The 144,179-nt window shown below is 42.6% G+C and overlaps 1 protein-coding gene and 1 pseudogene across 1 annotated transcript; both read right to left on the reverse strand.

Annotated features, from left to right (window-relative positions):
• Positions 1 to 9,587: 9,587 nt before the first annotated feature.
• Positions 9,588 to 90,170, reverse strand: LOC148137351 (NACHT, LRR and PYD domains-containing protein 6-like; annotated as a pseudogene).
• Positions 90,171 to 118,478: 28,308 nt separating this feature from the next.
• LOC148137352 (putative G protein-coupled receptor 139) lies at positions 118,479 to 123,556 on the reverse strand. The gene is made up of 2 exons (XM_087982873.1): positions 123,487 to 123,556; positions 118,479 to 119,389 (listed from the first exon to the last, which is right to left on the reverse strand). Exons 1-2 carry the CDS (start codon positions 123,554 to 123,556, stop codon positions 118,479 to 118,481), a joined length of 981 nt encoding a protein of 326 aa, XP_087838999.1.
• Positions 123,557 to 144,179: the final 20,623 nt, after the last annotated feature.

Genomic DNA, 144,179 nt, shown 5'->3' on the forward strand with positions numbered 1-144,179 from the left:
TCACTGACAACCGAGGCAAAAGAAGACAATCGAGGCAAAAGAATCGGTCTCCTGGATTTAAGACCAGCTAGAGTTGGGAAATTCATTAGCTTTGGCAAAATAACTCATGACACGGATTATCCACAGAGACAGCTGATACCCAAACTTGACAAAACCTCAGTATCATGCATCCGGACTTTCACCTTGGGTATATCTCCTGTTCTCCGCCATACGAGACATTCTCTATGACACTGACCATCCTTCGGGATCACAGATATCCTCTTGCAGAGTTGGCAATGGGGGATTATTTTTAAATGTGAAATTTAATGGCCAGACCAATGTTCATATCCTAGCTCTATTCGCCCTTCTGATGGCATTGGAGAACTGCCTGCTTGAACGTCTGCAGAAAACCCACAGTGTTTTGGGGGGAGAATTGCGGAACTTTTACCCCACAACAGTGATGCAATGACGATATTTATCCAGGTCAACATGAAATCTGGATTGACAGGCAGCTTTTATGCAATGGTGTTTCTATGCATCTGCTGTCCTTGTTCTTGCACGTGTTTGAGGTCATAGGTTTGCAAGGTGCTGCTGAAAGAGACTTCACGTGTAACTGTTTTACATTTGAAGGTGAAATTCATTGCGGATCGCATGTGTCACTGGTGAATGGCGTGAGTACTGAATGCGGTGATTGGCATGCCTTTCGATCTGCTGTTTGTCCTCCACAATGTGGTGCTTTGTGAGTGTTGCACTCACTGTTGTATTTGAGCTACATGTGGGAAGAATTCCGTCCTACCTCAAGCTTTGCTTTCTGGGTAGTGGACATTGATTGGAGAGGCAGGAAGGGAGCTTATTGCCACTGTAACCAGATTATCTGACAAAATCCTGTGGCTACTGCACTTGGCTGGCTGGAGCAGATCATTTTCTTGTCAATCATTGGGGCAGGTTGTTCAGAATCATGCATTCAGTAATATCATAATCAGCCAATGGGAGATACTTTGTGGAGACGATCACTGCCTGATGCTTTTGGGATGCGAATCTTACTTGTCAATTGTCAGACAAAGCTCGACGTTATCTCGCTGTACAAGAATACAGCCGTCTTCATTATGTAAGGAGTAAATGGTGCTGAAAATTGTGCAGTCAGGAATAAACCCCAACAGTTTTATTTATACCTCAACCTTTCTCTTGGAGAGACAGAGAGAGAGACTGAGACAGACAGACAGACATCTGGTGGTGAGTTGAGCCGGATGATCACAGGGCTGGATGGCTGCTGTGTGATGTAGAGTTACACCAACAGCACAGGCTCATTTCCCACCCTGCGCAGAGATCACCTTGAAGTTCCCAACTTCTCCACCTCGTCCCTCCTCTAGGCATGGTCACTGTGGAGTATTTTGAAAATTGTGTCATTAAGCTCAGCATAACAAGAGTTAAACTGCAAAAGTCACAAAAGAAGAAGCGTGGTTGTGGACGTCTCAACTTGTAACCATCTAATCGTTATATAATAAGAAATAAAGCCGGATTTTTTTTAAAAATCGCAGGCTCATTTTTAAAAAATAAATATCTAATCAACTTGGAATATTCTGTAAGATTGCAAAGATAATGTTGGAAAATTGAAGAATCCCATCACCCTATCAGCACCAGAGATAAACAGCATAGGTCGTTTCCCGAGGGTAAGGGAGCCCAAAACTAGAGGTCATCAGTTTAAGGTGAGAGGGGAAAGATTTAACAGGGTCCTCAAGGGCAGCTTTTTCACACTGGGTCGTGCGTATATGGAAGGAATTGCCAATGGTAATTGCAACGTACAGTTCGAAGTTTTAAAAATATAGTTGGACAGGAACTATAATAGGCATGGTTTAAAGGGACATGGACCAAACAAAATAAAATGTGACGAGTTCAGTTTGGCAAACATGGTCAGCACGGTTGAGTTGGACCAAAGGTCCTGGGGAGTGTTACTGAACAAAACTTGGGGTGAAAGTTCATAGTTCCTTTAAGGTTGTATCTCAGGTACAGAGGGTAGTGAGGAATGTGTTTGATACATTTGCTACTAATTATCAGTGTAGTGAGTGCAGAAGTTGGAAGGTCATTTTGTGGCTGCACAGAATATCACTTGGGCTACTTTTGGAATACTGAGTTCAATTCAATACTGAGCTCTCACTGCTATAGAAAAGAATGTGAACTTGAAAGGATTCAGAAAATATTTACATCGATGTTGCCCAGATAAGATAGTTTGAACTACAGGGTGGGGCTGAATAGGCTGGGTTTATTTTCACTGCAGACTTGAAGGCTGAGGGGTGAACTTGTAGAGGTTTTTAAAATCATGAGGGACGTGGAAAGGGTGAATAGCTAAAGCCTTTCTTCCCCTAGAGCAGGGAATCCAAAACTAGAGCATATGAATCTAAAAGATGTTGTGAAACTTGTAAGGGTTCAGAAAAGATTTACTAGGATGTTGCCAGAGTTGGAGGATTTGAGCTATAGGGAGAGGCTGAACAGGCTGGGACTGTTTTCCCTGGAGCTTCGGAGGCTGAGGGGTGACCTTATAGTGGTTTACGAAATTATGAGGGGCATGGATAGGATAAATATACAAAGTCCCTGGGGTCAGGAAGTCCAGAAATAGAGGGCATAGGTTTAGGGTGAGAGAGTAAAGATATAAAAGAGACATAAGGAGCAATTTTTTCACGCAGAGGGTGGTACGTCTATGGAATGAGCTGCCAGGGGATGTGATGGAGGCTGGTACAATTGCAACATTTAAGAGGCATTTGGATGGGTATATGAATAGGAAGGTTTTAGAGGGATATTGGCCGGGTGCTGGCAGGCGGGACTAGATTAGGTTGGGATATCTGGTCGGCATGGACAGGTTGGACCAAAGGGTCTGTTTCCATGCTGTACATCTCTATGACTCTAAGATGGCAAAGATTTAAAAAGGACGCGAGGGGCAATTTTTTTCACGCAAAAAGTGTTGCATCTATGTATGGAGGCTGGTGCAATTTCAGTTCAGACTTGATGCACTGAATGGACTAATTGTGCTCCTCCATATTATGGACTTTCCATGCATTTGCTGCTGTCCTACCTCTATATTACAGAGCCCACGGGTTGGAAAATGCACTCTGGTCCATTTTGCAGAACTGTTACTATTAAGTGTATGTGGTGGAGGGAATGAAGGCTTGTGAATATGGTGTCAATCAAGTGGTTTGATTTATCCTGGATTGTATTAGAGCTGCACTCAGCAAGCCAAGTGGGAAGTATCCCATCACATTCCTAATTCACCATGTATGAGGACAGGATTTGAGAAGTCAAGGCATAAGTTAGTTTCTGTAGGATTTCAAGTATCTGACTGGCTCTTGCAAACATTGTATTTATTGATGCTATTAATCACCTTATTGAGAAATGGTATGTCACATGTATGGAAGAAGTGAGACTTAGCTGGGTGCTAGGGAATTTACCACTGAACCAGAATAACCCTGCACCCTGTGTTCATACTCATGGTCCTGTTCAGTTTTATATCATGAAATAGTCATGATGTTAGCTGCTTGACTGGGCTGCAAGCCTGAACAATATGACTGTACACTTCTCAAGAGAGTGGATTAGACCTGTGACAATTCAAAATGCACTTAGATTTAGAGAAATTACAGCACAGAAACAAACCCTTAGTTCCAAATAACCCATATCCCAAATAATCTAGTCCCATTTGACAGCATATAGCATTTAAACCATTCCTATTCAAAAACCTATTCAGATGCCTTTTAAATGTTTCAACTGTGGCAGCCTCCACTATTTCCTCTGTCAGCTCATTACATGCACGCACCCATCTCTGCGTGAAAACGTTGCACCTTAGATCTCTCTTAAGTCCTTCCTCTCTCAGCTTAAACCTATGGCCTCCAGGTTTGGATTTCACCACCTTGGGGTAAAGACCTTGGCTATTTTATTTGTGTCACTCATGAATTTATAAAGCTTTTTTCAGGTTACCTCTCAGTTGCTAATGCTACAGAGACAATACAACTCCAAGGAACCATTGTTCAGCAACACTCTCCAGGAGCTTACCATTAACAGTAGATGTTCTGCCCTGATTTGCCTTTCCAAGATGCATTGAATCACATTGATCTAATTTAAACTCCGTTTGGCAGTTCTCAGCCCATTGGCCCATCTGCTGTAATCTGAGGTAAACTCCACTGTTGACCAGTACACCACCAATTTTGTTATCTGCAAACTTATTAACTAAACCTCCTAAGTTCTCATCCAAATCATTCATTTAAATGACAAATGCAGCAGACTCAGCACTGATCTTTGTGCACACTTTTGGTCACAGGTCCTCAGTCTGGAAAGCGAGCCTCCAAAATCACCCTCTGTCCTCTACGTTCAAGCCAGTTCTGTATCCAAATAGTTAGTTTGTGTATTCCATGTGATCTAACTTTTCTAACCAGTCTACCACGAGGAAATTTCTCAAATGCCTAACTGAATTCCAGATAGATCATGTTTATTGCTCTGCCTTCATTAATCCTCTTTGTTACTTCTTCAAAAAAACTCAACCGAGTTTGTGAGAGATGCTTTCCCAAACACAAAGCCTTGTTGACTATCCGTAATCAATCATTGCCTTGCCAAATACATGTAAATCCTGTTCCCTAGGATTCTCTCCAACAATTTGACCACCACCAATGTCAGGCTCACAGATCTATAGTTCCCTGACTTTTCCTTTACTACCTTTCTTATATAATAACACCATGTTAGCCAATCTTCAGTCTTCCAGAATCTCATCTATGACTATCAATGACACAAATATTTCAGCAAGGAAATGACCAATCACGTTCCTAGCTTCCCCAGAGTTCTAGTGTCCACCTGATCTGGTCCTGGGGATTTATCCACCTTTATATGTTTTAAGCCACCCAGCAGCACCACCTCTATAACATGACATTTTTCAGGATATGACCATCTATTTCCCCACATTCTGCATCTTTCATATCATTCTCCCCTAGTTACACATTTGTTCTTAATGTAGTAGAAGCTCATTGGATTTTCCTAAACTCCATTTGTCCAAACCATCTCATGTCCCATTTGTCCTCGGGATCTCCATCTTATGGTCACGTCTACTGCCTTTCTATTCTTCAAGGGATTCAGTCGATCTTTGACATATGCTTCTTTATTTTTCTTGATCCAAAACTCAATTTGTGTAGTCATCCAACGGTTTTTACACCTACCAGCCTGGCCCTTTACTCGAACGGGAGCTTACTATCTCTGGACTCTAGTTTCCTCATTATTTTATGTTTTCCGATTTGCCAGCCGTCACTTTAACTCTGAGTTATCCTCACCAGTACATTAGTCCCCTTCAGATTCAAGGGCAATCCATCCTTCAGAAAACGGTCGTTTCTATCCCAGAAGAGATTCCAATAAATCAAAACTGTGAATCGCTTTCTCCTGCAACAGCTCCTCAGTCATGCATTCTTCTGTTGTATCCTACTATTCCCACTATCAATAGCTCATGGTACTGGGAGTAAGCCAGAGTTTACTACTATCAGAGACCAACTTTTTTATGTTCCTGCCTTACTTTCTATATTATCTTCTCTAAAACTCATCCTTTTCTCTTCCTTTGTCATTAGTTTCAATGCGTACAACTGCCTCTTTTTGCTCCCATTTGCAAATAATCTGATTCCTGATTAAGGCCTTATACTCGAAACATCGATTCTATTGCTCATCGGATGCTGTGTTTTTCCAGCACTACACTCTCGACTCTGATCTCCAGCATCTGTAGTCCCCGCTTTTTCCTTTGAGAATATACTTGCATCTTGCCAAGATATCCTTGATCCTGGCTCCAGCGGGGCAATATACCATGCTGATGTCTCGCTGTCGGCCGTAGAAACATCTGTCTGTGCCTCTGCTTTAAGCAATCAAATTCAACAATCAGAACAAAAAATATTAGCACCTACTCTCGCTGCCTTAGAGTCCAATAACATTAGTCCCAAATCGGAACTATAGAACAAATTCTGCTAAGAGCCCTCAAATCTGTTATGGACCAAGCCACACACCCTCAATACACTTTAAGAAGGTAGTCGAAACACTTTTTTTAATTTCAAGTTGGATGTGTCTGGGATATTCCAGAAGTGATGCTGCTGGTCAAACCATTCGGAATTAAGCAAAACACAATTTTAAAAACAAAATGGTTGAACCACAAACAACAAAAACAGAATTTAGAATTACTTAATTATAGAACATAGGACACCACAGCTCAGTACAGATTCTGGGCCACTCGATGTTGCACCAACCTGTGAAACCTATCTGAAGCCAATCTAACCTGGCTATTCCATTTCCATCCATATGTTTATCCAAAGACTATTTAAATGCACTTGAATTTGATGATTCCACTACTGTTGCAGGCAAGCCATTCCACACCCCTATTGCTTTCTGAATGATGAAACTACCTCTGACATCTTTCTTATATCTATCACTCTTCAATTTAAAGCTATATCACCTCGTGCTAGCCATCATCTTCCAAGAAAAAGAGGTTGCACTGTCCATTCCACCTAACCCTCTGATTATCTTATATGTCTCAATTAAGTCACTCTCAATTTTCTCTCGAAGGAAAACAGCCTCAAGTTTTTTGACCTTTCCTCGCAAACCATCCCTCTATACCAGGCAACATCCTTGTAAATCTTTCCTGAACCCTTTCCAAAGCTTCCACATCATTCCTATAATGCGGTCACCAGAACTTACATAATACACCAAGTGCAGTTGCATCTGATTTTTTTTACAGCTGCAGCATGACCTCACGTCTCCGAAACTCAATGTTTCTATCAATAAAAACTAACAAAGAGTGTGACTTCTTAACAACCCTATCAACCAGGGTGACAATTTTCAGGGACCTATGGACATGGACACTGAGATCTCTCTGCTCATCTATACTACCAAAAATCTTACCAGTAACCCAGTACTCTTCATTCTGTTGCACCTTCCAAAGAGAGTCACCTCACACTTTTTCACATTAACTACATTTGCCACCGTTCATCCCAGTTCTGCAGCTTATCTATATCCCTCTGTTTCCTACAACACCCCGCAGCACTATCCGCAAATGTACCGACCTTAGTATCATCCGCAAATTTACTAACCCATCCTTTACACCTTCATCCAGGTCATTTCTTGCAGGACACTGCTGACCTCCAGAATGAATATTTCCCATCAACGACCACTCTGTTTTCTTTCAGCTCACGAATATCTAATCCAAACCGCTAAATCACTCCCAACCCCTTGCCTCCATATTGTATGCAATAGCCTACCATGGGGAACTTTATCAAACGCCTTAGTTAACTCCATTTACAAACGTTTTAAACTCATCCACCTGTATGGTCACCTTCTCAAAGAACTCAATAAGTTCTGTTAGGCATGTCCTATCCTTCACAAAACCATGTTGACGATCCCTAATCAACTTTTTCCTTTCTCGATGATTGCAAGTCTATTTCTTATCACCTTTTCCAACAGTATACCCACAACCGAAGTAAGGCTCACTGGCATATAATTACCAGGGTTGTCTCTACTCCCCTTCTTGAACAATGGAACAACATTTGCTGTCCTCCAGTCTTCTGACACTATTGTTGTAGACAATGAGGACATAAAATCAAAGCCACAGGCTCTACATTCTCCTCCCTGATTTCTCAAATAACCGAGGACAAATCCCGTCCAGTCCAGGGGACATATCCATTTTCACACTTTCCAAAATTGCTAAAACTTCCTCCTTGCGTATCTCAATCCCATCCAGTCTACAAGCCTGTATCTCAGTATTCTCCTCGACACATTGCCTTTTCTCAGGGTGAATACTTACGAAAACTATTCATTTAGTGTTCCCTCTGTCTCCTTTGACTCCACACACAACTTCCCACTACTATCCTTGAGTGGCCCGAATCTTACTCTAGTTATTATTTTGCCTGATGTACCTATGGAAAGCCTTAGGGTATTCCTTGATCCGATATGGCAATGACTTCTCATAACCCCTCCTGGCTATTCTTCGCTTTTTATTTAGGTCTTTCCTGGCTAACTTGTAACTTCCACACGCCAGAACTGAGCCTTCATGTCTTATCCTAACAAAAGCCACTTCCTCTTTACTAAACCACCACTCCCTCGCTGGACAGTTTCCACCCTGCCTGACAGGTACATACTTATCAAGGACACAGTCGCCTTACCTTGAATAAGCTCCACATTTCAATTGAGCTCGCCCCCTCTGTTCCTTCCGCATCCCATGCATCCTTAATTTTGCCTCATCGCCTGATAATCACCTTTCCGCCAGCTATAACTCTTGCCCTGCTCTATACATCTCGCCCTTTGCATTACTAAAGTGAACGTAACCGAATTATGGTCACTATCACCAAACACCTGTCCGGCTTCATTACCCAATACCAAATCAAATGTGGCCTGGCCCTTCTTGGCCTGTCTAACATTGCGTCAGAAAACTCTCTTGCATGTATTGGACAAAAACTGAGCCATCTAAACTATTTGAACTATAGTATTGCCAATCAATATTTGGAAAGTTAAAGGCCCCCATAACAACTCCCCTGTCACTCTCGCTCCTATTGAGAATCATCTTTGCTATCCTTTCCACTGCATTTCTCGACATATTCAGAGGCCAATAGAAACTCACATCAGGCTGATCACTCCTTTCTTATTTCTAACCTCAACTCATGCGACCTCAATAAATGAGTCCTCAAACATCCTTTCTTCCGCTGTAATACTGTCCATGATAAAAGTGCCACAACCCACACCCTGCTCCTTTTGACCGCCATTTACCATTTTCCCTGTTCTTACTGAAACATCTAAATCCAGGAAACTGCAATGCTTCAAGTTCTCCCACCTTATTCTGGATGCTCCTGGGGCTGTTGAAGTCAACAAACTTCAAAAAGGTTTCTTGCTTTCTGGTGCCCTATTGCGATCTGGAAACCTCATTTCTGACCTCATTACTCTGAACCTCATGTATACTGGAACTACAATTTCGGTTCCCATCCCCCTGTTGTATTAATTTAAATACTCCTGAGGAGCCTTAGCAATTTTTTCCCCCAGGATATTGGTACCCCTTTCGTTCAGGTGAAGACCATCCTATTTGGACAGATTAAATCTACCCCAGAAAAATCCCCAATTATTCAGGAATCCATACCCTACCTCCTGCAACATACTGCAGCCATGTATTCAACTCCTCTCCTCACTAGCACGTCGCATGGCTAACAAACCAGAAATAGCAACTCTGCTTGTTCTAGCTTGAAGCTTCCACCCTATTTTCCTGAATGTGTGCCTCCAATCTCCATTTCTCTTCTTACTTATGCCATTAGTGCGTATTTGCACCAAGACTTGGGGCTGCTCCTCCTCCCACTCAAGGATCCTGAAAACACGATCAGAGACATCACAAACCCTGGCACCTGGGAGACAACACACCAACGTGAGTCTCTCTCTTTCCCATAGAACCTCCTATATGTCCCACTAACTATGGAGTTCCCAATTAGTAATGTTCTGCCCTTCTTCCCCCTTCTTTTCTGAGCAACAGGGACAGACTGCGTGCCAGAGTCCTCTGCTACTTTGACTACCTCTGGTAAATCTCCCCTCCAACAGTTTCCAAACGTTCTACTTGTTGTTGAGGGGAACGGTCACAGGGGAACCTGTCGGTTTCCTTTCTGTCCGCTGACTGTAACCCATTTACCATCTTCAAGTACCTGAGGTGCGACTACCTTCTTGTAACTCCTCTCAATAACCCGCTTCGCCTCCCGAATGATCCAATTTCCATCCAGATCCAGCTCCAGTTCTGTAATATGGTTTTCGAGGATCTGGAGTTGGGTGCACTTCCCACAGATGCAGACAGCAGGGACACTGGTGGTGACCCTTACCTCCAACATTCTGCATGAGGAACATTCGACTGCCCTGATCTCCATTCCCACTGTTCTAAATTCCAAAGAGACTACTGAAAACTTTAAAAAAAACATAAAAGCTAGTCACCTTATCAGTCCAGCGCACAGAAACTTTAGTTTTGGTTAGACAAGGTTGATGGGTGGAAGAAACAATGCCAGTAATATTCCGGATACGCAATCACCTAAATATAAAGCCTCACTGACCCAGCAGGCCCTTGTCTACTGCTGCTCAGCATGCACTCTGCCTATACATGTGGTAACCTTTTATATTTTAAACTTAATCTTCCCATCAAGCAACTGGCCTTCTCTGTCACTCCTCCTAATGCAACTGCGCTGAATAAATGTAGGAGTGAAAACATACATTCCAAAAATGAATTGTTTGAAACCCAACCAACTCAAAGTCACAACAGAATGAAGGAGCTGTTCCAATACGCAACACCCCAAAGCCAAATAGAAAATTTAACACAGGTTCGTACAGGCAGAGATTGCAGAGAGAAGACTCAGGTCAGAAACATCTGTTGAATCATGGAGCATTTTCCATTTGGGAAAGGAATATTCAAGGCAATACGTGCTATCGTAAGGACAGACTGATGGGCAGGGGGGGTGGGGTGGCCCTCTTGGTAAGGGATGATATTCAGTCCCTTGCGCGGAGGAATCTAGAATAAGGGGATGTAGAGTCAGTATGGATAGAGTTGAGAAATTCTAAGGGTAGAAAGACCCTATTGGGAGTTATCTACAGGCCCCTAAACAGTAGTATGCATGTAGGGTGTAAGTTGAATAAGGAGCTGAAATTGGCCTGTCGCAAAGATGTTACTACAGTTATTTTGGGGGATTTCAACATGCGAGTAGACTGGGAGAATCAGGATGGTGTTGGACCTCAAGAAAGAGACTTTATGGAGTGCCTCGAAAATTGATTCTTAGAGCAGCTGGTGCAGGAGCATACCAGGGAGAAGGCAATTCTGGATCTGGTATTGTGCAACGAACCAGAATTGATCAGGGACCTCGAAGTGAAGGAGCCATTAGGAGGTAATGACCATAATACAATAAGCTTCAATCTGTAATTTGAAAGGGAGAGGGTACAATCGGTAGTGACAATATTTCAGTTGAATAAAGGGAACTGTGGAGCTATGAGGGAGGAGCTGGCCAAAGTTCAATGGTGCAATACCTTAGTAGGGATGACAGTGGAGGAACAATGGCAGATATTTCTGGGTATAATGCAGGAAATACAGGATCAGTTCATTCCAAAAAGGAAGAAAAATCCTAGAAGGAAGCAGGGGTGGCTGTGGCTGACGAGGTATGTTAAGAAACATATAAAGTCAAAAGAGAAAAAGTATAACATAGCAAAGATGAGTAGGAAAACGGAGGACTGGGAAGCGTTTAAAGAACAGAGGATTACTAAGAAGGAAATACGCAGAGAAAAAATGAGGAACGAAGGTAAACTGGCCAAAATATAAATGAGGCTAGTAAAAGCTTTATTAAGTATGTGAAAGGGAAAAAAATGGTTAAGACTATAATTGAGCCCATGAAGACAGAAACAGGGGAATATATTACGGGGAACAAAGAAATGGCAGAAGAGTTGAATTGGTACTTCAGATCTGTGTTCACTTGGGAAGACACAAGCAATCTCCCAGAGGTAACAGTGGCTGAAGGACCGGAACTGAAGAGAATTTATATTTGCCAGGAATTGGTGTTGGAGAGACTGTTGGGTCTGAAGGCTGATAATTCCCCGGGGCCTGATGGTCTACATCCCAGGATACTAAAGCAGGTGGCTCAAGAAATCGTGGATGCATTGGTGATTATTTTCCAGAGTTCGGTAGATTCAGGATCAGTTCCTGCGGAATGGAGGGTGGCTAATGTTGTACACTTTTTAGGAATGGAGCGAGAGAGAAAGCAGGAAATTATAGACCAGTTAGTCTGACCTCAGTGGTGGGAAAGATGCTGGAGTGAATTATAAAGGATGGAATTATGACACATCTGGATAGCAGTAACTGGATAGGTCAGAGTCAGCATGGATTTATGAAGGGGAAATCATGCTTGACTAATCTTCTGGAATTTTTTGAGGATGTAACTCTGAAGATGGACAAGGGAGATCCAGTGGATGTAGTGTACCTGGACTTTCAGAAAGCCTTTGATAAAGTCCCACATAGGAGGTTAGTGAGCAAAATTAGGGCGCATGGTTTTGGGGGCAAAGTACTGACTTGGATTGAAAATTGGTTGGCTGACAGGAAACAAAGTGTAGTGATAAACGGCTCCCTTTCAGAATGGCAGGCAGTGAACAGTGGGGTACTGCAGGGATCAGGGCTGGGACCGCAGCTTTTTACAATATATATTAATGATATAGAAGATGGTATTAATAGTAACATTAGCAAATTTGCTGATGATACTAAGCTGGGTGGCAGGGTGAAATGTGAGGAGGATGTTAGGAGATTACAGGGTGACCTGGACAGGTTAGGTGAGGGGACAGATGCATGGCAGATGCAGTTTAATTTGAATGAATGTATGGTTATCCACTTTGGTGGCAAGAACAGGAAGGCAGATTACTACCTAAATGGAGTCAAGTTAGGTAAAGGGGCAGTACAAAGAGATCTGGGTGTTCTTGTACACCAGTCAATGAAGGCAAGCATGCAGGTACTGCAGGTAGTGAAGAAAGCTAAAAGCATGCTGGCCTTCATAACAAGAGGGATTGAGTATAGAAGCAAAGAGTTCTGCAGCTGCACAGGGCCCTGGTGAGACAGCACCTTGAATATTGTGTACAGTTCTGGTCTCCACATTTGAGGAAAGACATTCTGGCTATTGAGGGAGTGCAGCGTAGGTTCACGAGGTCAATTCCTGGAATGGCGGGACAATCTTATGTTGAAAGATTGGAGCGACTGGGCTTGTATACCCTTGAGTTTAGAAGACTGAGAGGGGATCTGATTGAGACATATAAGATTATTAAAGGATTGGACACTCTGGAGGCAGGAAACATGTTTCCGCTGATGGGTGAGTCCTGAACCAGAGGACACAGCTTAAAAATAAGGAATAGGCCATTTAGGGCAGAGATGAAGGGAAACTTCTTCACCCAGAGAGTGGTGGGTGTGTGGAATGCTCTGCCCCAGAAAGCAGTGGAGGCCCAGTCTCTGGATTCATTTAAGAAAGAGTTGGATAGAGCTCTCAAGGATAGTGGAATCAAGGATTATGGAGTTAAGGCAGGAACAGGATGATCAGCCATGATCATAATGAATGGTGGTGCAGGCTCGAAGGACAGAATGGCCTACTCCTGCACCTATTGTCTATTGTCTATTGTCCATAGTAACAGCTTCTCTGCCACCAGCAGTTTCTGACTGTCTGTTAAAACAAACCAATGTAGAAAGTAACCCAAATATGAGAACTGGCCGTTCTGCTGCCATCGTTTAAAGTAACCACTGCCAAACATATTGCCACCTCTGACTTTACGATCCCTCTTGAAAAAAACTCAAAGGCAAAATAACATTGTTGAAGAAGCAATGCCTTCACAGTAGTCCTCTATGACCAGAGCGCGTTTACAGAGTTAAAGGGATCACTCATTTAAGACAAAGATATTTTTTGATCACAACAGGGACTTAAACTTTGGGAATCTTTCTTTACCACAGAAGGCTGTGTCCTTTCGTTTATTCATGGTTTAAATAGAGAGAGTGTTAATCAGTCGTAAAATTCAAGGGTGATAGCAAATTGCGAATGGTGTTGAGGGTTGTCAGGCTATGCTTGATCTCATTGAATGATGGACTAGACTTAATGGATGTATCCCCATCCTGTGGTCTGGAGTGTTAATGGATGGAACGTTTACATTAATAAATTTTCACAGGATCATCAACCCTCTGAATAGCATTCCACCCAGACCGACCACCACTCCACCTCTGTAACCCTGCATTTCCAACTTAACCTGCACGGACTCTGGGAGGAAACTGGAGCGTTCGGTGAAATCCCACACAGGCACAGGGAAAATGGGCAAACTCCATACAGTCACCAAAGGCCAGAATCCAACCAGGGTCCTTGACGCTGTGAGGCAGCAATGTTAACCACTGTAACACCAAACACCCAGCAGACCAGATAACTTCAGCAGAGCTTTGTCTCACAAAAGCTCAAGGTCTCCGATCAGAAAAGGAAAATGAACAGTGCCTTTCAAATGGACAACAATTCCCCTGGCAGAGGAGTCAAGTTTTTTTTTTCTTCAAACCAGTCACCCAAGCGAAAGAGTTTTAGAACATGGAACATACATAGAACATTACAGCACAGTACAGACCCTTCAGCCTTCGATGTTGCACCAACCTTAGAATCCAATCTGGAGCCCATCTAACATACACGATTCCATTTTCATCGATATGTCTAACAAATGAAAATTTTAATGTCTTTTAAGTTAGCGAGTCTATTGCTTTTACAGGCAGGCCATTCGACACCCCTAATACTCTCTGAGTAAAGAAACTATGTCTGATGTCTTTCCAATATCTTCCACCCCTCACTTTCAAAGCCCTGTCCCCTCGTGCGAGCCATCACCATTCAAGCAAAAAGTGTCTCACTGTCTAACCCATCTAACCCTCTGATTATCTGGTATGTCACATTTAACTCACCTCTCAACTTCTCTCTAGTGAAAACAGCCACAAGTCCCTCAACCTTTCCTCGGAAGACCTTCCCACCATACCAGGCAACATCCTAGTAAATCTCCCGGAACCCTTTCCAAAGCTTCCACATCCTTCTTATAATGCAGTGACCAGAACTGTGTGCAACACTCCAACCTCGGCTGCACCGAGTTTTATATAACTGCAGCATGACCGCATGGTTCCAAAACGCCATCCCTCTCCGACTAATTCTAATGCACTATATACCTTTTTAACAACCCTATCACTTGAGTGGCAACTTTCAGGAGTTTATGCACATAGACACCGAGATCTCTCTGTTCATCTACACTATCAAAAATCTTACCATTAGCCCAGTACTCCGCATTCCTATTTCTCCTTCCAAGGTGCATCACCTCACACTTTTCTGCATTGAACTTTTTTAGCCACATCTCAGCCCAACTCTGCAGCTTATCTATGCCTCCCTGTAACCGAAAAAGTCCTTCAGTACTCTCCACAACTCTACCGACCTTAGTGTCATCTACAAATTTACTAACCCATTCTTTTACACCATCATCAGGTCATTTATACAAGTAACAAATAACAGTGGACCCAAAATAGATCCTTGCAGTACATCACTTGCAACTGAGAACCAGGATGAGCATTTCCCATCAACCACTACCCAGTGTCTTCTTTCAGCTAGCAAATTTCTGATCCAAATTGCTAAATTACTCTCAATCCCATGCTTCCATATGTTGTGCAATATCCTACCGTGGGAACCTTATCCAAATGCCTTTGTAAAATCCATGTATACCACATCAACGGCTTTACCCTGAACTGCCTGTTTGGTCATCTTCTCAAAGAACTCAGTAAAGTTTGTGAAGCACGACCTGCTCTTCACAAAACTGTGTTGACTACCCCTAATCAGCGGTTTACTTTCTAGATGATTACAAATCCTATCCCTTATAAACTTTTCCAACATTTTACCCACAACAGAAGTAAAGATCACTGGTCTCAAATTGCCAGGGATGTCCCTACTCGCTTTCTTGAACAAGGGAGCATTTGCTAAACCCCAGTTTTCTGGCACTATTCCTGTGGACAATGACGACATAAAGATCATAGCTGAAGGTTCTGCAATCTCCTCTCTGGCTTCCCAAAGAATCCTAGGATAAATCCCATCCGGCCCAGAGGACTTACCTATTTTCACACTTTCCAGAATTTCTAACACTTCCTCCTCCTTGAACCTCAATCCTATCTAGTCTAATAGCTTATATCTCAGTTTTCCCTCAGTTTTTTTTCACGTGAATACTAACGAGAAATAATCATTTAGCATATCCCCTGTCTCTCCTACCTCCATGTTAAACTTCACACTGCTATCCATGATTGGCCCTAATCTTACTCTGGCCATTCTTTTATGACTGATATACCGAAAGAAAGACGGAGAGTTTTCATTGAGCTATCGACTAATGATTTCACATGTCCCCTTCTGGCTCTTCTGAGTTCTTTCTTGAGGTCTTTCCTGGCTAACCTGTAAGCGCCCTAACTGAGCCTTCACGTCTCATCCTAAAATAAGCCTTCTTCGTCCTCTTGACAAGAGCTTCATCTTCTTTAGTAAACCTGGGTTCCCGCTCTCGACAATTTCCTCCTTAGTTTGTGGAGCTTCTACTCAATCAGGTTAAAAAGCTCCTAATAGGCAATGTAAAAGAAAAATGCTAACAAATAATGAACAGAAAGTAATCAATTCAAATCATATTGTGTAGTGTTGATGCACTCCCCAGCCCCTGCAGTGCCCACATGTCTCTAAAGATACATTCCCTCTCAATGGACACCCACGTGCAGATATAACACAAAGAAGAGAAGACAGTCAGGCACAACGAAGATAAAAACAATGACTGCAGGTGCTGGAAACCACATTCTGGATTAGTGGTGCTGGAAGAGCACAGCAGTTCAGGCAGCATCCGAGGAGCAGTAAAATCAACGTTTCGGGCAAAAGCCCTTCATCAATGAACCCCATACATAACCTGCTACCAGGACCTGTTAAAGGTCTCTTTTGCCTGACCCAGGAGCAGACCGATAAGGATGCCATCTACTCTGTCCACCTCTCCCCATATCGGGTGCCCATAAAACAGGAACATGGGGTGAAAGAACAAAAATAAGAGTGGCCTATTCAAAAACTAAAGAGGGGTAGCAAATGAAAAAACTCAATATAATTGTGCAAAAGAGTTTTGTTCAGCCCACAAGGACTAAGTGTGGCTTGGCACACTGTACTTGCTCAGGTTTCATAGGACTTCTGCGAGCAGCACTCTCCATCTTCGATCCTGATGGAAAACGGAAGGACCCCTAAATTTTAATCACATTTCTGTGGACCTACAATCATGTATAGGGCAGACAACTTCCTTCCCTGAAGGATATGAATAAATCGCAATTTTATTATGATAATTGGCAGAGATTACATGGTGAGAAATGGGTCTGGGTGGGTTACTCTTCGGAGGGTTGGTGTGGACTTGTTGGGCCAAAGGGCCTGTTTTCACACTGTATGGAATCTAATCTAAAGGGGCAGCACGGTGGCTCAGTGTTTAGCATTGTTGCCTCACAGCACCAGAGACTCGGGTTTGATTCCAGCCTCGGGCGACTGTCTGTGTGGAGTTTGCACGTTCTCCCCGTGTCTGCGTGGGTTTCCTCCGGGTGCTCCGGTTTCCTCCCACAGTCCAAAGATGTACAGGTTAGGTGAATTGGTCATGCTAAATTGTCCATAGAGTTAGGTCCATTAGCCACGGGGAATTGGTCTGGGTGGGTTACTCTTCGGAGGGTCAGTGTGGAATCTAATCTAATCTAATTCAATTATTAGACTAGTTTAGGATACCAGATTGTTTGCATTGAATTCAACTTTCACCATCTGTCTTGGCAGGATTCAAACTCCTATCCCCAGAACATTAGCCTGGGGTTCTGGAGTTACTAGTCCAGGGATATTCCCGCTTACAACACCACCACGATCTTGTGGAATGTCTAAAGCTGGGCAGCATTGAGGGAAATCTTCGAGTTGTTAGAACGGGAGGGTAACCAGAACTGTGAAAGGCTCATGCTAGTGAGCTGTGAAAGGAGTTGTTAAAAATGTTTCTGCAGTCCAAGGAAAAGAATGTGAAAGACTTCAGTTAAGTAGAAACTTAACAGTTCAGCTGGGAGTGACAATGATGTGAAAAAGAGGATATGCAAAAGGATAGTGTTGGCGAACAGGTTAAAACTTAGTTTTACTACTGTAAGATCTAACTAAGACAGATGTATCTCAACTTTATTACACAAAAGAAAGAAAATCTATGTTCTATTAATAACACAAAACCAAAAAAGCAACAAGACAGTAGAGACAACAAGTAGGCGGTCAAATAATGCATTGCCAGTTATTGCCTGGAGATTGTGTTTGGAATCTGAGGAAATCTAGTTATAAATCCCTTTAGGTCAGATATGCCCTTTCACTGAAGATCTTGAAGACAGTGTGACACATGCACTCACACTCTCAACTTCTCACAGAGCAATCTCAAACACTCACACACACACTAAATCGCACAACTGACACAGAAACACTCTCAGACCTACAAGCAAACTCAATCATACATACATACACTCGCATATTCTCAAAGAAATATACTCATACCCACACAAATGCGCACTCACACTCGAATATTCCTCTCTAAATCCATTTGAGAGAAGAATCCATCTCTCCCCTTACTCAGACACACCCACACAATCCCACGCTCATGCACACACACTATAGCCATACCCTCACACAAGCACACACACTCCCTCTGAGCCACTCAGACACACAAATATAATGGGTGAATTGTTCCATTCTGGAGGTTTATTTTACTGATAATATGCTTTTTAAAATAACTTTAGACAGTGCACAACTTGAAGCTACAGGAGGATTGCGTAACCTTTTCTATGTTATTATAGCGGTGGCAATGGCCCAGTGGTATTATCACCCGGCTGTTATTCCAGAGATCCAGATAATGTTCTGGGTAACCAGCTTTGAATCCTGCCATGGCAGGTGGTGGAATTTGAATTCAATAAATATTTGACATTAAGAATCTAATGATGGCAATGGATCGATAGTCCTAGAATCATTGAAGAAAGGATTGGGAAGGTGATTCAGGAGATGAGTGACAGTAATAGGGTGGTTGTTATAGGGGACTTTAACTTTCCTGATATTGATTGGGAAAGCTATAGCTCAAGTTCGTTAGATGGGTCAGTGTTTGTTCAATGTGTGCAGGAGAGTTTCCTGACACAATATGTAGACAGGCCAACAAGAGGTGAGGCCATACTGGATTTGGTTCTGGGTAACGAACCAGGCCAGGTGTTAGAATTAGAGGTAGGTGAGCACTTTGGGGATAGTGACCATAATTCGGTGATTTTTACACTCGTGATGGAGAGGGATAAGTGTGTACTACAGGGCAAGAATTATAGCTGGGGTAAGGGAAATTATGATGCGGTGAGGCATGACTTAGGATGTGTGGCTTGGAAAAGTAGACTCCAAGGCAAGAGTGTAAATGATATGTGGAACTTGTTCAAGGGGCAACTATTGAGTGTCCTTGATAATTATGTACCTGTCAGGCAGGAAGGAAAGGGTCGTGCGAGGGAGCCGTGGTTTAATAAGGAATTGGAATCCCTTGTTAAATGGAAGAGGGCGGCCTATCTCAAGATGAGACGTGAAGGTTCAATTGGGGCGATTGAGAGTTATAGGGTAGCCAGGAAGGACCTGAAGAGAGAGCTAAAAGCAGCAAGGAGGGGACATGAAAGGTCCTTAGTAGATAGGATTAGGGAAAACCCTAAGGCTTTCTATAGGTATGTTAGGAATAAAAGAATGACTAGGGTAGGAATAGGTCCAGTCAAGGATAGTAGGGGGAAGTTGCGTGTGGAGGTGGAAGAGATTGGGGAGACACTGAATGAATACTTTTCTTCAGTATTCACTCAGGAACAGGGCATTGTTGTCGATGAGAATACTGAGGCACAAATAAGTAGAATGGATGGCTTTGAGGTATGTAGAGAAGAGGTGTTGGAAATCCTGGAAAAGGTGAAAATAGATAAGTCCCCTGGGCCTGATGGCATTTATCCTAGGATTCTCTGGGAAGCAAGGGAGGAGATTGCAGAGCCATTGGCCTTGATTTTTGTGTCCTCTTTGTCTACAGGAGTAGTCCCAGAAGACTGGAGGATAGCAAATGTGGTTCCCTTGTTCAAAAAGTGGAGTAGGGATAGCCCTAGTAACTATAGGCCGGTGAGTCTCACTTCTGTTGTGGGCAAAGTCTTAGAGAGAATTGTAAGGGATAGGATTTATGCACATCTGGATAGGAATAATGTGATCAAGGATAGTCAGCATGGTTTTGTGAAGGGCAGGTCGTGCCTCACAAACCTTATTGAATTCTTTGAAAAGGTGACGAAGGAGGTTGATGAGGGGAAAGCGGTAGATGTGGTATATATGGATTTTAGTAAGGCGTTTGATAAGGTTCCCCATGGTAGGCTACTGCAGAAAATACGGAGATATGGCATTGAGGGTGAGTTGGAGGTTTGGATTAGGAATTGGCTGGATGGAAGAAGACAGAGGGTAGTAGTTGATGGCAAAGTTTCTTCATGGAGTGCCGTCACTAGCGGTGTTCCGCAAGGATCTGTTTTGGGACCATTGCTGTTTGTCATTTTTATAAATGACCTGGAAGAGGGGTTAGAAGGTTGGGTGAGCAAGTTTGCGGATGATACGAAAGTCGGAGGAGTTGTTGACAGTGAGGAAGCATGTGGCAGGTTACAGCAGGATATAGAGAAGCTGCAGAGCTGGGCAGAAAGGTGGCAGATGGAATTCAATGTAGCTAAGTGCGAGGTGATTCACTTTGGGAAGAATAACAAAAAGATGGGGTACTGGGCTAATGGTCGGATACTTGGTAGTGTGGATGAGCAGAGGGATCTTGGTGTCCATGTACACAGATCTCTGAAAGTTGCCACCCAGGTAAATAGTGCGGTGAGGAAGGCATATGGCGTACTGGCTTTTATTGGTAGAGGAATTGAGTTCCGGAGTCCTGAGGTCATGATGCAGTTGTATAAGACTCTGGTACGGCCGCATCTGGAATATTGTGTGCAGTTTTGGTCGCCATACTATAGGAAGGATGTGGAGGCATTGGAACGGGTGCAGAGGAGGTTTACCAGGATGTTGCCTGGTATGGAAGGAAAATCGTATGAGGAAAGACTGAGGCACTTGGGGCTGTTTTCACTAGAGAAAAGAAGGTTTAGGGGTGACTTGATTGAGGTGTACAAGATGATTAGGGGGTTAGATAGGGTCGACAGTATGAACCTTTTCCCGCGTTTTGAGTCGGGTATTACAAGGGGGCATAGCTTTAAATTAAGGGGGGGTAGATATAGGACTGATGTTAGGGGTAGGTTCTTCACTCAGCGAGTCGTTAGTTCATGGAATGCCCTGCCAGTAACAGTGGTGGACTCTCCCTCTTTATGGGCATTTAAGAGGGCATTGGATAGGTATATGGAGGATAGTGGGTTAGTGTAGTTTAGGTGGGCTTGGATCGGCGCAACATCGAGGGCCCAAGGGCCTGTACTGCGCTGTATTCTTCTATGTTCTATGTTCTATGAAAAACACATCTGCTTCAATAATGTCCTCCAGGGAAGGGAGCTGCCATTCTTCCCTCGTCTGGCCAAATTGTGATTCTGACCCACAGCAATGTGGTTGACTCTTAATTATCCTCTGGTCAATGAGCCAGAAATGCTGCCTAGACAGCAACGGTCTCATCCCGTGAATGAATAATGGTTAAAAAAATTTGTTTTTGGGATAACTCCGGGATAAAACTCTGAGACAGATTCTGAACAAGGCCCTACAATTACAATTCACTTTTGACTGCCATGCCATCTTTTGTATTTTTCTAGTGCGCTGTTTGTTTGAAGTATGGACAGTTAGACAAACACTGCTTGAGGCATTTAATTATCTCTGCGCAGTAGCTCTAAACAGTTACGCAAATTTGCATCTTAGTCAATTGAGACTTGCAGATCATTTCTAACACCATTCTCCAAAACAAGCTTCTGTGACGAAAATTTGACATTTCTACAATGCTAGAATGTATGAATGAAAACAACTTTTGACACGTTTGATCCTATCTGGTGTTTACAACCTCGGAGTCAAACTGAAGCCTCCTCTGTTCCTGCACCCAGTTTGACATTGTACCATTTAGCTATTATTATCCCTTCTCACTCTAACATCCAAAATCATCAGTACAAGTCCCACTCTATTTCATTTGCAGGAAGCTGAGAAATGATAGTCTTCAAAATGTGAGATGTCTTTTAATCGACAAAGCGACATGTGATTCCAAAGGAATTAGTCAGTCAGCTATTTCGGTTTGTTAACGGCAACCATTTCATGTTAGCACAGCACTGACATTGACTTTATAAGTAGGAAGATACAAAAGAGAGTTCGGACTTGGGAATCCGTGTCCATTTGAGTACAGTATAGATTCACCAGAATGATAGCTGGACAGCAAGTGCTTAACAGCGAGGGACTGAAATGACACAGAACTAGGGTTGCATTCCTGAATTTTGGAAATGATGAAAAAAAAATGAAATTTTGAAGAGAATAATGGACGCTGTTCTGATAGAGATAAAAAGGCTTCTTCCTAATTCCGGATGGGAAATTAAAATCATCATCTTAAAGTCTGACAATATTCTGAATCCATTTCAGAGTTTTGATCATATACTTATTACATTTATACATAGAAATTCATAACATTTCAGATATATTTGTGGAGAGATGTAAATTATATTTATACTCACACGTTGGATTGTGGCATTTCTGGCTGGGTTGGCATTTGTTGCCCATATATAGCTGATCCCGAGGAAGTGTCAGTGAGCTGCCTTCCTGAACTGCTGCTATCTATATGCGGCCGGTAAACCCACAATGATGGAAGGGAAGGAGTTCCATGATTTTCAACCAATGGCACTTGTGGAACCAACATGTTTTTCCAAGTTAGGGTGGAGAGTGGCTTGATGTGAAATTTTCAACTGGTGGTGTTCCCATGTATCTGGTGTGCTAGGTATTCTAGATGGTCGTGCCGTGGGTCTGGAAGCAGCTCTTTAAACAACTTTGGTGAATTTCTGCAGTGCGTCTTATCTATGGTACATGCTGATGCTACCGAGTGTCGGTGATGGAGACAGGGGTATTTGTGACTGTTGTGCTGAGCAAGTTGCACTAGAAGCTTATTCAAGCTACAAACGAAGAGGACATCTTATCCAGGTACGATCTCATGCTGTTTTTTGACAATTTGCGTTGCTTTAGAGTATTTATTTCCTGGAGACTTTTATCTTGAACAAAAAACACAGAAAGTTGTAGAAATGCTCAGTCGGTCGGAGAGAATACACGCAGACCAAGAGGTTGAGTCATTCCTTGCCAATTAGAAAAGGAGTGTTATCATGTTGCTAACTCCTCTTGTTCCTCAGTCCATTCCGTGAACTCCTCATCCCATTATCTGCTGTGTCTATTGTTGGCTCTCAGTTACTTGTATTTATTCATCAATTGAATTAATTTTATAACTGGATATTTCACAGTATACTTTAACTGGTCTCTGAAGGTTTTCTGCGTCACCACATAAATAAATGCATTTGTGAAGCAACTTAGGTTCCGCAGCATAAATGCAATTCGTACAAAGAGACGAAAAGCAGTGCCATTCAAAAAGTAAACAGCATTAAAGTAATATAAAATACACCCCAACCAGAGAAGTATGAAACTAGCAGATATGGAAAAGAGTAATACCACAGACTTCTTTCTTCTCTCTATGTCTGGGTCATTCTCTACTTTTCTCCGACCCCTCAGTGTCTTACGCACATTAATGGCCTCGAAGATATGCCTGACAGTCAGAATGTTGACAAAGAGAACAAAACTAAAAGGGAACATTGGTGTTAAAAATCGTTCAAAATATCTAAAACTTATCCACCGACTGTCATTATAATAACTGGACCTGACACGACAGTGCCATGGAACATTGTTATTGATCTTTTTAGGTTTAAATCGAAAATAGGTGGGAATGTTCTTTAAGGAAAAAAAAATGCAGATTGTTGCTAGAACCGTCATTGCAGTTTTTTCTGTGCAATAGCTAGTTTTCATCTGATGAAAACAAATGGCTACAAATCGATCAAAAGTGAAAGCAACAGTGAACCAGACAGAACAATCAATGGTCAAGTGGCACAGGACATTGATAACGCTACACACAGGAGTGATATCCAGGAAACATGCTGGATAATAAAATTGTTTAAATTTAAGAAGTGTGACAAATAATGCAATGAACAGCAGATCAGATGTTGCCATGGCCACCATATAACGAGTGCTGCATGCAGAAAGACCACACTTGTCCCGAGCTAAGGTTATAATCACCAAAACACTAACTGCAAGAGAGAGAAAGGGAAAAAAGAGACTTGAAGTTACTGAGCAATCATTTTCAGTGCTTGAGCCTAGAATTAAGTAATGGCACAATGATATGAACTTAAAAGAATATTAACCGCAGCAGCAAATTCTGTCGAAATGAATCATTTGCAATTTTAAAATGCATAGGGCAGAACATGAGCGGCAAATTGCTCACAGAAACACAGTTATGTAATCGATTTTGGGGGGATCAGCAGAAGTTAATTTCACCTGCTTTGTAGGTTACTCAGAATACCTGGAGTTTCCCATAAGACCACAACATCGACACAAAGACACCTAGAATCAGTAAAACGAATTATGGGAGACACTTAACACATTTCTGTACTTAGTTTTGTTTCCAAGACTTACCAATGATCAGACCAAGCTAGATGTTATCTCACTGTATATTGGCACATCCCTCTTCATTAACTAATCCATCATTAATAGTGTGGAAAATTGTGCAATCACAACACGTCTCTAATTTGAAAATTAAAGTGGAGGGAAGCGCATTGTAGAGGTAGCTGCAGATTTTGAGGTCCAGGATATGACGGTGAAACGTTGTGGCAGAGATATCTGACAATTGAGATGATAGACCTTGTATAGTTTAACTATCTTCATCTGTGATCAGGATGAAACTGGAGAGAGTTGTAATCTCATTGAGTTTACTTTTTGAAAGCTCCATTATTGTGAACGTTTATTCATAATCGATGTGACTCATAGATGAACATTTTTTTTAAGCAATTAAAATTTAACCGTAAAAGTAGGTGTGACTAATTGAGGAACAGATAACCAATCCTTCCAGAAATGCAAGTCAAACCACCCTGAGTTTTGATGTGGAGGTGCCGGTGTTGGCCTGAGGTGGACAAGGTTAAAAATCACAAAACACTGGGTTGTAGTCCAGCAGGTTTATTGGGAAATACAACTTTTGGAGCACCACTGCTTCATCAGGTAGTTTCTTTCTCCAAATAAAAATGTTGGGCTCTCACCTGGTGTCATGTAATTTTAAACTTAATCCTGAGTTTGGCAGACGACAGAATTAGCATGTGGTCATGTTGGAAGGTCAGTGGATATGGTTGAAGTAAGCATAACGAGTGACAGAGTACGAGCTCCCAGCAGAGTCAGAACGCTTATCATTATCACACTAAAAGAAGAGAAATGCTCACAGTTCTGGAAATTGGATTTTTGACCTGTACTAGTGACACAGAGTATGCAGATGTTTTGAGACTATATGGGACTTTGTGATCCAAATATAAAAATACTTTTCAATTCGACATCGCTAAAAAATTGATTGTGGGAAGCTTATGAATTATAGATTCAATAATTGTTCATCCAAATCTAACCAGATGCATATGGGAAATTGTGTCAATATTTCCAGCTTTATGAACAGCAATAATTCATTCTTATTAACGAACAGATAACAAGTTAGTGCCACCATGACCGATAACTTGTTCTAACCTTGCTGGAAGATCAATCAGTACCAAAAATATAATTGTTACTGTACCATTTTCAAATTATGAGAAATATCACATCTGTTAATCTGCAACAGGTCATTTTACTTTGTATACTTAGCACCAAATATACACAACCAGCTGTGAAGAGTTTGTTATTGGTAATCCACAGTACCCTTTCAAACTAAATTGACAGCTCCATCAGTGGACAGGACAGAAATGAGGAATTTAATATAAATTAAGCAAAGAACAAACAAAGAACAAAGAAAATTTACAGCCCAGGAACAGGCCCTTCGGCCCTCCAAGCCTGAGCCAATCCAAATGTACTGTCTAAAACTGTCGGTCAATTCCTAAGCGCCTGTATCCCTCTACTCCCCATCTACTCATGCATTTATCCAGACGCATCTTAAATGAATCTACCGTGCCTGCCTCTACCACCTCTGCTGGCAACGCGTTCCAAATGCCCACCACCCTCTGTGTGAAGTACTTGCCGCGTGTATCCCCCTTAAACTTTCCACCTCTTACCTTGAAAGCGTGACCTCTCATTACTGAATCCTTCACCCTGGGAAAAAGCTTGTCTCTAGCCACCCTGACTATACCCTTCATGATTTTGTAAACCTCAATCAGGTTCCCCCTCAATCTCCTTTTTTCTAATGAAAACAAACCTATCCTACTCAACCTCTCTTCATAACTAGCACCTTCCATACCAAGCATCATCCACCTAAACCTTCTCTGCAACCTCTCCAAAGCGTCCACATCCTTTTGGTAATGTGGCAACCAGAACTGTACACAGTATTCTAAATACGGCTGAACCAATGTCTTGTACAATGTTAATATGACTTGCCAGCTCTTTACTCAATATCCCCTCCAATGAAAGCAAGCGAACTATATGCCTTCTTAAGCACTCTATCCACCTGTGCAGCGACCTTCAGGGTACAATGGACCAGCATTCTCAGATATCTCGGCCCATCAACATTTCCCAAGGCTCTTCCGTTCATTGTTTAATTCGCTCTAGAATTCGTCTTGCCTAAATGCATTGCCTCACATTTGTCTGGATTGAAAACCATCTGCCACTTTTCTGCCCAACTCTCCAGTCTATCTGTATCCTCCGGAACAAGCATTGCATGATTCATAGTATTATGGTCATAGTTCCTGCTGCAGTCAGATATTTCATTTCATTCAGTTCCCCACAAAGAGTTCAATTCTAAAGTCAGAGATTTTCCTATTTATGCAAGATCACTGGAATAAGTTGTTCCTTTCCATCTAATTCAGGATGAAGGGCTTATGCCAGAAATTTCGATTCTCCTGCTGCTCGGATGCTCCCTGACCTGCTGTGTATTTCCAATGCCACAGTCTCAACTCTGATCTCCAGCATGTGCAGTCCTCCCTTTCTCCCTGTGTCAGATATTTCCCAGCTAGCGGTGTTGATGCAGGAGCCCTGACATTTGGAATGCACTGTAGGAATGTTCAACTCGGTGATATCGCTCCTGCAAATATTTATAAACGTCTAAACTGGCAGCAACACATCCCTTCCATTGGACCTGACCCCCACTATGAACATAATTTCCATCTCTCAAGAGCCGCAAATCATTCTGGGGTTATACAGCACCTCAGTGTGACCTCCAGTTAAACAGCTCACCTTGATGCAGTGATTCACTCAACTTGGAAAATTTCATCGCAGCAGAAGGAGCAGAACATTCTGAACTGTTTTGTATTGGGTCAATTTCCTGAATGGCCATCCTCAACCAGTACATAGTCTAGTTATGTACAATTTCTCAAAAAGTGAACGCAGGCGAATACATAGTCCCATCCTTCTGCTTGCAAGGAAGATACGATAATATTTCTTGGTGGGAAATTTGCTCAAATTGACTCGTGAGATCTAGAACTGCATTGATGTAACTTCAGTAAGTAACATTGTAACGGTTGGGATTTATATTCACATAAATCTTTCCCTGTGGTGTAAATCACTATGAATGATTGGACAGACATCCTGTGTGACAATCAGTGCAGTGATGGTCCACTCCATGAGGCAAAGAGCAGCATGCTGTATCAGGGTCGACAGATGATTCATATTCTTCCAGCAGTGTGTTGTTGATGGAATATGAATCAACTGATGACGTTGATATAGAATCCAAATTCTCGAGTATCTCAGTGCTGAACATCAGGTCAACTGGAGGTCGCAACAGCAGGGTAGACTTTCACTCGATATGGCCGGACATTGTTGGTCATGAATGGAAACTCAGAGCAGCACAATATCAAATGTCCTAAACCAAACATCAGTCCCCACAAGGAGAAAGTGAGGACTGCAGATGCTGTAAATCAGAGTGGAGAATGTGCTGGAAAACACAGCCGATCAGGCAGCATATGGCTCCTGCTCCTAGGATGCTGCATGACCTGCTACGTCTTTCATCAGTGAAAAAATCGAGTTGTACCACCCAATCTCCATCATCTTGAGCCCTCCGGACCGCGTATATTAACATAGATTTCACAAAGTTGATGGAGTACTGCACTCTATGGTCTGACACTGGCCTCTCAGTGAATTGGTCTAAAAATATATGCGGGGTATTTATGTCCAAAGTATCTATGCCAACAAGATAACAATATCAATATTAAGCATTATAATAAAATGCAAATCTAAATTGATAGCCAAAAACAAATAATACTCCCACATGAACGCCCATATGAGGAACTTCACATCAACCATTATCATTTAGGGATCATCAAAGGATAACAGCCACAAAGGGCAAATTTGAAACATCCTTTTGGATAAAGTTGTTTAATCCTATGTGGGAGAGCTACTGCCACAACACTTCAGATCTCAGTGTTTGTCCTATTTAACTCTGCACCCCAGTACCGTGCATTTATTTTAATAAATGGCAATGCACATGTGCCTTTTTGACAATCCAGTAATTCATTATACATCATAATTGAAACCCTGTGTTCAACAATCCTCTCAGCAATCTGTGCTCACAATACCATGTCCACACACTCACTGTCAAAACACCCAAGATGGTCAAAGCATTCTGTATGCTGACTCGCATTTTATAAATGGCAAAACATTCATGTTTTTTGACAAATAATTCAGTACACATCATAAGTGAAATCCTGTCTCACCAACCCTGGCAGCGATTTGTCCTCACAAGTAACATGTCTCTCACACCGGCGGACTGCCAAAAACACACAGCACAGTTGAAGCCATCCATGCTAACCTTCACCTACCATTCCATAAAGATCGGCTCAACCCAACCATTACCCACATTCTATGGGCTCCCATTTGGAGCAAGCTGCCCGAGCAAGATCCACCAACACAATCCCTTTACAACAAGGAATGGGAAAGACCAGGTGTCACTGAGAGCTGGGTTGTTACAAAAACTCTCTGACCGATAGCAGTCTTTGAACACCCACTGAGAGACAGTGGTCTTGCTAAACACTTTCTAGATCAGCCAGTGCCGGTGCTCAGCCAAACTCCATTAATGTGGTCACAATGCAAACACACTCTGCACAGTATAGAGAAACAGACAATACTGCACATTACTGAGGAGCCTCCTAATGAAAAACCTGTTCACTTTAAACTCAGTAAGTGAGGACATTATTGTCTGTTATCGTGTTTGCCTTACTAAATAAAACACTTATTAGTCATCTTATGGAAATAAGTACAATTTAATGCAGAGACTTATACAACTTAAGTTGTTACAAGACTTACCAGGAATGCCAACAACAGTAAAGATGGTGTAGTATACTTTTTCGATCATTGTCATTGGAATAGGCAGTTTATTATTTGTGAAACAACCACTCCCTTTCTGCTGCCGACAACCTGTTGGAATTAGACGATTCTTTCGGAACTGGAGCTGTCTTTATTTTATATAGTTTGGTATCGCCATTGGGAAACTGTAATTACTCTTTGATTTTTTAAAAAATGATTGTTAACATTAAGAATACAACAACATGTTTATTTTCAAATGTTATATCATTGAGATTTCAGTCTGTAATTGAATACCCCAAAGACTGTATTAAACTGATCCTATGAGGTCTCAAATGTTAATTGCAATTTATCTTCAAACAAGAATAACTACATTATCTCACCCACTATCAGTCCCATCAATCTCCAAATATCTTTGATATTCTTTTAACTAATGACCTGCATTTTGCTGAGGCTATTCAGCATTTGATACCTCTTGTACAGCTCCTTGACAGCTGTTCTACTGACACTTATCCCACTGCTTTCCTTCTTCATGCAGTTATATAACTCACTTGGGAAATTCTACCTGTGAAGGAGCACTCAAATGCAGAAGCTGAAGCTCGTACTGACCACAACAACAGCTGGAATTTACGCGAAATTATATTTTCTCAAAAAAAATACAAAAGATAAATTAGTTCAGCATGATATGTTCAGAAGTCGAGAGCGACAGAATCATTTGAACATCAAAATGGCACTTAATCGACATCAGTCCCACTTTCCAACATTTGGCCCATAGCCTTGAATGTTATGGCATTTCAAGTGCTTTATCCAAGTTCATTTTAAACGTTGAGAGCCTTCCCATTTCACATCCCCTACCAGGCAGTCCATTGCAGGCCCCTACAATCCTGTGGGTGAGAAGAGTTTTCCTCATGTCCCCTCTCAACCTCCTGTCTTTGATCTTAACATTATGCCACCTTGTTATTCACACTTTTACTGAGGGGAACAACTGCTTTCTACTCACGCTCTCTGTGTCCCCTGTAGTCTTATATACCATGACCTCTGCTCCTAAAAAAGCAGTCCAAGCTGATCCAGCCTCCCTCTTCACAGCTAAATTGCTGCAGCCCAAGCAACATTCTGGTGAATCTCCTTTGCATTCCCTTCAGTGCAATCATATCCTTCCTATCATGCAGTGACCATAAACAAACTCCAACCGTGGCAGAACCAACATTTTGTACAGCACCAACAGCACCTCCCTGTTCTTATCTTTAATCTGTATACTGTTTGCCGTCCTATCAACCCTATGAAACTGTCCTTCTATTTTGATGGATCTGTTGACAAATACCTCATTATCTATCTTGTCATGTGCTTTCCAGTATCCTTTCATTAATTGAGCATTCCTTATCTGTGACTCTACCAAAGTGCATCACTTCTCATTTATTCGAGTTAAATTTTATCTGCCAATGATTTGTCCATCTGACCAATCAGTCCATATCTATCTGACAAAGAAGACATTTTTCATCACTCACAACCTGGTCAATATTTGTGCCTTCTGCAAACATACCTATCATCACCAACATGCTCCCGCCACAGATACAGGCATGAACTCTCATCAATATTATTTATGAATATTGAAAATAATGTGGAACCTGACATGGATCCCTGTGTAATGCACTGGACACGAGCCTCCATGTGCATGAACAGTCTTCTATAAACACTTTTTGTCTCCTCTGACTAAGCCAATTTTGGAGCAAATTTGTCAAGTTACACTGTATGCTGTATGCTTTTACCTTCCTTATCAATCTCCCATGTGAGACTTGACAAAGGCTTTGCTGAAATTCATATAAACTACACCAATTGCCTTACTTTCATCTTAAGATCTGGCCTCATCAGAAACCCACCAGATTTGTTAGTCATGATCCTTATTTAAAAAGCTCTGCTGATTATTCATAATTAATCTATTATTTTCTAATTAGGTAGCTTGGTCGCACAGTGGTTTGTACTGCTGCCTCACAGTATCAGGGACTCGGGTTTGATTCCAGCCTCGGGTGATTCCAGCCTCCGGATGCTTCACGTTTCTCCCACAGCCAAAAGATGTGCAGGTCAAGTGAATTAGCCATGGAAAGATACCCTTAGTATTCAAGGATGTGTAGGCTAGGTGCATCAGTCAGGGGAAATGGATGGGGAATGGATCTGGGTGGGATATGCTTTAGAGGTTCAGTGTGGACTTGCTGAGCCAAATAGCCTGTTTCTGCACTGCAGGGATTCTGTGACGTGGATATCGAAATTTTCCCCAATACTTTCTCTAACACTGATGGGACACTGTTATTCCTAATTGATCTCTTCCAGCCTTCTTGAAAAGTGGAACGACATTAGCTATTCTCCAGTCCTCTGGCGCCTCCACTGTGGCTGGACAGAAATGAAAGGTTTGGTTCAGAGTCCCTGTAATTTGCTCCTTCTCTCCTTGGTCACAACTCCTCTGGACCTCAGGATTTGCCTTTTAGCTCGCCAACTTGCAATATGAGTGTGTATCAGTTTTAAATCTGTTCAACAGATACCAAGACAGAGGTTGTGTTTCTTGTTTGCATTTTCTTCTTCGCAATAGTTAGCTCCGACAAGGACCAGTCTCTCTCAGTGTGAAATATCCACAAGGACTCTTCTCTCAAAGCTCTCCCTGTATCTGTCCCATCCTATTCATCCCCCATAAAACAAATCTTAGTTTCTCATTTATTACCTCAGTTCGGTGTGTACGACCTACGTTTGCAATTTTGGGTCATAATCAGCCCTTGTCTATCTATCATTACCTTATTCGTAGAACCATCAACCTTTTACATCAGGTGCTAATCCATCACGAGTGTCTTTTCTTTGACGCTCTTACTTACCTTCTGCTAATTTCTGTTTGAATTTTATATCATGTTCTAAATTCTACTGTCAATCTCAAGTTATTACTACTTTGTACATGCGATGTAGGGATGTCTGACTAAAACAGGATTTATGGCCCATCCCTAACATCTGCGGTGAAGATGGTGGTGTGCTGATCAGATTCTGCATGCACGTTTTGTTATTCACTTGTGGGACGTGGGCATCGCTGGTCCGGTGTTTATTGCCTGTTCCCAGTTGCTCCTTTATAAAGTGTGGGGTGAGCTGCCCTCTTGAATCACTGCAGTCCATGTGGTGTCGGTAGACCCACACTGCTGTTAGGGAGGGAGCTCCAGGATTCTGACCCAGTGAAGGAACGGTGATATATTTCCAAGGCAGGACGGTGAGTGGCTTTGAGGTGAACATGCAGGGAGTGGTGTTCTCATTTATCTGTTGCCCTTATCCTTCCGTATGGTAGAGGTTGTGGTTTGGAAGATATCTAAGGATATTTGGTGACTTTTCACTGTGCGGCTTAGACATGGTACACACTGCTCAACCTGAGCGACAGTAGTGGAGTAAGTGGATAAGACAATAAACCATTAGAGCATGATGTCAGCCATTCAGCTGAAGAAGGCTGCACCGTCATTCAATCATTCTGATAAGTTTTTAACACCATTCTTCCCGTAACCTTTGATCCCCTTGACGATCAAGAACCTATCTATCTCCAGCTTAAATACACTCAATGTCCTAGCCTCTTCAGCCTTCTGTGAAAATGAATTCCATAAATTCCCCACTTCCTGACTGAAGAGGCGTCTCCTTATCTCTGTTATAAAATAACTTCCCTTTACCGTAAGGGTGTGCGTTTGGTTCCCAGACTCTCCTGATAATGGAGATATCTTGCCAACATCCACTCTGTCTGGGCCATACAGTATTCTGAAAATTTAAATTAGATCCATCCTCAGCCTTTAAACTCCATTGAGTATAGACCCAGAGTCCTCAAAAGTTCCTCATATGTTAAGCTTTTTCATTATTGGGTCTATTTTAGTGAACCTCGTCTGAACACACCCCAGAGCCAATACGTCATTGCTGAGATATGGAGCCCAAGACTGCGCACATTACTCCAAATGGGGTCTGACCAGAGACTTATAGAGCCTCACAAATACATCCCTGCTTTTATATTCAAATACTCTCAAAAGAAATCCCATCATTGCATTTGCCGTCCTAACTACTGACTCAACCTGCAAGTTTACCTTGAGAGAATCCTGGTCTAGAATTCCCCAGTCTTGTTGCACTTCAGATTTCTGATTTTTTTCTCCATTTAGAAAATAGTCCATGCCTCTATTCTCCCTCTCCCTCTCAAACTGAAGAATAAATTCAATCATATTATGATCACTGCTTCCTGAGGATCCTTCACCTTAACCCCACGTATCAGGTCTGACTGCACAACACTAAATACAGTATTGCCTGTTCCCTAGTGGGCTCCCACCACAAGCATCTTCACAAAGCAATCTCGTAGATATTCCCCAAATTCCTTTCCTTGTAATCCACTACCAACCTGATTTTCCCAGTCCATCTTTATATTGAAATCCACATGATCACTGTAACTTTGCCTCTCCTACACGTCTTCTCTGTTTCCTGGTATATCTTGAGCCCCAGCTTCTGTCTACGGTTTGTACATAACATGACAGGGACAGCGATGAGGGAGATGAGAGGGAGAGGAGGACAGGGACAAGGACGGGGGAGGAAAAAGGGAGAGAAGAACAGGGAGTGAGAGAGAGAATGTGAAAAGTCAGATATAGTCAAACAGGATTGAAGACAGGGTCAGTCTGATGGGGTGGTATTGAATATTTCAAATTGTTCTGGTTCTCTCAATGGTTTCTCACACTCCCTCTTTCCAATGACAGACCATGCTCCTGAGTTTAGCTCAGCCTGAGAATGTATCAATGTGTCTTTATTGTTGTGTGTATCTCTGTGTCTGTATCTCTCCAATGGGAATTTTGTTGTTTATTGGAAACATCACCCCCTTCAAACTGCCCTCCAAGCCATTTAGTCCTTATTTGGAAATCTATCGTTGTCCCATCAATGTCAAAGGCAGCCCAGCAGCACCACCTCAACGAGCAATCGGGGATAGGGAATAAGCACTGACTCCACCAGAAATACCCAAATCCGACGAGTGAAGCAAAATAAAGCATTTCCTGGTCTGGAAACAAGGGGACCCTCCTCGAGGCTTCACTGGGGAATTTTATTTATTGACAATGCAAGGAATTCGCGTAAGCAGGTACTTTACTGTGTTCCTGATCTTTGCTCTGAGACGGGACAGTTTTGCTGCATAAGTAAGTGTGTTTGTGCAACAATTTAATCTCTGCAGCATGTAACCAACTGCACTGAACTGATATAGAAAAGGCAAGTAACTGACAGGATTGATTCCTTGAATTGCGTAATAATAATAAAACTATAACATAAATTAACCACAGGAAGATGAAGCTCCCAGAGTTAGTGAAGAGTAAAATCACAGCCTTCCTTCTGCTCTCTAGCTCTTGGTCTCTATGATTCTCTCCTTTGCTCTCACCCTTCAGCCTCTTCCGGACTCGACTGGTCGCTAAAATGTGTCAGGTGTCAGAGCATTGAGCAACAGAATTAAAGCGAATGGCAGTAAAGGGGTCAAAACCATATCAAGCCAATCTATTACCACCCAACAAGCCTCAGTAAAGTAGCTTGTCTTTGTTTTACAGTAGGATGGCACATTGTTGATTATCCACCAAATAGAAGGGGATGTTTTTCGGACAGAACAGGGTGCAGGTTGTTGCCAGAACCACAGTCGCAGCTTTCTCAGTGCAATATTTTGTTCTCAACTTCTGACAACAAATGGTCACAAATCGGCCAAATGAGAAAGTGACGGTGAACCAGACAGAGCAGTCCGTGACAGCACGTATCAGGACCCCAGTAAAACTGCACACAGGAGTGATGGTCAGGAAACACCACGGGTAATAATGACAGCGAAATCTCCACAGTATAATCTCAGTGATAATGAACATCAGATCAGCAGCTGCCATAACCACCAGGTAGCGGGTAGTGCAAGCGGAAAAATGCACTTTCCTCAGGAAAGGATTGTAATCACCAGCAATCTACCTGTGAGAGACAAATGAAAAATTCTCCCTGCCTGTTGCATAGAACAATAAGATTCTCACATGAGAAACTGGTGCACTGTGTTATTGAAAGTTGTTGATGTTGAGTGTATTTACATTTTAGGCAGTTCACATCCACCTCAGGTTTTCCTCCAGCCCAGTCACTCCAGACATTATTGATCTTGTGGAGAGAGTGTGCTCAGATCCTCCACTCAGAAAGCAGAAGGAATTCTGTGAGTTTGCAAGGTAAGTATTTGAACGAATGTAACAGATTCTTACTTCCCTCAGCTTCAGCACTTGGCACGCACAAAAGCCCATTAGAATCCTCAATTCTAACCCAGCCATAATCAAATGTTTGGACTTTCCATAAAGTAAAGTCTCCCTTTCAAATTGGATCAGGTCATTCCCTTGGTTTTGGACTGAATCCCAATTGGAGCAATAACAGGACCAGGAAACAGCTCATCAGAACATGAGTAAGATTTCAAACAAGACCACTCAATGCATCTTACACCATTGCATGCAGGGATCCCGAAGTGACAATGTGTGCGTGTTAGAACTGCTGTGATATTTACACTGTACATCTAACCATCAGTACATGACAAACGTCTCAACGTGCAGGAACAGGAGGGCAATCTGTCAGGACTTGATTCTCCTGACCAGAGGTAGTGAGGAAGAGAGAATTTCCAGAAAGTATGATAGTTAGCTGAAGCTTTACAAATCAAAACAGGTACTGATCCCTCTATTCTTCACCTTAACAGAAAAGAAAACGATTGCAGATTTAAAATTAACAACTGATTCAGAATCCACTGCAGGTTTTGGAAGAGAGTTCCAAACCTCTCCCAGCTTTGTGTGCAGAAGTGCTTCCTAATATCTCTCCAGAATGTTCTGGACACATTCTTGGACTATGTTAACTTATCCTAGAATCCTGAAACAATAGAAATAGTCTACCTTTTCCTGCCTATTCCTGTTAATATATTGTAGGACTTCACTCAGCTGACACCTTAGCCTTCAAACTTCAGTGAAATCAGGTCCCATTTGTATAACAAATCATAAAGTACTCAGCAAGACTGGCAGAATCTGCAGGAGAGAAAGCAGAGTTAACATTCAGGTCCAGTGAGTCTTTTTCAGAACTAGCTTGCTGATCTCTCCTCATACCGTGAAACCATATGAAACTAGAACAGATGACAGCACTGAGATTAGAAAATGCTGCTGCAGCAAAGAAATTTGGAAGTCTCTGTCAGGTCACTGAATTGGGACTGAGTGAACAAGATGGGCCTCTAACAATGGAGACGCGGATGCACATTTGAATTCCAAATGGGAATAGATTTGGAAATTCAGCAGAATCCACACCAACAGAACATTCGGCTCGAGCTCACAAGAGGAGCACGGTGATAATATTACCATGCCACGGTCTGTACAGCTTGCAATCTCAGATTGTAACATAAACCCAATTCAGTGCCTCATACTACTTCAACATGATAAACAGATTCATTTTCAGTATATATCTTAAGTCAAATTCAGGTAATCATTTAAATTAATTACAAACACATTACATGATGATAATTCACAAACACATGCAACGTAGGCGAATAACACACCCATCCGACAAACACACTTACACAAATTCCCACTATAAAACTCACAATCAAGCCTTCCAATCAGACTGATGCACAACCGTCATCTAAACAGTACCTCCACGGAATGCAGAAATTACAGGAAATGCAGACATTTGAACTGTCATTGTCCATCCAGATACATTAATGATCTGGGTCTTAGTGTCACTGTCTACCAAAAACATCACTGACATCACTCTTACCGTCACTGTCCATCAGATACATCACTGACCTCTCCTTACTGTTACTGTCCATCAGATACATCACTGACCTCCCCCTGTCACTGTCCATCAGATACATCACTGACCTCCCCCTTACTGTCACTGTCCATCAGATACATCACTGACCTCCCCCTTACTGTCACTGTCCATCAGATACATCCCTGACCTCCCCCTTACTGTCACTGTCCATCAGATACATCACTGACCTCCCCCTTACTGTCACTGTCCATCAGATACATCACTGACCTCCCCCTTACTGTCAGTGTGCATCAGAAACATCACTGACCTCCTTCTTACTGTCACTGTCCATCAGATACATCACTGACCTCCCCCTGACTGTCACTGTCCATCGGATACATCACTGACCTCCCCCTGACTGTCACTGTACATCAGGTACATCACTGATGTCCCCCTTACTGTCACTGTCCATCAGATACATCACAGACCTCCCTCTTACTGTCACTGTCCATCAGCTACATTACTGACTTAACCCTTACTGTCACTGTCCATCAGATACGTCACTGACCTACCTCTTGCTGTCATTGTCCATCGGATACATCACAGACCTCTCCCTTACTGGCACTGTCCATCAGATACATCACCGACCTCCCTTTAATATCACTGTCCATCAGATACATCACTGACCACCCCTTACTGTCACTGTCCATCAAATACATTCCTGACATCCCACATTCCATCACTGTCCATCAGACACATCACTGACTTACACATTACAGTCACTGTCCATCAGATACATCACTGACCTCCTTCTTACTGTCACTCTCCATAAGATACATCACTGATCTTCCCCTTACTGTCACTGTTCGTCAGCTAAATCACTGAACTCCCTCTTACTGTAACTCTCCAGCGGAAACATCACTGACCTCACTCTTATTGACACTGTCCAACAGATACATCACTGACCTGACCCTTACTGTCATTGTCCATCAGATACATCACCGACCTCCCTCTTACTGTCACTGTCCATCAGATACATCACCGACCTCCCCCTTACTGTCACTTTCCATCACATACATCCCCAATCTCCGCGTTATTGTCACTGCACATCAGATACATCACTGACCTCACCCTTACTGTCACGGTCCATCAGATACATCACTGACTTCCCCCTGACTGTCATTGTCCATCAAATACATCACTGACCTACCTCTTGCTGTCATTGTCCATCGGATACATCACAGACCTCTCCCTTACTGGCACTGTCCATCAGATACATCACTGACTTCCCCGACTGTCACTGTCCATCAAATACATCACTGACCTACCTCTTGCTGTCATTGTCCATCGGATACATCACAGACCTCTCCCTTACTGGCACTGTCCATCAGATACATCACTGACTTCCCCCTGACTGTCACTGTCCATCAAATACATCACTGACCTACCTCTTGCTGTCATTGTCCATCGGATACATCACAGACCTCTCCCTTACTGGCACTGTCTGTGCAGATTCCTCACTGACCTCCCTTTAATATCACTGTCCATCAGATACATCACCGACCTCACCCTTACTGTCACTTTCCATCACATACATCCCCAATCTCCGCGTTATTGTCACTGTCCATCAGATACATCACTGACCACCCTTTACTGTCACTGTTCATCAAATATATCCCTGACATCCCTCAATCCATCACTGTCCATTAGATACATCACTGACCTCCTCCTTACAGTCACTGTCCAACAGATACATCATTGTCCTCTCCCTTACTGTCACTGCACATCAGAAACATCACTGACCTCACCCTTACTGTCACTGTCCATCAGCAATATCACTGACCTAACCCTTACTGTTACTGTACACCAGTTACATCACTGACCTCCCCCAGACTGATACTGTCCATCAAAGGATTCACTGACCTCCCCCTTACTCTCACTGTCCATCAGGTACATCACTAACCTACCTCTTGCTCTCATTGTCCATCAGATACATCACTGACTGTCACTGTCCGTCCAGATACATCACTGACCTCCCTCTTAATGTCACTGTCCATCAAATACATCACTGACATCCCTCATTCCGTCACTGTCCATTAGATACATCAGTGACCTTCACATTACAGTTACTATCCATCAGATACATCACTGACATCTCTCTTACTGTCACTGCACATCAGATACATCACTGACCACCCATTTACTGTCACTGTCCATTAGATGCATCACTGAGCTTCCGCTTACTGACACTTTTCATCAGATACATCACAGAACTCTCTCTTACTGTCACTGACATCAGATACATCACTGACCTCCCCCTTACTGTCACTGTCCATCAGATGCATCACTGAAATCCCCCTTACTGTCACTGTCCAACAGATACATCACTGACCTCCCTCCTAGTGACACTGTCCATCAGATACATCACTCCCCACCCCTTACTCTCACTGTTCATCAGATGCATCACTGAAATCCCTCTTACTGTCACTAACCATCAGCTATATTACTGAAGTAACCCTTACTGTTACTGTACATCAGGTACATCACTGACCTCCCCCCGACTGTCACTGTCCATCAGATATATCACTGACCTACCCATTGCTGTCACTGTCCATCAGATACATCACTGATCACTCCTTACTGCCACTGTTCATCAAATATATCTCTGACATCCCTCATTCCATCACTGTTCATCAGATACATCACTGACCTCCGCCTTACACTTACTGTCTATCAGATACATTACTGGATCAGTGGTGGTGGAAGAGCACAGCAGTTCAGGCAGCATCTAACGAGCAGCCTTAGATACATTAGTGACCTACCGCTTACTGTCACTGCCCATCAGAAACATTATTGACCTCCCCTTACTGTCACTGTTCAACAGATACATCACTGACCAACCTCTTAGTATCACTGTCCATCAGATACATCGCTGACCACCCATTACTGTCACTGTACATCAGGTACAACACTGACCTCCCCAGACTGTCACTGTCCATCAGAGGCTTCAATGACTTCCCCCTTACTGTAACTGTTGATCAGATACATCACTGACCTACCTCTTGCTGTCATTGTCCATCAGACACATCACTGACCTCTCCCTTCCTGTCACTCTCCGTCCAGGTACATCACTGACCTCACTCTTAAGGTCACTGTCCATCAGGTACATCACTGACCACTCCTGACTATCACTGTCCATCAAATACATCCCTGACATTCCTCATTCCATCACTGTCCATCAGATATATCAATGACCTTGGCCTTACTGTCACTGTACATCAGATACATGGCTGACCTCCCGCTTAATGTCACTGTCCAACAGATTCATCACTGACCTCCCTATTAGTGTCACTGTACATCAGATACATCACTAACCTCTTCCTTACTGTCACTGTTCACCAGATACATCACTGACCTCCCCCTTAATGTCACTGAACATCAGATACATCACTAAACTCCCCCTTACTGTCACTGTCCATCAGGTACATCACTGACCTCCCCCTTACTGTCACTGTCCATCAGCAAAATCACTGACCTCCCCCTTACTGTCACTGTCCATCAGATACATCACTGACCTCTCCCTTACCGTCACTGTCCATCAGCTAAATCACTGACCTCCCCCTTTCTGTCACTGTACATCAGGTACATCACTGACCTCCCCCTTACTGTCAGTCTCCATCAGATACATCACTGACCTCCCCCTTACTGTCACTGTCCATCAGATACATCACTGACCTCCCCCTTACTGTCACTATCAGACACATCACTGACCTACCTCTTGCTGTCATTGTCCATCAGACACATCACTGACCTCTCCCTTCCTGTCACTGGCCATCAAGATACATCACTGACATCCCTCTTTATGTCATTGTCCATCAGATACCTCACCAACCACCCCTTACTGTCACTGTCCATCAAATAAATCCCTGACATTCCTCATTCCGTCACTGTCCATCACATACATCAATGACATTGGCCTTACTGTCACTTCATCAGATACATGACTGACCACCCGCTTACTGACACCGTCTATCAGAAACATCTTTGACCTCATCCTTACTGTCACTGTCCATCAGGTACATCACTGACCTCCCCCTTACTGTCACTATTCATCAGAGACATCACTGGCTTCCCCCTGACTGTCGCTGTCCATCAGATACATCACTGACCTCCCCCTTACTGTCACTGTCCATCAGATACATCACTGACCTCTCTCTTACTGTCACTGTCCATCAGGTACATCACTGGCCTGCCACTTATTGTCACTGTCCATCAGATACATCACTGACCTCCCCCTTACTGTCATTGTCCCACAGATACATCACTGACCTCCCTCTTACTGTCACAGTCCATCAGATACATCACTGACCTCGCTTTTATTGTCACTGTCCATCATATACATCATTGACCTCCACCTTACTGTCACTGTCCATCGGATACCTCACTGACCTCCTTGTTACTGTCACAGTCCATCAGATACATCACTGGCCTCCCCCTTACTATCAATGTCCATCATATACATCATTGACCTCCACCTTACTGTCACTGTCCATCAGATACATCACTGTCCTCCTTGTTACTGTCACAGTCCATCAGATACATCACTGGCCTCCCCCTTACTATCAATGTCCATCAGATACGTCACTGACCTCACTGCTACTGTCACCAACTACTTCTTATTGTCACTGTCGACCATAGACATCACTGACATTCCTCTTATTCGCGCTGTCCATCTGATTCTTCGCTGTTCTCAGTATTTGTGGATACATAGAATTCCACCAGTGTGGACTGATAAAATTCAGCTCAATGAATCATTATGATCCTTCGACGAGGATTCCAACTTGACCGTATATCTATAGCCCTACCTTTTCCAAAGCTAGCACAACCAGACAGAACATCTTGGGACACTGCTCAATTCAGTATAACTAATCCAACTAATCTGCCCATCTTTCGACTGCAGGAGGAAACCAATCAGCTTTACTGAGTCAGCAAATCAAATATTGTGTCCCCTTTATAGTCAGTATTACTGCGTCAGTGAATTAATTTCTGTGTCACTGTGCAAGTCAGTATTACTGAGAGTGAATTAAATACCATGTCGCTGTCCCAGTCATTATTACTGAGTTAGAGAATTAAGTATTGTGTCCCTGTCCCAGTCATTATTACTGCATCATTGAATTAAATACCGTGCCCGTTTACCAGTCAGTAATACTGATTCAGTGAATTAAATACTGTGTCCCTGTCCTAGTCATTATTACTGAGTCAGTGAAATAAATAGTTTCAGTGTCCCAGTCAGTAATACTGAGTCAGTGAATTAAATAGCGTGTCCATGTCCCAGTCAGTATTACTGAACCAGTGAATTAAATACTGTGTCCCTGTCCCAGTCATTATTACTGAGACAGTGAATTAAATACTGTGCCCGTTTCCCAGTCAGTCTTACTGAGTCAGTGAAATAAATACCATGTCCCAGTCGCAGTCTGTATTACTGAGACACTGAATTAAATACCATGCCGCTGTCCTAGTCAGTTTCACTGAGACAGTGAATTAAAAACTGTGTACCTGCCGCAGTAAATATCACTGAGTCAGTGAATAAAATAGTGTGTCGCTGTCTAAGTCAGTATCACTGAGTCAGTGAGTTAAACACGCGTCCTTGTCCCAGTCAGTAATACTGAGTCAGTGAAGGAAATAATGTGTCCCTGTCCCAGTCAGTCTGACTGACTAATTGACTTAAATCTTGTTTCCCTGTCGCAGTCAGTATTACTGAGTCAGTGAATTAAATGCAGTGTCACTGTTCCAGTCATTATCACTGAGTCACTGAACTAAATACTGTGCAGCTATCCCAGTCAGTGAAGGAAATACTGTGTCGCTATCTCTGTCAGTATTCTTGAGACAGTGAATTAAATACTGTGTCTCTGTCCAGGTTCGTATTACGGAGACATCGAATTAAACACAGTCAGTATTACTGAGTATGTGAATTAAATATTGTATCCCTGTCCCAGTCAGTATGACTGAGTCATTGAATTAAATACTGTGCATCTGTCCCTGTCAGTATTACTGAGACAGTGAATTAAATACTATGTCCCTGTTCCAGTCAGAATTACTGAGACAGTGAATTAAATACTGTGTCCCTGTCCCAGTCTGTATTACTGATCCAGTGAATGAAATACTGTGTTACTGCCCCAGTCAGTATTACCGAAACAGTGAATTAAATATAGTGTACCATTCCCTGTCATGTTGACTGAGTCAGTGGATTAAATACTGTGTCCCTGTCACAGTCAGCATTACTGAGACAATAAATTAAATAGTGGGTCCCTGCCCTAGTCAGTGTTACCGAGACAGAGAATTAAATACAGTGTCCCTGTCTCAGTCAGTTTGACTGATCAGTGAATTATATACTGTCTTCCTGTCCCAGTCAGTATTACTGAGTCAGTGAGTTAAATACCATGTCCCTGTCCGAGTCAGTATTCATGAGACAGTGAATTAAATAATGTGTCCGTGTCCCAGTCAGTCTGACTGACTAAGTGACTTAGATCCTGCGTCCCTGTCCAGTCAGTATTACTGAGTCAGTGAATTAAATACTGTGTCCCAGTCCCAGTCAGTATTACTGAAACAGTGAATTGCATACCATGTACCAGTCTCAGTAAGTATTACTGAGTCAGTGAATTTAACACTGTCTCCCTCTCCCAATTAATGAGACTGAGTTGGTGAATTCAGTACCATTACCACGTCCCAGTCAGTATTACTGATCCACTGTGTTAAATAGTGTCCCCGTCCCAGTCAGTTTGACTGAGTCAGTGAATTAATTACTGTGTCCCTGTCTAAGGCAGTATCACTGAGTCAGTGCGTTAAATACTGAGTCCCTCTCCCAGTCAGTCTGATTGACTAAGTGACTTAAGTCCAGTGTCCCTGTTACGGTCACTATTACGTTGTCAGTAATTTAAATACTGTGTCCTGGTCCCAGACAGTATGCTGATTCGGTGGAATACATGCAGTGACCCTGTCCCAGTCAGAATTACTGAGTCAGTGAATTACATATTCTGTCCCTGTCCCAATCAGCAATACTGTGTCATTGAATTAAATATTGTGCCCCGTCCCAGTCAGTATTACTGAGTCAGTGAATTAAATATTGTGTCCCTGTCCCAGACAGTATCAGAGACAGTGGATTAAATACAGTGTACCTGTCCCTGTCAGTTTGACTGAGTCAGTGAATTAAATACTATGTCCCTGTCCCAGTCAGCATTTGTGAGACGATTAATTAAATACTCGGTCCCTGCCCCAGGCAGTGGGACTGAGACAGAGAATTAAATACAGTGTCCCTGTCTCAGTCAGATGAACTGATTCAGTGTATTGAATTCTATGTCTCTGTCCCAGTCATTATTACTGAGACAGTGAATTAAATACTGTGTTGGTGTCCAACTCAGTATTACTGAGTCAGTCAATTAAATTCTGCATCCCCTGTCATAGTCATTATTGCTGAGACAGTGAATGAAATACTGTGTCCCTGCTCCAGTCAGTGTTACTGAGACAGTGACTTAAATACAGTGTCGCTGTCTCAGTCAGTTTGACTGAGTCTGTGAATTCATTACTGTGGCACTGCCCCAGACAGTATTACTGAGACAGTGAATTAAATACAGTGTCCCTGCCCCAGTCAGTATTACTGAGACAGTGATTTAAATACAGTGTACCTGTCCCAGTCAGTTTGACCGAGTCCGTGAATTAAATACTGTGTCCCTGTCCCAATCAGCATTACAGAGACAATGAAATAAATACTAGGTCCCTGCCCCAGTCAGTGATACTGCGACAGACCATTAAATACGGTGTCCCTGTCTAGGTCAGATTGACTGAGTCAGTGTACTGAATACTTTGTTCTGTCCCTGTCAGTATTACTAAGTCAGTGAATTAAATACTGTGTCCCTGTCCCAGTCAGTATTACTGAGGCAATTAATGAAATGTTGTGTCCCTGCCCCAGTCAGTGTTGCTGAGACAGAGCATTAAATACCGTGTCACTGTCTCAGTCAGATTAACTGAGTCAGTGTGTTGAATACTGTGTCCCTGTCCCAGTCAGTAATACTGTGTCATTGAATTAAATATTGTGCCCCATCCCAGTCAGTATTACTGAGTCAATGAATTAAATACTGTGTCCCTGTCGCAGACAGTGCTACTGAGCCAGTGAATTAAATACCGTGCCCTGTCCCAGTTAGTATTACTGATTCCATAAATTAAATACTGTGCCCTTTAACAGTCAGTATTAATTAGTGATGAATTAAATACTTTGACCCTCCCCCAGTCAGTGTGACAGAGTCAGCTACTTAATTACTGTGTCCCTGTCATGGTAACTATTACTGCATCAGTGAACTAATTGCTGTGTGTTCGTCCAAGTCATTACTGCTGACACAGTGAATTAAATACTGTAGCCCTGTCACATTCAGTATTACCTCGGCAGTGAATTAAACATCGTGTCCCTGTCCCAGTCAGTATTACTGAGGCAGTCAATTGAATACTGTGTCCCTGTCCCAGTCAGTATTACTGAGTCAGTGAATTATTGACCTTGTCCCTGTCCCAGTCAGTGTTACTGAGTCAGGGAATTAAACATCGTGTCCCTGTCCCAGTCAGTGTTACTGAGTCAGGGAATTAAACATCGTGTCCCTGTCCCAGTCAGTATTACTGAGTCAGTGAATTGAATACCGTGTCTGTGTCCGTGTCCCAGTCAGCATTACTGAGACATTGAGTTAAACACCGTGTTCCTGTTCCAATCAGTATGACCGACTCAGTAAATTAAACACTGTGTCCCTGATCCCGTCAGTGTTTCTGAGTCATTGAATTGAATACCGTGCCCCAGTCCCAGTTAGTGTGACTAAGTCAGGGAATTAAACATCGTGTTCCTGTCACAGACAGTATTACTGAGTCAGTGAATTAAATAGTGTCTCCGTCTCAGTCAGTTTGATTGAGTCAGTGAATTAATTACTGTGTCCCTGTATAAGGCAGTATCACTGAGTCAGTGAGTTAAATAGTGTCCCCGTCCCAGTCAGTTTGACTGAGTCAGTGAATTAAATACTTTGTCCCTGTCTCAGTCAGCATTATTGAGACAGTGAACTTAATACTGTCTCCCTCTCCCAATTAATGAAACTGAGTCTGTGAATTCAGCACCATGTCGGTGTCCCAGTCAATATTACTGATCCAGTGAAATAAATAGTGTCCCCGTCCCAGTCAGTTTGACTGGGTCAGTGAATTAATTACTGTGTCCCTGTCTAAGGCAGTATCACTGAGTCAGTGAGTTAAATACTGTGTCCCTCTCCCAGTCAGTCTGACTGACTAAGTGACTTAAGTCCAGTATCCCTGTTACGGTCACTATTACGTTGTCAGTAATTTAAATACTGTGTCCTGGTCCCAGACAGTATGCTGATTCGGTGGAATACATGTTTGCCTCAGTCAGTGACCCTGTCCCAGTCAGAATTACTGAGTCAGTGAATTAAATACCGTTACACTGTTGCAGTCAATATTACTGAGTCAGTGAATTAATTAGTGTCCCTGTCGAAGGCAGTATGACTGAGTCAGTGAGTTAAATGGCGACTGACTGTGTGGAGTTTGCACATTCTCCCCGTGTCTGCATGGGTTTCCTCCGGGTGCTCCGGTTTCCTCCCACAGTCCAAAGGTGTGCAGGTCAGGTGAATTAGCTATGCTAAATTGTCCGTAGTGTTAGGTAAGGGGTAAATGTAGGGGTATGGGTGGGTTGCACTTTGGTGGGTCGGTGTGGGCTTGTTGGGCCGAAGGGCCTGTTTCCACACTGTAAAGTAATCTAATCTAAAAAAAAAGTCCCTATCCCAGTCAGTCTGACTGACTAAGTGACTTAAGTCCAGTGTCCCTGTTACGGTCATTATTACGTTGTCAGTAATTTAAATACTGTGTCCTGGACACAGACAGTCTGCTGATTCGGGGAAATACATGCCGTGACCCACTCCCAGTCAGTATTACTGAGTCAGCGAATTAAATACCGTTACACTGTCGCAGTCAGTATTACTGAGTCAGTGAATTAAATATTGTGTCCCTGTCCCAGTCGGTAATACTGTGTCATTGAATTCAATACTGTGCCCCGTCCCAGTCAGTATTACTGAGTCAGTGAATTAAATACAGTGTCCCTGTCTCAGTCAGTTTGACTGAGTTAGTGTATTGAATACTGTGTCTCTTTCCCAGTCAGTATTACTGTGTCAGTGAATTAAATACTGTGTCCCTGTCGCAGTCAGTATTATTGAGACAGTGATTTAAATATTGTGGCTCTGTCCCGGTCAGTTTGACGGAGTCAGTGAATTAAATACTGTGTCATTGTCCCAGACGGTATTACTGAGACAGTGAATTAAATACTGAGTACCTGTCCCCGGTCAGTTTTACTGAGTCAGTGAATTAAATACTGTGTCCCTGTCCCAGTCAGTATTACTGAGACAGTGAATTAAATAATAAGTCCCTGCCCCAGTCAGTGATACTGCGTCAGACCATTAAATACAGTGTCCCTGTCTAGGTCAGATTGACTGAGTCAGTGTACTGAATACTTTGTTCTGTCCCAGTCAGTATTACTAAGTCAGTGAATTAAATACTGTGTCCCTGTCCCAGTCAGTATTACTGAGACAATGAATTAAATACGGTGTACCTTTCACAGTCAGTTTGCCTCAGTCAGTGAATTAAATATTGTGTCCCTGTCCGAGTCAGCATTACTGAGACAGTGAATTAAATAATAAGTCCCTGCCCCAGTCAGTGATACTGCGACAGACCATTAAATACAGTGTCCCTGTCTAGGTCAGATTGACTGAGTCAGTGTACTGAATACTTTGTTCTGTCCCAGTCAGTATTACTAAGTCAGTGAATTAAATACTGTGTCCCTGTCCCAGTCAGTATTATTGAGACAGTGAATTAAATGCTGTGTCCCTGTCACAGTCAGTTTGTCTGAGTCAGTGAATTAAATACGGTTTCCCTGTCACAGTCTATATTACTAAGTCAGTGAATTAAATACTGTGTCCTTGTCCCAGTCAGCATTACTCAGACAGTGAATTAAATACTAGGGCCCTGCCTCAGTCTTTTTTTATTATTTCAAAAATATACTTTATTCATAAAATAATTTGATGGTCTGTACAGTTGGTCATGCCATACATATGTAAACATGTACATACAGAGATCAGAATTTATCATTTTTTCACAGGTCTGTACATTTTTTGATCATGTGCCTATATAATTAGCTGAGGCGTCAGCAGAGCCCAAATGACTGCATGGGCCCCCTGTTCTTCTTTAGGCAGGCAGATGTTACACGGTGGTCTTTCCCCACCGCGCCTTGGCGGCAGCTGCCCCAAGCTTCAGCGCGCCCCTCAACACGTAGTCCTGGACCTTGGAATGTGCCAGTCTGCAGCACTCAGTCGGGGTCAACTCCTTCAGCTGGAAGATCATAAGGTTTCGGACCACCCCGAGAGCGTCCTTCACCGAGTTGATGATCCTCCAGGCACAGTTGATGTTCGTCTCGGTGTGCGTCCCGGGGAACAGGCCGTAGAGCACGGAGTCCCGCGTCACGGCGCTGCTCGGGACGAACCTCGACAAACACCACTGCATTCCTCTCCAGACTTCCTCTGCGTAGGCACATTCCAGAAGGAGGTGTGTGACAGTCTTGTCCCCCCCGCAGCCGCTTCGAGGGCAACCTGCGGTGCGGCTGAGAGTCCGGCCGTGCATAAAGGATCTCACAGGCAGAGCCCTTCTCACCACCAGCCAAGCCATGTCTTGGTGCTTGTTGGAAAGTTCTGGCGATGAGGCATTCTGCCAAATGGCTTTGACAGTCTGCTCAGGGAACCGCTCGATAGGATCCGCCCTCTCCTTTTCCCGAAGGGTCTCAAGGACACGACGTGTTGACCACTTCCTGATGGACTTGTGGTCAAAGGTGTTTTTCTTCATAAATTTCTCCACGAAGGACAGGTGATACGGAACGGTCCAACTACTCGGAGCGTTCCGCGGCAGCGAGGCCAGGCCCATCCTTCGCAACACCGGGGACAGGTAGAACCTCAGTACGTAGTGACACTTGGTGTTTGCGTACCGGGGATCCACGCACAGCTTGATGCAGCCACACACAAAGGTGGCCATCAGGGTGAGGGTGGCATTGGGTGTATTTTTTCCCCCGTTGCCCAGATCTTTTTACAGCGAGTCCCTTCGGACCCGGTCCATCTTTGACCTCCATATGAACTGGAAGATGGCCCGGGTGACTGCAGCGGCACAGGTTCTGGGAATAGGCCAGATCTGTGCCACATATAACAGCAATGACAGTGCCTCACACCCGATGACCAGGTTTTTTACTGCGATTGAGAGCGACCGTAGCTTCCATCTGCCCAGTTTCTGCCTCACTTTGCTGATACACTCCTCCCAAGACTTGGCGCATGCCCCAGCCCCCCCGAACTAAATACCCAGCACCATCAGGTGGTCGGTCCTGACGGTGAAGGGGATCGAGGATTGGTCGGCCCAGTTCCCGAAGAGCATGGCCTCGCTCGTGCCTCGGTTTACCTCAGTCAGTGTTACTGAGACAGGGCATTAAATACAGTCTCCCTGTCTCAGTCAGATTGACTGAGTCAGTGTATTGAATACTGTGTGCCTGTCCTAGTCAGTATTACTGTGACAGTGAATTAAATACTGTGTCCCTATCCCAGTCAGTTTTACTGAGTCAGTGAATTAAATACTGTGTCCCTGCCCCAGTCAGTATTACTGAGTCAATTAATTAAATACACTGCCCTGTCTCAGTTAGTATTACGGATTCCGTAAATTAAATACTGTGTCCCTGTCGCAGTCAGTATTACTGAGGCAGTGAATTAAATACACTGCCCTGTCCCAGTTAGTATTGCTGATTCCGTAAATTAAATACTGTGTCCCTTTCACAGTCAGAATTAATTAGTGACCTGGGAGGAGCGGACCAGGAAGGTGAGACAGAAACTGGGCAGATGGGAGCAACGGTCGCTCTCCATCGCGGGTAAAAACCTGGTCATCAGGTGTGAGGTACTCTCAGTATTGTTATACGTGGCACAGGTCTGGCCTATCCCCAGAACCTGTGCCGCCGCAGTCACCCGGGCCATCTTCCACTTTGTGTGGAGATCAAAGATGGACCGGGTCTGAAGAGATGTAATGTACAAAGACCGGTGCAATGGGGGAAAAAACACACCCAATGCAACCTTCACTCTGATGGCCACCTTTGTGTGTGGCTGCATCAAGCTGTGCGTGGATCCCCGGTACGCAAACACCAAGTGTCACTACGTACTGAGGTTCTAGCTGTCCCCGGTGTTGCGAAGGATAGGCCTGGCCTCGCTGCCGCGGAACGCTCTGAGTAGTTGGACCGTTCCGTATCACCTGTCCTTCGTGGAGAAATTTATGAAGAAAAACACCTTTGACCACAAGTCCATCAGGAAGTGGTCAGCACGTAGTGTCCTTGAGACCCTTCGGGAAAAGGAGAGGGCAGATCCTGTCGAGCGGTTCCCTGAGCAGACTGTCAAAGCCATTTGGCAGAATGCCTCATCGCCAGAACTTTCTAACAAGCACCAAGACATGGCTTGGCTGGTGGTGAGAAGGGCTCTGCCTGTGAGATCATTTATGCACGCCTGGACTCTCTGCCGCACCGCACGCTGCCCTCGAAGCGGCTGCGGGGGACGACGAGACTGTCACATACCTCCTTCTGGAATGTGCCTATGCAGATTCCCCGGGACGCACACCGAGACGAACATCAACTGTGCCTGGAGGATCATCAACTCAGTGAAGGACGCTCTCTGGGTGGTCCGAAACCTGTTGATCTTCCAGCTGAAGGAGTTGACCCCGACTGAATGTTGCAGACTGGCACATTCCAAGGTCCAGGACCAAGTGTTGAGGGACGCGCTGAAGCTTGGGGCAGCTGCCGCCAAGGCGCGGTGGGGAAAGACCACCGTCTAACATCTGCCTGCCTAAGAAGAACAGGGGGCCCACGCAGTCATTTGGGCTCCGCTGGTGCCTCAGCTCAATGTAATCGCACCAACCTGTGAATAGGAATGATTATCCTGTTTCGATATGCAAAGAAATGAAATGTTTACAGAATGATGACATGTCCAATTGTATAGATTAAATTATATATGAATAAAGTATATTTTTGAAATAAAAAAAAAATTAGTGATGAATTTAAATCTTTGACCTTCCCCCAATCAGTGTGACAGAGTCAGCTACTTAATTACTGTGTCCCTGTCTTGGTAACAATTACTGCCTCAGTGAACTAATTGCTGTGTGTTCGTCCAAGTCATTCCTGCTGATACAGTGAATTAAATACTGTAGCCCTGTCACGTTCAGTATTACTGCGGCACTGAATTAAACATCGTGTCCCTGTCCCAGTCCTTATTACTGAGACAGTGAATATAATACTGTGTCCCTGTCCCAGTCTGTATTATTGAGTCAGTGAATTATATACCTTGTCCCTGTCCCAGTCAGTATTACTGAGTCAGGGAATTAAACATCGTGTCCCTGTCCCAGTTAGTGTTACTGAGTCTGTGAATTGAACACTGTGTCCCTGTACCAGTCAGTATTACTGAGTCAGTGAATTGAATACCGTGTCTGTGTCCATGTCCCAGTCAGCATTACTGAGACATTGAATTGAATACTGTGTCCCTGTCACAGTCAGCGTTACTGAGTCAGTGAATTAAATAGCATCCCCGTCCCAGTCAATTTGTTAAATGCAGTGTACCTGTCCCAGTTAGTTTGACTGAGTCAGTGACTTAAATACTGTGTCCCTGTCCCAGTCAGTATTATTGAATCAGTGAATTAAATACTGTGATTCCTGTCGCAGTCAGTATTACTGAGACAGTTAATGAAATATTGTGTCCCTACCCCTGTCTGTATTACTGAGGCAGTGAATTAAATACAGTGTACCTGTCACAGTCAGTTTGTCTGAGGCAGTGAATTAAATACTGTGTCCCTGTCCCAGTCTGTATCACTGAGTCAGTGAATTAAATACCATGTTCCTATCCCAGTCCGTATCACTGAGTCAGTGAGTTAAATACTGTGTCCCTGTCCCAGTCAGTCTGACCGACTAAGTTACTTAAGTCCAGTGTCCCTGTTACTGTCACTATTTCAATGTCTGTTAATTAAATACTGTGTCCTGGCCCCAGACAGTATGCTGTTTCGGTGAAATATATGCCGTGCCCCTGTCCCAGTCAGTATTACTGAGACAGGGAATTAAATAAATATTGTGGCTCTGACCCAGTCAGTTTGACTGAGTCAGTGTTTTAAATACTGTGCCCCTGTCCCAGTTAGTATTACTGTGTCTGTGAATTAAATACTGTGTCAGTGTCCCAGTCAGTATTACTGAATCAGTGAATTAAATACCATGTCCCTGTCGAAGTCAGTATTACTGAGACAGTGAATTAATTACTGTGCCCCTGTCCCAGACAGTATAACTGAGACAGTGAATTAAATACTGTGTCCCTGCCCAGTCAGTATTATTGAGACAGTGATTTAAATACAGTGTACCTGTCCCAGTCTGTTTGACATTGTCAGTGAATTAAATATTGTGTCCCTGTCCCAGTCAGCATTACTGAGACAGGGAATTAAATACTAGGTCCCTGTTCCAGTCAGTATTACTGAGTCGGTGAATTATATATTGGGGCCAAGTCCCGGTCAGTTCAACTGAGTCAGTGAATTAAATACTGTGTCTCTGTCCCAGTCAGTATTACTGGATCCCGAACGCTCTCGGTCAGATCCACCGACATCAAGCCGGTGTTCTTCTCTGACCACTGCCTCCTGCTGGCTGACTGACACCTACAGGACAAGCAGCGGGCTGGTAAGGGAACGTGGAAGCTAAACACAAAGCTGTTGATTCCGGGAAACATTGAGGAGCTCAAGAGGGACTACGCAGGTTGGAGAACCGTGAAGCATCTCTTTGAGTCCCCAGTGGACTGGTGGGAAACAGTTAAAGGGAACATCAAGAGGTTCTTCATCCTCAAAGGTGTTTTGGAGGTGAGAGAGAGGCGGGGAAAACTGTCCCAGCTCCAGGAAAGTATGCAGAACCTGCTCCTGCTGCAGACAATGGGGGTGGATGTCACGGAGGACCTCAAGGAGGTAAAGGACCAGCAAGCCTCGCCCTTTGCCTCGGAGGCCTCCAAGATAATCTTCCGGTCCAGGGTCCGCTCGGTGGAGCAGGACGAGATGTGCTTACGTTTCTTCTTCCAGAAGGTGCACAAAGAGAGCTCTGTGCTCAGCAGCCTGAAGGAAGAAGATGGCTCGCTAACGTCATCTCAGGCTGATGTCATGAGGATCAGTAAATCCTTCTATGCCAGTCTGTATGAAGCGAAGCCGACCGACAGCGCGGCCTCCCAGTCGTTCCTGTCCTCTATCACGGAGGTCTTAGACGACAGAACACAGGAGAGGCTGGACCAGTCGCTATCTCTGGACGAGCTGACCAAGGCCCTCGAGTCCTTCGAAAAGAATAAAACTCCCAGGAGCAACGGCTTACCGGTCGAGCTCTATTCCGCTCTGTGGGACTTGATTGGCCAGGACCTGCTGGAGGTGTATGTCAGTATGCTTCGGGCAGGTACCATGAGTGAATCCATGAGGAAAGGCATCATCACTCTCATCTACAAGCGGAAGGGGGAGAGGGAGGAACTCAAAAATTGGAGACCAATATCACTGTTGAATGCGGATTACAAAATTCTGTCAAAGGTAATCGCCAACCGGGTCAGGTCTGCTCTGAGGTCGGTGATTCACCCTGACCAAACCTGTGTTGTACTGGGCAGGAAGATCGCTGAGAGTCTCGCACTCCTCAGGGATACGATCGCCTATGTGCAGGACAGAGGGTTGGACACTTGCCTGATCAGCCTGGACCAGGAGAAAGCCTTTGACAGGATATCACACAGGTATATGAGAGATGTTCTCTCCAAAATGGGCTTTGGGGAGGGAATCGGCAATTGGATCAGACTGCTCTACACCAACATTGTCAGTGCAGTCTCAATCAATGGGTGGGAATCAGATAGCTTCCCACTCAGATCTGGAGTCAGGCAGGGCTGCTCTCTCTCTCCTGCCTTGTTTGTGTGCTGCATAGAGCCATTTGCTATGTCCATCAGGAAGGATGCGAGCCTGAGAGGGATGACTATTCCTGGCAGCGGGGGCCTACAGATTAAGGCCTCCCTGTACATGGATGACGTCACCGTTTTCTGCTTGGATCCGCTGTCCGTGCGCAGACTCATGTGCATATGTGACCAGTTCGAACAGGTCTCGGGGGCCAAGGTAAACCGAGGCAAGAGCGAGGCCATGCTCTTCGGGAACTGGGCCAACCAATCCTCGATCCCCTTCACCATCAGGACCGACCACCTGAAGATGCTGGATATTTGGTTCGGGGGGAGCTGGGGCGTGAGCTAAGTCTTGGGAGGAGCGTATCAGCAAAGTGAGGCAGAAACTGGGCAGATGGAAGCTACGGTCACTCTCCATCACAGGAAAAAACCTGGTCAGGAGGTGTGAGGCACTGTCATTGCTATTATACGTGGCACAGATCTGGCCTATTCCCAGAACCTGTGCTGCTGCAGTCACCCGGGCCATCTTCCAGTTTATATGGAGGTCAAAGATGGACCGGGTCTGAAGGGACTCGCTGTACAAAGATCTGGGCAACGGGGAGAAAATACACCCAATGCCGCCCTCACCCTGATGGCCACCTTTGTGTGTGGCTGCATCAAGCTGTGCGTGGATCCCTGGTACGCAATTATATACCGTGACACTGTCCCAGTCAGTATTACTGAGTTAGTGAATTAAAAACAGGGCGCCGACCCAGTTCGTTTCACAAATTCAGTAAATTAAATACTGTGTCCCTATCACAGTCAGTCTTAATTAGTGATGAATTAAATACTTTGACCCTCTACCAGTCAGTGTGACTGAGTCAGCGACTTAATTACTGTGTCCCTGTCATGGTAACTATTACTGCGTCAGTGAATTAATTGTTGTCTGTCTGTCCCAGTCATTATTACTGACTAAATGAATTAAACTCTGTGTCCCTGTCCCATTCAGTACTACTGGATCAGGGAAATAAACATCCTCTGACGACCCCTTCTCTTGCCTCCAACACACTCCATCCACCTGGACACCCTGTGCTGGCCTCGTACCTGCCCTCGATCTCTTCATAGCCAACTGCTGCAGTGACATTAACCGCCTCAACCTCTCCACCCCTCTCACCCACTCCAACCTCTCATTCTCGGAATGTGCAGCCTTCCACTCCCTCTGCTCCAACCCCAACCTCACTATCAAATTGGCAGACAAGGGAGGCGCGGTAGTAGTTTAGCGCACCGATCTTTACACCACTGAGGCTAAACGCCAGCTCGCAGACACCTCCTCCTACTGCCCCCTTGACCATGACCCCACCTCCCACCACCAAACCATCATCTCCCAGACCATCTATAACCTCATCACCTCAGGGAATCTCCCATCCACCGCCTCCAACCTCATAGTACCACAACCCCGCACCGCCCGTTTCTACCTCCTACCCAAAATCCACAAACCTGACTGCCCCGGCTGACCCATTGTCTCAGCCTGCTCCTGCCCCACTGAACTCATCTGTGCATACCTCGACACGGTCCTGTTCCCCTTTAGTCCAAGAACTCCCCACCTACTTTCGGGACACCACCCACGCCCTCCACCTCCTCCATGATTTTCGCTTCCCCGGTCCCCAAAACCTTATCTTCACCATGGACATCCAGTCCCTGTACACCTCCATCCCCCATCACGAAGGACTCAAAGCCCTCCGCTTCTTCCTTGCCCGCCGTACCAACCAGTACCCTTCCACTGACACCCTCCTTCGACTGACTGAACTGGTCCTCACTCTGAACAACTTCTCTTTCCAATCCTCCCACTTCCTCCAAACCAAAGGAGTAGCCATGGTCACCCGCATGGGCACCAGCTATGCCTGCCTCTTCATAGGATATGTGGAACAGTCCATCTTCTGCAGCTACACTGGAACCACCCCCCACCTTTTCCTCCGCCACATCGATGACTGTATCGGCGCTCTCTCATGCTCCCACGAGGAGGTTGAACAGTTCATCCACTTTACCAACACCTCCCACCCCGACCTCAAATTTACCTGGACCGTCTCAGACTCCTCCCTCCCCTTCCTAGACCTCTCCATTTCTATCTTGGGCGACCGAATCAACACGGACATTTACTATAAACCGACCGATTCCCACAGCTACCTAGACTACACCTCCTCCCACCCTGCCCCCTGTAAAAACGCCATCCCATATCCCCAATTCCTTCGTCTCCGCCGCATCTGCTCCCAGGAGGACCAGTTCCAATACCGAACAACCCAGATGGCCTCCTTCTTCAAAGACCGCAATTTCCCCCCAGACGTGATCGAAGATGCTCTCCACCGCATCTCTTCCACTTCCCGCTCCTCCGCCGTTGAGTCCCGCCCCTCCAATCACCACCAGGACAGAATCCCACTGGTCCTCACCTACCACCCCACCAACCTCCATATAAATTGTATCATCCGTCGTCATTTCCGCCACCTCCAAACGGACCCAACCACCAGGGATATATTTCCCTGCCCTTCACTATCAGCATTCCAAAAGACCAGTCCCTCCGTGACTCCTCATCAGGTCCACACCCCCCACCAACCCAACCTCCACTCCCGGCACCTTCCCCAGCAACCGCAAGAAATGCAAAACGTGCGCCCACACCTCCCCCCTTACTTCTCTCCAAGGTCCCAAGGGATCTTCCATATCTGCCACAAATTCACCTGCACTTCTACACACGTCATTTACTGCATCCGCTGCACCCGATGTGGCCTTCTCTATATTGGGGAGACAGGCTGCCTACTTGCGGAACGTTTCAGAGAACACCTCTGGGACACCTGGACCAACCAACCCAACCACCCCGTGGCTCAACACTTCAACTCCCCCTCCCACTCCACCAAGGACATGCAGGACCTTGGACTCCTCCATCGCCAGACCATAGCAACACGACGGCTGGAGGAACAGCGCCTCATCTTCCGCCTAGGAACCCTCCAACAACAAGGGATGAACTCAGTATTACTGAGAGAGTGAATTAAATGCTGTGTCCCTGCCACTGACAGTATTACTGATACAATGAATTAAATACAGTGTACCTGCCCCAGTCAGTTTGACTGAGTCAGTGAATTAAATACTGTGACGCTGTCCCATTCAGTATTACTGAGTCAGTTAATTAAATACCGTGTTCCTGTCCCAGTCACTATTACTGAGTCAGTGAATTAAACATCGTGCCCCTGTCCCAGTCAGTATTACTGAGTCAGTGAATTTAATACTGTGCCCCAGTTCAGTCTGTATAACTGAGTCAGTGAATTAAATAATGTGTCCCTGTCCCAGTCAGTTTGACTAAGTCAGTGAATTAAACACTGTGCCCCTGTCCCAAGCAGTATTTCTGCGACAGTGGATTAAATACGAGGTCCCTGCCCCAGTCAGTGTTACTGAGACAGCGACTTTAATGCTGTATCCCTGTCCGAGTCAGTCTGACTGACTAAGTGACTTAAATCCTGTGTCCCTGAAATGGTCACTATTACAGTGTCATTAAATTAAATACTGTGTCCTGGTTCCAGATACTATACCAAGTCAGTGAATTAAATACCGTGACCCTGTCCCAGTCAGTATTACTGAGTCAGTGAATTTAATACTGTGTCCCTGTCCCACTCAATATTAGTGTCATTGAATTAAATACTGTGCCCCTGTCCCAGTCAGTATTACTGAGTCAGTGAATTAAATACCGTGCCGCTGTCCCAGTCATTATTATTGAGCCAGTGATTTAAATACACTGCCCCGCCCCAGTTAATATCACAAAATCAGTAAATTAAATACCGTGTCTCTTTCACAGTCAGTATTAATTTGTGATGAATTAAATACTTTGACCCTCTCCTAGTCAGTGTGACAGAGTCAGCGAGTTAATTACTGTGTACCTGTCATGGTAACTGTTACTGCATCAGTGAATTAATTGCTGTGTGTCTGTCCCAGTCATTATTGCTGAGACAGTGAATTAAATACTCTAGCCCTGTCCCATTCAGTATTACTGAGTCAGTGAATTAAATACCGTGCTCCTGTCCCAGTCAGTATTACTGAGTCAAAAAAGTAAATACTGTGTCCCTGTTCCCAGTCAGTATTACTGAGTCAGGGAATTAAATACTGTATGCATGTCTCATTTAGCATTCCTTTGTCAGTGAATTAAATACAGTCTCCCCGTCCTGTCAGTATTACTAGGAAAGTAAATTAAATACAGTGCACCTGTACCAGTCTATATTACTGAGTCAGTGAATTAAATACCATGCCTCTTCCCAGTCTGTATTAATGCGGCAGTGAATTAAACATCGTGTCCTTGTCCCTGTCAGTATTACTGAGTTAGTGAATTTAATACTGTGCCCCTATTCCAGTCTGTATTACTGAGTCAGTGAATTAAATTTAGTGTCCCTGTCCCAATCACTATTACTAAGTCAGTGAATTAAATACTGTGTCTCTGACCCATTCAGCATCACTGGCACATTCAATTAAATACAGTGTCCCCATTCCAGTCAGTATGACAGAGTCAGTGAATTAAATACTGTGTCCCTGTCTAAGTCAGTATCACTGAGTCATTGAGTTAAATACTGTGTCCCTGTCCCAGTCAGTCTGACCAAGTGACTTAAATCGCGTGTCCCTGGAATGATCACTATTACGGTGTCAGTAAATTAAATACTGTGTCCTGGTCCCATACACTATGCCGAGTCAGTGAATTAAACACCGTGACCTTGTCCCAGTTAGCATTACTGAGTCATTGAATTAAATACTGTGCCCCTGTCCCAGTCAGTATTACTGTGTCAGAGAACTAAATACAGTGCCCCATCCCAGTTAGTACAACTGATTCAGTAAATTAAATACCGTGCCCCTGTCTGTATTACTGAGACAGTGAATTAAATGCCACGTCCCTGCCCTAGACAGTATGACTGAGACACAGAATTAAATACAGTGTCCCTGTCTCAGTCAGTTTGACTGCGTCAGTGAATTAAATACAGTGTCGCTGTCCCAGTCGCTATTACAAAGCCAGTGAAATAAATACTGTGTCTCTGTCCCAGTCAGCATTACTGACACATTGAATTGAATACAGAGTCCCTGTTCCAGTCAGTGTGACAGAGTCAGTGAATTAAACACTGTGTCCCTGTTCCAGTCAGTATGAATGAGTGAGTGAATTAAATACTGTGTCCCTGTCCCAGTCAGTCAGACTGACTATGTAATTTAAATCCTGTGTCCCTGGATCTGTCACTATTACAGTGTTAGTAAATTAAATACTGTGTCCTGGTCACAGACACTGTGTCGAGTCAGTGAATTAAATACCGTTACCCTGTCCCAGTCGGTATTACTCAGCACAATGAATTAAATTCTGTGTCCCTGTCCCAGTCAGTATTACTGAGTCATTGAATTAAATACTGAGCCCCTGTCCCAGTCAGTATTACGGAGTCAGTGAATTAAATACAGTGCCCCATCCCTGTTAGTATCACTGATTCAGTAAATTAAATACTGTGTCCCTTACACAGTCAGTATTAATTAGTGATGAATTAAATACTTTGACCCTCTCCAAGTCAGTGTGGCAGAGTCAGCGAGTTAATTACTGTGTCCCTGTCATGGTAACTATAACTGCATCAGCGAATTAATTGCTGTGTGCCTGTCCCAATCATTATTGCTGAGACGGTGAATTAAATACTGTAGCCCTGTCCCATTCAGTATTACTGGGTCAGTGAATTAAATTCCATGTTCCTGTCCCAGTCAGTATTAAAGATCGAGTGAATTAAGTTTTGTGTCCCTGTCCCAGTCAGTATTACTGAGTCTATGAAGTAAAACCTGTGTGCATGTCTCAATTAGTATTACTGTGTCAGTGAACAGGACAGGGATACTGTATTTAATTCACAGACTCAGTCAAACTTACTGAGACAGGGACACTGTATTTAATTCTCTGTCTCAGTCGTACTGACTAGGGCAGAGACCGAGTAGGGCAGAGACCAAGGGTACTGTATTTAATCCACTGACTCAGTAATACTGACTACGGCAGGGACACGGTATTTAACTCACTGACTCAGTAATATTGACTAGAACAGGGACACCGTATATAATTCACTGACTCAGAAATACTGACTGGGACAGGGGCACGGTATTTAATTCACTGAAGCAGTAATACTGACTAGGACAGGGGCACAGTATTTAATTCAATTACTCAGTAATACTGATTGGCACAGGAACACAGCATTTAATTCACTAATTCAGTAATACTGACTGGGACAGAGACACGATGTTTAATTCACTGACTCAGGAATACTGACTGGGATAGGGACACAATACTTAATTCACTGACTCAGAATAATGACCCTGTCCTAGTCTGTATTAATGCGGCAGTGAATTACACATCATGTCCCTGTCCCAGTCAGCATTACTGAGTCAGTGAATTTAATACTGTGCCCCGATCCACTCTGTATTACTGAATCAGTGAATTAAACATCGTGCCCCTGTCCCAGTGAATATTACTGAGTCATTGAATTCAATACTGTGCCTCTTTCCCAGTCAATATTACTAATTCAAATAAATAAACATCGTGTCCCTGTCCCAGTCAGTATTACTGAGTCAGTGAATTCAATGCTGTGTCCCTGTCCCAGTCAGCGTTAGTGAGTCAGTGAATTAAATACAGTGCCCCTGTCCAGTCAGGATTAGTGAGTCAGTGAATTAAGTGCCGTGCCCCTTTCCCAGTCATTAATATTTAGCCAGTGAATTCCATGCAGTGCCCTATCCCAGTCAGTATTTCTGATTCAGTAAGTTGAATACTGTGTCCCTTTCACAGTCAGCATTACAGAGTCAGTGAATTAAGTGCTGTGTTCCTGTCCCTGTCAGTAATACTGAGTCAATGAATTAGACATCATTGCCCAGTCCCACACAGTATTACTGAATCAGTGAATTTAATGCTGTGTCCCTGTCCAAGTCAATATTACTGAGTCGGTGAATTAACTGCTGTGTCCCTGTCTCAGTCAGCATTACTGAGTCAATGAAATAAATACTGTGTCCCTATCCCAGTCAGTATTCCTGAGTCAGTGAATTAAATACTGTGTCCCTGTTACAGTCAATATTACTGAATCAGTGAATTAAATACTGTGTCGCTGTCCCAGTCAGCCTTACTGAGTCAGTGAATTAAATTCTGTGCCCATGTCCCAGTTAGTATTACTTGGTCTCTGAATTAAAAGCTGTGTCCCTGTCCCTGTCAGCATTACTGAGTCAGTGAATTAAATGCAATAGCCTTGTCCCAGTATGTATTACTGAGTCAGTGATTTAACTACTCTGTACCTGTCCCAGTCAGTATTATTGAGACAGTGAATTTAATACTGTGCCCCTATCCCAGTCTGTATTACTGAGTCAGTGAATTAAATGATATGCCCCTTTCCCAGTCATTATTATTGAACCAGTGAATTGAATACAGTGCCCTGTCACAGTAGGTATTACTGAATCAGTAAATTATATACTGTGTCCCTTTCACAGTTAGTATTAATTAGTGATGAATTAAATACTTTGACCCTCTACCAGTCAGTGTGACTGGGTCAGCGACATAATAACTGTATCCCTGTCATGGTAACTATTACTGTGTGAGTGAATTAATTGCTGTGTGTCTGTCCCAGTCATTATTGCTGAGACAGTGAATTACATACTGTAGCCCTGTCCCAGTCAGTATTACTGAGACAATGAATTAAATACAGTGTCCTTGTGGCAGTCATTATTACTGAGTCAGTGAATTAAATACTGTACCCCTGTAGCAGTCATTATTGTGGAGACAGTGAATTAAATACTGTGTCCCAGTCCCAGTCAATATTACTGAGTCAGTGAATTAAATACTGTGTCCCTGTCCCATTCAGAATTACTGAGTCAGTGAATTATATACTGTGTTTCTGTCTCAATCAGTATTACTGAGTCAGTGAATTAAATACCGTGTTGCTGTCCCAGTCAGTATTACTGAGTCAATGAATTTAATACTGTGTCCCTGTTCCAGTCAGTATTACTGAGTCACTGAATTAAATACTGTGCCCCTGACCCAGTCAGTGTTACTAAGTCAGAGAATTAAATGCCGTGCCCCTTTCCCTGTCATTATTATTGAGCCAATGAAATAAATACAGTGCCCCATCCCAGTTAGTATTACTGGTTCAGTAAATTAAATACTGTGTCCCTTTCACAGTCAACATTAATTAGTGATGTATTAATTGCTTTGGCCCTCTACCAGTCATTGTGACTGAGTCAGTGACTTAATTGCTGTCTCCCTGTCGTAGTAACTATTACTGTGTCAGTGAAGTAATTGCTGTGTGTCTGTCCCAGTCATTATTGCTGAGACAGTGAATTAAATACTGTAGCCCTGTCCCAGTCAGTATTACTGAGTCAATGAATTAAATACTGTGTACCTGTCCCAGTCAGTATTACTGAGTCAGTGAATTAAATACTGTGTACCTGTCCCAGTCAGTATTACTGAGTCAGTGAATTAAATACTGTGTCCCTGTTACAGTCAATGTTACTGAATCAGTGAATTAAATACTGTGTTGCTGTCCCAGTCAGTATTACTGAGTCAGTGAATTAAATACTGTGTCCCTGTTAGAGTCAATATTACTGAATCAGTGAATTAAATACTGTGTCGCTGTCCCAGTCAGTATTACTGAGTCAGTGAATTAAATACTGTGTCCCTGTTACAGTCAATATTACTGAATCAGTGAATTAAATACTGTGTCGCTGTCCCTGTCAGCATTACTGAGTCAGTGAATTAAATTCTGTGCCCATGTCCCCGTTAGTATTACTTGGTCTCTGAATTAAAAGCTGTGTCCCTGTCCCTGTCAGCATTACTGAGTCAGTGAATTAAATACTGTGTCCCTGTTACAGTCAATATTACTGAATCAGTGAATTAAATACTGTGTCCCTGTCCCAGTCAGTATTACTGAGTCAGTGAATTAAATACTGTGTCCCTGTTACAGTCAATATTACTGAATCAGTGAATTAAATACTGTGTCGCTGTCCCAGTCAGTATTACTGAGTCAGTGAATTAAATACTGTGTCCCTGTTAGAGTCAATATTACTGAATCAGTGAATTAAATACTGTGTCGCTGTCCCAGTCAGTATTACTGAGTCAGTGAATTAAATTCTGTGCCCATGTCCCCGTTAGTATTACTTGGTCTCTGAATTAAAAGCTGTGTTCCTGTCCCTGTCAGCATTACTGAATCAGTGAATTAAATACTGTGTCGCTGTCCCAGTCAGCATTACTGAGTCAGTGAATTAAATTCTGTGCCCATGTCCCAGTTAGTATTACTTGGTCTCTGAATTAAAAGCTGTGTCCCTGTCCCTGTCAGCATTACTGAGTCAGTGAATTAAATGCTATAGCCTTGTCCCTGTGTGTATTACTGAGTCAGTGATTTAACTACTCTGTCCCTGTCCCAGTCAGTATTACTGAGTCAGTGAATTAAATACTGTGTCTCTGTCGCAGTCATCATTGCTGAGGCAGTGAACTAAACATTGTGTCCCTGTAGCAGTCTGTTTGACTGAGTCAGTGAATTGATTAGGATAGAGGATAGAGGCTGAATGGCCTCTACTGTCCTAGTTTTTCCCTGTCTTCCAGCCTCCGTCCAATGCCATTTCCCACACTGTTTGTGATGTTCGTTCTCATACATCTCACAATAATGTTGGTCATGTTTGTTTTCCCTGTCCTTTGGCTCTCCACTGACTCTGCACCTTCTCCCCCCAGCTCCCACAGTCTTGATGATGGAAAGGAATCAGATGTTGTGGTTCTGTTCGCTGAGCTGGGAATTTGTGTTGCAGACGTTTCGTCCCCTGTCTAAGTGACATCCTCAGTGCTTGGGAGCCTCCTGTGAAGCGCTTCTGTGATGTTTCCTCCGGCATTTATAGTGGTTTGTATCTGCCGCTTCCGGTTGTCAGTTCCAGCTGTCCGCTGCAGTGGCCGTTATATTGGGTCCAGGTCGATGTGCTTATTGATTGAATCTGTGGATGAGTGCCATGCCTCTAGGAATTCCCTGGCTGTTCTCTGTTTGGCTTGTCCTATAATAGTAGTGTTGTCCCAGTCGAATTCATGTTGCTTGTCATCTGCGTGTGTGGCTACTAAGGATAGCTGGTCGTGTCGTTTCGTGGCTAATTGGTGTTCATGGATGCGAATCGTTAGCTGTCTTCCTGTTTGTCCTACGTAGTGTTTTGTGCAGTCCTTGCATGGGATTTTGTACACTACATTGGTTTTGCTCATGCTGGGTATCGGGTCCTTCGTTCTGGTGAGTTGTTGTCTGAGAGTGGCTGCTGGTTTGTGTGCTGTTATGAGTCCTAGTGGTCGCAGTAGTCTGACAGTTCGGAAACGGTCTTGATGTATGGTAGTGTGGCTAGTCCTTTGGGTTGCGGCATGTCCTTGTTCCGTTGTCTTTCCCTTAGGCATCCGTTGTCTTTCCCTTAGGCATCTGTTGTCTTTCCCTTAGGCATCTGTTGATGAATCAGATGCAATAATGCAACATGAGGTGTTCAGTCCAATGCTGCCCGTCATCAACTTCAGCTCCATGTAGGAAGTCATCACCTTCTTCAACAGGCATCAGAAACCTCCGGCTGTCTACGTTTATGCCACAAACATTAAGTTTGGGAGTGTACTGAGCAGGGTCCCTGTGTGGGTATCAAGAGCTAGTATGTAACTGACAGAATGGCCTGAGGAAGAGCAGGGAGCTCCGAGCGACTCCGAGTGTGGACACTTTCCCAAAACTGTCCTGCACTGGGTTCTACAGGATGTTACCTCGAGATCACTGAGCAGGATCCACAGCCTCACTCAGGCTTCTGCTCAGTGACTCCCCCCAGCACCAGGCAGATCACAGCTTGAGCAAGGCTTTCCTATTAGTCAGTCTGCTAAGAATGATGTCTCCATATTGGTCAGTGTGCTTGGAATGATGTCTCTTTGTTGGTCAGTGTGTTCTTAATTATGTTTTTCTATTTGTAACTGTGTTCTGTATGATGTCTCCCTATTGGTCAGTGTGCTAAGAATACCTTCTTCCTATTGGTCATTGCGTTCCAAATGCTGTATCCCAATTGGTCACTGTGATGTCATTCCAATATTCCTACTGGTCAGTACTTTCAGAATGCAGTCTCCCTATTCTTCAATGTTTTCCAGATGCTGTCTCTTTATTGGCCGATTGGTCAGTTTATCCCATTGTCTCCAGTAGACCTGCAAGTTGAGTAATCACATTTTCTGAATCTGAAAGTGTCTTCCACCTTCCTCCCGAGATAAAGCGACCAGACGCAAACATGCAAACCACAGGGTCATGATGTAACCCAGCTCAATACCAGCCCTTTCCATTTCTCTCTCTCTCTTTCTGTTGTTTCCTTCTTTCCTTCTCTCTTCCTCTCACCTTCTGCTTCTTCTCTCTCGTCTCTCCCTTCCTTTCCCTGTCATTTCATCTCTGTGAATCAGTCTGACTTTCTCACTCACTGCATCTCCAATGTTGTTTTCGTTCTTTGGTTATTTTTGCAAGTCTGTCCTTCTCTTTGTCCTCACATCTGTCTATCCATTACTTTCTCTTTCTGGATCCTGTTCATTTCTAACCCTGTCATCTTTCTCTCCCCTGTCTGTCTGTCTCTCTCTCTCTCTCTCTCTCCTCTCTCTCTCCCTTTGATTCGAACTTCTCAATCTGTCTCTGTTCATTGATTTGAGGGTGTGTGAGACTTGGATTCCCCACACGGTTCGACAGCATACTTTTGAATTGAAGCTGGGTGCGAGAGCGGAGGTCACCATCCTCTCAGATCAGTTATTGAAGGAGCCGACGCTGTGACCGATAGAGGTGAGGCGAAGTGGCCCCAAGCTGGAGTAACTGGCAAGACCAGAGGAGATTGCCAGATAATTGGAAATGTGTTTCTGGTTCACAATCTGCACTGCTCACCTTCCAATCAGCTGGAACCGGATCTCACTCTCATTAATAAGGCAGTACGATCTCGACACACCCCGCTTTTCCCAAGATAGATGAGGCCCTGGAGTACGTTGTTGAACAGAAGGAGCCTGGGGGTGCAGGTACATAGTTCCTTGAAAGTGCGTAGGTAGGGTGATGCAGAAGACGTTGGCATTTTTGATTAGATTAGATTACTTACAGTGTGGAAACAGGCCCTTCGGCCCAACAAGTCCACACCGCCCCGCCGAAGCGCAACCCACCCATACCCCTACATGTACCCCTTACCTAACACTACGGGCAATTTAGCATGGCCAATTCACCTAACCTGCACATCTTTGGACTGTGGGAGGAAACCGGAGCACCCGGAGGAAACCCACGCAGACACGGGGAGAACGTGCAAACTCCACACAGTCAGTCGCCTGAGGCGGGAATTGAACCCGGGTCTCTGGCGCTGTGAGGCAGCAGTGCTAACCACTGTGCCACCGTGCCGCCCATGTTTGCCTTTATTGGTCAATGCATTGAGTATAGGATTTGGCACGTCATGTTGGGGATGTATGAGAGATTTATGAGGCCACTTTTAGAATACCGTGTACAACTGCGCCATTCCTGCTCTCAGCAGGATGTCATAGAGTCATAGTTCCTTGAAAGTGCTTCGGTAGGGTATGCAGAAGGCGTTGGCATACTTGCCTTTATTGGTCACTCTATTGAGTATAGGATTTGGAACGTCATGTTGGGGATGCATGAGAAATTTATGAGGCCACTTTTAGAATACCGTGTACAACTGCGACTCCCCTGCTCTTAGAAGGATGTCATAGAGTCATCAAGATGTTCAGCATGGAAACAAACCATTCAGTCTAACTCATCCATGCCGACCAGAGGGTTTGAGCAGTAGGGAGAAGCTGAATTGACTGGGGCTGTTTTATGTGGAGCGTCGGAGGCTGAGGGGTAACTTTATAAAGGTTTATAAAACCATGAGGGTCAAGGATAGGGCAAATAGATAATGACATTTTAATTCATGTGTAGGTTGTAAGGTGGAGAGGAGGAATATTTTGAGGAGAACTGAGGGGTACGTTTTTCACACAGAAGGTCGTGCATATGTGGAATGAGCTGCCGGAGGCAATAGTGGAGGCTGTTACAATTGCAACATTTAAAAGACGTTTCGACAGGTACATGGATAGGAATGGTTGGAAGGGATGTGGCCCAGGCGTGGTAGATGGGGGCAGTTCAGTTTGCGTTGCCTGGTTAGCACGGATGATTTGGATCAAAGGGACTGTTTCCTTGCTGAGTGACTCTGACTCTCTGACTCTAAGAGAGTGACTGATCGAGACTGTTGACTGACAAGCAGGAGACGCTATAACGAGACCTGTATGCATATAGGAGTATGTGTCTGTGTGTGCATATACAGAAGTGTACAGAAGTGTGTGTGCGTACAGGGGAGTGTGTAGAGGAGTTTATGTCTATGTCTGTGTCTGTGTACAGCCTGTGTGTGCATGTACAGGGTTGCATGTGTATGAGTGGACAGGGGCATGTGTGTGTACAGGGATCTATTTCTGAATGTGTACAGGTGTATATGTTCGTGTGTGTGAACTGAAGTTCAGGCCAATGAGCAATGCCCAGTCAGGAACACCCACTGCCTCAACTCTATCTGCCATGGTAACTTGTAGAATCCTCACAGATCCTACGAGCATGTATGCATTTCTTAGCATACTCAGTTAATGTTCCATTTGAATGGCAACACATAACAGACCACAACAAATTGAAACAGGAGTAGGCCATTCGACACTTTGAACCTGCCCCACCATTCAATATGGCTGAGCCAACAGTCCTCATGTTTGCATTCCTGTCCTTTCCCCAAAACGCTTTGATTCTCCAACTGATCAAAAATCTATCAATCTCAGCCTTCAATATACACAGGGAGTCTTCCCTTACAGCTCTGTGTGACAAGGAGTTCCAAAGAGTCGCACCCCTCTGAGAGGAGAAATTCCTCTCATCTCAGTATTATTTTGGTGACCAGAGTGTGCCCTCTGATCCTATACTCTCCCATGAGGTGAAACATCCTCTTTGCATTTCCCATAAAACTCCTTCAGCATCCGATATATTTCAATGAGACACCTCTCATACTGCTAAACTCCAGTGAGTAGGGTCCCAACCTATTTAACCTCTACTCATGAAATAATCCCTCCACACCAGGAATCATCGTCGTGAACCTTCTCTGAACTGCTGGCAAGTAAATCATACCTTTCCTTAAATATGGGAACCAAAACTGCTCCCAGAGCTCCTGATGTGGTCTCACCAGCTCCTTGCACATCAGGAGTAAGACTTCCCTACTCTTATACTCCGATCCCCTTGAAATAAGGACCAACATTTCATTAGTCCCCTTCCTGTTTCTCTGTTACCCCTGTGTTCTAGCTTTCTGTGTTTCATGCAAAGTTTCCCCCAAGATCCTTTGAGTGTCCTTCTGTTGCTTTTCTCCATTTAAGTGATACTTTTCTGTAATTCTCTTTTCTAAAATGAACTTCCCATTTTCCCACTTTATACTTCATTTACTTATTAACTGCCCTTTCATTTAACCTATCAATATCTATCTGTATACTGCCTGTATCCCTCTCACAAACTGCCCAGTTACCTTTTACTTTCAAGGTAAACTTGCAGGTTGAGTCAACAGTTAAGAAGGCAAATGCAATTACAACATTTATTTTGAGAGACTTGAATATAAAAGCAGGGATGTACCTCCGAGACTGCTTAAGGCACAGGTCAGACCACATTTGGAGTATTGTGTGCAGTTTTGGGCCCCATATCTCAGGAAAGATGTTCTAGCCATGGAGCATGTTCAGAGGAGGTTCACAAGAATGCACCTAAGAATGAAACGCTTAAAATATGATGAAAGTTTGAGGACTCTGATTCTATGCTCGATGGAGTTTACAAAGATATGGGGGGAATCTAATTGAAACATACAGAATACTGAATGGACTGGACACAGTGAATATTGGAAAGATGTTTTGACTGTTATGAGAGACTAGGGCGTGAGGGCATAACATTAGAATAAAGCAAAGACCTTTCAGAACGGAAATAAAGAGAAACCTTTTCAGCTGGCGAGTGGTGAAACTATGGGATTCACTGCCACAGATGGCTGTGGAGGTCAGGTCATTGAACACATTTAAAACAGAGGTAGATAGGTTGTTGAGTGTCGGGAGGATCAAGGGTTGTGGAGAGGAAGAGGGAGAATGGGGTTGAGAAACCTATCAACCATGATTAACTGGAGAGGCAGACTTGTCAGGCTGAATGGCCTCATTACTGTTCCAATGTCTTATGGTCTTTTTTTGTGCCTTTTGAAAATTTGGCTCTATCGTATTTGCTTCCACCATTAAAGTGAAAAGACTCACGTGAAGAATTTGATATGTTTTGTCTTATGCATCCTGCATGACCGTTGGGTTAGCTCAGGTGGCCTGTCATGCAGAATACTGCTAATTGTATAGGTTCAAATCCCACACTGGCTGCGGTGCATATGAAGGACTCTCCACACCCACTCCCCTTGCGTGAAGTGTGGTGGCCTTCAGATAAAAATGTCACCAGTTTCCTCCCTTGAATAAGAGAACGGGATGATGGTAACTTTGCCTTACCCTTTATGTCTGCTTTGAAATGACTCTTGTATTTTAGTTTGCAATCTATTTCATAAAGTACCGTATACTTTTGCAACAAAAGACATTGTTTCATGTAAATTATCCAATTTTATTATTTAACAATTTATTGCCATCACTAAAACGTATTCTATCACAACAGTGTTCTGACACAGATTTGCTTTTTTGTCCTCCCACTTGGAAAAGAGAACACTTTGAAAATGTTGTAATCCTCATGTCCCTGTGTAGACTTCGAGTATAGATAATAGGCTTCATTAACTCCGCATTGAAGTCAGTTGGACTGTTCATCGAGGTTGAGTAGTGCATTTCGAAAATGCAAGGAATCATTCTGATTGCCAAGAAAATATATTACATGATTCTTGCTGTCATTGGTGTTCCAGATAAGTGGGTTTAAACAGAAACTGTGTAAATGTGCCCGTTTCTACATTGGGACTGATACTGCGTACAGACCTTTATGCATCTATTGGATCACTTTTACCGTTTAATTCTGCTATGAAGTTGAAGATGAGTCCTGTACCTTTAAGAGGGAGTGAATGTTATTTTGCACTGAGAACTTACAAGCGCCTGTCATATGACTAGCTAGCAGTGCTACAAATTTGAATATATGTAACATTTGACTGTGACATGGATACGGTTTTGATTGCTTTTTTTTAACAAGAATTTGAATTCAACCAGTCAGTTTAAATCATGCCCCTGATTACTAAAATCGATTTTGAATTTATTGTTTTTGCCAACTTCGAACCAATGAGACGATCCAGTATTTGGGATATAAAGTAACAGGCATTTTGAAAGTTAGACAGAGAGTAAACTGCCATCGAGAGAGACTGCCATTCCAAAACCCTCCTATCAAATACACCTTTCTCATACGAAACATCTTTGAGGCAAAATACGGAAGATGAATCAAGCAGGACGCTGGAGATGACCGTCGCTGTGAGGTTTTGAAATTAAGCTGAAGTAATTTTAATGCAGGTTTTTATTGGAACAGTGTATTGATATAGAGATGGAGGCAGATAGCAAGCAGTGAAGGGAAATGGGTGGAGTATAGTTGTGAACAGTTATTTAATGCTCCCTTTTAAATTGATATTAATTTTCTTTAAATAGTGGAATGTGGGATTTCTCTGTCACTCACGCTTTAACAGATTACGAGGTGACGTGAGCCTTTCTGGATGTTTGGTTTAATTAGCAGAAAGGTTCACTGCCGTGTGGTAACAATTTTCAAAATGTCAATTGGCCTGAATTAACTCTGTTCTCGATTAGAGTGGTGCTGGAAATTCACAGCAGTTCCACACCCCACCCTCCTCTCATTTGTCTCTCCACCCTGCAGGCACTCTGCCTCTATTCCTGATGAAGGGCTTTTGCGTTTCGGATGCTGCCTGAACTGCTGTGCTTTCCCAGCACCACTCTAATCTAGAATCTGGTTTCCAGCATCTGCTGTTCTTGTTTTTACCTACCTGAATTAACTCTGGTCTTTTGATTTATTGCCACGTGCACAAGTGAGGTTCTGATTGTAGTTTGGGGATAGTGAGGACTGCGGATGCTGGAAAGTCAGACCTGAAAAATGTGGAGCTAGATAAAGCACAACAGGTCAGGCAGTATCAGAGGAGCGGGAGAGTTGATGTTTCGGCAGGACCTTGACATCAATCTTCCTGCTGCTCTGACGCTACTTGGCCTGCCATGCTTTTCTCCAGCTGCGCATCTTGTCGGCTCTGACTGTGCTTTGCATGATTGTGTTTAGTACAATCAGGCCTCGTCTAGAACTACTGATGCTTCATCAGCTGAAATCAATGTATTTACAGCACAGATAGCTCTCCTAGTTATTAGTGACAAAGACAATGCTCGATAAACTCTGAAGTTCTGGCAGCAAATGTGGAGAGAAAGCAGAGGCAATGTCTCGGGTACCTTCTTCAGAACTGAATCTGCTCATCTTGTGAAGCATTAACACTGCTTTCCCTCTGTGTGGGAACTGCCAGACCTACTGAGTTTCTTCAGCAATTTCTGTTTTTGCTTCAGATCTCGAGCATCCGCACTGCTTTGTGATATGTTCTAATCAATCTGATCAGAACTATTATTACCCACCTGAGATTATAAGAGCAGGAAGATGATGTTGGAGCTGGACAGGACCTTGGTGAGGAGATTCACCAGGATATTGCCTGGGATGGAGTGATCCAGAGATAAAGCGAGGCTGGATAAGCTCGGTTGTTTTCCTTGGAGAGAAGGCTGAGCAGATACTGATGGAGATGTATCCCATTCTGGGGTTATGAGGACTCTGATGGAATTTAAAAGGATGAGGGGAATCTGACTGAGCCTTATAGAATACCGAGAGTCCTGGATTGAGTGGATGTAGAGAATATGTTTCCACCAGTAGGAGAGACTAGGACCTGAGGGCACAGCCTCAGATCAAAGGGATGACTCTTTAAAGCTGAGATGAAAAGGAATTTGTTCAGCCAGAGGGCAGTGACACTTTGGAACTCATTATACAGAAGGCTGTGGAGAGTAACTCATTGATTGTATGTAGGACAGAGGTAGGTAGTGCCTTGATGGGTAAGGGGATCAAGTGCTCCAGTGAGAAAACCAGAGAATGAGGTTGAGAAACATATCAGCCGTGATCTTGGAGATGATGGGCCAAATAGCCTAAATCTGCTCATATACCTGATTGTCTTAAAGCCTTACTAGCTGAAAATGTGTTGCTCGAAAAGCGCAGCAGGTCAGGCAGCATCCAAGGAGCAGGAGAATCGACGTTTCGGGCATGAGCCCTTCTTCAGAGGGCTCGATTCTCCTGCGCCTTGGATGCTGCCTGACCTGCTGCGCTTTTCCAGCAACACATTTTCAGCTCTGATCTCCAGCATCTGAAGTCCTCACTTTCTCCTTAAAGCTTTACTATACTTCCACAGTCTAGGTCATCTATCAACTTCAAAATAAATGAATATCCAAATTAACAGCATCAGTATTGTTATGGATCAGGCCAGATCCCCTCAAAATAACTTAAGAAAGTAGCCTAGCCCTTAACTTTCTTATAATTAAAGGCTGATGCGAAGTGAATATTCCAAGTGTGATGCAGCTCGTCAAAGCCCTCGGTTTTAAGCAAATCATAATTTATTTAAACAATATAGTCGAATCACAGACAAAAAAAGCAGAATTTAAGGAGCTTAACTTTTGGAAAATCTAACTGATTCGATAAAGCAACTTAACTAAGGAGCTGTTCCAATCCAGTAACAAGTCATTAACCACTGCTTAGCAAAACAATAAATAAATTGAAACACACGTTCTTACAATCAGGAGTTAAAAACATCCAGAGAGATTTCAGAGAGAAACTCAGTTAGGAATCATCTGCTGAAGCTTGCAACCTTTCTGGACTCCAGCATCTTGTAAGCTCCACAGCTAAACCAAACGAGGAATAACCTACAATGGGAGAATTGGCCCCTTGGCCACTCCTCTGCCATTGTTAAACTCGGCTCTTCCCAGACCCCTCGGCACCTCTATCTCTCTCTCTCTTTTCCACTCCTCCCACAAGGGAGCTGCCATGACTCCCTCCTTGGCCAGCCTCTCTGTGTTGGCCTTCAATGCTTTTGAACTGACCCCATCATCAAGGATCAGCACGTATCAGCACATTTTATCATCTGGTTTTGACAGGGAATGGAGGAGAGGGGGTTTCCCACTGGAGTTGGAGATACCTCTTTGGTACATAACTAATGGCCTCCCCATAACCCTGTGGTCCCTGTGCCTTTACTATTATCAACATGACAGCTTCACTCAGCTTCTCTTCCAAACTGGTGTTCCCTGACCAGATGTGTGTTTCCATTTGTTTATATATGCATTTTTTTTTGTGAAATCACATTTCTGGCTCACTAAGTGTGCTTACATTTTCACTGATGCTGGGATTCACCTTCCTTCAGCTTCCTGCTTTCCCTCGCCAAGCTGCCGTTACAAATGCAAACCAGTTAATTTAATGATGTGAGATGCCAGTGTTGGACTGGGCTGAAGTCCCATGGCACTAGGTTATAGTTTGCTCCATTGCGAAGTGACGTGACAAAGAGGCAGCATTTGGAAAGCTTGTGATTTCAAATAGACTTTTTGGACTATCAGCTGATGGAGTATGACTAGCCAAATTTGAGGTCACAAATATCATTCAAACTTATTAAGATATCAAGAAGGAAGTGAACTAAGGCTTAGCGCTCAAACTCTCAGCTTGTTAGACCTGGGAATAGGCCTGTCTGAGATGAACCAAAATGATAAATGTGATGCTTAAACAAATTAAAGCCTTTTTATGCCAAAGTGAATTCAGACAGTATGTTTGATTTGAACATGTTCTCCTCTCCCCTGCAGTTAACTTAGTGGCACTCATCATCCAGTCTCAGCAAAGGTGTGGTCTGCCCTCCTGCACCACTTGCTATCTGGTGGCCATGGCAGCATCAGAACTGATGGTTCTTATTACTAAGGTCATACTGAGGCAAATCAATGCTTATTATTTCCCATTATCTTTCTTAGATTTGACTTCTGTGTATAGTATAATCTATGTTTTGTCAACGGCAGCCACGTCCTGCTCTGTTTAGTTCACAGTCACTTTCAGCTTCGATCGTTTTGTTATTATCTGCTGCCAAAGACTAAAACTTAAATATTGCACAAAGGGAAATGCAGTTGTAATTCTATCAACAACCTGCATCTTAATATGTTTAATACATGTTCCTTTCTACTTTAGATTTAAGCCTTATACAATACTTTACAACCTGCAATGGCTCTGTGTTTCAAAGCCGAGCTAATTACAGTGAGCACAGCTGGGTGGGATTGAAATGGTTCCTTACAGCTGTTAATCCATTGCTGCAATTCATTCTAATTCTGCTGCTGAACGCTCTGACAGTCAGACATATTATCGTGGCCAGTCGAGTCCGGAAGGGACTGAGGCATCAGAGTAGGGGTGAGAACTGCAGTGATCCAGAGATGGAGAGCAGAAAGAGGTCAATAATTTTACTCTTTACCATTACCGGCAGTGTTATAATTTTGTGGCCTATATATGTGATAAATTTCATTTATAACATTATTCCTGGAATTGATTCCACAGATGGTGATCATTCTTTACTCATATTTAGACAAGCCACAGTTACGTTGGTGAATTTAAGTTGCTGCACCAATGCATTCATTTACGGGGTGACACAATCCAAATTTCAACAGCTGATCAAGAATGCAGTGAAATGTTCTTTTTTACATATATCAACATCGTCATTAGGCCAAATAACCAAATGCAGTTCCCAGAATTTCCAAATTATGCATGATGCTTTAAAATATTAACTCGATATTTGTAAATGTCTCCATTGGGTGGTTTGAGGGGTGGGTGAATTAGATGCTGTCAGGCAGGGCACATCCTTGGAGAAAGGGAAGACTCTTTAGAATATAGATAAGGAGAAATGTCTTTAGCCAGACAATGGTGAATCTGTGGAATTCATTGCCACATAGGACTGTGGAGGTCAGGTCATTGAATATATTTAAGATAGAGATAGATAAGTTCTTGATTGTCAAGGGGATTGAGGGTTATGGAGAAAATGGGAAAATGTAATTGAAAATCCTTTCAGACATGATTGAATGGTGGAGCAGACCCAATGGGCCAAATGGCCAATTTTACATTCCTATGGTTTTATGGCTGAGTGAGGGTGAAATTCTGAACATGCATCCAGGAGAACTTTCTTGGTCATCACGTACAAAGTAACACAAGTGTGAGAGGTCCTGGATCTAATTTTGTAAGTGGAGTTAAAGTTACTATTCTCAGCTTTGCAGATTGAGAACATTCATATCTCGTAAAAACGGTGACTACTAGTCAACTAACGCTCTCGCTGAACCTTTCTTAACTTCAACGGCACGCTACTTTGCAAATCTAAAAGATGATTTACAAAGCTAAATTTACCATCTCATGCAGTTATCTCAGGTGCAGGAAAGAAACGACTCTCTCTATTTTGATGCACATTTTAAAAAAAATTATCATTTGGAGTTTGAAATGACTTGCGCGTTTTGCTGATACCTTGAAACAAGCAGATCTGGAAAATAAAAACCTGGAGCTTTTTCGGTTCTACTCCCACAACCTTGCTGTCAATTCAAGAATTAGGAACAGAAATTCCTTCAAAAGACCATCTGGAAATTTATTTGCAATTGCAATTAAAGGCATGTTCAACCCACCATGGTTGTCAACGCTAACATTAATTCAGTTCAATGCAATGCAGTTACACAGCATAATCTGATGTCTGTCTGAACATAGGTTAAATTCAAGAATGACAAGGTAAAAACAAATGAATGCATATTGAATTTTTTGAAAAGTCGTACTTCCTGGACTACACAGCAATCTCAGTCCAGGCAGCAGTTAGAATTCTGTCTCGGTAAGCTTAGCTTTGCCACACACTGCCATGTATACGACTTCAAACATTTACTGAGATGACTTACCTTCAGCAGCATTACAGCTCAATCCTCATTCACCTTGGTCCTATGTAGAAAGTATACATCTCATTTCAAGGTTTAAACGTGCCTCTCCCTGGAATGCTTGTAAAGAGTCTGTACAAAACTTGTTCGACCAAAATAATTTGCTCAGCTTTAACTAGATTTAACTTCAGCTTGTGAAACTTGACACTCTTCAAATCCTGAAGCAGTTCATCGCACCTATACAGCAAGACCTGAACAATAGAAGACAGTTGGATCGATAGATAGATATTGGATAGACAGTTGGAGCAGACCCAATGGGCTAAATGAGATGGAAATGTGTTGCTGGAGAAGCGCAGCAGGTCAGGCAGCATCTAGGGAACAGGAGAATCGACGTTTCGGGCATTAGCCCTTCGGCCAATGGGCTAAATGGCCTATTTTATATTCCTATGGTTATATGGCTTAGAGTGGGCTAAATTCTTAGCATGCATCCAGGAGAACTTTCTTGGCCAGCATGTACAAATTAACACAAGCGTGAGAGGTCCTGGATCTAATTTTCTAAGTGGAGAAAGACCCTCTATATATCAAGACCTGAACAATAGAAGACAGTTGGATAGATACGTGAATCATAAAGGTTTGGAGGGATATAAACCAGGAGCAGGCAGTTGGGGCTAGTTTACTTTGGATTATGCTCGCATGGACTGGTTGATACTTGACTGAAATGATGGAGAAACCTGTATTTCCGGTGCTTTAATCTTCCAGAGAGTCAATCAATTAACAGTACACTTGATGATAATATCGTCTGTGCAACACATTGACTCAAGTAGGTTGTTAAGTTTGATATGTCAGACTGTAAAAGGCCATATTACAACAGCATCTACATAGCAAATTAAATCCCCCTGTGCTGTTGCTCACCTGTTCCAAACTGACTGATGGTATCAACTATGTGGAGCCTTATCATGACAACCTGGAGATCTCACATTCCAATTGAGTAGATAATTTTGGACCAGGCAATGATACCAAACGTGTGACTCACCTGATCTCACAATACATTTAATGACTGAAGTTCTCTTGTTAGTGATCAGCTTCACTTATACTTGAGCTCACCATGTCAGCCTCCCAGTAATAGGGGTCAGCATATTGTTCATGTACAAGGGACACTTGAATCCAAGATATGTCTAACCATGCTGCTGTTGTCCCATTGCTGATATAAACCACATCTGTCCATGTTAATCCCATTCTGCTGGTACTAAACAAATAATGAAGGTGACCATTCTTCATACTCGCAACGTCCTACGCTATCCTTAGATGTGAGTGTACTGCATGGATATGAGGAAGATGATCTCATTGAAGTGAGATTATTAATATTAGCTCATTGATGCTGGTGCCTTGCAGATACACCAGAGAAAACCGTGCTGGTCGGGTACGAGTGGCCAGCCACAGATATTTAGATGTGATTCACTGGTAATGGTTGTACAGTGATACTTGATCAAACAAAGGTATTCTGATAGGAATGGTGCTGGTACATGTACACGAGGCATCACAGTGCCTTTTTGGAATAACACTTTCCTGATATTAACACTTAAGCTTCGAGTGCTTATTCATGGACACTCACATTAATTACTTTCACAAGAGCTGACCATAGCCCAATGGCACAAAGTTACCCTTAACCTTTGGATCCCAAGCCGATTTCCACAAGGGTTGATGGTGAACTCTTTGGGTTCATAAATAGCGGCATTGAGTATAAAAGCAAGGAAGTGACACGTTCTGTTGGCATATTTGATTACTTTAATCTGATACTTACTGTTTGTTTTCAAGTCAATTCCCGCCTCGTCTATTAAATACACCTTGGGTTCTGGGAAATTACGTTTCCATGTTAGTGCCCAACAATCTTACGAAACCTGCAGAAATCACCATTATGCTTTGTTTCACATATCATCCTGCTTTGTGGAAGATAATTGCAACGTGAAGTGATGAATAATATCTTGTAACAAACTGTAGACAAAGCACAAGTAATCAAGTCAAACAAAATGAGCAGCCAATTGCTGCTCTTTGGAAATGCCACCGAGTTAGCCCCGCCCTCCCTGAAATACATTCAGCTTATTTCTGGAGTTATCGTTTGTCTTAATATTCTTGTGCTTTTGACATAAATTGAAGAATTAGGGCTTTTGTCATAGTCAACGCACATTTTAACTGTTCAGAATATTATGCTGCTATCCACTGGCTGTGCCTCTTGCTTCATTATTACATGACTTTACAGTCCAGCTGCTCAGAGATGTTATTACACGCCTCTAGAGCAGAGGGCTCCTGACCCCAGGTCTCCTGACTCAGAGGGAGGGGCACTACCACTCTCCCACAAGCGCTCCCAATACGTCTGTCATACTGTGGAAGATTTATCAGTACCAGCTGCCCTCGTGGGAGGAGTTGCCACGTGATAAAATTCTTGCAAACTATGTCATCCCAAGAGCTGAAAATAAAAGTGAAGTGTACTTGAGCTTCAAAGTCTGAGAACAGACAAATCAGAGTGAGGGTGTGATGCAGAATGAAAATGTGGTGCGATTGAGATGTTAATGCCATGCTTCCAGCACGAACAGAAGTGCTCAGTCAAGTGAACACCAAGTTGGAATTATGTTCCACAAAGACGGGAAGTGGATTATTGAACAGTGCATCAATATATAGACATTTAAAAGAGGAGCAACTGATTTGAGGATATCCTCTTGGGACTTTTTGGGATCTGGGGACTGAGAAATGATGTGGTGATATGGTTGATTCCCTTCACACACGCAGATTATTCCAGTCTCTGATACATTCCCCGAAATGCAGTTCTGTAATGGGATTTATTCTAATGAGCAAAATACCGTTCCCACCCCACCCCCGCCCCCGCCCAGCAACACGGACCAAATAACCAGAAAATAATTTCTTCACCCTCTTTCATTCTGTTATTACAATTAAATCATTCGATGCTGAAATCGACTTGAATCTTTTCAGTTCTTCATCAGAGAATCGATTGTGTCAACCTGAAAAAATAAATCACAATAATCATAGATTCCCCTACAGTGCGGAAGCAGGCCATTCGAGTTCAGACTGACACACCGAAGAGCATCCTACCGAGACCTCCCAGCAATGCTGCATTTCCTATGGCTAATCCTCCTCGCCTGAACATCCCTGGACACTGTGAACAACTTAGCACGACCAACTTACCTAACTTGCAAATCTTTAAACTGTGGGAGGGAACTGGAGCACCCAGACAGAGACAGGGAGAATGTGCAAACTCCGCACAAACATATGCCCAAAGATGGAATTTATCCATGTTATTGTCACAGTAAGGCCACAGTGCTAACAACTGAGCCACCCCAAGCCAAATAGGAGCAGCCTCTGAGATTCATAGTGGGTAACAATATTTTTTTTAAAATCATTTCTTTCTATCTGTAATTTTTAAAAATATTGTATTTATCCACAAGAGATGGACACCAATGTTCAGTATAAAGCTATTGCGACTTCCAGCTTGCTATTTACAGTCATACAGCAAAGAAACTCACTTTCAGTACAACTCATCCGCATCAACCAGACATCCCAATTTGATCTAGTCCCATTTGCCAGGGTAACTATTTAGGAGAGAGTTCCAAGAGACTGATGAATCTAGAAAAGGAGCAAAAACCACTGTGCCCAGTTTCTTAGTGCAATACTGTGAAGGAGCCGAAATAAAGTTTAAATGATATGCCTCGGTGTCTTGGTACACAACTGTGAAGGATCAGAAATAAAGTTTAAACCAGTGTGCTGTGTGTTGGTGCAAAACTGTGAATGAGCAGAAATAAAAGCTAAACATTGTGCCTTTTATCTTGGTGCAAAAGTTTTAGAGTTGACAGAGATAACAGAAAAAATTTTAGGATTTTATGCTCGCATGCAATACACTTGGTACCTTTTGGTTACTGTCGTCAAAGGTGGTACAATTTCAAAAATCCATTCATCCGTGGTTTTTTCGCAAAACGATGCAAATAAATAATGGAAGAAGAGCATTTTCTTTTCAAAGAACACTTAACTCACAAACTCATTTGATTGCTTTCATTTGTGTGTTACTCTGAATGAACTGGGATTGTGCATGGATAGATTTATCTGTCAGCCTTTTGACATGGCCAAAATTTCGATCATCGTTGCTGATGGCCTGTTTTAATAGCATAGTATTTTTACAGAGAGCAGAGTTTGGGATTTCCACACAACCACCTGTGCGGTTGTTGGAGTTTGAACTGCATTGATTAAAGAAACCAGCACAAAAATTATATTAATGGCAACATCAGGCAGATACAGGTCAAAATAACTGCCACTTGTAAACAATCACATTGAAATTCCAACTTAATTGCAACAGTTATAGAGTCATACAATACAGAAACGGACCCATCAGTCCAACCAGTCCATGCCAAACATGATCCCAAACTGAACTAGTCCTACCTGTTTGCTCCTGACCCAGATCCCTCTAAACATTTCTTATCCATGTATTTATCCAAATGCCTTTCAAACGTTGTAAATGTACTCACATCCACCACTTTCTCAGGACGTTAATTCCACATGTGAACCACTCTGTGTCAAAAAATGTCCCTTGCGTATTTTATAAAAATCTTTGTCTTCTCACTTAAAATGAGCCCTCTTGTCTTGAAATCCCCCATCCTCAGGAAAAGGCAACTTCTATTAACTCTATCTGTACGCCTTATGATTTTATAAACTCTATAAGGTCACCAACCTATCCTCCTACACTCCAGTGAAAAAGCCCCAGCCGATCCAGCCTTTCTTTAGAACTCGAATCTTCCATTGCCAGCAACATCCTGTTGTTTTAAGTGCTGACTTTTTGTCAACATTATTTCCAAAATAATCAAATGGAAAATTAATATTTGCTAATAATTACTAGCAAGCGAATTAAAAACTTGTATGGATAAATAATGATCTGTTGTTTGATATTTTAACCATAATTGCTGACAACAATGTCTGCATGTTGCGATGTCCTTTCTTCAGAATGGCAGAGAGATGTGGCATTGCCAAATCACCCAGTTTATTCATTTTTCATTCCAGGCATTTTGTTGAATTCAGTTTTGACCATCTGCCGTGGTGGGATTCAAACCCAGGTTCCCAGAACATTATCTGAGCCTCAGGATTGGGCTCATGCCAGAAACGTCGGTTCTCCTGCTCCTTGGATGCTGCCTGACCTGCTGCGCTTTTCCAGCAACTCATTTTCAGCTCAGGATTAAGAGTCCAGCAATAATATCACTAGGCCATTGCATCCCCTCACCCAGTCTATTCATGTTGAGACTGACAAGATTGAACAAAATGTACAATAATTTGCAGAGAAGAATGAGTAGGATTGGGAAATGTTTACAAGTCTGTTTTGTTGCTGGTCATTTGGCGATACAGGACACGGAGAAATCATGTTCTGTTTACATGAAAACCGAAATAACTGCGATGCTGCAAAGAGAGGCATAAACAGATATTGCTGGAAATGCTCAGCAGGTCTGATTACATCTGTGGAGCGAAATCAGAATTAATGTTTTTGGTCAAGTGTTCATTCTTTCCTTGTTCTGAGGAACAGTCGTTCAACCAAAACATTAAACATTAGCTTTTATCTATTTATTTTGGTATGGCAATATTAGTGTCCCTCAGAGGCTACAGATACTTCACCTGATTGTAATTCTGATACCTGGAGTTAGAATTTGTGTCACTATAACAAATCAGGTGCATAATGAGCTGCAAAGCAGACTGGTGAACAATGTTAATGGCATTGACAGGACAGAAGAATTTTCTGGAGAGTGAGAGGGAACAGAACTCAATGCAATTGAGTTGGGTTTCCCTATGTATTTCCATGAGGAGTTCTGCTTCCCTTCAAATTCAAATTCCAGAAAACGCTTTCCACTGGTTGGGGATTCCTGGTCTGGGTCGGAGTCAAAGGTTATGGGCTAGAATTTAAGGAAAAATGTTGAGAAAATTGGTAGGTATTTGGAACTCTCTTCCACAAAAGAAGGTGGGACAGTTGTTCAGGTTAAATCAAAGATAGGTACATTTTTGTTGAGCAAATGTATTAAGGGATATGGTCCAAAGGCGCATGAGGAGTTAGACCAAAAATCAGCCGTTGGATGACACAACAGGCTGAAGGGATTCAACTGTCTCCACTCGTTCTGATATTCTCATGACTGTTCAAACTTGACCAACAAGGGGATCAGGGTTTATGTAAAGCTACTTTCTAATCACTAAGTTTACGCATTAAACTGTGTCTCATACAATTCTCTCACTATTCTCATAATTTCTCCCAGCACGTGACCCATAACTTCTCACATCTTGGCATCACAGAGATTCATAGAGGCATTGAGATGTAGAGCATGGAAACAGACCCTTCGGTCCAACCCTTCCACGCTGACCAGATATCCTAACCTAATCTAGTCACATTTGCCAGCATTTGGTCCATATCCCTCTAAATCTTTCCTATACATATACCCATCCAGATGCCCTTTAAATGCTGCAAATGTACAAGCCTCCACACGTCCTCTGGCAGCCCACTCCACCCTCCGTGTGAAAAGGTTACCCCTTAGGTCCCTTTTATAATTTTACCCTCTCACCCTAAACCTATGCACTCTAGTTTTGGATACCCCATTCCCCGGGAAAAGTCTTTTTTTACTTATCCTATCCATGCCCCTCATGATTTCATAGAACTCTATAAGCTAGCCCCTCAGCTTCCGACGCTCCAGGGAAAACAGCCCCAGTATATCCAGCCATGCCCATATAGCTAAAATACCCCAATCCTGGAAACACCCTCGTAAATCTTTTCTGAACCATTTCAAGTTTCACAACATCCTTACGATAGGAAGGAGAGCAGATTTGCATGCAATATTCCCAGAGTGGCTTAATCAATGTCTCATACAGCTGCAGCATGATTCCCAACTTCTATATTCAATGCTCTGAACAATAAAGGAAAGCGTACCAAATGCTTTCTTCACTGTCCTAACCATCTGGGACATTACATTCAAGGAACTATGAATCTGCACTGCAAGGTCTTTTTGTTCAGCGACACTCCCCAAATAAACGGTTACATCTTGAAAAATGTCCAAACTACAGAGGAGATTGGGCTGGATGTCTTGAAATGCAAAATAGTGGATAAATCCCCAGGATCTCAACAGGTGTACCTCGAACCCTGTGAGAGGATGGGAGTGATTACTGGCCCCCTTATTGAGATATTTGTATCAATAGTCACAGATGAGATGCTGAAAGCCTGGAAGTTGGCTAACATGATGCCATTGTTTAAGAAAGGCGATAAGGAAAAGCTAGGCACTTATCGACTGGTGACCCTGACATTGGTGGTGGGCAAGTTGTTGGAAGGTATCCTGAGGGACATGACTTACATGTAGGTGGAAAGACAGCGATTGATTAGGGTTAGTCAGTTTGGCTTTTTGCGTGGGAAATCATGTCTCAGTAACTTCACTGAGTTACTTGAAGAAGTAACAAAGCAGATCGATCGTGGCTGAGCTGCAGACGTGATGTTTATGGATATCTGTAAGGTGTTCAACGAGGTTCCTCATGGGAGACTGGTTAGCAAGGTTAGATCTCATGGAATACAAGGAGAACTAGCCATTTGGATACAGACCTGCCTCGAGGGTAGAAGACAGAGGGTGGTGGTGGAGGGCTGATTTTCAGACTGGACGCCTGTGACCAGTGGAGTGCCACAAGAATTGGTGCTGGGTCAACTACTTCTCGTCATTTATATAAATGATGTGGATGTCAACATAGGAGGGAGGTTATTAAGTTTGCAAATGACACCAAAATTGGAGGAGTAGTGGACAGCAAAGAAGATTACCTCAGAGTGCAAAGGGATCTTGGTCAGATGGACCAATGGGCTGAGGAGTGGCACATGGAGGTACTGCATTTTGGTAAAGCAAATCTGTGAAGGACATATACACTTAATGGTAACGTCCTGGCGAGTGTTGCTGACATCTTCCAAATACTGATTTATTTTCAGTCTCCATAACTCTAAGATATAATTCATGGATTAGAGCGGTGGTGGAAAAGCACAGCAGTTCAGTCCGCATCCGAGGTTTCCAGCATCTGTTGTCATTGTTTTTACCTCACCGATATGACTCATGTGCTTAAGAGTGGATTATTTCAGTGATTCGTTCAGACAATCAGATGTTGTTTTAAATGTGTACAAGATGTGTTATTAATAAAATTTACTTACAAATGGATCATTGAACAGGGTGGTGTTGTACTGATTGTTTGATTATGCTTATTGATTTTACGTTATCATATTTCTGTGAATGGTATGTCAAAGCCCTGTCTTTGATTAATCTAACATAGGTATTTATAAATATTACCCCAGAGACTGCTCCATTGCATTATGATGTTACAATGTTATTAAATTATTGTGTTACATTACCTGAGCTTTCACATTTATATAGCACTGGGTTTAGCTAGTGGATGCTCTCATTCCCTATCCCACAACTGACCAGATCCAGCTCCTCAATCTCCAGAACCATCATTAATATGTTTGATAGAACTGCACAGTCAATGGTTTTAAGAGGGTATTTTATTTTCCCTGGAGCTAGGATATCATCCAGTAGCATTGCATTTTCAAATTCAAGAAGACAGCACAATATTTTGAGAAGACTTTTTTGGCTTCACTCAATTTCCAAATTCTTCACAGAACTGTTGAATTTTTCTTTCAGCAGGTTGGATAAAATTGAGATTCTTTCAGAGCGTAGTTCCTTCCAGTAAAACCCAATTTGTTTCGCTGAATTTGGTGATGAGAGGGCAATGAAAAAAAAACACAAAAGAAATTAAATCTGTTGTTGGGGCAGCTGGAACAATCAGTAAGTATTTTCTTCACTTGGTCTACTGGCGTACTTTGACATTTAAATAGTGCATCAACAAAATCATTCAAAATGGAGTGCGTGAACACGTAGCCAACACCATCTTTGTCTTGAATTTCCATTATAAATACAGAGATCCAATTGGAAAGAGGCAACTTGTGCCGTTTGAATTGACCTTTTCCATTTACAACAGTTTTGGTACAAATGCTCCAGTAGGCCAAACGACCCAACTTCAGCAGCATCCCATGGACAATGGCGTCTTCATAATCACATTTCTTCAAAGGACATGTAAAGTAATGGAGGAGCACCCTTGTACTGATTGTTACTGCTAGTCTCTGGGCTCCTTCCTTCTGCTGGGCTTCCAGTATTGAGCACAGAATCGAGCAGAAGTGCACATTATGGCACAGGCTGTATAATTTCTCATTCTGCTCAATATAATCTGAAGCAAAATGTCCAGCTGCAGAGCAGCATTGAAAATATTGTTTCATTTTGTCTGCATTGAACCCTAGGATATCGACAGCATGATTTAATCTGACATTTATAAGAGTTTGCAGTTTACATGGGGAACTTGTTCCCAATACTGCGCAACTTTTCAGCAACTACCCTTTTATAAGACAGCACACAATGTGGAATATTTCACAGAAACGTTCAGGCCCTAAACTCTGAGATTCATGATCATTGCTGCTTGGTTTACCAGTTAAATCGATGTTTTCTGGAAAAGGTCCAAGGCGTCAAATATTAACAATTTTTTCTTTGGCTCTTTCCACAGAAACTCTGAGAAGTTTGTGAAATGGGGAAAGAAATCTAGTATCAGTTCATTCAAGCATGTTTCCCCATCCATGGGATTCAATAGCTGAACTTTAAATGGAAAGATCACGTCAATCTCACAGTACATTTCACCTGCTGCCCAGCCATTTTCTTTATTGAGGTATTTCTTCCAAAACCTGAGGGTCTCATATTTGTCCCAGGCACTCATGCGTGATTGAAATGTTTTCTCACTAAACAATTTAATTTTACTTCTTCTGGATAATTTTGTTCAGCTTTCCTCCAGAATACTTCACCTTCCATACCCCAGTTTGTTCCTGCTCACCTAATGAATTAACAATTGTTACTTTGGTGTATCTTTCACTCAGTACAAATCTTCACATTCTTCTGTTCTCTCCTGTGATTTTTATGTTTTCATTCTTTTTTGTGAAGGTGGTCTTTGTGCTGCTGCTTTATAACTTGAATGAAAATATTTCAACATTGTCGTCATCACCATTCATATGAGCAACATTTGACAGAGAAATCTTAAGAACAAAATGCTAACAAGTAAACGACAGAAATGTCATAGACAAAGAGACACATTGAAATTACTATTGCACCTATATTTGCAGTTGTGAAACTAGTGTTGCATGAATAATCTGATTCATTCCAATTATTTTGTAGAGGCAAGTAGTGGAGCAACTGGTAATCTTACTGAGCTAGAATCCGAGTTAGTAATTGCTGGGCTGATCTATACAACCTTTCCTGAATAATGCGAGAGTCATAGATGCAAAGAGATGTAGAGCACAAGAACAGACCCTTCGGTCCAACGTCTTAATGCCATACAGACATACAGCATGGAAGCAGACCCTTCGGTCCAACCCATCCATGCCGACCAGATATCCCAACCCAATCTAGTCCCACCTGCCAGCACCCGGCCCATATCCCTCCAAACCCTTCCTATTCTTATGCCCATCCAAATGCCTCTTAAATGTTGCAATTGTACCAGCCTCCACCACATCCTCTGGCAGCTCATTCCACACACGTATCAGCCTCTGTGTGAAAAGGTTGCCCCTTAGGTCTCTTTTATATCTTTCCCCTCTCACCCTAAACCTATGCCCTCTAGTTCTGGACTCCCTGACCCCAGGGAAAAGACTTCCATATCCTTTTCCATAGGAAACACGGATGCAAAATACTCATTTAGTATCTTCCCCCATTTTCTGTGGCTCCATTCAAAGGCCGCCTTGCTGATCTTTGAGGGGCCCTATTCTCTCCCTAGTTACCCTTTTGTCCTTAATGTATTTGTAAAAACTCTTTGGATTATCTTGCATTCTATTTGCCAAAGCTATCTCATGCCCCCTTTTTGCCCTCCTGATTTCCCTCTTAAGTATACTCCTACTTCCTTTATACTCTTCTAAGGATTCACTCAATCTATCCTATCTATACCTTACATATGCTTCCTTCTTTTTCTTAACTAAACCCTCAATTTCTTCAGTAATCCAGCATTCCATATACCTATCAGCCTTTCCTTTCATCCTAACAGGAATATGCTTTCTTTGGATTCTGGTTAGCTCATTTTGGAAGGCTTCCCATTTTCCAGCCATCCCTTTATCAGTGAACATCTGCCCCCAATCAGCTTTCGAAAGTTCTTGCCTAATACCGTCAAAATTGGCCTTTCTTCAATTTAGAACTTCAATTTTTCGATCTGGTCTAAGCTTTTCCATCATTATTTTAAATCTAATAGAATTATGGTTGCTGACCCCAAAGTGCTCCCCCACTGACACCTCAGTTACCTGCCTTACCTTATTTCCCAAGAGTAGGTCAGGTTTTGCACCTTCTCTAGTAGGTACATCCACATACTGAAATAGATATTCATCTTGTACACACTTAACAAATTCCTCTCCACTTAACACTATGGCAGTCCCACTCTATGTTTAGAAAGTTAAAATCCCCTACCATAACCACCCTATTATTCTTACAGATAGCTGCGATCCCCTTACAAATTTGTTTCTCAATTTCCCTCTGAATATTAGGGGACTACAATACAATCCCAATAATGTAATCATCCCTTTCTTATTTCTCAGTTCCACCCAAATAACTTCTCTGGATGTATTTCCGGGAATAACCTCCCTCAGCACTGCTGTAATGCTATCCCTTATCAAAAATGCCACTCCCCCTCCTCTTTTGCCTCCCTTTCTATCCTTCCTGTAGCATTTGTATCCTGGAACATTAAGCTGCCAGTCCTGCCCATCCCTGAGCCATGTTTCTGTAATTGCTATGATATCCCAGTCCCATGTTCCTAACCATGCCCTGAGTTCATCTACCCTCCCTGTTAGGCCCTTGCATTGAAAGAAATTGCAATTTAGTTTATTAGTCCTGCCTTGTCCCTGCCTGCCCTGTTTCACTCGCTTCTGTTCTCAACTGTACCAGTCTCAGATTGATCTCTTTCCTCTCTATCTCCCTGGGTCCCACCACTGCAGCTTACTAGCTTAAATCCTTCTGAGCAGCTCTAGCAAATCTCCCGCCAGTATATTAGTCCCCTTCCAATTTAGGTGCAATCTGTCCTTCTTGTGCAGGTCACTTGTACCCCAAAAGAGATTCCACTGATCAAAAATGTGAGTCCTTCGCCCATACACCAGTTCCTCAGCCATGCATTCATCTGCTCTATCCTCCTATTCCTGTCCTCACTATGCCATAGTCCTGGCTGACATGGTTGCGCAGTGGTTAGCACTGCAGCCTCAACAGTGCTAGAGACCCACGTTCAAATCCCACCTCAGGCAACTGTCTGTGTTGAGTTTGCACATTCTCCCCGTGTCTGCATGCGTTTTCTCCGGTGCTCTGCCTTTCCTCCCACGGACCAGAAATGTGCAGGTTAGTTGAATTGACGATGCTAAATTGCCCATAGTGCTAGGTGTTGGGGTAAATGTAGGGCAATGGGTCTGGGTGGGTTGCTCTTCAGAGGGTCGCTTTGGACTTGTTGGGCCAAAGGACCAGTGAATACTATTTTCCAGCATTGATCCCATAGCGCTCTAAACCCTTCCTATTTATATACCCATCCAGATGCACTTTAAATGTTGTAATTGTACCAACCCCACCACTTTCTCTGGCAGCTCATTACATACACGCACCCTAAGGATCCTTTTTAATTTTTCCCCTCTCACCTTAAACCTGTGCCATCTTGTTCTAGACTCCATACCCCAGGGGAAAGACCTTGTCGATGTACCCTATCCATGCCCCTCAAGATTTCATCAATAATGTCACCCCTCAACCTCTGACACTCCAGAGAAAACAGCCCCAGTCTATTCAGCCTCTCCCTATTGCCCAAATTCTCCAACCATGGCAACATACTTGGAAATCGTTTCTGAACTCTATCAATTTTTATGACATCTTTCAGATACCAGGGAGAACAGAATTGCATGCAATATATTCCAAAAGTGGCCTAACCAATATCCTGTGCAGCTGCAATATGATCTCCCAATTCCTATACTCAATGCTCTGACTAATAAAGGGATGTGTACCAAACATGTTCTTCACTATCTTGCCTAGCTGTGACTCTGCTTTCAAGGAACTATGAACCTGTATCCCAAGATCTCTTTGTTCAGCAACACTCAGGGTGGCACATTGGCTCAATGGTTAGCACCGCTGCCTCACAGCACCAGGGACCTGGGTTTACTTCTATCCTCAGATGACTGTCTGTGTGGAATTTGAACATTCGCCCTGTGTCTGCATGGGTTTTCTCCGACAATCCAAAGACGTGCTGGTCAGGTGAATTGGCCATGCTAAATTGCCCATAGTGTTTGGTGCATTAGGTTAGGGTAAATGTAGGGGAATGGGTCTGGGTGGGTTACTCTTCGGAGCGTTTGTGTGAACTTGTTGGGCCGAAGGGCCTGTTTCTATACTCTAGGTAATCTAATCTAAACTCCCCAGGACCATACCAATTTGTGTTTCAGTCCTACTTTCATTTGCCTTTCCAAAATGCAGAACCATTTATCAAAACTAAACTCCATCTGCAATTCCTCCGCCCATTAGTCCATCTTATCAAGATCCAGTTGTACTCTGAGGTAACCTTCTTCGCTGTCCACTACACCTCCAATGTTGGTGTCATCTGCAAACTTACAACTACACCTCCTACGTTCACATCCATATCATTTAAATGAATGACAAAAAAGCAATGGATAAAGTTTATTCTTCTCCAGTCTTAAGGTACTTGTACTGAATCCAAGAAGACTGAAAGATCATGGCCAGTGTCTCTATAGCTTTCATTCTCACTTCTTTTAGTATGCCTGGATGCACTTCAAATGGTCATGGAGCCTTGTTAATGGTAACTATCAACAGTCCATTCAACACTCCTTCCTCATCAATTTTAAATACCCCCCAGTGACAAAGTTACCTGCTTTATCACTGCCTCCCTTGTAATGTTCTGCAGAGGTTGTAATTTACTTTAAATTCATTTACAGGATGTGAGTGTCACTGGCCAACCCAGCATTTATAGCCTATTCCTAATTACCCAGAGGGCAGTTAAGAGTCAATCACAGTGCTGTGGGTCTGGAGCCACATGTAGGTCAGACCGGTAAAGATGGTAGTTTCCTTCCCTAAAGGACATTAGTGATCCAGATGGGTTAGTCCATCAATCGACAACAGATTCACGATCATCATTAGACCCTTTCTTCCAGATTTTGCTGAGTTCAAAATACACCACCTGCTGTAGCGGGATTCAAACTTGGCCCCCAGGACATTATCTGGGTCTCTGGATTAACAGTCTAGTGGGAATATCACCAGGCCATTACCTCCGCAGCAGACAAATATTCTTTGTATGCTCTTGTTTGCTGTTTTCCTTTTCTAACTGCGTTGGCAACGTATTTATTCCCAAATGTTTCCACATTCTGCAAAACCTTCCATTTTACGTTATCCACTCTATGTTCTTATCGTGAGTTGGATTCTTATTGATAGAGGTACTTGCCTAAAACTATTTATTTCATGCAATAAAAAAACAGTGTGTACATTCTCCCTGAGAGGAAAAAAAACTCCACAGAATATAAACAACTGTGGACAACTGACGAGAGAACGGACCCCATGTAAAACACACAGAAAGGGCTTACAAAATGCAAAACAAAACAGCTCCTGCTAAATGGAAAAGGTGCAAAGACCAATAAAAGGCCCCGAAGGAGCTTCGAAGAGCAACTAAAAGAAATCATAAATGGAAAATTGCCGCAGACGTCAAAATTAATAAGAAGACCTCTTGGGATACAAGGGAAAGTGGGTGGTCAGGATTGTTTCACTGAAGACTGAAGTGGGTGTACTGTCAGTATACAGGAGAAAAGGCGGATAGCTTGCTGGAAGTCCTCAGGGAATTGATTGCAGATCAAAAAATAACATAAAACATTGGTAATAAGGAAATTAATGGAATTAAAGAGTAGCAAATTCTCGGGACCTAGCATTTCCCGCCCCGGGGTGATAAAGGAAGTAGGGAATCACTGTATAAATATCCTGACGAGAATCTTTCAGAATTCCCTTGATGTGTGAATCATCGATTTGGATTGGAAAATTGCACATGTCACTGTACTCATTAGGAAGGATGAAAGAGAAAAATTAGGGAATGAAAGAGCAGTTAGCCTAAAATCTGAGTATGGGAAATTATTGACGTCTATAATAAAGGAGGCAGGATTGAACACCACAAAAGTTCCAGCTAATCAGGGACAGCCAGTTTTGATTCATGACATGTATATCCAGGGGAACATTTTTCGATCGTAATGACTGAGAAAAAGTAATTATTCAACAGGTCTGCCATAGTCATTGACAATATCCCCCCTCATCAGTCTTCAACAGCCCAACATTGCTCATGACTTCCATTACATAAGTATAACCTTTCTAGTTCATTTTAATTCCCTAATACGTTTTCTTTCATAATCGCTTTTAATAGCTCTCATAAATTGCTATGTAACTGCTGCTGGTCTTTGTATCTTTTCAGAGTCATCAGATCTGTGCTGTTATTGTATATGTAGTCTTAACATTTGGAATTATTTGCCCTTCCGACATTATTTTTCCTGCATTCATTCTCTGAATAGAAAGTGAATATTGAACTCAAAGAATTTGAATTGGAAATTATTTAAGTCCTGCAGTTATTATATCATTCAAAATTAGTCATTGCGCATCAATAGATTTGGTTAACAATTTATTAAAACATTACAGTTTCGATAGTTTCTGAAACATTTGGAGTCAATACACCTGTAAATCCTACTGCAATTTTTCTTCTCCCTTACTATTCCAACACACTAATCACATTATATTTTTGGAAAAAATACTATGCTGGTTAGTGCCTTTATTTAAAAAAAAAGTCTGATCAGGGTCTAATTTTTTTGAATGTCCAGAAAATGTTCAGAAATCTATATTTTGACACTTAGAACTCAGAATTCTTTTTCCTGTATTCCAACTTTTCAAAGATATTTCCGTTCTTACTTTGGAAGTAGTTAACATGCATGTTTATTAAAATTGTTTTCAGTCTGAAAAATTGCATGAATCATGAAGTTGCAACTTCAAAATTTTATCATACTGTGACACTTTCTCACCAATAGAGAATAGACTTGATTCACTAAACAATGTTAAGCAACACTGAATTGTGTGGATGATGGGACCATTAGAAGTTAGACAGATTTTTAACTGATAATTGGTTGAAGGTTTATGTGGAGAAGGCAGGAAAATGGGGGTTAGGAGCACATCAGCCATGATTGAATGGCAGAGCAGACTCAGTCACAGAGTCATAGAGATGTACAGCACAAAAACAGGCCCTTCAGTTCAACCCATCCATGCCGACCAGATATCCCAACGCAATGTAGTCCCACCTGCCAGCACACAGCCCATATCCCTCAAAACTCTTCCTATTCATATACCCATCCAAATGCCTTTTAAATGTTTCAATTATACGAGCCTCCACCACTTCCACTGGCAGCTCATTCCATACACGTACCACCCTCTGCAAGAAAATGTTTGCCCTTAGGTCTCTTATATATCTTTCCCCTCTCACTCTAAACCTATGCTGTCTCGTTCTGCACTCCACCATCCCAGGGAAAAAACTTTGCCTATTTATTATTGTGGTTCTGTTCGCCGAGCTGGGAATTTGTGTTGCAGACGTTTCGTCCCCTGTCTAAGTGACATCCTCAGTGCTTGGGAGCCTCCTGTGAAGCGCTTCGGTGATGTTTCCTCCGGCATTTATATTGACTGCACAAAACACTACGTAGGACTAACAGGAAGGCAGCTAATGATCCACATCCATGAACACCAACTAGCCACGAAACGACACGACCAGCTATTCTTAGTAGCCACACACTCAGATGACAAGCAACATGAATTCGACTGGGACAACACTACTATTATAGGACAAGCCAAACAGAGAACAGCCAGGGAATTCCTAGAGGCATGGCACTCATCCACAGATTTAATCAATAAGCACATCGACCTGGACCCAATATACCGACCACTGCAGTGGACAGATGGAACTGACAACCGGAAGCGGCAGAGACAAATCACTATAAATGCCGGAGGAAACATCACAGAAGCGCTTCACAGGAGGCTCCCAAGCACTGAGGATATCACCTAGACAGGGGACGAAACGTCTGCAACACAAATTCCCAGCTCGGCGAACAGAACCACAACAACATGGAGTGTCGTCACTAGCGGTGTTCCGCAAGGATCTGTTTTGGGACCATTGCTGTTTGTCATTTTTATAAATGACCTGGAAGAGGGGTTAGAAGGTTGGGTGAGCAAGTTTGCGGATGATACGAAAGTCGGAGGAGTTGTTGACAGTGAGGAAGGATGTGGCAGGTTACAGCAGGATATAGAGAAGCTGCAGAGCTGGGCAGAAAGGTGGCAAATGGAATTCAATGTAGCTAAGTGTGAGGTGATTCACTTTGGGAAGAATAACAAAAAGATGGGGTACTGGGCTAATGGTCGGATACTTGGTAGTGTGGATGAGCAGAGGGATCTTGGTGTCCATGTACACAGATCTCTGAAAGTTGCCACCCAGGTAAATAGTGCGGTGAGGAAGGCATATGGCGTACTGGCTTTTATTGGTAGAGGAATTGAGTTCCGGAGTCCTGAGGTCATGATGCAGTTGTATAAGACTCTGGTGCGGCCGCATCTGGAATATTGTGTGCAGTTTTGGTCGCCATACTATAGGAAGGATGTGGAGGCACTGGAACGGGTGCAGAGGAGGTTTACCAGGATGTTGCCTGGTATGGAAGGAAGATCGTATGAGGAAAGACTGAGACACTTGGGGCTGTTTTCATTAGAGAAAAGAAGGTTTAGGGGTGACTTGATTGAGGTGTACAAGATGATTAGGGGGTTAGATAGGGTTGACAGTGTGAACCTTTTCCCGCGTATGGAGTCGGGTATTCCAAGGGGGCATAGCTTTAAATTAAGGGGGGTAGATATAGGACTGAAGTTAGGGGTAGGTTCTTCACTCAGCGAGTCGTAAGTTCATGGAATGCCCTGCCAGTAGCAGTGGTGGACTCTCCCTCTTTATGGGCATTTAAGCGGGCATTGGATAGGTATATGGAGGATAGTGGGTTAGTATAGGTTAGGTGGGCTTGGATCGGCGCAACATCGAGGGCCAAAGGGCCTGTACTGCGCTGTATTCTTCTATGTTCTAACAAGCACCCGAGCTACAAATCTTCTCACAAACTTTGCCTATTTATCCTATCCACGCCCCTCATAATTTTGTAAACTTCTATAAGGTCACCCCTCAGCCTCCGATGCTTGAGGGAAAACAGCCCCAGCCTGTTCAGCTTCTCCCTATGGCTCAAATACCAAACTGATGGGCCGAAAGGCTTAATTTTCCTTGTATATCTGATGAACGTTTCAACTTTATATATAACATTAAAGGAGAAAAATAAACAAACTGGTTGTCTCATTTGTCCTGAGGCAAAAGTAGATGCATGCTGTCAAACAAAAGACCAGAGGAGAGTTTGGGAATAATGATACTATATGCACTCTGTAATCAATCGTCTTTAAGCTACCAGTTAATTATCTAAAGGTTACTTAGGATTGTTAACAGATTGAGAAAAGTTGATGCCACTCTTATTTCACTGCTGTACCTTCAGCATCGTTTCTTTGCAAGGATTTTTGGAATATAGTTAGATCAGTTGTTATCCTTGTAGTTTATTCTAATTTTGCATTTAATTCAGACTGAGTTGTTTTGGTGGAACCTGACCGAGCATAGATCCCAGGTTTGACTTACTGCCTCAAAGTCACATTCCAGCTACTATACAAATTCATACTTGGATTGGGAGGCTTGTGGTCCTTTATATTTCAGAATTGAATTTGCAGGAAGCAAATCTGTAAGGTTGAGAAGATCACAGTATTCCTAGAAACAGCTCTACAGACAGAGACAGTAGTCATATGTTTTCACCATGGAAACTTCCTAACTAGAGAAAAATAATTTGCAATTTAGTAAAGATCATGCATCGTTAGACACAACTTAATATCAAATCCCAAAATAATAGCAGATTTTCAAAAAAAAAATCTCTTGAAATACAAACATATCTTAAAATTGAATTTAATATTAGAATTTCAGAACTTTGAATTGTTTATGTGAATGTTCTATCCTGAAAACAAAAGAACTCAGATGAAAAGATGTGTTTGTCAAATTAGCTTAAAGACAGAATCAGAGGTAGAGTCATCAAATCACACAGCACAGAAATAGAGCCTTCGGTCCAAACATTCCATGCTGACGATAATCCCAAAGTAAACTAGTCTCACCTACCTGCGCTTGGCCCATATAACTCCAAACATTTCTTATTCATGTCCACATACAAATGTCTTTTGTCTGCTGTAACTGTACTCATATCCCTCACTTTCTCTAGAATGTTGTTTCACATACGAAGCACTCTCTGTATAAAAAATATTGTCCCTCATGTCTTTGTAAAATCTTTCTCCCATCACCATAAAAATATGCCCCCTAGATTTGAAATCCCCAATTCTAGGAACAATACCTTTGCTACTTACCTTATCTATGATTTTCTAAATCGGACAAGATTACACTTTAACCTCCTACACTCCAGTGAACAAAGCCCCAGCCTACCAACCACACCTTATAACTCAAAACCTCCATTTCAGACACCATCCTGGTAAATCTTTTCTGAAACCTCTCCAGCTTCATACTATCATTTTTGCAGTTGGATGGCCAGAACTATGCACAGTCTTCCAGAAGAGGCCTTACCAATGTCCTGTACAATGTCAACATGACATTTCAACCCCTATGCTTAAAAGTCTGAGCAATGAAGTGTGCTAAATGCCTTGTTAACTATCCTGTTTTCATGTCATGCAAACTTCAAGGAATTATGTTCCTGAACCCCGAGATCTCTGTGTCCTACAACATTACCCAAGGCCTGACTTTTAATTGTACAAATCCTGTCCTTGGGTAATGAAATAGCTTTCATTATCCAAATTAAATCTATTTGCCACTCTTTCGCCCATTGACCCAATTGATCAAGGTCTTAGAGTGAAGGGAAGGCATTTCCCAACGCAGATAATGAGAAACTTCTTCAACTACAGAGTGATGAATCTGTGGAATTCAATGTCACAGAAGTCTGTGGAGGCCCAGGACATTGAGAATATTTAAGACTGAGATAGGTACGTTCTTGATTTTCAAGGGCTTGGAGGGTACGGGGAGATAGTGGGACAATGGGTTGAGAAACTGATCAGCCATGATTGAATGGTGGAGCACACTCAATGGGCTGAATGGACTAATTTCTGCTCGAAAGTCTTATAGTCTTATGGTCTCTTGGTAATTTTAGATAACTTTTCTCACTTTCCACTATATTAACAATATTGGTGTCATCTCAAAACTTACTAACCTCTCATCAAAATCGTTTATATTAGTGACATAGAAAAATTGACTCAGCACCAATCCATGTGGAAGACTGCTTGTAAGAGTTCTCCAGTCCGAAAAACAAACCTTCATCGTCACTCTCCTATTAAGCCATTTTTTAATCCAATTTTCAAGCTCATCCTGAATAACTTAAAGCTCTACTTCTGCTGTTTTCTCTATGCCCTACCTTTTGGTAAATCTATGTTGCACCCTCTCCAAGGCCAATGATCTAAATGGGATTTTGTCAAACTAAAGTACAGCCATCTCTGCTCGTGTGTTCTAGTCCCTGAGTTATCAAGGCCAGTGTTCCCCTCATCTTAGCTGCAATGCTAGATGCTTTGAAATACACCTCATCTAGGTCTTTATGTAAAGAACAATTTTACCTTTTTCACCATTCGATATCCCAGGATCTGATTGTGTTCCTGTGCATAATGATACTGCAAATGTGAGCCAGAAGAAAGCTCTTATTTTCCACTCTATTCTTTTGAATAATGTTAACGATAGAACATGACACAAACAATAGTATTCAAGTATTAAAACGCTGAACATTTCCCAAATGTTACTGATGCATTAAATTCCATTTATGCCATTTTTCATAAAATGTCAGATATATTCCAATACTACTGGCCTCGAGCATGGATTCCTCTATTTGTCAGATCAAGATCAAGAGAGGCCCATTCAGTAAGATCATAGCTGATATCATTGTTTTGTCAAGCTGTATTTCCAAAAATGCCTGACTAGTTTTCTATTCAGATAAATAAATAACAAGTATATGCCATGACACAGGATCAAATTGTATCTGTCGAAAGAAATTCAGTAATTCTAAAGAAAATAAAGCTTCTTGTCTAATTTTATTGTTGACTTTACCACAATTTCAGCAGCACCTCCCAAAGTCTTGAAACACCTCACTGTCATTCACCATATTTTGTCCCGACAGAATTGTATAATGTGAAACTGAAGAAGAAATTTCCCAACTTTCAATGAATGTGGCTTTATAGTCTCAAATGTTGAGAATAACCCCCAAATGTGTGTCACATGTATAGTGCCCAGAAGTGGTGGGGGTGGGGGCAGATCAGGATGTGTGTTTGTATGTGTGTGTGATATTCACAGAGCCCGGCAGAAAGTGATTGCTGTTGGTGCTGTGTGTGCAGTAATACACACTGCCCTGTGTTTAAAAATCTTGAATACAATTTGTGTCAAGCAACTGCTTCCCAGCACTGACAAATGAACTGACGATAAAAAATGTAGAAAAACACTTTAATATCCCTTGACATGTTGCCAGGCATTAAGTACATTTGATGAATAACCTTATTTTAGATCATATGGTTCTGTTCAATTCTTAAATAAACAAATGTTCATTTGTATAGGTGCCTTTGTTAAACTGTAAAGCAAATATGTTCAACTGTACAATAGATTTAACATCATTATCATCAATGTTCCTCACGGTAGACCGGTTGGCAAGGTTAGAACACATGAAAAACGGGGGGAAGTAGCCATTTAGATACAGACCATAATCAAAGGTAGAAGGTAGACAGTGGTGGTGGAGAGTTGCCTTTCAAGTTGGAGGCCTTTGATCAGTGGTGTGCCAGAGGATAGATGCTGCGTCCATGGCTTTTTGTCAGTTATATAAACGATTTGTTTGGGAATGTCGGAGATATAGATAGCAAGTTTGTAGATGTCACCAAATTTGTATGTATTCTGGACAGCGAAGAAGGTTGCCTCAGAGTACAATGGGATCATGATCAGATGGGTCAATGAGCCGAGGAGTGGTAGGTGCAGTTTAATTTGGAAACTGTGAGGTGCTGTATTTTGGAAAGGCAAATCAGGGCAGATTTCCTAGACTGTACAACTGTATGACTCTGTTTTGTCTGAAAAATATGTTGTAAGAAATGTGAACTGTATACAATAGTAGATTGCATTAAAATGGAAAGATTAAAAGAAAACACTCATTACATCCATTCATTCTCAGCAATGGCACGCCTTTTCATGAAATGTGACTTTTCCCAATCTATGTAATACACAAACCACAACAAACAAGATTTATATTAATTAGTGTTTCCTCCGCAATTTGAATCGTAGAAATATATGTAACTTTTTTAAAAACATTTTAAATTTAACAACATCTTTCCTACAGTGAGGAGACCAGAAATGAACACACTATTCTAAAAGTGGGCTAACCAATGTACTGCTCAGTGCAAAGTAACCTCCCAACTCCAATACTCAATGTTCTGACCAATAAAGACACTTGCCTGTCTACCCTCAACTTCACTTTCAAGGAATGATGAACCTGCACTCCAAGATCTCTTTCTTCGGCAACACTCCCCAAACCTTGCAAGCATGTGTATAAGTCCTGACCTGATTTGCCTTTCCAAAATGCAGCACCTCACAATTATCTAAATTAAAGTCTATCCACCACTCCAATGGCCCATCTGATCAAATTCTGATCAACTTGTATTCTGAAAGAAACTTTTTTGATATCCACCAATTTTTCTTTCTACCATACTTCTTACTATCATAACCAAATCATTTATATAAATGGCAAAAAGCACTGGACTCAGCAACAATGCTTGTGGCCCACCACTGGTCAGAGATATCCAGCCTGAAAAAGCAATTCTGCTTCACCACCCTGTCTCCTACTTATACTATGTTTTTGTCTGGAATGAAGCTAGGTTTTTTTTAAAATCCAAATGATATTGTTTGACATGAATATCACCCGTCTTGTGTGTGAGAAATATACATTTCTTTCACATGTGATATAATGACACTTAAATCAACCAATCTCACAAATGAGTGAGGCACTCCAAAAGCTATGAATGCAATTCAGTTGTAAAGACAGATTGCCAAGCTGGGAGTTGGTCCCATTGCATAGGAGAAGGTGAAGAAGCAATCTGATTGATGCTTTCAGAAATCATGTCAGATTTCGAAAGAGGAGACAGGGAGAAAATTCTTCTGTTTGTAAAATGCTCAAATGTGAGGGTTCAGATTTAGGTAGATTCGCAAAAGAATAGCAACTGGGAGAAAATAGGTCCACTTAAAGATCAATGACATTGTGTCGGGTGTGGAACCACAGGAAACGGTTGAGATCCTAAAGAAACATTTTGCTTCAGCATTTGCTATGAATAATGGCATGGAAGCTGGGGAACTCGGGTAATTACATATCAATGTCTTCAAAACAGCCCACATTACCGAAACAGAGACGCTGGAATAATTAGAAAGCAGAAAGGTAGATAAAAAAAGGGAAAATGTTCAAGCCTATCATAAAGAATTTTTTAACATAGCATTCAGAAACTTAAGGCAATCAAGTGGATTCAGAATGACGTAGTGATGGGAACATTTTTCCTGACAAATCATAGAGTCATAGAATCACTGAATCCTACAGCACGGAGATAGGCCACTTGACTCAAACTGGTTAATGCCGACCAAAATATCTACCTACGCTAATCCCATTTCCTTTTGTCCGATTTGCACTTGGCTCATATTCTTCTAAATCTTTCCTATCAATGCATTTGTCCAATGCCCTTTAAATCTTCTTAACATACCCACCTCAACCACTTCCACTAGCAGCTCATTTTATATGTGTACCACTCTCTATGTGAAAAAGGTCACCCTTCAGGTTCCTTTTTATTCTTTCCCCTCTAAACTTAAACTGATGCCCTCTAGTTCATGATTCCCCAACCCTGGGAAAAAGACTGAGTGTATTCACCCCATCCATGCCTCTCTTGATCTTAAACACATCTATAAGATTCCCCTCCCCCCACCCATCTCCTACACTGCAAAGAAAAACGTCCTAGCTTGTTCAGCCTCTGCCAATAACTCAGACCATCCAACAACATCCTTGTACATTTCTTCTGCATTTCTTTCCAGTTTAGTAACATGCTTCCTATAAGAATGTGACCAAAAATGTATTTCAATATATTGAGGAGAGAAGACATATGGGAACCAATGGATCCAATATACATAGATTGCCAAGTTGTATTTGATAAGTTACTGAATGTTCAAATAATAAGAGCCTGTGACATTGAAGGACGATGTGTTAGCATGGATAGAAAATTGGATAACTCATTGGGTAACTTAAAGGAGATGTGCGAAGCATGTTTAGTTGCAGAATGTTGTGGAAGTCTGGAACATGCTGCCAGGGAAAGTGGTAGAAACTGCTACTATCGCAACAATTCAATGGCATTTAGGCAGACACATGAAGAAATAGAGAGACATGGGCCATGTACAAGCAAATGGGACTAATTTAGAATGGCATCAGAGTTGGCACAGATATGGCGGGCCGTAGGGCCTGTTCCTGTGCTGTGATGTTCTTTATTCTAACTGAGGCCTATTTTCTCTGGAATTTAAAAGGTTAAGGGAGGATCTGATTGAAAAAATCAAGGTGGGTAAAGATAAATTATTTTCACTGGTAGGGGGCTCTACGACTTAGGGGCATCACCTGAGATTTAGAAGTTATAGTTTCCGGTGGATTTCAGTTCTGCTGCAGCTGCACATGTCCCAAGCCCCTCATGGATGTCTAGTCATGAATTCCTGGATTCTGTTCGAAGTTTGTCCTAGCTGTCATCGTGGGAGTGTCACAACCCCTTCCAGAGTGGATGGAAAATGTGAAGACTTGCTGTGATCACCTCAAGGACTGTACATGCTCCACACCTACCAATACTGTTCTGGAGGTAATCATGACAGGGACATTTGTGAGGGCTGGGTCAAGTCGATTTCATCCTCTTGTATTTTCCACGCAACAAGTTTCACTGGCAGCCTGTGTGGCCTGAAAACGGGACAACCCATCCAATCGTGGTATCACCCTAACTACGTTTGCTGATGGACACTGAAGTTGCTTCCTCCAGCGGGCGTGCAAGATAGAAAGGTACAGGGTCAAGTTGGGATGGACTGTTGAAGGTGATGGTTGGGTCATTAGCCGAAGGCTTCTTTGCCCATTAAATTTCTCGGGACTCAGAGTCAACAAAGAGGAATCGCTGGCCAGTTCAATCCGATTTCACAGTGAGGTTGCATCACCTCTGGAGGGTCAGTCCTGGCACTAAGCAGAAACGTAACCAGGAATGGTGGTATCTGTTAACACACGTGTCAGATAGGAATTAGTGTTAATGAATGTGCCAGGCCATTCTGTGCTGAGTGTGTGGGACAGCTCTCCCAACATTGGCAAAGGCCCCTAATGAGGGATTTCGAGAGTAGCTCTATTGAGTTTAAATATCTTCATTAGTCATTGTAGAGGGTTGACACCACAATTTCGTTCACATTGTTTTGTTTCTGGTGATGTATGAAGGCCAGATCATATAAGGTTGGCAGATACCCTTCCGTAAGGGAAACTATTGGGACCGCTTTACAAAATTCAACAGTGCTCACTATTATTCTCAAAATATAATGAGGATTTATTGAATTTATTTTTTTCTCATCAAGGAGTGTGGAACATTATTGCCAGAAAATTAGGCTAGAGATCTGGAATGTTCTTTCCCTCACACAATCCTGTCAGACTGACTGAATGTACATGGTACACAGTCTGTCTGTCATTCTGCGGTAACCTTGTTTCAGAGAACTTGGGTATAACATGACCCTCTCTAACTTATACTCTCCAGTTAATATGTAACAAATGTGATCCATGATTAGGATTTCTGTATTCATGACCATCAGTAACCAACTTTTGTTACTCGAAACCGAAGGCTACCTCCACTCTCAGAAATGGAATTGGACAGAACTGTTTGCACAATATTCACGTGAAAATATTTGTTTTCCCCCATTTCCTGTCACAGTATCACTGCTTGGCTATTTGAGACTTACAATTTTCTTGTAAATTTAATCCCTTTTTCCTAATTAACCAGTTCAGAAATGTTATTACGCACCACAGGAGCAGGTGAAACTTGAACCCAGACCCCCTGGCTTTGGGGTAGGAACACGACCACTGCGTAACAAAAGGGTCATTTTTGCTTATACATTACAAGCTCCAATTAATAATTACTTGCAGCCACTGCAGCAGAATGTGTTCATTGGACAGCACCAGGTTTGTTCCATTGAATGAAATTTCAGTTTGTCGCTAAACACAAAACGTGCGATATTTAACGAATTCCTCTCAAACCCTGGTGCAAATATTTCATTACAACCCCTGTCTTTGCGTTTGGATTCTTGTTTTGTCTGATAAATGTTAGTACTGCAATGTGATTCCTGTTTCATCTATTCCAATCTTTTCCATGATTCCTATCTCACATTATCTGGAACAATGAGGTTCAGCTTATTGCAGCACACACCCTGACTAAGGATATGTCATTATCTTGAAAGATAAGTCTGATCTTTGAAAGAAATGTCATTAATGTGATCATAAAGACTATCTTTAGCCAGATTAGCCCAAGTGCTCCCGCTGTATGAGCTCGACTTTAACATGCTCACTTTCTAAATCAACATCTTTGATGTTGGTCTCTTACCCGAAACACCAGCCAAAATGCCCAGGTGCCACTTTCCATTTGCCAATGAGCTGAAAGCAAGTTGTTATGTGTCTGGAGGAAGCATTAATCCTGAATCCTTATTTTAAGGTATTGATCAGTGTATGTGCATTTATTAACAGACTATCAAAGGTTAAAGATGACAAGAGCCAAAGACCACTTTGTAGTGTAACTGAAGCAATGTGCAAGAGAAAAATATGCATGAGACTACTGAAGCTATTACGTTAGTTAGTGAGAGTGAGTTTCATTTCAGAAAATTCTATCTATTTTTTATTAGCTTTTAACAGTTTGCAAATGTTACACATTGTAACATGACCAAAGAAGCACGTCAATGTGTGTGAGACCCACATTCCCTAATCAAACATATTATGACCAATCTGTAATATTATTCTCCTTCTGGCTTTTCTGTACATACATGATTCTTGTGTTAAAGCAATCTTTTTTTGAGAGGCAGGATGACAATTTCTGCTGGTTTATATTCTCCCCTACCATATGCTTCTGTTTGATAAACAAGTGAAATTCGTCACAGCTATATGGTATTCACGATCACTGTTTCAAATATCACGAGGTTGTTGGTCTAATTTTCAGAAGCAAGTAAACATTACGTAGTTCAGCCTTTCTGGAAGAACGACTTGTGAGCTCGTGTCCATCAGAGAATACGTGACTACCAGGGCCATCAAAAATATGTTCAAACACTGGGAACTTGCCACGGGGAGAAAGATAAATGCCATTAGATTGGACAGGATCCAGGATGATGCCCACAAAGTCACACAAATTCCTGACATGGAGAGCAGCTTGTGTGAGGATGCGGGTACAATTACAACGTTTAAAGGACATTTGGATAAGTACATGAATAAGACATGTTGGGAGGGGTATGCGCCATGCGCGGGCAATTGGGATGAGTTTAATTTGGGAAAATGGCCGGCATGGACTGGAGTATCTGTTTCTGTTCTGTATGACTCTATGAACAGTTGTAGAAAGATTTAGTTTAAAACCTTTCAGGTTCAATTTGAAAGAAACCTATTTGAAATCAGAAGCAAATATAGTCTCTGTGAGATCACAGCGGTTGTTCAAAGCAGTCAATATAATAAATACACAGGTAAAAGAGTGCTGTTTGTGAAAATTGCAGATCCGAAGTGTTTGGTCAGTATTATTAAAGACTGAGTCAGAAAATCACGGAGTCCAACACTGAGGCAATTTAAGTTTGCAACTTTGCAGGTACTCAAGGGAAAAGAATTCGCAGCTCACAGGACAGGAAATGAGAAGGACGTGTTAAGTCAAACTTGCCATGTGGGCAGGGAAAGGAATGTATCTCAATTTGTCCGATCGTATAATTATGGTATTAGGGAATAGATTGGACTTTATTAGGCATGGATTTTGAACTTTATAAACTGTGCTATTTGCAGTGTTTTTTTTAAAATTCCCTTATTGTGCGCAATGAATTTTAACTTTATTGTTTAAACCAAACTAGCAGCCTCCTGTGTTCACATTTCAGTAAAACTCCGTCACTTTGTTTTCTCACTTGGACGTCAAAGGATAATGGGATAACTTGATAAAAGTTTTCAACATTGTAGAGGCATGGACTGAATGGAAAGTCGGAGTCTTTTTCCCTAGGTTAGGGACACAGGTTTAAGGTCAAAGGGGGTAAGTTGACAGGAGATTTGAGAGGCACGTGTTTTACACAGAGGCTGGTAAGTGCCTGGAATTCGCTGCCAAATGAGATGATAGGGGCAGATGCAATAGCAACGTTTAAGAGGCATGAATACATGAATAGAGCAAGATTAGACAGATATGGATAGCTTGGAGGCAAAAGACTTTTACCTTTTTTAATGCATGCAACGTATAAAACCTGTCTGGCAGGGGGAGGGGACAGAAAATATTGATGAAATACAGGCACATTATGCGACAACAACAGAAGCAAGTCAGAGTGAGTTCAGCTATGTTGGGAGTCAAGAGAGTCAGACAATACTGGATGATCTTTTATGCTAAGATTGTAATAGGTAAGAATGATGAATTAAAGGCATGCATTGACGCATGACAGTGTCATGTTGTTGCTATCACAGAAACATAGGTGAGGGAAGGGCAAGACTGGTAGCTCAATATCCCACGATCTTTAGGTGAGCTAGAGGAGAGTGTATAAAGGGTTGTATGTAGTACTGTTAATTAAGGAGTCAATTACTGCAGTAAGGAAAGGTGATAGCTTCGAACAATGGAATAATGGCCTCCTTCTGTCCTGTAAAATCCAATGATTCTATCAGTTAATAGTGCAAACTAATTTAAACATAATTTTTATGAATAGCCATCAGTCCCTGTGTACTAACAGTCAAATGACCCAATGCAAAGACTCATTTCAGAATAATACATTCCAATGCAGATATATCATTGTCTAGCAATCTGAAAGACATGCAAAATAATGCAAATACTTTGCTGTCCATTTGCCAAATGTTTTTAACTGATTGTATTGTTACATGCACTCAAATTTGCTTCAAGAATGTTAGAAATCAGCAATATTTCTATGGCATGATGTGTTGTTCCAGAAACCTGCCTATTTCAAATAACACAGAAGAATTTGATTCCTTTTACACATTTCAAATGATACTTAAATATTAAATATCGGAGCTGATAAGTCACTGGATTTCCATCAGCCAGGCCTTGCTCTGGATGAGAAAATGCAGTGAGCGATGATGTTTCTGAGTCAGTCAGTTCGAGTAATTAGCATTGCACTGAATTTCATTCGTCTGGTCCAGCTCAGTCAGTGAACTGTTTGACTGGAGAGTTGAAACCAACATTCTCAAACAATCATCTGTGAGACTGTTAGACTTTAACCGGCAGTGATCGAACATCACAAAGAGAGAGAGAGAGAAAAGAGACATCAACACAGACTTATTGTCAAATGTGCAAGACTCACTCACTCACTTAGGGGCAGCACGGTGGCTCAGTGATTAGCACTGCTACCTCTCAACACCAAGGTCCCAGTTTTGATTCCAGCCTTGGGTCACTGTCTGTGTGAGTTTGCACATCCTCCCTGTGTCTGCATGGGTTTCTTCCAGGTGCTCTGGTTTCCTCCCACAGTCCAAAAATGTGCCGGTCAGGTGAATTGGCCATGCTAAATTGCCCATTGTGTTAGGTGCATTAGTCAGAGGGAAATGGGTCTGGGTGGGTTACTCGTCACAGGGTTTTGTGGACTGGTTGGGCAAAAGGGCCTGTTACCACACTGTAGGGAATCTAATCATAATTATTGAATTTAAACTGTCAGTGGAAAATTGGTTCCATTCAGTTGACATTTCCAAATTTCTATACAACATGCATTTAAATGAATTGGAACGTGAGATTGGCTGGGCATCGTTAATTGAGCAATAACACCAGTTATGTATAAGGAAAACCATATGTGCGAAGCTATTTATTTGAAGCAATGTTGTTCTCTTTAATCTTGCTATTGAACAATCACTTCTCTTCAGAACTTTGGATAGCTGTTTCACTGTTAGCTTCCCGAGTTGATTTTCATTATATCTGAATGCAGATCAGAAATTCCATAATTAATAAAGTGCAATTAATTGCTTAATAAATTGCTTAGTGGGCGGCACGGTGGCACAGCGGTTAGCACTGCTGCCTCACAGCGCCTGAGACCCGGGTTCAATTCCCGCCTCAGGCGACTGACTGTGTGGAGTTTGCACGTTCTCCCCGTGTCTGCGTGGGTTTCCTCCGGGTGCTCCGGTTTCCTCCCACAGTCCAAAAGATGTGCAGGGCCAGGTGAATTGGCCATGCTAAATTGCCCGTAGTGTTAGGTAAGGGGTAAATGTAGGGGTATGGGTGGGTTTCGCTTCGGCGGGTCGGTGTGGACTTGTTGGGCCGAAGGGCCTGTTTCCACACTGTAATGTAATCTAATCTAATCTAATGTAATCTAATCTAAAAAAAATATTTCTGAGTGAGTGCATCCATAATTAATACAGTGCAATTAATCGTTTAATAGATATTTCTGAGTGAGTGTTCAAAAATCCATAGAATCTGGGGGTGGTGTTGCTTTCAGGTTTCATTCTTTGTAGGTCAGACCTGGTTATCTGTCCTTTTTTTGTAGGTTCCTCAGTGTGTTGTTTATCCTATTGGTGAGCTGTGGGGTGGGGTCAAACTCCTTCTTTTGGTAGGTGTTGGTATCTGCAAGTAGTTGTTGCGCTTTTTGGATGTAGTCTGCTTTGTCCAGGATGACCGTCATTCTGCCTTTGTCTGCTGGTAGTATGATTATGTTCTTATCGTTTCTTAGTGATTTTAGTGCTTCCCTCTCCTTGGTGTTGAGGTTATGTGTTTGTCTTTTCCTTGTTATCAGAGGTACGATACTTTGTCTCACTGTTTGTTGTGTCTCTTCTGTCAGTCCATTGTTCCTGAGTATGCATTCTAGTGCTGCTAGGAAGTCTGCTGTCTTGGCGTCACTGTGATTGTAGTTGAGTCCCTTGGCCAGTATTGTTCTTTGCGTGTCTGTGAGCTGTCTGTGGGAGAGGTTTCTAACCCAGGTGTGTGTTGTGGTGTCCTCTCTGTCGTGTGTTAGTTTGGCCATTTTTTTCTTTGCGTGCCGTTTTTTTGCGGTGTGTGGTCCTGTTCTGTCCTATGGTGACGGCCTGTTCTATGGTTCGGGTCCATTCCTGATTGGTGGTTTTTGAAATTAACGATTTTTGGCGCGCAATTTCTTGTCTGTATCTGTGAAGTATGTTGTGAGCGTCTGTAATCATTACCTGGATCATCCTGAGTCCGTTCTGTCTGGCTGTGTCCCTGGCTTGTGGGTTGTTGACTGGTGGTCTGTATCTGACACTTGGTGGAAGGATTCGATTCTTTCGGCATTCATGCAGGAACCGGAGTTGTTCGTATGTGGCGCTTTGGCGGTGGGCACAGAATTTCCATTTCCTGGCTTGTCTTAGCGTCTCTCGCCTGTAGGTGTTCTTTGAACACCTATGGGCGAGAGACGCTATTTCTGGGTGAGTGCATTTTCTTTCGCATGCATTCTGCATCACAAAGCTGAAGTGTTATCCTTTAAATATCTTTTAAGTATTTGGTGTCCAATAAGTTGCAAATATATTGTGTCTGAGTTACACTGAGTACATATCACCTCCCGTGGGTGCAATACATTCTCTTCAGCAGAATGTCATTCAAGTTGCAGTCCATCAGAGGATGCAGAGGAGCTGACAGTGCAAACTGACTCAAACAAAGCTGCATTCTAATAGCCATTACAAAGACTTGATTATAACTGGACTGAAATCTGAATATTCAAAGATCCATGAAATTTTAGAAATACAGGTTGTTCTGTTATAATGCGTGTTTTGTCAGTGTGAATTCACTGTCATGCTATTAATGAATTGGGGACACTGTTTCTAAAGTGCAAACTTTTAAAACGAGTATTGACTGTAACACAATTACATCACCAACACTTTAAGCACTGTTCTGAACGTGTGATTCTTGTATAGTATAGGGTTGTACAAGAACAAAACCATCATGGTGTAGGAGAACTACCTGTAAAGGAAAGTTGGTGAGGCTAGTGGATTGCTCCAAATGGCACTGACAGAATAAGGATATGTCTTTAGTTGTGAATATCCAAATGTACAAGCAATTTTGTGTACAGTCATGGCCTTGAGAGGTTTGTGTCCAGTTCTATCTGTGAACAGAATGCCCAGATACTCCGATGGAAGAAACAATTGTTACCACAAGACAGTCTGGAGGTTCATACCTGGATCATGTGGACTTTCTAATGAAATTGACGCTGAGGGAATTGGAAGTTGAAATTGCTGATGGAGGGTGATAACTGGTGGCAAGAAGACCCTGAGAGATAGATGCATTTTCTATGGCAACGATTCTTCTTATAAACGATTCTTCTTATAAGCAAACCTAGCAGCAATCTTCCCTTGTCTAAAGGAATAACTTATTTTATTGCACATTGGTATTTCTTGCCAATTGTCCTGGCATGCACAAAGTGAAAATCTAAGACAAAATATTTCTTTATTCAGCAATGCACAATTATAGATAGTAATTATATGGAAATAAATATTTAAAAATTGAATACAACGAAGGAATTTGACTATTTAATAGACAGACTATAATTATATTACAATAAAAAACAAACAAATAATTTGATTTTAAGGAATAGCCAAACTCCCTGCTGGTAATCAATGGCCTGTTACCTGTGACCATCACTTCGGGGATTCTGTGTGTTGCAAAAAAAGCATGCAGATTTTCTGTTTTCATCTCAGTGTTTGACGAATGGACCTTATGCACTTTCAGCCACTTTGGGTGGGGATTTACAATGACTAAGAAGATTGAATCTATTTAAGGAGCTGAACAGACGACATGCAACCGAAGGCAAGGTTTACCCAATCGTTACCACAGATGTAGTGGAGCTGCTGGTGGTAATTTGTGCCCGTGTCAGCACTCGGAGCAGTGCTGCACGAACATGGCTATGTCTGCATTCGTCCTGGCCACTGGAAATAACTCCTCACCACCTTTTGTATTTTTCAGCCTTCTGATGGTCAAGGTGGATTTCAGCCAGTATTTTATGGCGGCCTTTGGTCGGAGAGTCGCTCACGCTCCCCCTAACAATATTCCATCCCCTACCATGAGCTGGTCTCTCTGAGTCACGGGCAGTCCTAATGAAGTTATAGAGACTAAAGGCAGGGCTATGGACTGAGCCAACTAATCAGCCACGATCTCACTGAATGGAGTAACAGCCTCAATGGCCTCGTCCTATAACAAAATCGAAGAGTCATATAGCTGAAATGCATGGAAGCAGACCCTTCTGTCCAACACGTCCATTTCGATCAGATATTCGAAATTAATCTCGTCCGATTTATCAGCACTTGGCCCATATCCCTCTAAACCCTTCCTATTCATATGCCCATCCAGATGCCTGTTAAATGTTGTACTGTACCAACCTCCACCACTTTCTCTGGAAGCTCATTCCATTCACGCACCACCCTCTGCATGAAAGCGTTGCCCCTTAGGTCCATTTTGAATGTTTCCCCCTCACACTAAACCTATGCCCTCTAGTTCTGGACTCCCCCACCCCAGGGAAAAGACATTGTCTGTTTACCCTATCGATAACTCTCATGATTTTATAAAGCTCTATAAGGTCACCCCTCTGCTTCCATCAGTGCAGGGAAAACAGTTCAAGCCTATTCAACCTTTCCTTATGTCTCAAAGCTTCCAACACTGGCAACATCCTTGTAAACCTTTTCTAAACCCTTTATAAGTTTCACAGCATCCTTCCTTTAGAATTGCACACAGTATCCCAAAATTAACCTAATCAATGTCCTATACAACCACAACAAGACCTCGCAACTCCTACATTCAATGCATTGACCAATAAAGGAAAGCATGCCAAACGCCTTCTTCACTATCCTATCTACCTGTGACTCCACTTTCAAGGAATTGTGAACCGCACCCAAGGTCTCTGTTCAGCAACGCTCCCCAGGAACTTATCAGAAAGTGCATAAGTCCTGCCCTGATTTGACTTTCCAAAATGCAGCACCTCACAATTATCTAAATTAAACTCCACCTGCACTCCTCAGCCCATTGGTCCATCTGATCAAGATCCGGTTGTACTCTGAGGTAACTTTCTTCGCTGTCCACTACACCTCCATCTGCAAACTTAATAACTATACTTCTTATGTTCACATCCAACTTATGTATATAAACTATGAAAAGCAATGGACCCAGCACTAATCCTTGTGGCACACCACTGGTCAGTCTTCCAGATTAAAAACAGTCATCCCCCACACCCAAATGGATCGTTCTCCCTGTATTCCATGTGATCTGACCTTGATAACCTGTCTACCACGACTAGCCTTGTCGAACAACTTACTTAAGTCCATAAAGACGCATTTTCTCAGCCCTTATCCTCTGAAAATAGACTGTCTGGTGTCAGCACCGAGGGGATGCTGCATTTTCAGAAATTCAGTACTGAGGAAATGCTGCTCTGTCAGAGAGTTAGAACTGAGGGAGAGTTGCACTGCTTGAAAGTCAGTACTTGGGGAGTGCTGCACTGTCAGAGAGTTAGTACTGAGGGAGTGCTGCAATGTCAGAGGATCAATGATGATAGGGTGCTGAAGTGTCACAGAATCAGTACTGATGGAGAGCTGCATTTTCACAGTGTCATCACTGGCGGAGCTCTGTACTGTTGAAAGGCCAGTATTAAGGGAATACTGCACTGTCAGTGGGTCAACACAAGGGTGCTCACCCTCTGCCAAAGAAGCACTACCTCAAACTGTCCTTCTGACAATGATGCTTTATCTCAATACTGACTGTCAGAAAGTAACGCAGCACCTCAGGACTGATCCTAGAAACCTGTGGCACTCCCTCAATTCTGACCCAAGTCAAGTGAGGCACTGGCTCAAATTGATACTTTGCCAATGAAGCCCTCGATCAGTACTGACTCTCTTACAGAGCTGCAGTACCTCAGTACTAACCTCTGATCATGAGCCACACTCTCAGTTCTGACTCTTTTACATTGAGATACTGCCTCATTATTGACCATCAGACAAGGAGGCACTTATTCACAACTCCGACAATAAGGAATTCCCTCCGGACCAAACCTCTGATGGAGCTGAGAAAATCCTTTAGTACTGATACACTTCTTCAGGACTGACCCTCTAAAGATGAGTCACTCCATCAATACTGACAAACTAAGAGCCTCATTTTAAAGGGGTTCGAATTGAGGGAATGACACATGATTGCAATGTCAGCAATCAGGTATGGCAGCAGTGTGAGAGAGTCAGAGTGAGGGAGTGCCTCTTAGTCAATGCTGAGCCAGTGCCTCATTGTCCTGATGGAGTGCAGCTCTACGAGGGGGGCAATACTGAGCAAGTGCTGTACTTTCAGAGGTTAACTCCTGAGGGAGAGTAGTTCAGTCCTGAGGCAGTGTTCATTTGCTAGAGGGACAATATTGAGACAGTGCATCATTGCAAAGAGTCAAAATCAAAGGTGTGCCACATATTCAGGGTCAGTTCTGAATAAGTGCCCCTATTTGAGAGGGTCAGCACTGAGGGAGTATATTATTGTCAGAGGGTCAGTACTATAGGAGAGCCTCATGATCAGAGAGTCAATACTGAGTGAGTGCCTGTTGTCGGCAGCTCAGTTCTGAGGCAGTACCTCATTGCTGGGCGGTCAGTCCGGAGGAAGCCCCTATTTGTCAGGGACTCAGTACTGAGGGAGAGCCTCAGTAACACAGGGTCAGTACTGAGGTAGTGCCATACATTTCAGCAATCAATTCTGAGAATTTGCATCACAGTCAATAAGTCATTTGAGAGGCAATACTTTATTGTCAGAGTTTGCTCAATCAGGCTGAAACTATGACAGTGATGCACTACCACAGTACTGACCCTTCCATCGTGTGGCAGTCCCTCACTTCAGACCCATCTCACAATGAAGCACCGTTTCAGTATTGGTCAACTGACAATGATGCAAATCAAGCAGTATCCAAGGAACATCTGGAAGACTTATGCACGAAACATTGATTCTCCTGCTCCTCGAGTGCTGCCTGACCTGCCATGCTTTTCCCTCACCACACTCCTCAACCTCAAATAACTCAATAAGGTTTGTGAGGCATGACCTACCCTTCACAAAACCATGTTGACTATCCCAAATCAACTGATTCCTCGCTAGATGATTATGAATCCTACCTCTTATAGCCTTTTCCAATATTTCCCCCATAGAGGCGGCACGGTGCGTCAGTGGTTACCACTGCTGCCTCACAGCACCAGTATCCCAGGTTTGATTCCAGCCTGGGTGACTGTCTGTGTGGAGTTTGCACATTCTTCCCGTGTCTGCATTGGTCTCCTCCGGGTGCTCCGGTTTCCTCTCACAGTCCAAAGATGTGCAGGTTAGGTGAATTCGCCACGCTAAATTGCCCGTAGTGTTAGGTGCATCAATCAGAGGGAACGGAGCTGGGTGGATTACTCTTCGGAGAGTCGGTGTGGACTAGTTGGGCTGAAGAACCTGTTTCCACACTGTAGGGAATCTAATCTAAACCAAAGTAAGGCTCACTCATCTATAATTACCAGGGTTGTCTCTACCCCGCTTCTTGAACAAGGTGACATCATTTGCTATCGTCAAATCTTCTGCAGCATTCCTGTAGACAATTCAGGATATCCAGAACAATTCGGGACTGAATAAGGAAGAAGAATCGGAATTTCAGAAATTCCAAAGGAAGCAATTCAGCTGTGGCTCCAGAGGAATATCAAAAGCACAAGCACGAATTACGAAACAGGGAACATGACATAAGGACTTGTGTACAGGATTAAGGAGATATATAAGATACTTTATCTTACCATACACGAGAAGCGGTTAACCAGGGAAAGAGGGTAAGAAAATGAGGACTGCAGATGCTAGAGATTCAGAGTTGAAAAGTGTGGCGCTGGAAGCACAGGAGATTAGGGAGCATCTGAGGAGCAGGAGAGTCAACATTTCAGGTATAAGCTCTTCATCAGGAATGTGGAGGGGAAGGGGAATGCGAGAAAAGTAGGGATGCTGCAGGGAGTAGGGGTGAGTTGGCTAGGATGGCAACAAGCGGAAGCAGGTGGGTGGTAATTGTGCTAGGTCAAAGGGGAGGAAGGAGCAGATAGGTAGGAAAAATGATGGAAATTTAGGACAATTCAAGAGGGTGGTGCTGAGTTGGAGGGGATCTGGGATGACGTGGGGTAGGGGAGAATTGGTACTAGTGAAGTCGATATTGATGCCGTGTGGTTGTAGGGTCCTGAGGCAGAAGCTGAGGCATTCTTCCACCACTTGGCATTTGGATTTGATTTGGCGCTGAAGGAGACTAAGGACATGTATGCTCTTGGGGGAATGTGAGGGAGAGTTGAACTGCTTGACCACAGGATGGTGGGATTGTTTGGTGTGTGTGTCCCAGAGACGTTTCCTGAAATAGTTCATGCATTGGCATCCTGTCTCCCCAATGTAGGGGAGACCACATCGGGAGCAACAGATACAGTAGATGAGGTGAGTGGATATGCTGGAAAATTTATGTCGGATGTTTTGGGGCCTTGTACAGAGGTGAGGGGAGAGGTGTGGGCACAGGATTTAAATCTCTTACTGCAGAAAGGAAATGTCCTTGGTGTAGAGGAAGGGGAGAGGTTGAGAGGAGTTGAAGTCCAGGTAGTCATGAGAGACAGTGGGTTTCAAATAAATGTCCATGTTGAGTCGGTTGCTGGATATGGAGATGGTGAAGTTCAGGAAGGGGAGGGAGATATGGTCCAGGTGAAATTGACTTCAGGGTGGAAGGTGTTAGTGAAGTTGATGAACTATTTAACTTGCTCATGGGAGCATGAGGTGGCACGAGGGAAAGGGTGAAGCCCATTAGTTTCAAAGTGGGTAACTTGCATTTGAGACCACAGGATATTGGCAGTGTGCTAAATGAATATTTCTCTTCAGACTTCAATTTAGAAAGAAGAACATTGGTATGGAATTCAGGAAAAGGGACAGTGAGGCACTAGCACTGTTTGCCAAAGGAAATGGGGAGGTATTGGAAGCTCTGTCAGGTTAAAAATGGACAAGTCTGCCGGACTGGGTGGATTGTGTCCCAGGCTGCTGTGGGAGGTGAGGAAGGAAATTACAGGGGCTCTGATACACAGCTTTAAGATCTCCCTAGCCATGGGTTTAGGGAGAGGACTAGAGGATGATCAATGTGGTTCCACTTTTTAAGAATTGTCGTAGAGATGAACAAATAAATTACAGACTGGTGAGTCTCACGTCAATGATCGGGAAACTGTTGGTGAAAATTCGAAAGGAGAGAATTAATGTCCAAGTGGAAAGGCTTGCTTCAATTAGAATGCAGAACACAGAACATTACAGCAGAGTACAGACCTTTTGTCCCTTGATGTTGTGCCGGCCTTTCATCATTCTCTAAGATCAGACTAGCCTACAAACCCTTCATTGTACTAATTAAAGACAGTCAACATGGCTACCAAATCTAGCAGAATGTTTTGAAAATGTCATCAAGTGTGTAGATGAGGGAAGTTCAGTTGATGTAGATTATGGTATCGATTTCAGCAAACCTTTTGACAATGTTCTGCAAGGGAAACTGATTGAAAAGGTTAAAGAATATGGAATAGAGGGAATCTTGGAGAGATGGCTCAGAAACTGGCTGAGTAATGGGCCGCAAATGGTCCTGGTAGAAGGCTGTTTGAGTGACTGCACCGGTGTCCAGCGGTGTTCCACAAGTTTCAGTACTGGGATCCTTATTGTTTGTTATATATGGAAATGGCACTGAATGAAATGTGGGGGAGTTTTTGAGCAAATGTGCAGACATCACCAAAATTAGTAGCGTGGTTAATAATGAAGAAGATGGTTGTGTGTTACAGGAAGATGTTGATGCATTGGTCAGGTGGGCAAACTAGTGGCAGATTAAAGTTAGAACAAAAACCTTGAACATTACAGCTTCGGACCTCCCAGCCTGTGCCAACACATTTTGTAATGCAATACTAAAAGTGCCTTCATCTACAGGATGTATATCCTTCTATGCTCTTTCCATTGATGCATTCATCCATGTATTTCAGGTACTGGCACCTTCAGTGATCTGAGAACCTGCACACCCAGATCCGCCTGCAGATCAAATTAAATCCTGATTGTGGGGGGGGGGGGGTGATGCACTTGGAAGAAGAAACAAGATGAGCGAGTATTTCATAAATGGTAGGATGCTGGGTAGCTTAGATGAATACAGGGATATAGGGGTAATTATTCACAGATCACTATTGCCAGCAGAACACATGAATAAAAAAGTTAAAAAGGAATGTGTGATACTTATTTTCATCAGTAATGGCACAGAGTAGAAGAGCAAGGAGGTAATGTTGGAGCTGTACAGAGCTTTGGCTAGGCCACAGTAGGAGGATTGTGTGCAGTTCTGGTCACCCCACTACAGGGAGGATGTGATAGCACTCGAGGGGGTACAGAGGAGGCTTAGCAGAATATTACTGGAACAGAGAAATTAAGCTACAAATAGTGGCTAGATAGACTTGGCCTGTTTTCTTTAGAGCAGAGAAGACTGGGATGGGGGGGTTGATGAAATGAGATATATAAGATTATGAGAGGGATGCATAGGTTGAGTTACCATTTACACATCGTTGATTCAAAAAGGTTGTAGATAAAGCTGCTGAAGTACTTGCATCATTATCAAGGGAGGTAATTGAGGTGTATAATGAGGTGAACCCTGCCATCTTAAGTGCATATGAGCAAGGACCAAAAGCCTACACACAATGTTTCAGAAATCTAAGGAGGGAATTAGGTTAAATGTACATAGAGTTTCAAAGGATCAAACACACTAATTATAAGTGAAGGGCATTGAAAATAGATCAAACTTATGCCCCCCTTAGAAAGATGCTTATTTTGAACCAGTTCAAATGTTCACTTCCTGAAGTAGTGAGAGCTTATGTGGGAGAGCCAAGAGTTAAGACTGCAAGATTAGCAGCTGAAATAGCAGGTGATGATGAATTTGTTCATAAATCAAAGTTCGGCAGTGGACGTCAAGTTTGAATCTGTGAAGGAGAAAAATTGGGAAAAGTGAAATCCTCAGGTTGTAAGGAAAAAGGAGATCTCATTTATGATCACAATGACAGTCTACCATGGGGTAAAAATGAAACCCATGAGGGATAAGATAAATAAAATGGCTTAGGTGTTTTCACTGTAATGAAGTTTGCCACATGAAGTCACAGTGTTTGTGCTTCAGAAAAAGCACTGCGAGAATAGATGTGAGTGAACAGGATCAGCGAGTGAGTTTTGTTCGAGTGGTAAAGGAAAACACAGTGGAACCTAAAAAGCTGCAAAAGGATATACAACCAAATCAGCAGCTGTTTGAGAAGGAAGTGCCAGATTTCTTTAAAGAATCTAATTGCTTGAGTAAGATTTAATCACGTATATCAGGAGGAGTAGGTAAAGGAATTATGAATTTAAGAAGTAGGCAGGGGCAATTCATTTGACGAGAGAAATACAATTCATGAGGATTATTACCAGAAACAATGATGTAATATGGGTAGTTCTTGTTGAGAACAGCATTATTGCATTTGATACGATACAACAGTGAACCCCTCCTTTAATTATGGCAAACACCAAGAGAAGCTCACCTCACCATCTCAGCTAGCTTACCCCAGCTCCACCTTCCTCCCATTTATCTTTCAGTCCCCTGGCCCACAAGCCTCATTCCTGATGAAGGGCGTATGCCCAAAACGTTGACTCTCCTGCTCCTCGGATGCTGCCAGACCTGCTGTGCTTTTCCAGCACCACTCTCTGGACTGTCATCTCCAGCACCTGCAGTCCTCACTTTCTCCTCCCCTCATAATTTGTTAAAATATGTGTGACAGAGAGCTTACAAATTCTACCGTTTAATGAATATAGTACCAATTTATTTTTAAACTGTAAAAGTGAACATTAAGCAACGACTATTCACAACTCTAAGCCCATATGTTCTCTAAACTGCTTATTACCTGCCTTCAACTCTACAACTATAAGCTGCTTCAAAAAGACACTTACTGAAATTACGTCAACTGAATTTCAAAACCACACAGCCGCTGTTGTCTTCTGAGATGTAACTCCTCTGTCTGCTGAATTCTCTGGTCCAGCTTCTTTCTTTTTAGTCCTAGTATGTTTCATATGGAAAGATACCTTTGAAAGAAAGTGTTTCCTAATTTATGGGTCACTTTCAATGGCAGTTGCTCGCACTCTAATTTTCAAAATGTCTGTATTTTTACATTTTTAACATCAGATCATCTCATTGGTTCGATGTTGGCAAAAAAAGGACAAACTCATGTGACTTTTAATACCCTGGGGCACAATTTAAACGGATTGGTTAAATTCGAATTGTTGTCAAAACAGCAACCAAAACTCAGGTATCCATTTCACAGCCAAAAGTGACATATTTTCAAATTTCCTGTAAAATCTGGGATTGACGTTGGACATTTCTATGGGTACTTGTGATCTCTCATTTAAGCTTAGCATTCATTCTCTCTTAAAGATTCAGTACACGCCTTCAACTTCATAAGACATTATATGAAGTGAGGTTGGGGAATCCGGTGAAAATTTGTGTAGTGGTGGTAGGGACAATATAAAAATTCTCGTTTTCAGAAGTCGAGTTTAACCTTCATACTGACATAGCAGCATCACAGGGAGGAGTGATGCCTAATGGTTGAAAGGCCAGTGTAAAATCAGGCAACTGAGGTGTTATAGGAAATATATCATGGGATTTTTCCTGACTGTGTGGCAAACAGGTCACAAAGCCTTGGGGAAAACAGGAGGATGATCATTGCAACCAGCTGAGGGATGGGAAAGTGAGATTGTATCCCTGCGATTGAGGTTGTTGCATCACCCAGCAGGAGGTTTAAAGATTAAATTGTATGCATGCTGTGTGCGTGCGCAAATGTGTGCAAGAGAGAGAATGTATGCAATTGTGTTTGTGTGCGAGCGCATGTTTTTGTATGTGTTAGATAGGGATTAATAAAGCACCCAGCATAGGGAGACGAATATGAGATTATTTAAATGTGATGTAGATTATTAAAGGACACAATAGACAAAGGTAAAAGTCATTTTATATGTGTTATACAGATTTTAACAGAACCCAATAGAGCACAATGATGCTGAGTTATGTCTGCGTCTGTGTGTCTGTGTGTGTGTGCATGTGCATTGTCTAGCAGTCTCTGTTTGGAATTTGCAAATCAGAACGCATTGCAGGACAATGCAAATGAGCAGATTGTAAGGGTTGTGTCTTTAAAATTGTACCCCTGAATGAGATTGTGTCCATAGATACGAGTTTTTGTAAGTCAGACATATATAAATCTGAACCACATGTGCCACACAGTCTCTTTGTAGCACCAGCTGGAAGATTATTGGAATAAATCTTGGTCCATGAAATGTTTATTATATGTTAACATTTTAAAATCTTCACAACAAAATTGATGGAAAATTTTATGCCATTCTTAAACTCATCTCTGAACTTACTCTGGGTCCCTGCATAAATAAATGGATTTATACAGGAACTTAAGATTTGGAGCATATACCCGCTTTCTTCCAGATTGATATTGGACTCTTTGTAATTGGAACCCGAGAAATAACTCATTTTTGCAATTCGGACGAGGAGAAATGTTAACACATACAGCAGCCATAACAGGATGAAACTGCCTGAGATACAGAACAGCAGGATGATGGACTTCCTCCGATTCGTCACCTCTGTGTCATTCTGATTTTCTGCCTGTTTGCCAACTCGGAGTCTTTTGCGAGTTCGAATGGCCTTTAGAATTTGTCTGACAGTCACAGCATTGAGCAGTAAAATCAAAACAAATGGTAGACAAGGCATTGAAGTGCGATCAATCCAATGAAATGCAATCCATGCAGGTGAGGTATAAATTATAGACTTAATTTTGCAATACCATGTTACATTACCAATTATATATAATGGTTCATGAATGAAGTACCAGAATGTATTTTTGATACAGCTCATCCCACAAATTACCCCAATAACCAGAGCTGCTATTTTCTCTGTGCAGTATCTCATCTTCAATTTCGGGCAAGAAATGGCTACAAAACGATCAACAGTAAAGACAACAGTTGCCCAGACAGCACAATCCCTGCTTGCAGCCAGTAGAACAAATCTGATAGTACAGACTGGGGTAACATGCAGGATGCTGGAAGGGAAGTAAATTCCAACAATACGGTTCAATATTACAGCTGTAACAATGACCATCAGGTCTGTCACTGCCATGAATATGAGGTAGAAGGTGATGCATCGGGATAGACCACACCGTCCTCTGGATAGGATCACAATTACTGCCAAGTTAGCTGCAATATGAAAAAGAGGCACAATCCAAAGAATGAATGAAATGAAACAATGAGAGGAAACGATGGGGCAGTACAATAAGAATTAACTCCCCTCATAACATTTTATTTTCAAAATTACATGTCAACTTTTCACATCTGGCACTTGATATTGAAACCAATTCCCTATTCTGTTAACAGTACGTTTTTTTGTTTATAACATCACTCAGCCAGACACAGGATAGTGTTAGATATCAAAATGTAGAATAATATAACATTATTCATATTACATGTGAAGATTAAGGAAAAGAATGCAAAGGCATTGCAGGATTTAGGGAAGAAAATAACATTTTTAAAAGAACACCAAATTAGAAGCTAAAATGTAGTTAGCACATTTAAAATCGATTATGGCATATTCACTCACACTTCTTAATTGGTGAAATTAATCAGTCCTTTGTAGAAAGGTCTATATCATAATATGGATGTGATTATTGTTTTCGAAATTTACATCTGCAATGTTGCTGAATACTGAGGAGCGATTTTCAGCAGTTCTCCTGATTCCCAGCTGTCAGATTCAGTTACATACATTAACAAACCATATGTAGTTTTGCTCAGATAGGGGTTGGTTACCTCACTTGTTTGGGTGATTGGGCTGCAATGCCATTAATGGTAATTGTGTGGATTCAATTGCTACACTGGCTAAGGTTACCATGAAGGTCTCTCCTTATCATCCTTTCCCCTTCCCTGAAGCATGGTGACCCTCAGGTTAAGCCATCACCAATCATTTCTCTGTAATGAGAGAGCAACCTCATGTTCTAATCAGACAATGGCAACTAAGATGTACCATGTTAGCAGCACTCCCACTGGAGCTGCACAGGAGAATCAGGGTAAGGTATTTCCTTAGTCAATCACACATTTTGGATTACAACATTTAAAGATATATACGAAAGATACCACTTACTATAGCAACCTAAGAAAAGATTGAGAGCAGTAACAAATCAGAGCATTGCCTCAGTATGACCTCAGCAATGTTCACTAAGCAACATCAGTCGCAGGTCATTTTGAAAATCAAGCCGACGTTGAACCAGGAATGGTGTTAGAGATTGTGAATGGAAACCCAGCATGTCGTGGTATGGACAAAGAAAAATAACCTATGATTCAAGAGGCCAGAAACATTACATTTTCACCACATGCACACTTTCTTTAACTTGTTTTGCACAATGATACATGCAACATTTGTTACATTCAGCTGAGAAATTTTAATCCCCTCAATATTTGTCAGCAGCACGGTGGAACAGTGGTTCGCACTGTTGCCTCACAGCGCCAGGGACCAGGATTTAATTCCCGCCTCAATTGACTCTCTCTGTAATGTTTGCACATTCTCCTCGTGTCTGTGTGAGTTTCCTCCAGGTTCTCAGGTTTCCTCCCACAATCCTTAGATGTACAGTTTAGGTGAATCGGCCGTGCTAAATTGCATATTCAGGGATGTGTCGGTTAGGTGTATTAGTCTGGGGTACATATACAGTAGTGGGGGAATTGGTCAGGGTGGGTTACTCTTCAGAGGGTCCGTGTGGCCTTGTTGGGCCAAAGGTCCTGTTTCTGCACTGTGGGGATTCTATGATTGTGACTTCACGTGAGGCCGATGATATGATCGAGATAATATGGATTAGAACATTGAGAGTTCAGTTATCTCTTCAATGTAGTAAATGAATAATAAATCCAATCAATAAGTTCAAAACCTTTCCAAACCCGTCACAAAAGGCAGGAAGTTTTGATAGGTTCTGAGGACAATTTCATTTCACCCAGAGCATAGTGAGGTCTGGAATGTTTTGCCTGGGAGAGTAGTCGAGATGGGGAACCTCACGTTATTCACTTTAAGGATGTGGATGAGCCCTTGAGATTAATAACATTCAAGGTTATGGTTTTAAAGTGGGACGAGTGTAGATTGAGAGTATTTTTTATTGATGTAGACACCGTCCGAAAATACAGTACATGGTTCTTTGTTTCTATGGTTACACTCCTGCGATCCAGATGATGAAGTTGGATACCAAAAGTTAATTTTGCTTGTGTTTCACCTTACATTTCAGATTCAAACATTACACATGGATACCTCCACTTTTACCCCATGCTAGTTTCAACGTGTTTCCCTTCATAATCTTTTCAAGTCAACCTGTTGGGATAGGTTATGAGATAACTACAGGGGAGTTAGTTCTTGAATGTCTGAACCAGAGGTTGCAGCACTGTATAATTTACTCATTTGTTGTAACGATGAGTAAGGCAGGTCAACGTGTAACCTTAGGGCACAAGTGGTCAATGATCCTTTGCAGCAATCCCCACATGTGGGAGAATTAGTTTTCCACCAAAATTTGGATCCAAACGACTGGATTCAAAGTCCACAGTGCTCACCATTATATGGCAGAACGTATTGCATGCCATTTAGCAAGATCACAAACCAGGGAACTTTGCATGTTAAATGTACTTCATGAATTTCACGAGAGGAACAGAACATACAATTACTTTTGCACCATCAATTCATGTAAATTATGACACGCCTCCAGTACCGAAGGAACTCAACCCCAAACTTCATGGCACAGATTTAGAGACCAAACAATGTTGTAACAAAATCATTTTGGGGTTAGATTTCTGTATATTATGTGTTCAAGAGATCACTCTCTCAAAGCTCTCCGCAGGTACATAGTTAACATTATTTTACAAAATTATCAAATGCATCTATTTTTCCTATTCATTCATGGAATATAGGCATTAGCTCTGCCCGGGCAGCACTTACTACCTCTCCATGGATGTCTTGATAATGATCCTTGAAAATGTCTCTTCTGCATCTCTGATAATCTTCCCCCACCACCCCACTTCTGGTTGGGATGACTTCAGCTGACTGGATGCCAAATGTTGGGAGTTGTGTCTGATCAGCTTTTTTCCCTAGAATCTGTCTATCTTGAAGATATTTTCTGATAGCACAATTAATAACTTAGCAAGCCTTTTCTTTCCCATCAATGTGCTTAGCATTGTATTCGATAACCTGTTGGTCAGATTACTGTTATGGAAGAGACCAGCCCCTTCAAAATATTTTACAAATGTCATCTAGACCCAACCATTTTCTTACTTTGAAGGTAGATGTGAAGTGTCGTGTTCCAGTTGCAATGCGACTGATCAAACTACTTGATATTAAGCCAAAGACAATCTAATTAAACACTGTAGTGAAAATACAAACAAAAGAAAGAAGAATTTAGAATAACTTAACACTATTGGAAACCTTAACTGAATAATAGGTACAGTAGTTATTACTAATGAACTGTTCCAATTCAATGAACATACCCTATGGCAAAAAGGCTATTTCTGGCACAGATCCTTACATGCAGTTCTCAAATCCAGGAGGAAAGAAACACCAAGAGAAGGTTCAGAGAGAATAGCAGCTAGGTGACACTTACTGAAACTGTGGACTCCAACAGTTTCTGCTGCTGAAAGCTAAGAAAATCTGGAAAGCCTGGTCTTTCAGAGCCAGCAACACGCATTCAGGCTATTCTGAGGCTTCACAAGTTTATTTAAGCAGTCTTCAATAGGCTGTTCATGACCTCTGCCTTGCAAACACGTTTCAATAAAAAGGCAAAATAACCTCTTAAACTGACAGCATTGTCTCACTACATTACTGGTGACACAAATTCACAACGTTCTCTTATAGCTGCTGGCTATCATTCACTCAAACTAGTGGCTCAAAGCTTGGAATAAATCTGCAGTCAGACTATCAAATGATAAAGGAAACATTTGAAGGGAAGGCTTGACGCATTCAGTCAAAACATTGCAAACTTAAAAAGATATATGATTCACCAGGAGAAATATTTCATGAGAGAATATTTTAAAGGAAATGCCGTTAAAAGAGGCAAACTATTATGCATGAGTCAATAAAATATTCACTTAAAAGAAATAAATGATAGTATAGCCAAAACAATATTGAGGGCGAAAGACAGAACTGTAGCTAAAGAGATACATAAATACGTTCAAAGCAAATATCTTTCCAGGAAATAAATTATTATGCTGAACAGAAGGCAGATACGCAAGGCAGACTATTGTACAAAAAATACAAAAGAAAAAATCCAGTACAGTACCTGGCACCCCGATAGCTGCGAGGATGGGATAATAAATGGCAAAGAGCAAACCTTCTGGTGCACCATGCATTTCGGAAGGTACAGTACTCCACATGAAGTGGGAGAGATATTTATATCTGAAGTGAACCTCCCAGGAGCATTGAGATGTTTTGAATTTGGAAATTAATTCAGAAATTTCAACAACAAAAATGAAATTGTTTAGAAATGGGTTTGACTTGACGTCATATGCACCAAAAGTGAAATGTGAAAAACCCCTGTCTGATTTCAGTCACATATCCTCAGGAGAAAAAAAGGGACAAAAGAATGGACTCATTATTACAGCAAGGACAGAAAATGCTGGAGAAACTCAGCAGGTCTGGCAGCATCTGGAGGGAGAGTTAATGTTTCGAGTCTGGTATGACACCTTTCAGAACTGAGTTCTGTGTCAAAACAGATTTGATACATTACATCTGTGTTATGGTGCGCATTGCTGTATCTCTACATGCAGGTCCATTTAGACACAAGCAAGATAGAGAGTATTTATTTCAAAAGTAAAGTATGAGATGGGAAAGACTGTAATATCAAGATTATCTGAACACTAGAGTTCAGGTGAGGCTGACTAACTTTAATATCAAAGTCGTGTTTGACAGGGTTTGACTTCAAGCAGCACTTGCAAATCTGAATTTAAGGGGACATGGGGAAAATTCCCTGCTGGTTATAATCAAACGTGGTGTATAGGAAAGTGCAGTAGCTGTTGGCCATCAGACGTGTCTGCTCCATCGACATATTTGCAGAAGGTGCTCAGGGTAGAGATAGATGCTCAATCTTTCCTTCATCACATTATCTGAAGTGGGGATGTTCGCCGATGATTGCACAATGTTTCAGCTCCATTTGCAACTCCTCAGATGGTGAAGCAGTCCATGTTCAAATACAGTGAGACCTGGACAATATCCAGGCTTGGACTGACACGTTGCAAATAGCACTGGCCCCACTGAAATGGCAGGCAATGATCATCTCGAATAACAGTCAAGCTCATTGACCTTTCACTGATGTTACCATCACTCAAACCCCCAATATTAACATCCTTGGGGTTAGCATTGACCACAAGTAGAACTGAACCTGCTATATAAAAATGATTTTCATAAAAGTAAACCTGCTAGATGCTTAGAATGTGTTAAAAGTACCTCTCCTCTTGAATCCCCAAAGCCTGTTTACCGTCCACAAAGCACATGTTAAGAGTGAGACACGACACTCCCCTCTTGCCTGGATCAATGTAACTAAACAAAAATCAAGAAGCTTGATATCATCCAGGACAAAGCAGCATGCTTTAATTGGCATCACATCCACAAACATCTATTCCCTTCACCACTGTTGCTCAGTAGAAGCAGTATGTACCACCCACAAGTTGCACTGTAAAAGGTCACTGAAGATCCTTAGACAACACTTTCCAAACGACAAGGGCACCAGATACATGAGAACACCAACCCCTACACATTCACATCAAAGCCACATACTATCCTGACCTGGAAATATATCGCTGTTCGCTCAGTGTAACTTAGTCAAAATCCATTAAGTCCCTTCCTAAAAGTATTGTGGGCTTCCCTACACCACACAGACCACAGCAGTTCAAGAAGGCAGCTCACCACCACTTTTTATGAGGGAGCAACTGGGAATAGGCAAAATATACTGGACCAGCAATGTCCACATTCTGCATGTGAATAACAAAAGGCGAATGCAGGTAAATGCAGAAACAGCAGTACATCTGAACACAACACCACTGTCTTCGCTGGGGACATGAGGGATGGACCATAAATGCTGTTTTAGCCAGAGATCCCCGCATCCTATGCACAAAGTAAATATAATTGAGATTGAGATGAGTGTTTAGAATAAGAAGCACTATAAAGTATTCAAACTTAAATTTAACATAAGGTAAATAAAAGTGTCAAAGAAAAGATAATGATAATGGATTGGCAACTGATGCAGAAATGTGGCCGTTCTACAAATTTGGTAACGGTAATAAGATAAATGCTGATTGTGTCCCAAAATAACAAACGTAGATATTACACACGTAGCTGAGGTAATAAATGAGAAATTGAGATCTGTTTCATGGGGGATGAATAGAATGGCACAGCCACAGGGAGAGCGTGGGAGCAGAATATTTATGCATATTTCAGACTCAGAGAAATAGATCCTTGTCGGAAATTATTACTGCAGATGCTGGAATCTGTACTGAAAACAAAAAAAATGCTGGAAATCACAGTGGGTCAGGCAACATCCATGGAGAGAGGGCAAGTTAACTGTTTATTTTCATTAGCGATGTGTCTTTGATATGTCGGGGAATCAAGTGTTACCGGGAAAATGCAGGAAGGCAGATGTGAGCATGTCAGATCAGCCATGCTGCTATTAAATGTCGGAATAGGCTGGAGGCGACAAATAAATGGTAGGTCCTAGTGGAATCCTGAGAAAGAAAGGGAGCTTGGTGTACCAGTCCATCGATCACTAAAGCTGTCAGGAAAGTTACACAGATGGCTAAGGAGATATAAGAAATGCTAGTCTTCTTTAGGTAGGGAATATAAAATTTAGAGTACAGAATCTGAGTGTATCCCAGAAAATTCCTACCTTAAAAATGAGTTCTTGCTGAGGAAATGGAGACTATCACATATTAAGGCAGATGTGAAATGGGCATACTTTCAGCAAGTTGTACTACCAGTGTAAGATAGAAAGGAGGTGCTGCGGGTAACAGATGAATTACCAGTAGGAGGTCATTTGGAAGTAAGGAAAACTCAAGCCAAAATACAAAGTAGTTTGTATTGACCTGGACTGCACGGAGATGTGGTTGAATTATGTAGGACACGTCATGCATGTCAGGTAATTGGAAAACCTCAGACAGTGATAAAACCAGCGCATTTAATACCCATTTCTGTTTTTGAGGAACCTTTTACAAGAATTTTAATTGACTGAGTTGGAATCTTATCGAAAACAAAAGCTGGTAAATAATATTTGTTGCCCAGAATGATGTATCCATTGGATTGTCAGAATCCATTCCATTGCATTGTATCCCTGCAAAAAGGATTGTCGTAGAGTTCCTCAAATCTTCCATGAAATACCGACTACACACAGTAAAACAATCAGATCAAGTGCCAAATTTTACAAAAAATTATGTAAGCAAGTGCACATCTTATTACACATCATATAGGTTAAGGAAATGCTGTTTGAATTAAATATCTTCCTTATACACCTAACCCTCTGAAGTTGGCACAGCTTTACAAAGAGATTGTACACTGAATCAAATACAACAGTAACGAAGAAAGTTGCAGGGAACGGAACTCACCCATAGGAATGGTGCCAAAATCGGATGGTACCCAACGACCACGAATGAATTACCACAAAGCCTATGCAGTTACGAAGTCTGTATCAAATCATATTCCACATTTGCAAGAATATATTGAGAAGGTTGGACAAGCAACTTATATTTCTAAGTTTGACCTACTCAAAGAATATTGGCAGGTATCTTTCTCTGCAAGAACAAAGACTTGTTTTATCTTTTGTGACGCTGATGGGACCATACCAGTTTAACATCTTCAGAATGAATCCTTACAATGTATAGATTCCCGACAGTGTGGAAATGTCATGCTGTTTGGTAGGCAGAATGTGCTTGATGCAGTCTCCTTTACATTGGGGAGATTGGACGCCTTCTCACAGAGCCTTTCAGAGAACATCTCTGGGACACCCACACCACCGCCCCGTGGTCCAACATTTCAACTCCCCCTCCCACTCTGCAGAGGACATGCAGGTCCTGGGCCTCCTTCACTGCCACTCCCTCACCACCCGACGCCTGGAGGGAGAGCGCCTCATCTTCCGCCTCAGAACACTTCAACCCCAGGGCATCAATATGGACTTCACCAGTTTTCTCATTTCCCCGCCCCCATCTTACCCCAGTTCCAACCTGCCAGCTCAGCACCATCCTCATGACCTGTCCTACCTGCCAATCTTCCTTCCCAACTGTCTGCTCCACCCTCCTCTCCGACCTATCATCTTCATCCCCACCTCCATCCACCTATTGTACTCTTGGCTCCCTTCTTCCAGCTCCACCCCCTCCCATTTATCTCTCCACCCTGGAAGCTCCCTGCCTCATTCTTGATGAAGGGCTTTTGCCCAAAATGTCGATTTTCCTGCTCCTCGGATGCAGCCTGACCTGCTGTGGTTTTCGAGCACCACTCTAATCCAGACTGTGATCTCCAGCATCTGCAGTCCTCACTTTCGCCTAGATACATTTCAAGATGAACCAAGAAAGTCATTTCTGGATCATCCAATTTACAGCATCTAACGTAATTATGTGATGAACTTCGGGAAGCAGACTTGTTAATGTAGCTGGCTAAGAATGAGTTTGCAAATCCCCAATCACATTCCTGGGCCATGCTACCAGACATGGACAGAAGAACCCAAGGCATTTGAAAGCAAATGTTATTGGGAAGTTTCCCACACTATCGATGAAGAAGACAGTACTGCAATTCCTGAGATTGGGTGAACATTTGGTTAAAGTTCTTATTGAACTTTAGCAGAGTGGATGCTGCACTGACTGATTAATTGAATAAGTGCAGATAATTACTGTGGATGGCGGACTGTCAGAAGGCATTTGACAGCCTGAAAGCTGTGGTTCACCACTGCCCCAGTGTTAGCCACATCAAATTACATGAAGCCATTCAGGTGGCTATCTATGTGGGTGTCAGTGCTGCACATTTAAAAGAAGATGACAAGAAGAATAGAAAGACCTATTAGGTATTTTACCAGAGAACGGAATAGTCATCAAAATGAAAATTCCACAATTGACCTTGAGCTTGGTGTTGGTGCTGCAACAATTCAACATTTATTTTGCCAGTAATATGTCGGTGAAAATTGTACATAACCCCTTCAAGACTTTGGAGAAATTTAAGGATAAAAATTCCGGACTGCTTAGATGGAGTTTATTACTGCAGCAATTGAATTTGAAAATTATATACGTAGCAGGACAAGAAAATGTAATTGCTGTAGTGTTTTCATGAATTTGGTGAAGGAAGACGGAGGTGTTCAATGGCGGAACAAATGAACTGAAATAAACTGTAGCAGTGACTGTTTGCATGCTTCGAGTCAATGTAATGTATATGTATTGTAAAGTACTACTAACATTAAGCCAGGGGTTTTTTAAAAAATGAGGCCATCTTTGCATAAGGCGGGGAGGAGTGACAGCACTATGGTATTAAGAGAAGTACTTTGCCCTGGTATTTTCATGAAGCTGACTTAAGAAGCAGGAGCCAAGCAGTCCGCTTCGAAGCCAATAAACAACTTGTGAGGACTTGATTTTTTTTTAGAGATGGAATAATAGAAGCAACCTGATTGGGTAGGGTCAAGCTCCCACATAACCAGGACTTTTAGTATTAATTTTCTACAGTTTCTGGAGCCTTTATGCTGGATGTAAAACCTCTTATTACTTTCTTTGTTACAGCTAACAGGGCGGATTTTCTTTCTGCTACTGCAATTGGGTGTGAGACAATCTATTTTTTCTGAGTTTGCTTTTACCAAGTGTGTCTTTACTGGATGTTACTGTAGTGGAACAGTTAATTTATGTTTTATTCTGTTAAGCACTTCGACAGAGTTACAGTTAAGCCAAGTCTTTTGTTGTTCTTTCGTCTGTATTTTAACTGTAGTGTAAAATTTAAATGTGTTTTGCTTAAAGCCAAATCTTTTGAACAATTGCATTTCATATGAATGCAACCCTTAGACTTACCTTGAAAATAAGAAATCGTCCCAGGTATCTTATTCATATACTTTATGGAGGTTTAGTCTGGTCTGTAAGACACGATCTGGCCACTGTAAACTGGGAACAGCATCTTGTGAGTAATTCTGCAACAAAGCAGTCGGGGTTCATTCAAAAGGGAGCTGAGGACAGTACAGTTCCAACATGTACCCTTTAAAGGAAAATATAGGACCAATAAGTTCAGAGATCTCTGGATGATTCCGATAATTCAGGACTAAATATGGAAGAAGAGCAGGACTTTTAGCAAGTCCAAAGGGAGTAATTCAGCTGTGTCCCGAGAGGAATATAACAAGTGCCAAAGGGAGTTAAGAACGCAATCTTTAACAGCAAAAAGGGGTGTCAGAAAGGATTGAAGAACAGGATTATGGAGAATTATAAGGTATTTTATAACTCTAAAAAGGAGAAGAGGTTAATCCGGGAAAGATTTTGGACATTAGGGAACAAAGTGGAAACGCGTGTGTGAGGCCTCAGGATATCGGCAGAGTGTTAAAAGGATATTTCTCTGTCGCCTTTACTTTATAAAAGAAGAATGTTGATATGGTATACAGGAAAAGGGACTGTGAGGAACTTGCACAGTTTGCCCTAGGAAATGTGGAGGTATTGGAGGCTATGTAGGGGTTGAACATCAACAAATCCCTTGGTCCAGATGAATTTCATCCCAGGCTGCTGTTGGAGGTGAGGCAGGAAATTTCAGGGGCTATGCTGCACAGTTTTAATTCGTCTCTTGCTACGGGACTACTGCCAGAGGATTGGAGGATAGCTAATGTGGTTCCATATTTTAAAACGAGAGTTAGAGGTGAATCAAGAAATTACAGACTGGTGAATCTTACATCAGTGGTAGAGAAACCTTTGGAGCAAATTCTGAAGGAGACAATTAATAAGCACTTGTAAAGGTTTGGCTTAATTATGGATTGTCAGCATGGTTTTTTTTTCAGAAAAAGGGCATGCTTAACAAACTTGCAGCAATGTTTTCAAATGTGATCAAGTGGGTAAATGAGGAAAGTTTAGTTGATGTGGTTCATATAGAGTTTGGCAAAAATTTTGATGAGGTTCCACATGGGAGACTGATTGAGAAGGTTAAAGCACACGGAATAGAGAGAAACTTGGTGAGATGGATCAGAAACTGGCAGAGTAATAGGAAACAAAAAGTAGATGGCTGTTTGAGTGACTGGAGGCTGGTGTCCAGTGGTGTTCCACAAGGATCAGACTGAGATTCTTATTATCTGTTATATACAGAAATGATATTGGTGACAATGTGGGGGGAATGTTGAGCAAATTTGCGCATAATACCATGACTGGCAGTGTGGTTAGAAGTGAGCAAGGTGGTTGTAGGTTACAGAAAGATGTCAATGAGTTGTTTAGATGGGCAAACCAGTGGCAGATTGTATTTAGAACAAAGAACAATCTTGGTATACTTTCCTTTATTGGTCAGAGTATTGAGTATAGGATTTGGGAGGTCATGTTGCGGCTGTACTGGACATTGGTGAGGTCACTTTTGGAACATCGCGTGCAATTCTTGTCTCCTTCCTGTCAGAAGGATGTTGAAAGGGTTCAGAAAAGATTTACAAGGATGTTGCCAGGGTTGGAGGATTTGAGTTAAAGGGAGAGGCTGAACAGGCTGGGACTGTTTTCTCTGGAGCGTTGGAGGCTGAGGGATGACCTTACAGAGGTTATTAAAATCATGATAGGCACAAATAGGATAAACAGACAAGGTATTTTCCCTGGGGTGGGGGACTCCATAACTAGAGGGCACGGGTTTAGGGTGAGAGGATAAGATATAAAAGAGACCTAAGGGGCAACGTTTTCATGCAGAATGTGGTGCATGTATAGAATGAGCTGCCAGATGAAATGGTGGAGGCTAGTACAATTGCAATATTTAAAAGACATCTGGATGGTTGTATGAACAGGAAGGGTTTGGAGGGATATGGGCCAGGTGCTGGGAAGTGGAACTAGATTAGATTGGGATATCTGTTCAGCATGGACGAGTTCTTCGAAGGATCCGTGCTGCACATCACCATTACTCTATTACTCTAATAAGGCAAAAGAACATACTTTCAGCCCACCAAGCCTGCGTGGGCACATTTTGCCCTTCCATACTGAATCTGTTTTAACCTATAGGATCCCTCTATTCCCTCTTATTCATACATCCATAGAGATGTTTCATGAATGCTGCTTTGTGTCTGCTTTCACCACCTCCTCTGGCAGCACATTCCAGGTATTCACCACAAATGTTTGTGTGAAAAATTTACCTTGCACATCTCTTTTAATCGTCGAACTCCCACCAATAACCTGTGTCCCCGCATATCTGTCCCCTCCACTCTGGGAAAATGACTCACACTATCCCCCCTCGTCATTCACAACCTTATAAACTTCTATTGCCCCTCAAACTCTTGCATTCCAGTGGAAACAAACCCTGTCTATCCCACCTTCCTTGTAGCTAAAATCCCCCAGACCACGCAACATCCTAGTAAATATTTCCATACCCTCTCCAAAGCATCCATATATCCATATCATTCTGAAACAGGTTATATCTCAATGGTCTCAATAGGTTATTGACATGAGTTAGGTGGAGGTAGTCACACCTCAGGTACAAGAAGAAGGCAGATGGGTTACTGTCAGGGGATGGAAAGTGAACAGGAAAACAGTGCAGGGAACACTCTTGCAATACACCACAATTACAAATATACCATTTTGGATACTGGGGAAACATGACATCTTAACTGCATATAAACTAGGACCATCAGCCGATGGACAATGTTTCTGGAATCTAAATAGGGAACTAGGTAAAATGCACAGGAAGGTTGCTACAATCGAGCTAATTAAGAATTATCGCTGGGAATGGGCATTGTAAATCGATCAAACATATGATCATTTTAGAGAGAGGATTATTCTTAGAAGTTCAAAATTCACTTCCTGAGGTTCTGATGACTCACCTGGACCAGCAGAGTGTTATGACAGCAAGATTAGCAACAGAAAAGGAATCTGATTATGAATTTGTTCAAAAATCAAAGTTTAGCTTCTGACATCGTTTCAGCCCGTAAAGGATAGAAATTAGTGAAAAGAGAAATTCTCAGGTGGTAAAGGAAAAGAAGATCACAAAATAAGATAGCAACGATAGTTTGTCACAGTGTGAAAAGGAAACCAATGAGGGAGAAAGGGAAATAAAAAAAAAAGCTGAGGTGCTTTCATCAGTTTACCACATGAAGCCAAGGTCTTGGTGGTTGGGACATAGCGCTGGGTAAATGGATGTGGAAGAACAGGATAAACCAGTGTTTTTTGTGGAAGTGGTAAAGGAAAGCACAGTGGAAACCAAAAATATACAAAAGGATGCACAACCTAGTCAGCTTGAGAAGAAGGTGTGAGATCTCTTTAAAAATTTACTTTCTTGAGTAAGATTTACTTATGAATGCAAGGACGAGTAGACAAAGAAATGAAGATTGTAAGAAACAGGCTGGAGCAAGTCATCTGACAAGAGAATTATAATTCAGGAGAAGTTTTGCAGGTCATGTTAAGAATAACATTGCTCCATTATATAAAGTGAGGTTGGAAAGATTGATGAAGTGGTGGTAGGAGTAATAGAGACATTATTAGTTTCATAATTACGGTTTATATTTGGTAATGACATAGCTGGATCGCAGGTGGGAGTGATGTCTAATGTGTTTGAAAGGCCAATGGAAAATCAGGCTACCGAGGTACTCCAGGAAGTATACACTGGGATTTTTCCTCATTGTGTGGTAATGAGGTCACAAAGCCCCAGGTAGAAACAGGACGCTGTTCATTGCGACCAGCTGAGGGAGGGGAAATTGAGATTGTATCCCTGTGCTTGCAGTTATTGAATCACTCAGCAGGGGGAGCTGTCCGTATCTGTCTCCTAGGGTTGGGGATTCTAAATCTGAACGCAATGCAGGACAATATAAAGGAGCTGCCTGTAAAGGTTGCGTCCTTAAAATTGTATCCCTGAATGAGACTGCATTCGTTTGTAAGAGACTTCTTAAGTCGGATACAAGAAAATTGGGATGACTTGTAACTTCACAGTCTCTGTACTGCATTAGCTGGAAGACTACAGGATGAACTTTAATTCATTAAATGTTTACTAAATATCAAAATTTAAAAATCTTTGTAAGGAAACTGAAGGAAAATTTAATCCCACTCCTTTACTCATTTTTGAACTTACTCTGGGTCCCCGCATAAATAAATGGATTCATACAGGAATTTAAGATCTGACACATATACCCACTTTCTTCCAGGTTGAAATTGGACTCAATGTAACTGGAATGCGAGAAATATCTCATGTTAGTAATTCGGACATAGAGAAATCTGAACAGAAATAGCACCCATAACAGGAGCAATCTGCCCGAGATACAGAAGAGCAGGATGATGGACTTTCTCCGGTTCCTCACCTCTATGTCATTCTATATGCTTGTATGTTTGCTGTATGTTTGTCGACAAGGATATGGAGTCTTTTGTGAATTCGAATGGCCTTCCGAATTTGTCTAACAGTTGCAGTATTGAGCAGTAAGATCAAAACGAATGGGAGACAAGGTGTTAAAATGCGATGAATCCAAACAAATGCAGCACATGCAGCTGAGCATGAGATACAGACTTAACTTTGCAATGCCATGGTAATTATGAATTGTATATCTTGGTTCATATATGAAATACTAGAATGTTGTTTTGATACAGCTCACGCCACAAACTGCCCCAATAACCACAGCTGTTACTTTCTCTGTGCAATATCTTGTCGTCAATTTCAGGCAAGAAATGGCTACCAACCGATGAATAGCGAATACAACAGATGCCCAGACAGAACAATTCCTGGGTCCAGACGTTAGGACAAAATTTACACTACAGATGCTGAATGGGAAGTAACATCCAACCATACATTCAATATTTCAGCTGTAATAATGACCATCAGGTCGGTTAGCGACATGGATACAAAGTAGTAAGTGCGACATCGGGACAGACCGCACATGCGTCTGGAAAGGATCATGATAACTGACAAGATTTATAAGAGTACAAAGGCAGTAGGAGTATACTTATGAGGGAAACCAGGAGTGTAAAAAGGAGACATGCAATATATTGGGCAAATAGGGTTTGCAGGGAATCAAAAGGGTTGTTACAAATGCATTAAGGACAAAAGCGTAACTAGGAAGTAAATAGGCCCCCTCAAAGATCAGCAAGGCAGCCTTTGTGTGGACTCTTAGGAGATGGGGGAGATACTGAACGAATATTTCGCATCAGTGCTTACTGTGGAGAAGGACGTGGAAGATATAGAATGTGAAGAAATAGACGGTGACATCTTGAAAAATGTCCATATTACAGAGGAGGAAACGTTGGATGTCTTGAAATGCATAAAGGTGGATTAATCCCCAGGACCTGATCAGGTGTACCCTCAAACTCTGTGGGAATCTAGGGAAGAGATTGTTGGGCCCCTTGCGGAGATATCTGTATCATGGATAGTCACAGGTGAGGTGCCAGAAGAGTGAAGGTTGGCTAAAGTGGTATCATTACTTAAGAAAGTTGGTAAGGACAAGCCAGGGAACTATAGACTGGAGAGCCTGATGTCGGTGGTGGGGAAGTTGTTGGAGGAAATCCTGAGGGACAGGATTTACTCATATTTTGAAAGTCAAGGGCTGATTAGGGATAGTCAACATGGCTTTGTGCGTGGGAAATCATGTCTCACAAACTTGACTGAGATTTTTGAAAAAGAGGATTGATGAGGGCAGAGTGGTAGATATGATCTATATGAACTTAACTAAGGCATTTGACCAGGTTCCCCATGGGAGACTGTTTAGCAAAGTTAGATCTCATGGAATACAGGGAGAACTCGCCATTTGGATACAAACTGGCTCAAAGGAAGAAGACAGAACCTGGTGATGGAGTGTTGTTTTTCAGACTGGAGGCCTGTGATCAATGGAATGCCACAAGGATCGGCGCTGGGTCCACTACTTTTCATCATTCATATAAATGACTTGGATATGAACATAAGAGGTATAGTTAGTAAGTTTGCAGATGATATGAAAAATTGAAGGTGTAGTGGACAACGAAGAAGGTTACCTCAGATTACAACAGGATCTTGATCAGATGGGCCAATGAGCTGAGAAGTAGCACATGGAGTTTAATTTAGATAAATGCGAAGTGTTACATTTTGGGAAAGCAATCCTGACAGGACGTATGCACTCGATGGTAAGTTCCTAGGGAGTGTTGATGAACAAAGAGACCTTGGAATGCAGGTTCGTAGCTGCTTAAAAGAGGAGTCACAGGTAGATAGGATAGTGAAGAAGGCATTTGGTATGTTTTCCTTTATTGGTCAGAGCATTGAGTATAGGAATTGGAAGGTCATGTTGCAGCTGCACAGAACATTGGTTAGGTCACTGTTGCAATATTGTGTACAATTCTGGTCTCCTTCCTAGATGGAGAATGTTGTGAAACTTGAAATTATTCAGAAAAATTTACAAGGATGTTGCCAGGGTTGGAGGATTTGAGATATAGGGAGAGGCTGAATAAGCTGGGGCTGGTTTGCCTGGAGTGTCCAAGTTTGAGCTGTGACCTCATAAAGGTTTATAAAATCATGAGAGGCATGAGTAGGATAAATAGACAAAGTCTTTCGCCTGGGGTGGGACATCCATAACTGGAGGGCATAGGTTTACATTGAGAGGGGAAAGATATAAAATGAACCTAAAGGGCAACGTTTTCACGCAGAAGGTGGTGCGTATATGGAATGAGTTGCCAGAGGAATTGGTGGAGGCTGGTACAATTGCATGACTTAAATGGCATCTGGATGGGTTTATGAATAGGAATTGGAGGGCTATGGGCCAAATTCTGGCAAATGGGACGAGATTAGGTTGGGATTTCTGGTCGGCACGGACGTGTTGGACTGAAGGGTCTGTTTCCGTGCTGTACATCCTTATGACGATATGACTCTGTTAGCTGCAATATGTAAAAAAGTCACAATCCAAAGGATGGAGACAGTAAGACTATGTCAGTAGAACCACAATACTTGACTCACCAAATAAAGTTTTACTGTAAACAATTCCGTAGCCTATAAACAGATTTATTTTTGTTCAAAATCATCCAACCAGACAAACATTGGATAAAGAATGGACATGAAAATGCTAAATAATGTAATATTATTTATTTTAATCATGAACATTATGGATAAGAAAGTCAAAGTATTGCAGGAATTAGGTTAAAAGATTACATTGACTTAGAATGGAATACTCAGCACTTAAAATCTAAGGACCAATTTGGTGCATTGCCTCAGTATGACCTTAGCAATATTCAGAGCTGAAGATCAAGCTGACACTGAACCATGAATGGAGTTAGACATTAAGGATAGAAATCCAGCATTTTGTGTATGGAGAAAGAAATAGAATCTTATAAATTAAGTGACCAGACACAGTACATTTTCACCACATTAACACACCTTTCTAAAAAACAACAATTTGGCTGCGCTCAGTTGTTACATTCATCTGAGAAATTTTAATCTCCTGAATGTTGTGACTTCATACGAAACGTAATATTAGGGTGAGCTAGAAATCACATTAATAATTTTGAGATACAACTACCTCTTAATTGCAGCAAAACAATAATTAATACGATCATTAAATTCAATAGCTTCTCAATTTAAACCAGCATCTCAGCCTGTCACAAAAGACAGGGGGTTGAGAGAGTTTCTGTGGAAACTTTTCTTTCACCCAGAGGATGTTGGTGTCTGGAATGTACTGCCCGTGAGTATAGTCCAGTTGGAAAATCTCACAATATTTAACAAAATGATGTGGATGAGCACTTGAGAAGGCATAACTTTCAAGGCTATGAGTTTGAAAGTGGGAGTCGGAGAGATTGAGAGTAAGCTTTGTTGGTGCAGAATCCATGGGTCTCTTCTACGCTATATGGTTCCATACTTCCATGGTTAAACTCCTGCAATCCAGGTATTGAAGTTGCAAATCAAGAGCTACAACTGACTGCATTTTAGCTTACATTTCAGAGTGAACCATTACATGTGTGTATACCTCCTATCTCTACATCATGTCAGTGTCAACATGTTTCTCTTCATAATTAGTTCGAATTAACCTGTTGGGATAAATTATGAGATACCTACAGAGGAACTGGTAATTGAACTTCTGACCCTGCAGCTGGGACACGATAGAACATGATGGTTTGTTATAACAATGCGGGTGGCAGACCATCCCAAAACTCTGGCGCACAATCCGTTACCTCAGCCAGCATATTAGGGAAAATGGGGTTCCATCGCAATGTGGATCAGAATGACTTGATTCAGAGTCAATTATACCACGGAACTTATTGCTTACGGTTTAACAATATTGCAAACCAGTGATCTTTGCGTACCAAATGAACATCATGAACTTCACTGTCCAACACGGACGTCAACACATTGATAAAATCAAAAGGCAGAATTGGGGCTAAACAGATATACTAATATAGTTCAAAGCAAATATTTTTTTCCGGGAAAGACATCATAACACTGGAAGGGAAATATTTCCACAAAACAGACGAGTGGTTACCGCAATTTTGTTTAGAAGCAGCTAAAACCAAAATAACCTTCAAAACGTATGATAAATTCCAGTACTGTACCTTCCACTTCGATAGCTGGAAGGCTGGGATAATAAATTGCAAAAATCTGAACTTTTTGGTGTACCATGCACTTCCGTAACATTCACTCCTCCACATGAAGGGGGTGAGACTATTATCTGACACAAGAGTCTCAAGAGCAATTAGATGTTTTGAATTTTAAAATTAATTGCCAAATTGCAACAACACGGTAGGGGAGGTGGTGTCCTAGGAGAAAGTGAGGGCTGCAGATGCTGGAGATCAGAGCTGAAAATGTGTTGCTGGAAAAGCGCAGCAGGTCAGGCAGCATCCAGGGAACAGGAGAATCGACGTTTCGGGCAAAAGCCCTTCATCAGGAATAAAGGCAGAGAGCCTGAAGCATGGAGAGATAAGCTAGAGGAGCATAAGCCCTTCTTCAGGAATGAGGAAAGTGTGTCCAGCAGGCTAAGATAAAAGGCAAGGAGGAGGGACTTGGGGGAACCTATCGCATTTCCAACGCCCCTCCCCCAAGTCCCTCCTCCCTACCTTTATCTTAGCCTGCTGGACACACTTTCCTCATTCCTAAAGATGGGCTTATGCCCGAAACGTCAATTCTCCTGTTCCTTGGATGCTGCCTGACCTGCTGCGCTTTTCCAGCAACACATTTTCAGAGGTGGTGTCCTAGTCGTATTATCGCTCCACTATTAATCCAGAAACCAATAATAGTTCTGAATTTGAATTAGATTACCTACAGTGTGGAAACAGGCCCTTCGGCCCAACAAGTCCACACCGACCCGCCAAAGCGTAACCCACCCAGACCCATTCTCCTACATTTACCCCTTACCTAACACTACGGGCAATTTAGCATGGCCAATTCACCTAACCTGCACATCTTTGGACTGTGGGAGGAAACCGGAGCACCCGGAAGAAACCCACGCAGTCACGGGGAGAATGTGCAAACTCCACACAGTCAGTCACCTGAGGCGGGAATTGAACCCGGGTCTCTAGCACTGTGAGGCTGCAGTGCTAACCACTGTGCCACCGTGCCGCCCACGAATAGTGTTCTGGGGACTCAGGTTTTAAACCCACAACTGCGCATGGTAGAATTTGAATTAATTTTTTTTAAAAATCTGGAATTAAGACACGATTGCTGACCATGAAATCATTATCATTTGTCGAGAAAAAAACTATCTGGTTTACTAATGTCCTTCAGGGAAGCAAATCTGCCATCCTTACCTGGTCTGGCATCCATGCAACTTCATAGTCACAGCAATGTGGTTGACTCACAACCACCCTCTGAAATGGCCTGGCAGTCCATTCAGTTGCATCAATTGCTAGAAATTCACCAGAAGGAAATGGAATTGGACGGGCCACCTGGCATCAACCTTGGAACTGGATAAGACAACAGCAAAGACATAAACAGTCCTATTGACCATGCAAAGTCCTCCCTACCAACATCTGGGGGCTGGTGCCAAAATTGGGAGAGCTGTCTCAAGACACGTCAAGCAACAGCCTGACATAGTTATTGTTATGGAATCACAACTTACAGATAATGGCCCCGGCACCGCCATTACCATCCCTGAATGTCTCCTGTCCCGCCGGCAAGATAGACCCAGCAGAGGTGGCGGCAGAGTGGTATACGGTAGGGAGGGAGGTGCACTGGGAGTCCTTGACAGTGACTGCTGACCACATGAAATCTCATGGCTACAGGTTAAACATAAACAAGGAAATCTCTTTCTGGTTGCCACATAATGTTCTCCTTGGCTGATGTAACAGTGCTCTTCCATGTTGAACAAAGCTTAGTTGAAGCACTGAGAGTGGCAAGAGCACAGCATGTACCCAGGGTGAGGGATTTCGATATCCACCACCATGAGTGGCTCAGCAGCAGCATGACTTATCGAGCTGGTCGGTCCTGAAGGATATAACTGCTAGACTGGGTCTGTGGCAGATGCTGAAGGAACCGACAAGGGAAGAAAACATACTTGACCTCATCCTTACTCATTTGCCGGTTGCAGAAGAACCTGTTCATGACTGTATAGATAAGAGTCTTCACATTGAGAATAACCTCCATCGTGTTGTGTGGCACTATCATGGGGCAGACTTCAAACGGATCTAGCAGCTCAAGTCTGGGCGCTGTGGGCCATCCACAGCAACAGAATCTGCAATCTCATGGTTTGGCATCTCCCCACTCAACCATTAGCATCAAGCCAGGGGATCAACCCTGGTTCAATGGACAGTGCAGGAGGACATGTCAGGAGCAGCATCAGGCATACCTTAAAAATGAGGTGTCAACCTGGTGAAGCTACCAATCAGGGCTATTTATGTGCCAAACGTCATAAACAGCAAATGATAGACAGAACTAAGCGATCTCACAACCAACGGTTCAGATCTAAGCTCTGCAATCCTTCCACATGCAGTCGTGAATAGTGGAAGACAATTAAACAACAAACTTGAGAAGGAGGCTCCACAAATATCCCCATCCTCAACGATGGAGGAGCCCAGCACATGAGAGCAAAAGATAAGACTGATGCATTCACAACAATTTTCAGTCAGAGTGGATGATCCAGCTCGGGCTCCTCCAGTGGTCACCAGCATCACAGATACCAGTCCACAGTCAATGTGATATCAAGATACAGCTGAAGGCGCAGGATAGTGTAAAGGCAATGGGCCCTGATGACATTCTAGCAATAGTACTGAAGATGTGTGCTCCAGAACTTGCCGCTGCCATAGCCATGCTCTTCCAGTACAGTTACAACACAGGCATCTACCCAACAACGTGGGAAATTGCCCAATTATGTCCTGTACAAAAAAAGCAGGACAAATCCAACCCAGACAATTACCACCCAATCAGTCCACTCTCTATCATCAGTCAAGTGATGGGAGGGGGTCATTGACAGTGCTATCAAGCAGCACCTGCTCTGCAACAATCTGCTCAGTGATGCCCAGTTTGGTTTTCGTCAGGGTCACCCAGCTCCTGATCTCATTACAGCCATGGTTCAAACATGGACAAAAGAGCTGAATTTCAGAGGTGAGGTGAGAGTGACAGCTTTTGAGATGAAGTTCGGATTTGACCGAGTATGGCACCAAGGAGCCCTGGCAAAACTGGTATCAATGGGCATCTGGACAAACACTCCACTGGTTCGAGCCATACCTGGCACAAAGGAAGATGGTTGTGGTTGTGGAAGGTCAGTCATTTTAATTCCAGGACGTCGCTGCAGGAGTCCCTCAGGTTGGTGACCGAGGCCCAACAATCTTCAACTGCTTCATCAACGACCTTCCCTCTGATATAAAGTCAGAAGTGAGGATGTTCGCCAATAATTGCACTCCGTTCAGCACTATTCGCGACTCCTCAGATACTGAAGTCGTCCGTGCTCAAATGCAACAAGTTCTGGACAATATCCAGACTTGGGCTGAAAAGTGGCAAGTAACATTCGTGCCACACAAATGCCAGAAAATGACCATCACCAATAAGAGATACTTTAACAAACACCCCTTGATATTTAACGGTATTACAATCACTGAATCTCCCACTGTCAACACATTGTGGTTACCATTGACCAGAAACTTATTTGGGCAAACCACATATAAAGGAGTGGCTAGGAGAGCAGGTCAGAAACTAGAGATACTACAGCGAGTAACTCCCCTCCTGACACTAAAGTCTATCCACCATCTACAAGGCACAAGTCAGGAGTGTGATGGAATACTCCTCACTTGACTGAATAGGTGCAGCTCCAACAACACTCAAGAAGCCTGACAGTATTCAAACAGCCCGCTTGATTGGCACCAAGTCTATAAACATTCAATCCCTTCATCACCGGTGCTTAGTATGAACAGTGTGTACTATCTACAAGATGCACTGTAGAAATTCACCAAAGATCCTTAGCCATCACCTTCCGAACCACAAAAAACTGCCATCTAGATGGACAAGGGCAACAGGAGTTTGGGAACATCACCACCTGCAAATTGCCTTCCAAGACACTCACCACCCTGACTTGGAAATATGTTTCCATTCCTTCACAGTTGTTCTAGGTCAAAATCCTAGAGGATCACACCCCCCACCCCCCCCCACCCCCCCCCCCCCCCCCCCCCATCCACACACACACACACACACACCCGCAGCAGCATTGTGAGCCAACTCACAGCAAGTGGACTGCAGTGATTCACCACTGTCTCAAGGGCAAATAGGGATGTGCTATCAATGCTGGCCAGCCAGCAACACCCAACTCCCACAAATGAATTTAAAAAAGAAGCTGTTTTGAAATGTCTGTGGTTTGACACCATGTTCACCAAAGGTGAAATATGAAAGACTCCTGTCTGATCCCAATCGCATGTCCACTGATACAAAAACAACTTTAAAAACAACAGAATGGAGTCATTACTGACAGCAAACACGCACAATGCTAGAGAAACTCAGCAGGTATGGCAGCATCTGGAGGGAGAGTTAGTGTTGAGTCTGGTATAGCACCTTTTCAGAATGGAATTCTGTGTCAGAACAGATTTCATGGCTTACTGCAATTGGATGGTGCACATTGCTGTGACTCTGCATGGAGATCCATTTAGAAACAGGAGGTAGAGAGTAATGAATTAAAAAGTAAATTACTAGCAGGAAAAGACTGAAAGACTGTAATATCAAGATTATGCGAATTCCAGAGGTGAGGTGAGACTGACTACCTTTAATATCAAGGCCATATTTGCTTGGGCGTGGCTTCAAGGGGCCCCAGCTCCAAGGGAAATCGGGGGAAACTCTCCGCTGGTTACAATCAGACCTGTGACAGAGGAAAATGTTGTGGTTGTTGGAGGACGGTCATCTCAGCTGAAGGACATCTCTGCAAGTTTTCCTCAGGGGAGTGTCCTAAACTCAGATACCTTCAGTTGCTTCCCTCCATCATAAGGTCAGAAGTGATTGCACAATATGGAGCACCCTTCGCAACTCCTCAGATACTCAAGCAGACCATGTTCAAAATGCAATAAAATCTGGGCAATATCCAGGTTTGGGCTGACAGGCAACAAGTATAATTCGTACTGCACGAATGACACGCAATGGCCATCACCAAGAAGAGACCTGTAACCATTGTCCCTTAACATACGCAGGAAACCGAAACTGAAGTCATAATCTTAACCTATCATGACTGCCCAGTAATCTTTGTCAGTTTAGCTGAGGTTTTGTGCATACTAAACGTTGAAATCTAGAACGAATTTTTGTTAAACACAAGTTCTGCAACCACCAATACAATTCTGCCGGTATTGACTTTGCTGAGAAATGAGTGACCATTTAACCAGGCATTAACGCTTATGTGAAAAACAAAGTGAAAGGGGAGGGGAGGGATTCAAATCAAAACAGCATCGAAGGGGGAACTGAAGCACTCCACCCCCATGGTATCGACCTCCTCCCTAAAGACAGTGAGAGCATTGGTGGATACTGCATGCTCCATCACCAAGGACACGTGGGCTGGAACATAGCCATAGAAGAGTGTGAGGCAGTTGGCTGAAACAACCCCCTCCACGGCCCACTGCCTAGACCTGCTTATTAGCCAGCCTCACCAGGCCCTGGTGCAGACCCATAAAGAATCACAGAATCCCTACAGGACTCTATGATTCTTCATGGGTCTGCTCATGAGGAGATCCTCTGACGTGCCTGACGATCAGGAGCGTGGCACTGAAGTCCAACAAACAACAAAGCAGAAGGTCCTTCCGCTAACTAAAAAGGTAGCGCAAATGACCAATATACACGTGGTCCACAGATTCCACAGCGCCACAAAACAAACAATTGTGCTGAGAGTCCGTGAACCATTGCAATCTGCCAGGGGACTGCTGTGTGCAAAATCGTCCACCCCAGATCCACGAGGGAAAGAGGGTAGTCTCCCGTGTAAAGAGGGTTGGTCTGCCACCATCATCATTGTAGTAAATGATCGTGTTATGCAGTTCCCAATCTCTGGGTCAGAAGTTCAAGTTCCAGATCCTCTGGAGTAGCTCATAATCTATGCTAACACGTTGATTTGAAACAATTACGAAGGGAATCGTGTTGACACCGGCATAGAGTAGAGTTTGTAGGTGTTCCCATTTAATGTTTCAGTCTGAAATGCATGCTAAACTGCAGTCAATAGTAGTTTTTGACTCACAACTTCATTATCTGGATCGCAGGAGTGTAACCAGAGCAACATAGAACTATATAGTATAGAAAAGGCCCATCGAATCAACATCAACAAAGCTTACTCGAAAACGACACCAGTCCCACTTTCAAACCAATGCCCTCAAAAGTTATACCTTCTCAAGTGCTCATTAGCATTTCCTTTAAAGTGTGTGAGGTTTCCCAACTCAACGACATTCCCAGGCCGTACATTCCAGACCTCAACACCCTCGAGCTGAAAGA

This window comes from Chiloscyllium plagiosum, unplaced genomic scaffold (genome assembly GCF_037043375.1).
Source record: "Chiloscyllium plagiosum isolate Xiang-an unplaced genomic scaffold, Cpla_swu_hap1 HiC_scaffold_44, whole genome shotgun sequence".
NCBI lineage: Eukaryota > Metazoa > Chordata > Chondrichthyes > Orectolobiformes > Hemiscylliidae > Chiloscyllium > Chiloscyllium plagiosum.

Coding starts and splice junctions, on each gene's coding strand:
- LOC148137352 (XM_087982873.1), bottom strand. CDS start 123,556: ATGCATGGTGCACCAGAAGGTTTGCTCTTTGCCATTTATTATCCCATC. Junction 119,390..123,486: donor CGCAGCTATCGGGGTGCCAG/GTACTGTACTGG, acceptor TTCATATTGCAG/CTAACTTGGCAGTAATTGTG.